The sequence below is a fragment of the Geotrypetes seraphini genome, chromosome 16 (genome assembly GCF_902459505.1).
Source record: "Geotrypetes seraphini chromosome 16, aGeoSer1.1, whole genome shotgun sequence".
Lineage (NCBI taxonomy): Eukaryota > Metazoa > Chordata > Amphibia > Gymnophiona > Dermophiidae > Geotrypetes > Geotrypetes seraphini.
In genome coordinates, this window is record NC_047099.1 from 938,858 (window position 1) to 1,078,883 (window position 140,026).

General features: G+C 44.4%; 6 protein-coding genes and 1 pseudogene across 15 annotated transcripts; 3 read left to right on the forward strand and 4 right to left on the reverse strand.

The window, feature by feature from the left end:
• Positions 1-9,344: 9,344 nt before the first annotated feature.
• ENO2 (enolase 2) lies at positions 9,345-83,016 on the reverse strand. Of its 7 annotated transcripts, none has more exons than XM_033924177.1 (13): positions 38,174-38,467; positions 21,223-21,414; positions 20,916-21,015; positions 19,064-19,159; positions 18,328-18,386; positions 18,058-18,127; positions 17,452-17,585; positions 12,467-12,689; positions 12,135-12,332; positions 11,213-11,414; positions 10,243-10,351; positions 9,853-9,911; positions 9,345-9,601 (listed from the first exon to the last, which is right to left on the reverse strand). In XM_033924177.1, exons 3-13 carry the CDS (start codon positions 20,998-21,000, stop codon positions 9,532-9,534), a joined length of 1,305 nt encoding a protein of 434 aa, XP_033780068.1. In that variant the 5' UTR covers positions 21,001-21,015; positions 21,223-21,414; positions 38,174-38,467; the 3' UTR covers positions 9,345-9,531. The 7 variants fall into 7 exon arrangements, with proteins under 7 accessions (XP_033780068.1, XP_033780069.1, XP_033780072.1 ...); XM_033924178.1 differs by lacking the exon at positions 38,174-38,467 and adding an exon at positions 20,456-20,514 and having other exon boundaries at positions 21,223-21,519; XM_033924181.1 differs by lacking the exon at positions 38,174-38,467 and adding an exon at positions 20,419-20,514 and having other exon boundaries at positions 18,058-18,188; positions 21,223-21,517.
• LRRC23 (leucine rich repeat containing 23) lies at positions 23,542-77,496 on the forward strand. The gene is made up of 7 exons (XM_033924182.1): positions 23,542-23,942; positions 24,019-24,131; positions 24,264-24,517; positions 45,206-45,336; positions 46,278-46,414; positions 75,974-76,199; positions 76,703-77,496. Exons 1-7 carry the CDS (start codon positions 23,811-23,813, stop codon positions 76,745-76,747), a joined length of 1,038 nt encoding a protein of 345 aa, XP_033780073.1. The 5' UTR covers positions 23,542-23,810; the 3' UTR covers positions 76,748-77,496.
• On the forward strand, positions 53,538-54,659 carry LOC117349970 (annotated as a pseudogene).
• A 2,752-nt stretch (positions 83,017-85,768) lies between the features above and the next one.
• TPI1 (triosephosphate isomerase 1) lies at positions 85,769-90,128 on the reverse strand. 2 transcript variants are annotated; one of them, XR_004537249.1, is made up of 8 exons: positions 89,941-90,128; positions 89,266-89,389; positions 89,091-89,175; positions 88,868-89,000; positions 88,621-88,706; positions 88,376-88,463; positions 86,068-86,294; positions 85,769-85,940 (listed from the first exon to the last, which is right to left on the reverse strand). XR_004537249.1 is itself a non-coding variant. In XM_033924183.1 (7 exons), exons 1-7 carry the CDS (start codon positions 90,050-90,052, stop codon positions 86,176-86,178), a joined length of 747 nt encoding a protein of 248 aa, XP_033780074.1. In that variant the 5' UTR covers positions 90,053-90,128; the 3' UTR covers positions 85,769-86,175. The 2 variants fall into 2 exon arrangements, 1 of the variants encoding a protein (XP_033780074.1); XM_033924183.1 differs by having other exon boundaries at positions 85,769-86,294.
• A 16,445-nt stretch (positions 90,129-106,573) lies between these two features.
• USP5 (ubiquitin specific peptidase 5) lies at positions 106,574-124,886 on the reverse strand. Of its 3 annotated transcripts, none has more exons than XM_033925467.1 (20): positions 124,674-124,886; positions 119,913-120,038; positions 119,253-119,313; positions 119,019-119,152; positions 115,501-115,646; positions 115,217-115,401; positions 115,033-115,127; positions 114,752-114,945; positions 114,254-114,325; positions 114,082-114,169; positions 113,860-113,985; positions 113,527-113,680; positions 113,211-113,385; positions 112,902-112,990; positions 112,594-112,788; positions 112,323-112,466; positions 109,806-109,951; positions 107,332-107,488; positions 107,098-107,182; positions 106,574-106,985 (listed from the first exon to the last, which is right to left on the reverse strand). In XM_033925467.1, exons 1-20 carry the CDS (start codon positions 124,779-124,781, stop codon positions 106,892-106,894), a joined length of 2,574 nt encoding a protein of 857 aa, XP_033781358.1. In that variant the 5' UTR covers positions 124,782-124,886; the 3' UTR covers positions 106,574-106,891. The 3 variants fall into 3 exon arrangements, with proteins under 3 accessions (XP_033781358.1, XP_033781359.1, XP_033781360.1); XM_033925468.1 differs by having other exon boundaries at positions 112,663-112,788; positions 124,674-124,885; XM_033925469.1 differs by lacking the exon at positions 124,674-124,886 and adding an exon at positions 124,333-124,380.
• Positions 124,887-125,075: 189 nt separating this feature from the next.
• CDCA3 (cell division cycle associated 3) lies at positions 125,076-129,171 on the forward strand. The gene is made up of 5 exons (XM_033925692.1): positions 125,076-125,239; positions 126,529-126,664; positions 127,106-127,375; positions 127,482-127,615; positions 127,940-129,171. Exons 1-5 carry the CDS (start codon positions 125,120-125,122, stop codon positions 128,081-128,083), a joined length of 804 nt encoding a protein of 267 aa, XP_033781583.1. The 5' UTR covers positions 125,076-125,119; the 3' UTR covers positions 128,084-129,171.
• Positions 129,172-129,987: 816 nt separating this feature from the next.
• On the reverse strand, positions 129,988-138,312 carry GNB3 (G protein subunit beta 3). The gene is made up of 10 exons (XM_033925691.1): positions 137,919-138,312; positions 136,362-136,456; positions 133,775-133,813; positions 133,165-133,271; positions 132,916-132,979; positions 132,660-132,822; positions 132,505-132,571; positions 132,214-132,415; positions 130,616-130,832; positions 129,988-130,515 (listed from the first exon to the last, which is right to left on the reverse strand). The coding sequence occupies exons 2-10, from the start codon at positions 136,416-136,418 to the stop codon at positions 130,409-130,411; spliced, it is 1,023 nt and encodes a 340-aa protein (XP_033781582.1). The 5' UTR covers positions 136,419-136,456; positions 137,919-138,312; the 3' UTR covers positions 129,988-130,408.
• Positions 138,313-140,026: the final 1,714 nt, after the last annotated feature.

Here is a 140,026-nt window from a genome sequence, read left to right on the forward strand (position 1 = left end):
AGGTGTAGGGAGGTAAATCAAGCCCCTCCCCTGGCAGAGTGGCGATTCGAACTCGGGTGCAGGGAGGTAAACCAAGCCCCTCCCCAGATTGGGGATTAGAATTGAAGTGCAGGGGGGGGAAACCTTTCCCCCCACCCAACAGAGTGGGGAATAGGACTGAGGTGCACAAGGTAAACCAACCCCTCCCATTCCCAGAGTGGGGATTAGAACTGAGATAAACTGAGCCCCCCCCCCCCTCCCTCACGCTGAGTGACAAAACTGGAACGAAATCAGGCATAAGGAAGTGGCCCCCATCAGAATCACCCACAGATATATCTGTCACAGAGAAGGATTGGAGATCAAGTGACCCTCTGAGTTCAAACACAGTGACAGAGCTGGGGACTGGAGCTCAGGCACAGGGAGATCATGCATGTTTATGAGATTCTTGGCAATGCACCTTTTTGCGGTACAAACCATATTACATAGATGTGCAGTAGGAAACCCCCAGAGCCCACCTTGGGTTGGTGGTTTGCAGGCAGGAAGCTGATAACTGGGACTCTTCTTGCTGCCACGCTGTGAAATTTGGTTGTTTTTGTGCACAGGTTGTACAAACCTGACTGAGGGGCGAGGTGCCCATCTTTAAGTGCTTTTGAGAAATGTTCATGCAGCCAGTTCTGGTTCTGAGTATCCCCCTTGCTGAAGTGTTTCAGGAATACATTAGCGGCACGGTGTCCTGAGCCAGGGCATAGCGAGTCCATGCCAGGTCTTTGCGTTGTCAGCCTGAGGCTGAGGAATTCCACAGGCCTGACTTCCATGGCTCCTTTCCCTCCCAGTTCCCAGGCAACAGCACAAAAGCAGAGAGAGAGAGGAGGCTGGGGATAAGGGGAGCCCTGAGGCCTAGAGCTGGGAAGGGACTTCGGGCTGTGGGGTGGGTTGGCCTGAGGCTTGTGGAGGGGAGGGAATAAGGGCCAGAGTTGGGAAAATACATAAAGCTGGGGAAGGGAAAAAAAGGAGAAAGCTGGGAAGGAGGGAGGGGTGGATAAGGTCTGGAACTGAGCATAGACCTGAAGAAGGGAGGGGAGAGGCCTGTGGAGGGAAATGGCTAAGGGCTGGAGCTGGGAAGACACCTCAGACTGTGGGGTAGAAGGGGGTGTGTAGGCCTCAGGCTTATGGAAGGGAAGGAATAAGGGCCATACATACATAAAGCTGGGTTGTGAGGGGGGGGGGGGGTTGGGAGGGATGGCCTATTGAGACCTGAAGCTGGTGGGGAGGCCTGTGGAGAGAGGTAGATAAAGACTGGAGCTGGAAAGAGACCTCAGGCTGTAGGGGAGGGGGGAGGGGGAGGACGCCTGAGGTTTGTGGAGGGGATGGAATAAGGGTCAAAGCTAGGAAAATAACATAACATAACATAAATTGTTATTTATCGCATAAGCTTTGCGGATCTATGTGGTTTACAAAAGAGGCAAAACTGACCAGTGTCAATGAGATACAATAAGACTCAAGGAGGTTAGCAGCAGAATTGCAAAGATGGTGGTGCTAAATATTTACAAAAATGACAAGGGGCTGCCATATACCATATAGACAGTTGAGGTTTACAGAAAGCTGGGGGGCAATAAGGACCATAAGAACATAAGAAGTTGCCTCCGCTGAGGCAGACCAGAGGTCCATCTTGGCCAGCGGTCCGCTCTCGCGGCAGCCCATCAGGACTAATTGCCTGAACAGTGTCCCTGACTAATTTTGTAACTGCCTCTAATCCTCTAATCCTATCCCTAATACCTACCTCTACTCCTATCTGTACCCCTCAATCCCTTTGTCCTCCAGGTACCAGTCCAGACCCTCTTTGAAGCCCTGTAGCGTGCTTCTGCTTATCACATCCTCCAGTAGCGCGTTCCATGTATCCACCACCCTCTGAGTGAAAAAGAACTTCTTGGCGTTTGTTCTAAACCTTCCCCCTTTCAATTTCTCTGAGTGCCCCCTTGTACTAGTGGTTCCCCGTAATTTGAAAAATCTGTCCCTGTCTACTCTTTCTATGCCCTTCATGATCTTGAAGGTTTCTATCATGTCTCCTCTAAGTCTCCGCTTTTCCAGGGAGAAAAGCCCCAGCTTCTTCAGTCTGTTAGTATATGAGAGGTCTTCCATATCCTTTATTAGCCTAGTTGCTCTTCTCTGGACTGATGGGCCGCCGCGAGAGCGGACCGCTGGGCGAGATGGACCTCTGGTCTGCCTCAGCGGAGGCAACTTCTTATCTTCTTATGTTCTGTCAAGTACTGCCATGTCCTTCTTGAGGTACGGCGACCAGTACTGGACACAGTATTCCAGGTGCGGGCGTACCATTGCACGATACAGTGGCAGGATGACTTCCTTCGTCCTGGTTGTGATACCCTTCTTAATGATGCCCAACATTCTATTTGCCTTCCTTGAGGCTGTGGCGCACTGCGCCGACGCCTTCAATGATGTGTCTACCATCACTCCCAGGTCTCTTTCAAGGTTACTCACCCCTAGCGGTGATCCCCCCATTTTGTAAGTGAACATCGGGTTCTTTTTCCCTACATGCATGACCTTGCATTTCCCTATGTTGAAGCTCATTTGCCACTTTTTGGCCCACTCTTCCAGCGCTGTCAGATCTTTTTGGAGATTTTTGCAGTCCTCCTTGCTTTCAACCCTGCTGTATAGTTTGGTGTCATCCGCAAATGTAATAACCTCACATTTTGTTCCTGCCTCCAGGTCGTTAATAAATATATTGAACAGGAGCGGTCCCAGCACCGACCCCTGCGGAACTCTGCTCGTGACCCATTGCCAGTCTGAGTAATGTCCCTTTACTCCAACCCTCTGTTTCCTGTCCGCCAGCCAGTTTTTGATCCATCAGTGGACCTCCCCTTGCACCCCGTGGTTCCATAGCTTCCTTAGCAGTCTTTCATGTGGTACCTTGTCGAAGGCTTTTTGGAAGTCAAAGTAAATGATGTCTATAGATTCCCCTTTTATCCACCTGGCTGTTTACCCCCTCAAAGAAGTATAATAAGTTAGTGAGGCATGATCTGCCCTTGCAGAAGCCATGCTGGCTCGGCTTTAGCTGCCCAGTGTTTTCGATGTGTTCCCAGATGCAATCTTTAATCAGCGCTTCCATCATCTTTTCCGGGACCGAGGTCAAGCTCACCGGCCTGTAGTTTCCTGGGTCTCCCCTTGAGTCTTTCTTGAAGATGGGTGTGACATTTGCTATTTTCCAGTCTTCCGGAATCTCTCCAGTTTTTAAGGATAGGTTGCATATTTGTCTAAGTGGCTCAGCTATTTCGTTCCTTAGTTCCTTGAGTACCCTTGGGTGAATGCCGTCCGGACCTGGCGATTTGTCGCTCTTTAGCCTGTCTATCTGCCTGAGGACATCCACTTTGCTTACCTCTAGTTGGACCAGATTTTTATCCTGATCTCCTTTTACGATCTCCTCGGGTTCCGGAATGTTGGTTGTGTCCTCCCTCGTGAAGACTGAAGTGAAGAACTCATTTAGCCTGTCAGCTATCTCCTTTTCCTCTTTTACCATTCCCTTTCTGTCTCCATCATCCAAGGGTCCTACTTCCTCCCTTGCTGGTTGCTTCCCCTTGACGTACCTGAAGAATGATTTGAAGTTTGTTGCTTCCCCCGCCAGTCTCTCTTCATATTCTCTTTTTGCTTTCCTAACCACTCGGTGACACTCCTTTTGGTGTTTTTTGTGCTCCTTTTGTTGTCCTCTGATTTGTCCTTTTTCCATTTTTTGAATGATGCCTTCTTGTCACTTATCGCCTTTTTCACTGCATTTGTTATCCACACTGGGTTTTTTGTTCTATTTTTTTTGCACCCTTTCCTGAACTTGGGGACGCACAGGTTTTGTGCTTCGTGCACCGTGCCCTTGAGTAAGGTCCAGGATTTTTCTACGGACTCCATCTTCCTTGCGGTGTCGTTGAGTTTCTTTCCCACCATTTTCCTCATGGCATCATAATTCCCTTTTTTGAAGTTCAGTGCTGTCGTTGTAGTTCTTTTCACCTTTGATGATCCAATTTCTAGCCTGTACTGGATCGTGTTGTGATCGCTGTTTCCTAGTGGGGCTAGTACCACCACCTCTTTAGCGGGTCTCCCATGTCCGGTGAAGATTAGGTCAAGAGTGGCATCTCCCTGTGTTGGTTCCGTGACCAGTTGTTCCATGAAACAGTCCCTCGTGACCTCCAGGAATTTGGTTTCCCTCATGCAGTTTGAGTGCCCTATACTCCAGTCTATTCCCGCACAGTTGAAGTCCCCCATCACCACCACACTTCCGCTTTTGCATACCTGCCCCAGTTCAGCCTCCAGATCCTGGTCGATTTCTTCCGTTTGTCCCGGTGGGCGATAGTACAGACCTAATTTTATGTCTGCTCCAGTTCCTCCGGATAGCTTAACCCATAGTGATTCCAAGTCATCCGCCCTTGCTGTTGTTTCCATCCTGGTTGAATGTATGGAATCCTTTATATATAGCGCTATTCCTCTACCTTTTTTGTGTGGCCTATCTCTCCTGTAGAGTTTGAACCCTGGTAAAGCCACATCCCATTTATTGTCATCAGTCCACCATGTTTCTGTGACTCCGATTATGTCTAGGCACTTTTTGTTGGCTAAGACTTCTAACTCTCCCATTTTAGCCCTTAGGCTCCTAGCATTTGTGTATAGGCAATGTAAGTCCCAGTTGTTTGCCTCTCTTGCTGGTTTTCCTCGTGGTTTGGCACTCCTGGCGACCCCCTCGTGAGTTGCCAGTCCCCAAGCCTCGTCTCGGTCATCCTCCTCCTATGGTGTGTCTGTTTCGTCCTCAGCCTGCTTCCCCATTTTTGGTTGTCCTTTTTGATTCCGTTGTTCTCTGTTAGTCCTGTTTGCCAATTTCATTTGTGCCCTAGACCCCTGCAATTTGTCCTTTGGTCCTTCTTCAAAAAATTCCCACTCAGTCCTGAGCCCTCCTTTACAGTGTCTTTGTTCAATGTCCTTGGCCCTGGGCATCTGCATTGTGTCCTTAGGTCCTTGTCCCAAAATTTCCCACTCAGTCCCGATCCCTTTTTTACAATGTCCTTGGCCCTAGGCCCCTGTATTGCATCCTTAGGTCCTTTTTCCAAAAATTCCCACTCAGTCCCGAGCCCTCTTTTACAATGTCCTTGCTCAGTATCCTTATTTGATACTTTTGTCCGATGTGTCAGATCGACTGTCGGCTTTCCCCTCTTCCTCAGTTTAAAGCCAAATCTATGGCGCTCTGGACGTTGCGTGCCAGCATCCTCGTCCCAGTCGTGCTCAGGTGCAGTCCATCTCTCCTGTAGAGCTTATTTTTTCCCAAGAAAGTTGTCCAGTTCCGAACAAAAAGGAAACCCTCCTCTTCGCACCATCTCCTGAGCTAACCGTTTATTGCTTGTAGTTCACTCTGCCTCCTTGTGTCCGCTCTCGGTACTGGCAGGATCTCTGAGAAGGCTATCTTCCTTGCCCTCAGTTTCAGTTTCCTCCCCAGGTTGGGGAAGGAGGGAGGGAAGAAACGCTGGAGCTGAGACATAAAGCTAGGGTATTTGGGGGAGGGAGGGCTGGACTGAGTATTGGGAAGGGGAATAAGGGCTGGAGCTAGGGGGAGGCCTGTGGAGGGAGGTGGATAAAGGCTGGAGCTGAGAAGAGACCTCAGGCTATGGGGTGGAGCAGGGAGGGAGATGGAGGCTTGTGGGGAAGGGGCAATAAAGGCTGAAGATGGGGGGGGGTGGATAAGGGCTAGAGCTGGAAAGAAAAATACTAGTAATCATTTCAATAGTGCTGTACCTCACATTAGCCTTTAAGAGACCTCAGGCTAGAAGGTTGGGGAGAAGGGCCTGAGCTGGAAATGGATAAAGTAGTGTGGTTGGTGTATTAATCTACTTTATGATATGGTTCTATTCAGTACATCAATGAGAACAAGAAGTCAGATTTCCTCAAACAACAATAAACTTTTATTGATTATGACTGGGGTCGCCATTCAAAATATCACAAGTAATTGGAAAAACTGCAGTAGATTAAATTATACCTTCTGGTGGAATTTGTTATGTCACATTTATAAAATGGAAAGCATAATTGCTATTCAAAAAGGGAATTATAATAAATTTTAAAAGATCTGGGGGCCATTGATGACTTACTGTAATGAGTAGACACCATTTTCTATTGAAAGTATATTTGCAAATGGGGGAAGGAGGGTGAATTAAAATTTAACTGTAGGTTTAATCAATAGAAACAAATATTTATTTTTGTACATTTTTGATTGAATGCTAAAGAAAAGGGTGGCTGGGGAGGGAATAAATTTATTTATTTGATGTTATACTAGAAAGATATTCAAGTGATGTATTTAATTTTAAATGTTTTATTATTTGTACACTTGTAAGATTAAGAAATGAATAAAGAATTTAAAAAAAAATGTAATAAATAACAAAGACACAAAGGAAAATTAAGGTGATACCTTTTTATTAGTTTTTAGTTTTTGGTTAGTTTTCAAAGACCAGAACCTTCTTCTTCAGGTCAATATGAACTAGAGAGGAAAATTAAGGAGCAGCAGAATCTCTGGGATCCTGAACCCAGGTTAAAAGCAGAAATGCACTGACTTTATGAGAGACACTTTATCTCCCTGTGCTTCAGATCTAATCCCCGGCTCTGTCACTGGCCATGGGGGAGTCACTTTATATCCGTGTCTCAATTCTAATCCCAGGCTTTGCCATTGACTCTGCATGTATGACCTTGATAGGAGTCACTTTAGATGCCTGTGTTTCAGATCTAATCCCCGGCTCTGTCTATGATCTTAGAGGAGTCACTTTATCTTCCTGTGCTTCAGATCTATTCCCCGGCTCTGTCACTGACCATAGAGGAGTCACTTTATCTCCCTGTGCTTCAGATCTAATCCCAGGCTCTGTCACTGACCATAGAGAAGTCACTTTATCTCTCTGTTCTTCAGATCTAATCCCTGGCTCTGTCTCTGATCTTGGAGGAGTCACTTTATCTCCCTGTGCTTCAGATCTAATCCCCGGCTCTGTCTCTAATCTTGGAGGAGTCACTTTATCTTCCTGTGCTTCAGATCTATTCCCCGGCTCTGTCACTGACCATAGAGAAGTCACTTTATCTCTCTGTTCTTCAGATCTAATCCCCGGCTCTGTCTCTGATCTTGGAGGAGTCACTTTATCTTCCTGTGCTTCAGATCTAATCCCCGGCTCTGTCTCTAATCTTGGAGGAGTCACTTTATCTTCCTGTGCTTCAGATCTATTCCCCGCCTCTGTCACTGACCATAGAGAAGTCACTTTATCTCTCTGTTCTTCAGATCTAATCCCCGGCTCTGTCTCTGATCTTGGAGGAGTCACTTTATCTCCCTTTGCTTCAGATCTAATCCCAGGCTCTGTCACTGATCTTGGAGGAGTCTCTTTATCTTCCTGTGTATCAGATCTAATCCCCGGCTGTGTCACTTACCATGGAGGTGTCACTTTATATCCCTATGTCTGAATTCTAATTCCAGGCTCTGCATGTTTGACCTTGATAGGAGTCACTTGAGATGCCTGTGTTTCAGATCTAATCCCCGGCTCTGTCTCTTATCTTGGAGGAGTCACTTTATCTCCCTGTGCTTCAGATCTAATCCCCGGCTTTGTCACTGACCATAGAGGAGTCACTTTATCTCTCTATTCTTCAGATCTAATCCCCAGCTCTGTCTCTGATCTTGGAGGAGTCACTTTATCTCCCTGTGTTTCAGATCTAATCCCCGGCTCTGTCTCTGATCTTGGAGGAGTCACTTTATCGCCTTTGCTGCCTCCTTCTGGTGAGTTATCTTTGTCCTGCAGTTGGAGGTTTACTCTTTCAAGCTCTGCTTCTTCATGTGTGGGTGGCTCTGGATATGGGGGACCGTTATTCTCCTGGTTTGGTGACTTCTACTTCTTCTCTTTCAAAAGATTTTTTTTTTTCTTGTTGCTATATCCCTAGACAGAAGAGTCTTTTTCTCCTTGGTTTAGATTAAAATGTGACTTTCAGTGAACATCTGAAAACTTGGCTATTCTCAAAAGTGTAATACTTCCTCCCTCTCTGGTATACTAAGCCCTCTAAACATTCTTTATACTATGGCCTTTAACCCTTCATTGGAGTTCCTTTCTATCCCAACCCCTGTAAACCATGCCGAGCTCTGCGATTGTGGAGAGGATGCGGTATACAAACCTAAAGTTTAGTTTAGTTTCAGATGAGATTTTACTTAGGTTCTCAGTGTTATGCCCAGAAATTCAATTTGACGCCATGTCTGCGTTTTGGTAGTGACACCGATGAAGTGCCACATTCAACATAAAGAGAGGCCTGACTTTCATGGAGTCCTTTTCATGCGGCAAACCTAACCCAGGTGATTAAGTACTGATAATAGGTCCACTCCACCCCCTAGAAGGCCCTCAAAAGAGCTTTAAGCACGAACTGGTAATTTTCAACAGCACTAACCAGTGAAATGCTGTTGGAAACGATCAGGTAACCCAAACAGACAGCCATTTCTGGACAATTAAAACGCTTTGAATACTGACCCCTTAGAAAATTGACTGAAATCAGTGGACCTTCAAGTACTGAGATACAGAAAGGAGTGTGCGGTTACCCTAGGAAGGGTTCTTATACTGGGGGAGCTCCTTGGGAAGGGGGGGGGGGATGTGTGGAGGTGGAGCTGCTTATGTCTAATGTTTGAGTTTGCATTTAATTATTTTTTTCATTTTCTCTTTATCATGAATATTCTCATATTTAGATGAATTACATAATGCAGTTGGCAAGGTTTCAGTCAATCTATTTTTTACCACTTTTCCAATGTTTAAGCATCTTCTTTCATCTTATGAAGCTTTGTATATCATCTGGAAGCAGGCAGGTTTTCCATTCTTACTTAGAAGCAGGAGATGGATTCCACATCCTCAGGTTAACACTTACCTTAAACAGATAAGTTCCCCTTTTTTCTTCTGGGTGGAAGAATGTCAAAGGCTTTATGGAGCCATGCAAGCATAGTTTGTACCTTAGACAAACCTTCAACCTCAACACCCCCCCTCCACCCCATTATGTTTGAGGACCCCTAAAACCTTGATAATTAAACTCTACAATCCTGTGACTCTCAGGATTTGTTTTGCTGTGACCGCAGCTCCTCTTTCTTGCCCCCAGGCAAGCTCCTGGGCCAGCCTTGTTGGTCACCTCATCAAAGAAGTTAGCTACGTGTCTTTTCTCGTGCTTATGAGTGTCATGTCTCTGTGCTGGATCTGTTTTCACTGTGTTTTGATGTGTGAGAGTTTTGAGCTCTGTGTCCCACAGACCAAGTGACCTGATCAGAGGTTTCCCTGACACTTTGCACAGCACCTTGTGACTTACAGAAGAACAGACACTTTGATTAGGAGTAAATCTGTTTTAATTGTTCACAGTCTAAGTTCTTCCTAGTTTCAAACAGGTAAAGTGAGTCTGTGTGTGTAGTGAAGGCAGAGAGCTGATGACGGCAGAGGAGTGCAGGGAAGAAGGTGATGAAGCCAGTGAACTTTGAATCCATGGGTTTAATATTTGACAAGCTGGTGCATCATGGGGAACGAAGGGTCAGAGGGCGCTGGGATTCCGGAAGTTGTGTCCAGCAAAGCGAGCTTCATCCCCGAGCTCCTCCTCAATCCTGCCAACCAAAATTAATCAACCAATCAGGACATTCCCCATACTAAACCAAGATCCTATATCAACCAGAGCCAAGTTTGTAGATTAATTACAGTGTAACTACTGGGCAGTTATGTTGCAGTGTGGTTACGGGGGTCCCTGCAGTGTAAGTACAGGGCAGCTATGCTGCATTATAACCTCAATGTACTGTATATTACTTGCAGATGAAGGATTTGCAGGCTGAATGTTTAGGAGCTCCCAAAAAGGCATTACCTCATCAGCTGGTTGTACTTTGCCAGGCGTTCAGATCTGCAAGGAGCTCCTGTTTTAATCTAGGAAGAAACGTCAACATGATAATTAATTTATCCTGAACACCCCCACCCCCTTCTCTGCTCTGTTCAAACCCTGTGACCCTGGGCAAGTCACTTAATGCTCCACTGCCCCAGGTACATTAGAGAGATTGAGTGGGGTTGTATATAACTGGAAAGAGGTGGTATACAAGTCCCAATCCCTTTCCCTTTACCAATGACAGGCCAAGCCAGCAATTAACTACTAATAACGCAAAGCCATCCCACAAGCCCCTGATCCCCCAACCTAGACATATAAGCCCCTCCCCTTAGGTTCCTGCTCCAGGCTGTACATTGACGCCTCTGGTCTACTTACCTGTCCAGTGCAAAGTCCAACCACCAGATCAGCAATGAACGTGTCCTCCGTCTCGCCAGAGCGGTGACTGACCATCACCCCCCATCCATTCTCCTGTGCCAGCTTACAGCTGCAAGAAGAAAATACAGGGCTGTAGACAGGAAGAAATGCCCTCGACCACACTGGGTTTCCGTTTTTCTCTTTCACTGATCCACAACCTTGCAACAGTAGTCCTCAGTGAATGCTTCCAGTGTAGTTTATGGACAGCTATTTCATAATAACCAAATTGCTCCTTTCACTGTGCACTTGCTTAAAATTGCATTAGCTAATTTCCATTCATATCCCATGGTGTTCCCAGAAAAGTAGAAAAAACAGCGAAGGAAGACTCTGGTGCTCAATGTCTTTTATTGTGATGTCATGATTGTGGAGGAAAAGTGCAGTTTCAGATACGAGGCCAAGTTTTTCCAATACGAATTGTTGCACCAGCTTGCAGAGCCATTTGCTATGTTGTAAGGGACGATATTAGATACTACATCATTCTAATAATGGTTTCATTCTCATTTTTGAAGCACTTCTCAGATGAGTTTCGTCAACATGTTAACTGCATCAGATACATGCACTCCTGAGGCAGGCTCGTTTGGGCCGAAACACCATCGTGTCGAGTCATGACATAACAATAAGAGACATTGAGCACCAGAGTCTTCCTTCGCTGTTTTTTCTACTTTCTGAGTTTTGGGAAATAACCATCTCCTGCTTTCTTGTGTGTTCCCTGAAAAGTACCACCCCCCTCACACACAATCACCTCCCAGAAAGAGCCGATTTCTAGGACTCCAGATCCTCTAGTCACTATCCCAGAGACTCTACCAGCTAGAGGGATACCCTGAGGTCCCAGAGACTCTCCATGTGCCCAAGCAATGATTCTAGCAGAGACCCACCCCCACCCCTCCCAGCTCCTGCTCATTGTTGCAGTGAATGACGGGATTATACTTACGCTTGGATAGCCTCTGTCACAGACCCTATCTGGTTGACCTTCAGCAGGAGGCAGTTGCAGGCTTTCTCCTCTACAGCTCTCTCTATGCGCCTGGGGTTAGTCACTGTCAGATCATCACCTACAATCTGGATCCCAACATTGGCTGTAAATTTGCTCCAAGCCTCCCAGTCATCCTGGTCAAAGGGGTCCTCAATGGAGACCACTGTAAAGGAAAGGAGTGGGGGAATTGGCTTGTTGGAGAATTGAACACTGTTTGGTAGGCGCTACAGAACTCAGGAGACCAATGCCGGGATTCACACTTTCACCTTCCAGCACAAGGATCAACATTCACATCCTCTATTCCCAAGAATACTGAGATTTTCCTTTCAGTTCATAATCCCTAGTCTGAGCATGGGAGGATCACTCCAGCACAGTAGTAGCACGATTTACACTTCCTGATATGCCATGATACATGAGCATAGCAGGATCCTGACCCTAGTACACTAGAGCCACGAATAACCTGAACCTAATGCCAGTTCACTCTTCCACAGTCTGAGTACCACAGGATTCTCACTTCTGAGCATTAGTGTCAAAATTCACTTGCACACCACCTGAACACAGCAGGATTCTCCCTTGTGTGCTCTAGTGTCAGGATTCACTCTTCCACCATCTGACCCCAGTGCACTAGTGCCATGAATAACCTGAACCTAATGCCAGTTCACTCTTCCACAGTCTGAGTACCACAGGATTCTCACTTCTGAGCATTAGTGTCAAAATTCACTCGCACACCACCTGAACACAGCAGGATTCTCCCTTGTGTGCTCTAGTGTCAGGATTCACTCTTCTACCATCTCTCCACAGCGAGATCCTCATCCCAGTGCTCCAATGTCAGCATTCACTCTTTCAGCTCCTACAGAAAGTATAGTTCACATTCTGGATGTACCTGGGTAGTCTCGTATAAAGCTCTGGTACAAATCCCCCAGTTCATCCCCTGAAATATAACGGCTGGGATCATCCGGTGACTTGAAGTCCAGATCATATTTGCCATCCCGGTAGAATTCAGAGGCTGCAACGTCCATTCCTATTACAATCTTCTCAGTGTAGCCAGCCTTCTCAATGGCCTCCTTCAGCAGTTCCAGAGCTGGAGCGAGAGAAACAGAGCAGAGAGGAAGGGTTGTGGGGCAAGCAAGGAGAGCTATAAAGGAATCAAAGAATGATGGGATCCGTGGAGCTGAAAAAATGTCCCCCTGCTGCACCCGCACACCCTTCTCTCACCTTCACTATTTTCTAGGATATTGGGAGCAAAACCCCCTTCATCTCCGACATTGGTGGCATCCTTCCCATACTTCTCCTTGATGACACTCTTTAGATTATGGTAGATCTCTGCACCAATGCACAGAGCATCCCGGAAGCTCTCGGCACCCACTGGAAGAATCATGAACTCCTGCATAGCAAGCTTGTTCCCGGCATGGGACCCACCATTGATCACATTAAATGCCTGAAAATCAGGAGAGGAACCAGGAACAACTTGGATTACAAACTACCCGTCTTTCATCCTTCCTTTGGCACAAATGATCTTGCAGCCCCAGTAATCCGGGAAGGGCAGAGGGCTGGAGAGGCAGATGAGGAAGGATAGTTGGATGGATGGAGAGATGGATCATTGTGGGGAAGGTTTCATATACTGCCTGCGTAGTAGGCATGTTTAGCTAGGGACTCTGCACCAGTTATTTTTACTTTCAACTCATGTGATTTAAAAAATACCAAAGTATGTAATCCCTGCCCTCAGGAACACCTCCACTGGATTTGTAAAGACACACATCCTTTTTAACTACGTACAAAGTGGGGAATTTTCCAAGAGCTAATTTTCATAAATAAAACATTGCTTCACCCATGGGACTGGCTCCTTGTACAGATGACTATTACATGGATTGTTGGATGAAAAGATAGATGCAGAGGTTTAGTTCAGGCATGACTGGGTATGTGGATTGTTGAATCGATCACTGGATGGATGGACTTAGCCACATACCATCACTGGTCACAATGCCTTCTATCTTTCTTCCCGTATTTTTTCCTACGTCCTTTATAATCTCACATTGCCTTATACTCAGGACTGCAATGAACCCGTCACTTGACTTTTTTCTGTTATCCCCTCTCTCTGCAACTCGCTCCCCTTGGATATTTGGCCAGAATAATCTTACCCTAGGTTCAGATCTTTACTGCAGCTTTTCCTGAGGGGTTGGGACTTGACCAGTTTGACAAGAGTGGCATGTAGATATGCGCTTGGTTTTTTGGAAATGTGTGTTTTGTTCTGGATAATGCTTTCTCTATCTTTTCTATTTCTTTCCTATCAAGTTATTGGTTCTTTTCTTAATTTACCTTTTCTTTTGTTTTTCATTATAAAGACGGTATTAAACATAAACATTAGTGGAAGAGTGGATAGATAGATCATTGGATAAATGGATAGATGGTGCATGATTAGAGGGTGAATGGATGAATTGTGGGAGGGATGGATCTTAGCATTGATGAACTGTAGAATGAATGGACGGATGGATTGTTGGATAGAAAGGAGATGATTAGACAGGGACGGAGAGATACTGTAGATTGTGAGATGGTAGGTAGATAGAGGAATGGAGAGATAGATTAAGCAATATGGTTAGACAGATGGATGGAGAGATAGAATATGAGATGGATTGATATAGTATATGGTGGGTGGATAGAGGAATGGATTGTGGGATGGATTAATATATGATGGATGATGATTAGACAGAGGGATTGAGAGATGGATTAATATATGGTAGATGAAGAGGTGCATGGTGGATGGTTAGGAAAGGGGTGAAACTTGATCTACCTCCTTTCTGTGCTTACAATCAAAGTCGTTTACATATTATACTCGTATATAGGTCCTTATTTTGTAGCTGGGGCAATGGATGGTCAAGTGACTTGCCCAGGGTCACAAGTTGCTGCAGTGGGAGTTGAGCCAAGTTTCCCAGGTTCTCAGGCTGCTACACTAACCAGTAGGCTACAACTCCAGTCCTCCAGAGGAGCGAAGATATGGAGTGTAGGATTGTTACCCAAGGGGATGAGAAATGGATTATGGGATGGATTGATGCATGATAGACGGTTGGACAAATGGCTGAGCAGATATCTAAAGGAAAAGCTGGGTGCATGGACTGCAGTAACAGTTGGCAACAGCTGTAGGTCACTGCCTGAACCATAGAGTTAAGAAATGTTTTGTACTTTATTTTAAAATCTAATGTGTGCTATCTTGCTACTTGGTGTTAATGCTGTTAACGTACATTAAGAACATAATGTGGATATTTCGTTCCCTAAATACAGAGAGAAAGACAAGAACTGGAGTGAACATGTGGAACATAAGAATAGCCTTATTGGGTCAGACCAATGGTCCATCAAGCCCAGTAGCCCGTTCTCACGGTGGCCAATCCAGGTCACTAATACCTGGCCCAAACCCAAGGAGTAGCAATATTCCATGCTACCGATCCAGGGCAAGCAGTGGTTTCCACCAAGTCTTTCTCAATAACAGACAATGGACTTTTCCTCCAGGAATTTGTCCAAACCTTTCTTAAAACCAGCTATGCTATCCGCTTTTACCACAACCCCTGACAACGCATTCCAGATCTTAACTATTCTCTGAGTGAAAAAATATTTCCTCCTATTGGTTTTAAAAGAATTTCCCTGCAGTTTCATCAAGTGTCCCCTAGTCTTTGTAATTTTTGACAGAGTGAAAAATCGATCCACTCGAGATTTCATAGACTTCAATCATACCTCCCCTCAGCCGTCTCTTTTCCAAGCTGAAGAGCCCTCACCTTTCTAGTCTTTCCTCCTACGAGAGGAGTTCCATCCCCTTTATCATCTTGGTCGCTCTTCTTTGAACCTTTTCTAGCGCCACTATATCTTTCTTGAGATAAGGACACCAGAATTGAATGCAATACTCCAGGTAAGGCTGCACTATGGAGCGATACAGAGGCATTATAATATCTTTAGTCTTGTTAACCATCCATTTTTAAATAATTCCTAGTATCTTGTTTGCTTTTTCGGCTGCTGCTGCACATTGGGCAGAAGGTTTCATCGTATTGTCTACAAAGACACTCAGATCCCTTTCTTGGGCGCTAACCCCCAAGGTGGACCCTAGCATCCGGTAACTGTGATTTGGGTTATTCTTCCCAATATGCATCACTTTGCATTTGTACACATTAAATTTCATCTGCCACTTGAGCGAACCATGTTAACACCACCTAAATCAAGTCCTTTATCAGTATTGTTGCATATTAAAGTTTTCAAGTATTTCTTTGAGTATGGTTTAAAGAATGTGTTTTGGGGCATTCTGATATTAAGTAGTTTCTATGGATAGGCACGTGAGATTTCTCGGAGAGAGAAAGAAATAACGGTTACTGCGGATGGGCAGACTAGATGGGCCATTTGGTCTTTATCTGTCATCATGTTTCTATGTCTTTGTATGGCCGTTTGGAGGAGGATGGGCAGGGGAGGGCTTCAATGGCTGGGAGGGTGTAGATGGGCTGGAGTAAGTCTTAACAGAGATTTCGGCAGTTGGAACCCAAGCACAGTACCGGGTAAAGCTTTGGATTCTCGCCCAGAAATAGCTAAGAAGAAAAAAAAAAAATGTTTTTTAATTGAATCAGGTTGGGCAGACTGGATGGACCATTCGGGTCTTTATCTGCCGTCATCTACTATGTTACTATGTTACTTTGGCATTTCATTATAAAGTGCATGAGAAAAGACCAAAGAGGTTAGGGCTCTTCAGCTTGGAAAAGGGACGGCTGAGGGGAGATAGGATTGAAGTCTACAAAATCCTGAGTGGAGTAGAACAGGTACAAGTGGATCGATTTTTCACTCCATCAAAAATTACAAAGACTAGGAGACACTCGAAACTGCAGGGAAATTCTTTTAAAACCAATAGGAGGAAATATTTTTTCACTCAGAGAATAGTTAAGCTCTGGAACGCATTGTCAGAAGTTATGGTAAGAGCGGATAGCGTAGCTGGTTTTCAGAATGGTTTGGACAATTTCCTGGAGGAAAAGTCCATAAACTGCTTTTGATACAGACATGGGGAAGCCCCTGCTTGCCCTGGATCGTTAGCATGGAATGTTGCTACTCCTTGGCTACTAGTGACCTGGATTGGCCACCATGAGAACGGGCTACTGGTCTTCATTGACCATTGCTCTGACCCAGTAAGGCTATTCTTATGTTCTTAGTCTCTATGGCTACACCAGTGCACAAAAGTTCCTTCATTTTTACAAGTTTGTTGTTTTTATTTAAATAGTGGATGCCTGGAGGGATGATGGAAAGAGGGTGTGCCCCACTCCTAGCCTAGCTGAGATTATGTTCAAGCTCCAGTCCCTTAGTTTCTAACTTCTGTACTCTCTCTTCTATCTGTATGCTCCATCTTTCCTTACACTCTTTGCTGTCTATTAAAATGTTTTATCGTGCATTGTGTTGACATTGTAATGGAACATACTATGCCATACTTTGGATTATAATCGTCTATTGCTTGTTTTTGATTTATTCTTGCTGTACGCCGCCTTGAATGAATTCCTTCAGAAAGGCGGTAAATAAATCGTAATAAATAAACAAAATGATGGTGAGATGGTGCCTTAGTGGATAAATGGAGGGATGGATGACAGAGGTACAGATTGTTCCACGTATGCTTAGAGACAGAGGGGTTGATATTCAATGCGGCTCCTGGCTGGTGAAATTGCCTGCTTGGGGCTTACTGGTCATTTTTCACTTAACTGGTTGGTCCCCTGAAAATAACTTAAAACTGGCTATTTTGGGGCATTCCAGTGGCAAAGTTGGTACCTGGCCAGCGCCAGTATTCACAACCTAACCAACCAAGCTCACTGCATAAATAGGGCTGACTTTTATAGGGTCCTATCTCTATGCTGTAGCCCATAGCTGATCAAGTACGAAATATTGCACTTAACCAGCTATATCAGCTGGTTCTGCAAAGCTGGAAATTCAAAGCTGGTACCCAGATTCATCACCGGTGGTAGTCAGCAAAAAAGATGATTATTGCCGGCTGAATATCAGTCCCAGGGCAAAGAAAATATGGTCATTTGGAGCAAAACTGTCTAAATCTGGAAGTCATGAAAGTATAGTTTCTGCTAGACATTGAATAATTGTTCTTAACCTAAAGTGTGTTTCACAAATTCCTAACGATTTTCCGTTGCAATGTACAGGCCTGGTTTCTCTCTACAATCAAAGTAAAGTGTGGCAGCTCTTACAGGAACTGGAAGAATAAGATCAGAGTTTCCAGCCAGGTCAGCAATATGGCGGTACAGTGGGATGCCTTTCTCTGCTGCACCAGCTTTGCAGACTGCTAGAGAGACACCAAGGATGGCATTTGCCCCAAATTGAGCTGTGAATGTCACAAGAAAACAGAAAATACTTGTCAGCAGGATTAACACAGAAACAGTTGTGCAATTTCTAGGCTTAAAAGCACTCGTAGTTATGAACGTGCAGGAAACTGCTGTCTACTCATGAATCCCTGTAGGCATTGTCATATTGAAAAGAACACTTCACTGGGGTGACTCCTCACAGCCATGTTTCGAATTGCTGCCACTGTCAGGCACCTTGTGGAAGACACCATCTAAGTCTTTCATCTTGAAGGCAGGTTGACTCCTGATGCAGGCCTCATCGCCGAAACATGGCTGTGTCCAGTCGCCTCAATACTTGGATACATCTGGCTCGCTTGACTTCATTATACTTCCCACCTTTTCGTCTTTAGCTGTAGTATTCATAAGGTTTGGCTGCTTCTCCTCCATCATTCCATTATCACATTCAGCAACATTTATACTGGTGCCCATTCAGAAACGGAGACCAGAACTTACATTTATTCTCTGTGCCGTCCAGCTCAATCATGAGATGGTCAATCTTCTCCTGGTCCACCACAGTCAGCCCCTGCCGGGCAACAAGAGGGATAATGTGGACACCTGTGCTAGGAAAATGGATGGCGAGGGAACTGAGAGCAGAAAAAGAGACAAAGATAGGGAGAGCGAGAGATGCCGAAAATGGAGTGCAAGCAGCAAAATCCTACATGCAGATGGATTCATGGATAGAGAGCATGTGATAGCAAGTAACCTACTCCCAGTAATACTTACAGCCTCTAACAGAGCTGGGGAAATGGTGCTGTTTATGTGTTCAATTGCTTTTAGAACTCCTGTACCCAAGAAAAGAAAGAACGGAATCAGATATCCTCAACACCTATCGTGAAGGAAAAGACACAAATAGGGGAGAGGTAATGTGGACTCAGAGCTAAAGGTGTAGGGGCTTTCCTCTTCTCAGGATCTGCAGAGGAGCAAGCAGCCTGTCTACAGCAGAGAGGAAGTCTGAGCCTAAAAGCATTTCAGTCTGTATTGCATTAGAAGGAAAATCTTTTCTATTTTTTTTTAACCCAAACAGTTATTACAACTTATTGGCTGCTGGAAGTGGTCTCTCTATTATGTCCTGATAAATGATTTTTGTATTGTATTTCTTTTTTATTTGCTTAGGTCTTGGATCATTGTAGACGAAATATGCTTTTCTCTCAATAGTTCTTTGGATTCTAATTCTAATCCATATTCAAGTTGAAGTGCTTGTTTAAAATGTAAAATCTGAATAAAAATAAAATTATAAAAAAGAAAGCATTTTGTTGTTTCCTTTATATATTATACTGAATGCAATTTCTAGATCTGTAGCAACTAGCAAAAGCAATACTTGTATGTAAAATTGAAAATCTTGTACATAAAAAAGAGAAAGCATTTTAGTGGCCTAGTCAGGGCAGAAAGAAACTAGAATAGCAAACGGAAGCCCTCCTCTACCCTGGACAGTGCTAGCAGAATGCAATCAGACTCCCACCTTTCCCCAGGAAGCGTGAATGGTCGCCATCTCGAAGCTCCAGAGCTTCATAGATCCCAGTAGAAGCACCGCTGGGAACAGCAGCTCGGAACAGGCCTTAAATGAAAAAGAGAGAGGTGCTCACCCATTGCATTCAAAAATCATCTTTTCAACTGTACACAGAGGTGGCACCTGACACTGGCTACCAGCGCAGGCACATCCTGTCTCCTTTTCTCCTTTCTCCGCCCTGTTCAAAATTAAGAGCTCTTTTCTGATTCATTTTTGGTTTTAGTTCTTCTGAGAACTGCTTTGTTTTTATTTAAAGAAAGACTTTCCCTCCAGGAACTTGTCCACACCTTTCTGAAAACCAGCTATGCTATCCGCTCTTACCACAACCTCTGGCAACGCGTTCCAGAGCTTAACTATTCTCTGAATGAAAACCAATTTCCTCCTATTTCCCTGTAACTTCATCTAGTGTCCCCTAGTCTTTGTAATTTTTGACAGAGTGAAAAATTGATCCTCCCGTTCTACTCCACTCAGGATTTTGTAGACTTCAATCATATCTCCCCTCAGCCACTGTTACCATTCTCTCTATGATACTGGGACAGGTCCTTCCTCACAGGAACATTAGTTGATTCATTCCTCGGTATTTGTTATGCCTCAGTGAACATAAGAACAGCCAATGGTCCAATTATGTTATATTGTGCTAATCCAAACTTCAATGTTTATGTTAGGATGTGATATAACCACCTTGTCTTACGCAAGGTTAAACCCAAGGTGATTTACAAAAAAGATAATACATCATGATAATGATATTGCTATTGTGCAAATACCTCTGCTCAATACATCATCTTTTTATTTTTGGAAGTGTTCTTGTTTCTCTGCTCTAAACCGCTTGCTCTCTGTACTCACTGCCAATCAGGCTGGTGTAATATGGCTGGATTAAAAATCATGTGATATTATGGTTTGTTCTGAGTGGAAGAAGCACTAGATTCTGAAAACTAGATTATATACCTAAGAGGGTTAAATGGCATGATATGACCTGTCTAAAAGGGGATGGGGCAGGGGCTCCGGAGAGTGGTGATTTTCAAACCCTACTTGGAGAAATTGTACATTCAGTTTAGGGCAGTGACCCACTATCCAAATCTAAGGATTAAGTTAAATGCCAGATAAAAATTAGCCCCAGAGTAGATAATGGCACACAAGGATGATTGGTTCATCCAGTCTGGCTAGTTTCATGCCTGGTGCAGTGCCTTAGACTTCTTAAACCTCTCGCTTCTCCTAAGGTCTTCACAATGAAAGCTCTATACTTCTCTCAGGCTTTACCCTCCCCATCCTAACACTAGGGGGTCCTCGGTGCCCCTCCCAGGCTTTACCCTCCTCATCCTGTGAGGAATAATTTTCTGTTTGTACTTCTCAGTCTGCCCCACTGCAGCAGCATCCTGTCACCTCCTGTTCTGGAACTTTCTTCCCTTTGAAAAAACAAAACAAAAGACTTTCATCTTGTGTAGTTTCTATATTACAGATTTTTAAATTTTTCTGTTATATCCCTTTCCTTTCTCTAAGATAGAAATATTTAGGTCCTCTTGTACTGACTGTTTAGTTATGGAGGTTGAACCTCAACAGAGGTATAGACTATTCCACCAGCTTGTACGGAGACACTATCCCTAGAAATGCGTCTCGCCATGCAGCCGGCATCCCCTAGACTCTGGCATTACTATACAGTATTCCTAAGTCTTCAGCAAGCCAGGAAAGGCTACACCTCAGCACCTGACTCTGCTCAGATGTTCAGTTTGTGTTTCTGAAGATTTATCCGGTGTCTGTGTCTGAACTACTGTTGATGTGGGATAAAGGCTACAATCATCGTCCTCACCTTTCTCGGTATATAAATCCACTTCCACTGTGGGGTTCCCACGAGAGTCCAGAATTTCCCGGGCATGTATCTTCTGAATGGACATAATGACTGCAGAAATCTAGGGAAGAGAAGAAGTACACAGACTAAGGGTGAAAGCTGGAAAAAATCATGTTCTTTCTCCCACCTCACGCTGGTAACTCAAAAAGGGAGGGTGAAGGAAAGAGAGCACGCAAAGGAATGATGAGGGAAGGTCACGGAGGGAGAGAATATATATGAACCAGAAGGAAAAGTCAGAAGAGGATAGGACAAAGTGCATCCTTCATACCCAGCAAATTTGCAGTCGTCGTGGCTCAGCTCTTAGTGCAGATCTCTGCCCCAGCGACAGCTGTGGGATTCTTGGTGGCTGCTCACTGCTCACCTGTCCTCCCCTGCATTACATCAGCATCGCTCCCAGAGCTTCTCTCATTGGCTGCCCTTATGCTGCCTAGCAACCACTGCAGGACCGCTCGTCGTGGCACTGTCAGCAAGGACAAATTATAGCAGCATCTTTCCTCACGCCTCTGCACCTCTCCCCTCCATGCAGATCTCTCTCTCTCCCTCCCATGCCTTTGCACCTCTCTCCTATCTACGCAGATCCCCCCCTCCCATCCATGCAGATGTCCTTACCCCATAAGAACATAAGACTAGCCATACTGGGTTAGACCAATTATCCATTAAGCCCAATATCCTGCTTCCAACAGTGGCTGATCCAGATCACAAGTACCAGGCAAATAGAACCCAAATAGTAGCAACATTTCATGCTACTGATACCAGAGCAAGAAGTGGCTTCCTCTATTGCAGACTACAGATTTTTCCTCCAGGAACTTGTCCAAATCTTTTTTAAACCCAGATACGCTAACTGCTGTTATCACATTCTCTGGAAACAAAGTTTACTCTTTTGGGATCTTGCCAGGACTTGGCTTGATGGACTTTTGGTAATTTAATTGAGTTTCCCCTAGCCTTTGAAAAAGTGAAAAATGGATTCACTTTTACCTGTTCTACCCCCTTTCAGATTTTGTAGACCTCTCAGTTGTCTCTTTTCCAAGCTGATGAGCCCTAATCTTTTTAGCCTTTCCTCACATGAGAGGAGTTCTGTCCCCTATCACTTTGGTCGATCTTCTTTGAACCTTTTCTAATTATGCTATTAGGGTCATTTTCAAAACACTGACTAAGACATCCAAAAAACAGCATAAATCGGCACTTGGGATGTTTTTCTCGCCAAAATGTCCAAATGCCGATTTTCAAAACAGTCTCTCTGGACGTCTTGCAAGCTGTCCTAGCCGCTGTTCATCCAAAACTAAAAGGGGGGTGTTGGAAGCGTGTTCTGGTCTGGCTTTGGGCAGGCTTAGACTTAGACATCTGGTGGTAATAACTGAGCCTTTCCAAGGACATCCTGGACAGACTTAGATGTTCTGAGCTAGACCTGTTTTAATGTGTCTAAGAGTCAAAAAGATCCCTAAACTAACTGGAGGGATTAAGATATCATCCTCCCCAGTAGTTCCTGACCCCCTTCCACCCCTTAGAGATCTTCCCCAGGTACATTAGATAGAGTTGAAGCTCTGGAATGAGAGGGCAAAGGATGACGTGAAGAGGCGATAGGCTCAAGAGTAATCTAAGGACAGCAGTAATGATTTGCCATCAATTTTTGTATTGTAACATACTAAGATTGTTGAAAAATAATATGCTTAGCTATACACCAAACGGGTCACTACGTTTTGAGAATTTAGCTCTACTGAAGACAAATGTTAACCCAAGGCTTATGGAGACTGACAAAATGACTTTATGCTGTGCCGGAATTAAAATATGGAACTCCCTTGTAGGCCCAATACGAAACTGTAGTGAAAAGGGCATGTTTAGAAAATTACTCAAGACGCAATTCTTTGTAGATGCTTTTTAGCCAATACTTTTCCGCTCTCCACAGTTGATGATTTATTCATGATTCTCATTATATAAGCTATGGTATCAGTTTGTAGATATGATTCCTCATGATTGTTTGTGTGTCTGTTTTATCATGTTTTTATAAAATTATGTATGGAAATGATGTAAACCGTTTAAACGGCAAAGAAATTTTTAAAATAAATACTTTTTTACAGAAAGGGTGGTAGAGACAGAGAATGTGTCTGAATTCAAGAAGGCCTGGGATCTCTCTGAGAAAGAGAGAATGGTTAGGGCGGATGGGCAGTCTGGGTGGGCCATTTGGCCTTGATCTGCCATCATGTTTCTTCTTGTCTTTTGCTGCTGGCTTTCCCTCCACCACCCCATCTTTGTCCCTAGGACGCATTTTGAGGTGAAAAACAAGAGCCTTTCCCTTGCTATAGCGTTGCTTTTGTTTCATGTTTATCGTGGCACTTAGCTCGGCCACACATTCAGCGACAGAGGCCGCGCCTAGACTAGGCGACGTTGCGTCTTTGCGTCATATTTGCTCCACGTGACACCTGCGGATTCTATGGAGAGCACTGCGCAATGCCAGCTCCCCTTAAGCACTCTGGGCTTTGGCGGAACGCCCTGATTGGCTCAGGCGCCTCAGTCTCCTCCCCTTGGGCCTGCAGCACCTTCCCGGTGCATCCTGGGACGCCACAGGCTCCGTTTCTCTTTTTCGTCCTGGGAGGGGCCTCGTGGGCCCGAGCCAATCAGAGCTGCTTCTGGTACGTCCCAGAAGGGGGACGGCCAGTTCGCTGGTTGCTAAGGGTCCGTCGGAGCCTAAGGCTCTGATTGGCTCAGGCGCCCAAGTCCCGTCTTCTGGGAAGGGCCGTGGGCGCTTGAGCCAATCAGAACCCTAGGCACGTCCCAGGATGCAGCGGGAAGGGGACGCCAGTTCCCTGGTTGCTAAGGCTCTGTTTGTTGTGGTTGTGGTTTTCAATTGACAGCTCTGAAATGTCAGACGCAGACGACGACGTTGTAGACGAGGATGAAGAGGAACTCGAGGCTGAGCCAGAGGAGGGAGAAGAGAGTGCAAAAGAAGGGGAGGAGGAGGGGGAAGAGGAGGAAGAAGAGGAAAAAGAACAGGTGAGATGGCAGGGAGGGTGGGGGGATGGGCTGGGGGGCATCTGGGCCTCATGACCTTCTCCTTTTTGCTCCGCAGCCTCCCCCCGCTGTGGTCCTGACCGAGGAGATGCTGAATGAAGCCCTCTCACTGCTCTGTAAAACTGGCAACGGACTGGCTCATGCCTACGTCAAGGTGGAGCTGAAGGATCGGCAAGTATTTCGCCACCACGCTTGACCAGCAGAGGGGTAGAGATGCTGCTCCTGGCTCTCTGGGGTTTGGGATGGGGGGGTCGTCTCGCTGACACTCTCTAGGTTATCTCTTGCTTCCCTGTCTCTCCATAGTGACTTGACGGACATCGAAATCCTCTCGTCATACATTCATCTGCGTTATGTCAACGTCTCTCAGAACCACTTGCAGGACATTTCGCCGCTGAACTCCCTCACCCATCTGCTGTGGTTGAAAGCGGACCAGAACCTGCTCGTGCACATACAGCTGAACGAACTGCCCTATCTGCAGATTGCCAACTTTAGCCATAACCACCTCAAGGAACTTGGAGGCATCAGCCACCCCCGTCTGGAGTCGCTCAATCTGAACGGTAGGTTCCGACCACCCTTGTTTCATAGCATCACTGAAAACAAGCCAAGCTGTCATGTGATTATCTGAGAACGTGGCTTTTCAAGAAGTCTCTGCTAGTGGTTACGTACTCTTTCAGAAACCTTATCTTTCATTATACATGTATAATTCTATGTAGCAATATGCTGCTTGTAACCCGCCTAGAACTCTGATTTGTGAGCATTCGGCAGGATATAAGATTCCACGTAACATAACATCTCTGAATGAACAGTATCTTTCGGAACTTTCTGGAAAGGCTGAGCATGAACTGCTTTAGAACAGAGCCATGCTATTTCCTGCTGTGACGTGTAGTGTGGACTCAGAAGAGCAGGCCCTGTAGCTTCCTTAATAATAACTTTAAGTCCAGCTCCTCAAAGCCAATGCTGGCACCACAAAGCCACACCAACTGCCAGTGGTCAGGCTCTGCCACAACCTGAGTCTGGGTTGTTTTTTTTTAAGCCCTTCACAATACAATCTGCTTTTCACTATTCTCTTAGTCTATCTTGATCTCTCCTCTGCCTTTGATCACTCTCTACTTCTTCACAGACTGCTCCATCAGTATTTCAGGCACTGTCTTGTCCTAGTTTTCAAGCTATCTCTTAGGCCGCACATTTCAATTAGCACATGGTAACTCATTCTCTTCATCCTTTCCCCTTTATTCTGGTGTTCTGCAGAGCTCTACCCTACCTCTTCATTCCTTACTCTTAACTACTGTCTGCCATTGGCTCAAATCTAATTTGTTATTACTTAATACCTGTAAATGTGAAGCTATTCTGTTCTCCAGTCACACTTCATCTCATGCTGCCCCTCATGCCAAACCACTTTCCCTTAAAGACTTTGAGAAACAACTTGGTGTACCTAAATTGATGTGGTGGTTTGCTCATTTTTGTTTGCTGTGCACCAGAATCGCTTCTTGCATGCCTTATCCATACACTATTTCTTGTTTTAGTTATTTTGTGTCTCAATTACTTTAACTCCCTCCAATTACTTTAACTGACCTCCCCCTTCTACTTCCTGAAAAAGCTTCAGCTTATTCATTCTTCTACTATTAAACTGCTTCACTGTGCACATGGATTTGAATATTGCCTCCCTGTATCTTAACATGTCAAATACAAGATCCTTCTCCTTCTGTTTAAGGGTCACTTTCTTTTGGCACCAGGTTATATTAAACAATCTTTTGATTTCCTAGAACCCCCTCTTCCCCTGCCCTTAGACTTACCATCTAGCATGAATCTGCCTTTAGTTATCCTGGCTCAGTCTGAGGAACTCCCTTCCTCTGCCACTCAAATTCCAAACCTCTCTCTGCCTTCAGATCATTGCTCAAAACCCATTTCTTTACTCTCACCTCTGGCCAATCCATATCCTGACCCTCTGAGCTTTTGCCAGGTACTAGTGATCTGGGTTGGCCACCGTGAGAACAGGCAACTGGGCTTGATGGACCATTGGTCTGACTCAGGAAGGCTAAGATTCTCTTTCCCCTTCCTAAAAATAATCCAATTAATATTCAGCAGTACTGGCATTCTGTCTGAATTGTCAGCAGCCCAGAGTGTATGTGTAGTGCAGTCACTGGAACTGGCTCCAACAAGAGCGATGATATTAGACACTGGAGGAATAGCCAGGTAATTTATTTTCTGTCAGCCCTTTTCATCGTAAATATGGATAGTAACGAAACATCAGCGCTATGCATGTCACTGGGCACTCTCTCCTCCATGCCGAGTCCCAAGGAATCAGAGCGCCAGGGTTCCAGTGGCATTAAGTGGTTAATATTTCAGCATGATATAAACAGGTTTTACTTGAAATCTGTTTTTATTAACAAGAAAAAAACACCAACAATGTCAATATGACAGGCAACAAAAACACTGTTTTACAAGTAGAGATACCCGCCAAAGAGGACTGGCAATGTGGCAAAGAGGACGGCGAAAAGGGCAAACAGAATGCTAGGAATGATAAAGAAGGGGATCACGAACAGATTGGAGAAGATTATCATGCCTGCGTACCGGGCCATGGTGCGCTCTCACCTGGAGTACTGCATCTTCCTTTCTTTCACATGCTCACTCCAATTTTTGTCTTTCTCTCACTCTAATTGGTTGCCTCTCCTCTGCCGCCGCAAAGCGGCTGCCTGCCGGACTCCTCCCCCAATCAGCCATACTTGCTTGCCTCTCCTCTGCCGCCGCGAAGCAGCAGCCCGCCGGACTCCTCCCCCAATCAGGTCAGCACATGTCCCACTTAGTTGGACTCTCTGCGGCGCACGCCTTGCATCACGGCACTCCTGCACCTTTTACCACCCTGATGTAGCTTTAAGTTTGAAACTGCTGTCTATTGTTTTATTGTTTTACCTGTTTTATCTGGACTTACTGTTTTGTTTTATTTTAGCCATACTTGCTTGCCTCTCCACTTAGTTGGACCTGCTCCTTAGTTCGCTCCTTCGTGTGCTACCCGAGGGCGCCTTTACAGCAAAACCGGTTTGTCGTTTTTTAGCCCTATTAAGCCACAAAACCATTGGCTTAGCCTACCTTATATTTTATGTCTTAATGACCTCACTATGTTTCCTATACACAAGAATATCCCAGTTCATTGGGGTCATAGACCTTCTTCATACAGACCCCCTAGAAACCTTCCAAGCACAATTTTGACTATTCCTACTTCAACTTTACTCCCAAGTGATTCAATATTAAATACTTCTGTACCAGTCCATAGAAATTCCGCTTCTAATTACTTTACTCTAAAGCTAGGGTTAATTAACTCAAGATCTCTTAAAAGCAAGCATCACCTTTTAAAGGATGCTATTCTTCATCAGAATCTACACATTCTCTGTATTACTGAAACTTGACTTTCAGAAGGTGAGGAAGCTTATCTTTCTTTTTGCTGTCCTCCTAATTACGATTATTATTGGAACCACCGCCACAATTGTAAAGGTGGAGGCCTAGCTATTATCTTTCACAAGAATTTAGTTAAGATACGTGACCAACCCGCTAATAATGCCGTTATTGAATATCTTCACGCCAAAATTAATTTAAATCATCAAATTGACCTCCTTCTACTCTACATTCCTCACCTATAGACCACACAAAGCTAACTTCTCTTCAGAATTTAATATTTGACTTTTGTTCAGCTTCTAGCTATCCTTTAATTTTGGGGGACTTTAATATTCATTTCGATAATCCTACTAACTCAAACACTTTAAATACACTAAACTTCTTCAAAACATTGGATCTGCAAACCCTGATCCATGAACCAACACATTCGGCTCAACACACTCTTGACATGATTCTTACACCCAAATCTCAAAATATCTCTCATTCAGTCCCGTGCATCTCTCCTGTACCTTGGTCCGACCATTATTTTATTTCGCTTAACTTCTATTTCTCCAAACTACTACTACCAAACCGTTCTTCTGAAATCAAAAAGATCTCATTTAGGGACTTTTCTAAACTTCAAACCTCTGACATCACACCTTTTTTCTGCACTTCTACTACTATCCCCAACTTTAATTCTATTGAGGAACAACTACAATTCTGGAATTCCTCTCTCGAAACTCTTGTGAACACTAAAATACCTATGATTTCAAAAACCATTTCTGCTCGTAAACTTAGTAATCCATGGTACTCGGAAGAACTTTCTTTGTTAAAAACACAACTTCACTCTTTAGAAAAGAAATGGCAATCATCCAAAACTCCATCTAACCTTCAACATTTTAGAGAAAAGGCCTCTTTTTACAAAAATAAAATCACTCAGGCAAAAAAAACATATTATGCCAATAAAATTCAAAAAGCAAAAAATTCCTCTGCTCTATTCACTATACTAAAATCCACTAACCCAGAGACAAAAAACAGTACTACTAATCAAATATCTACTCTAAAAGCACAGAGTCTGGCAGACTACTTCTGCAAAAAAATTGCCACTATCTGACAAAATTTGGCTGGTAACAAGATAAACAATCCTTCAATGACGATACAACTAATTTTATACCCACAGCCAAATGCACTAATTTCAAAATACCAACTTTAGGGGATATAGAAGGCAATCTTAAATCAATCAATCTAAATAAAGGGCTCTCGATTAGAAATCATCCCTCCATTTTATCTAAAAAAAATTCTTTGCTTGTTTCGGACCTTTCATCCTTTCACTTATTCAAAACAGTCTACTCACTGCAACTGTTCCCATTTCTTGGAAAACCTCAATTATTACTCCAAATCTAAGAAACTATAAAGTCAGTCAGGACGATACTTCCAATTACCGCCCAATTTCCAATTTACCTTTTCTAATGAAATTAACTGAAAAACTGGTTTTTGAACAACTTTCAGACTTTATTATATTTATAGAGTAGAGAAGATTATTTACATTGTCCAATTTGACACGGACTAGAGGACATGTAATGAAGCTAAGGGGGGACAGGTTCAGGACTAATGTCAGGAAGTTCTGCTTCACTCAGAGAGTGGTTGACACCTGGAATGCCCTCCCAGAGGAGATTATTGCGGAATCGACCGTCCTAGGCTTCAAGAGCAAACTAGATGCATATCTCCTTAAGAGAGGCATATAAAGATATGGTGGACTATAAATTACGCCAGGTGTACACCTGGCAGGGCCTCCGCGTGTGCAGATCGCCGGACTTGATGGACCGAAGGTCTGATCCGGAGATGGCAGTTCTTATGTTCTTATTGAATCCTCGAATGCCCTCCACCCAAATCAAACTGGATTTCGAAAACACCACAACACAGAATATTCGATGATTGGTCTTGTAACTAACATCCACTACTACTTAGACCATCACAAATCCATTGCCCTTTTTTCGTTGGACTTATCTGCAGCGTTCGATACCATTGACCATGAACTTTTTTTTTTTTTATAATTCTTTATTCATTTTCATATTTTACATGAAGTGTACAAAATATTAAGTTACAACTAATATACATAATATCACTTTTATATCTATTACATAATATTCTGAACAAATTTTTTTAATCCCCTCTCCCACCCCCCACCCTTCAAGTACTTTCCAATCACCTTATACTTATTGTATACCATATTATAACATGTTATGTAAAATTATTTTCACTACCCCCCCCTCCATGTGTGCCATAAAGAAGACAAGAAAAAGAAGAAGATAAATCCTACTATTCATTCAGTACAATACTTTGTCAATGGCCCCCATATTTTTATAAATTTAGGATATGTCCCTCTTTGTATTGCTATTACTCTTTCCATTTTGAATATATGACAAATTGTATTCCACCAAAATGTATAATTAAGGTTACTATGATTCTTCCAGTTATTGGTTATATGCTGAATGGCAACCCCTGTCATGACTAGTAAAAGCTTGTTATTCTCTGGTGAAATTTGACTTTTTTTCCTCATCATCATTCCAAATAATACGGTATCATATGAGAGTGCTACATGATTTTCCAACAATTCATTAATTTGAGGCCAAATAGCATTCCAAAAAATTTTAATATGGGGACAATAATAAAGTAAATGATCTAATGTCCCAGGTTCCAGATTACAATGCCAGCATCTATTGGACTTATAACTATCTAATTTTTGCAAACGTACAGGGGTCCAAAACACTCTATGTAACAAAAATAACCATGTTTGTCTCATAGATGCTGACACTGTACATCTCATTCTCCAAGACCAAATTAGTGGCCAATGAGATGCAGTAATTTGATGCTTAATCTCAATGCTCCAAATGTCTCTTAGACCATTTTTTGGTTTTTTATTCAAATATCCAGATATTAATTTATACCACAATGCGGCTTGATGTCCTAGGAAGTCTGCTTGAAAACATAAGAACTTTAAACTATATTGATTATTCAATGTTTTCCATTCAGGGAACCCAACCTGAATGGCCTGCTTCAATTGCAACCATTTAAAACTTTGTTTTTTACTAAGACCAAATCTATGTTGCAATTGTGAAAATTCCAGCAGTTTACCTTCCGAAATAACATCATTCAGAGATCTAATGCCTGCAATAATCCATTCCTTCCAAAGGATTTGAGCTCCGCCAATTTTAATCTTGGAGTTTATCCATAAAGACTGATTAGTTGACTTGTTTATTGGGACAGGTGTTAATTTACTAATAAACCTCAACGTTTTCCAAGTATCCATTAATATCTTATTTTCTCTGTATCTTCTAGGCATGTTGATACTTGGAAGATGAACTAAATTTAGGGGAAACATAAGGCGCCATTGCAAATATAACCAATCCGGTGCATTATCTATCAGTTCTGGGAGGATCCAATACATACCCTGATGTAAAATATAGGCTTGATGGTACCTATAAAAATTTGGAAAATTTACCCCTCCCTCCTTAATTGATTTTTGCAAAGATACCAAAGCTATTCTATGCGTTTTACCGAGCCAAAGAAATTTTGTTAAAATGCTATTAAGCTTTTTATAAAAGGACCCCTGAAAATAAATAGGTATCATACTCATTTGGTAGCAAACTACAGGCAAGATCATCATTTTAATAGTTTGAACTCTCCCCCACCAAGAAAGATGTAACGGATTCCATTGCTCACATAACTCTGTAACTCTTTTCAATACAAATTTTTCATTTTCTTTTACTGTATCTTCAATTGTATTTTTAACTTGAACGCCAAGATATTTAAATCCTTCTTCTTTCCATATGAACGGAAAAGCGTCAAATAATCCTTTTACACAATGAACATTTAAAGGTATAAGTTCAGACTTACTCCAATTAATTTTATAACCTGAAAATTTGCCAAACATATCAATTAATTCCAATAGACAAGATAAGGTAGACTCTGGATTCCTCAAATAAAGTAAAATATCATCCGCATAAGCTGAAATTTTATATTCCATATCAGAATATGGAATACCCTGTATCCCCCTTGCTTGCTGTATTGCTAACAATAAGGGTTCTAATACAACATCAAATAACAAAGGAGATAAAGGACAACCTTGTCTAACTCCCCTCTGCAATTGAAAACCATCAGATATCATATTATTAATATTTAATCTTGCAATCGGGAAGCTATACAATGTTTTTACCATTTGTATAAATCCAGAACCTATACCAAACCATTCTAAAGCCTGATACATAAAATTCCATTCTACCCTATCAAACGCTTTTTCTGCATCCAAGGAAACTGTAAAAGCCGCTTCATCCATTTTTTTTGATAAATTTAACATATGAAACAATAATCTAGAGTTATTAGAGGAATGTCTTTTAGCAACGAAACCCGTCTGATGCGTGTCTATAATATGTGGGAGAGCTTTGGCTAATCTCAAAGCCAAAATTTTCGCCAAAAGTTTATTATCCACATTTATTAAAGATATAGGCCTGTAGTCTGAAACCAAAGTAGGATCTTTATTTGGCTTAGGCAAAACAATTACTACTGATTCAGCCATAGTACCTTTAATATCACCTTTTATAAGTTGTGTCTGATATAAATTTAGTAAATATGGGGAAAGGACATTTTGAAATGTTTTATAAAATTCTACTGTATAACCATCACCACCTGGAGCGGATCCAACTCTAAGAGATCTCAACGCTGTTTCTAATTCTTTTAATGATATAGGTTCATCTAAACTCCGTTTTATATGATCAGGAACCTTAGGTCCAATAATTAAATCTAAAAAATTTTTACCATCTTTTTGCCTCTCCAAATAAGGCTCGGAAGAATACAGGTCCTTATAAAATTTTAGAAATTGCTTTAAAATTATATCCGTTTGATTGGTTATTATACCATTATCATCTTTTATCCCATTAATGTTAGTTCTTCTTTTTTTTTTGCTTTAAAATAATTTGCCAATAATCTTCCCGCCTTATTAGAATTTCCATAATACATTGTCTGTTTGGAAAACAAGTCTCTTCTTATCATTTTTTAAGCTAATTCGTTATATTTACCTTTTGCTTTCAAAAGAGCTTGTAATACATCATGTTCCCATTTGCTTACCAATTTAGTTTCTAGTATTTTAATTTCTTTTTCTAACTCTATATACTGTTTTTTAATCTGTTTCCTAACAAAAGCCGAATATGATATAATATGACCTCTCATAGTCGCTTTAAAAGCGTCCCATACATTTTCAATAGATGTATCTTCCACTAAATTAATTTGAAAGAAATCACTAATTTGTGTTTTAAAATTTTCCAAAAATTTTTTATCCACAAGCAATGCATTATCAAATCTCCAAAGAGGTCTTCTATTTTCTAATTGATCTAATTGTAAATCTATCCATACTCCCGCATGATCCGAAATGATAATGGGATCAATGGAAGCCTTAATCACTTGCTGCACCTTATGTGATGAAATAAAAATATAATCTATTCTTGAAAATGATTTATGAACCTGTGAACAAAATGAAAATTCCTGATCATTAAAATGAAGAATACGCCATATATCCTTCAAATCACATGATTGAACCAAATTATCTAAATCTAAAGATTTTATACTTTTACCTGGTTTTTTATCCATTAATGGATCCATTACAGCATTAAAATCTCCAGCCACCACTAAATTAGAAGCAGCCAGTGGTAACAACATACTCTGCAATTTTTTAAAGAATTCTGATTGATTCGAATTAGGGGCATATATATTGAACAACGTCAGGGCATTATTTCCCATACTTATATCAACATGTAGCCATCTTCCATGTGGGTCTGAATTTACTATCTTAAAATTGGCCATACACTTTTTTTTATAAGAACTGCTACTCCTGCTTTTTTACTCTCTGCTGGAGCAAAAAAACATTCTTTCACCCACCCACCCGTTAGTTTCTGTGATTGCTTTATATTAAGATGGGTCTCCTGCAGACAATAAACATCCGCGTTTTGCTTCTTTAAAAATGATAATACCTTTTTCCTTTTGATTACATGATTCAGGCCATTGACATTAATAGAAAATATCTTAAAAGACATAATATATTTTATACTCCTTAACATAATCTTCCTCTTCCCTTCTTCCATAACTAAGATCTAAAAAACTTCTCCCCATGGCACACATTCTTACCTCCAAATTACCCAATCCCTTATTAATCTTTTCCTTAATCATCCTAGTAATATCTTTAATACCCACCTTCTTCCCCCCCCTCCCCCCCAATATAAGGACACACATTGGACAGTAATCCCAACTTCACCCCTCCCCCCCAGGCAACCAATATTTATTAATAACCCCTTTATCCTTTATTGAGACAAACTCACTACCTCTCCACAATATATCTAATTATATCTCTCTTCTAATCATAAAACCTTTTTTCTTTTTTCCATTTTAAAGTACGGTAATTAATTTCTCTATCTATTATTTAACCTTTAGTCACATAACCATATTTATTTCCTAACATTCCATTAATGCATTTTTATCATTTCACCAATCTCTAATTCATTCCCCCAATATTTTATTTCATTCAAGAAAATTCTATCATAGTCATATATTTAATAAAAAGTATCATTTTCCTATATCTTATATTATCTAATCCATCTTCTCCTATCCTCCTTTAAATATCCAACAACAAATATCCATCTCTTCATATATTTTTGTTAAAAAAAAAAAAACTTTTCAATTTTATAAGTTTTTATCCCCTATTTGTATTTAAACATTTGTATTTCATTTTCAAAATATTTTTTTTCCCTTTTTCCCCCCTTTTTATATTTCCTCTTCTCCAAATTAAATCCAATCTTTTTAAAACTATATTATCACAACATCAATCTTTACATTCCTTCAGCTACCAATAAATTCTTATGTATCTTTCTTTTATATTATTCATTTTCATAGTAACATAGTAGATGACGGCAGATAAAGACCCGAATGGTCCATCCAGTCTGCCCAACCTGATTCAATTTAAATTTTTTTTTTTTTTTTCCTTCTTAGCTATTTCTGGGCGAGAATCCAAAGCTCTACCCGGTACTGTGCCTGAGTTCCAACTGCCAAAATCTCCGTCAAGACCCACTCCAGCCCATCTACACCCTCCCAGCCATTGAAGCCCTCCCCAGCCCATCCTCCACCAAACGGCCATACACAGACACAGACCGTGCAAGTCTGCCCAGTTACTGGCCTAGTTCAATATTTAATATTATTTTCTGATTCTAAATCCTCTGTGTTCATCCCACGCTTCTTTGAACTCAGTCACAGTTTTACTCTCCACCACCTCTCTCGGGAGCGCATTCCAGGCATCCACCACCCTCTCCGTAAAGTAGAATTTCCTAACATTGCCCCTGAATCTACCACCCCTCAACCTCAAATTATGTCCTCTGGTTTTACCATTTTCCTTTCTCTGGAAAAGATTTTGTTCTACGTTAATACCCTTTAAGTATTTGAACGTCTGAATCATATCTCCCCTGTCTCTCCTTTCCTCTAGGGTATACATATTCAGGTCTTCCAGTCTCTCCTCATACGTCTTCTGGCGCAAGCCTCCTATCATTTTCGTCGCCCTCCTCTGGACCGCCTCAAGTCTTCTTACGTCTTTCGCCAGATACGGTCTCCAAAACTGAACACAATACTCCAAGTGGGGCCTCACCAATGACCTGTACAGGGGCATCAACACCTTCTTCCTTCTACTGACTACGCCTCTCTTTATACAGCCCAGAATCCTTCTGGCAGCAGCCACTGCCTTATCACACTGTTTTTTCACCTTTAGATCTTCGGACACTATCACCCCAAGGTCCCTCTCTCCGTCCGTGCATATCAGCTTCTCTCCTCCCAGCATATACGGTTCCTTCCTATTATTAATCCCCAAATGCATTACTCTGCATTTCTTTGCATTGAATTTTAGTTGCCAGGCATTAGACCATTCCTCTAACTTTTGCAGATCCTTTTTCATATTTTCCACTCCCTCTTCGGTGTCTACTCTGTTACAAATCTTGGTATCATCTGCAAAAAGGCACACTTTTCCTTCTAGCCCTTCAGCAATGTCACTTACATACATATTGAACAGGATTGGCCCCAGCACCGAACCCTGAGGGACTCCACTAGTCACCTTTCCTTCCTTCGAGCGACTTCCATTAACCACCACCCTCTGGCGTCTGTCCGATAGCCAGTTTCTGACCCAGTTCACCACTTTGGGTCCTAACTTCAGCCCTTCAAGTTTGTTCAACAGCCTCCTATGAGGAACTGTATCAAAGGCTTTGCTGAAATCCAAGTAAATTACATCTAGCATATGTCCTTGATCCAGCTCTCTGGTCACCCAATCAAAAAATTCAATCAGGTTCGTTTGGCACGATTTACCTTTTGTAAAGCCATGTTGCCTCGGATCCTGTAACCCATTAGATTCAAGGAAATACACTATCCTTTCTTTCAGCAACACTTCCATTATTTTTCCAACAACTGAAGTGAGGCTCACCGGCCTGTAGTTTCCTGCTTCATCCCTGTGACCACTTTTATGAATAGGGACCACATCCGCTCTCCTCCAATCCCCAGGAATCACTCCCGTCTCCAGAGATTTGTTGAACAAGTCTTTAATAGGACTCGCCAGAACCTCTCTGAGTTCCCTTAGTATCCTGGGATGGATCCCGTCTGGTCCCATCGCTTTGTCCACCTTCAGTTTTTCAAGTTGCTCATAAACACCCTCCTCCGTGAACGGCGCAGAATCTACTCCATTTTCTCGTGTAACTTTGCCGGACAATCTCGGTCCTTCTCCAGGATTTTCTTCTGTGAACACAGAACAGAAGTATTTGTTTAGCACATTTGCTTTCTCCTCATCACTCTCCACATATTTGTTCCCAGCATCTTTTAGCCTAGCAATTCCATTTTTTATCTTCCTCCTTTCACTAATATATCTGAAAAAATTTTTATCTCCCTTTTTTACATTTTTAGCCATTTGTTCTTCCGCCTGTGCCTTCGCTAAACGTATCTCTCTCTTGGCTTCTTTCAGTTTCACCCTGTAGTCCTTTCTGCTCTCCTCTTCTTGGGTTTTTTTATATTTCATTTTCCTTTCCTTTACTTGCATTTAAATATCATATAACTTGTCCTTTCTATCATTAGTCCATTCTGCAATCTTTTCCTTATTGTCCTTTCATTCTTTACTTTCTCCTTTTCTGATTTATTAAATAAACTGAACTTTCATATTTATTTCTTATCTCCATCCATCCACTCTTAAAGACTTTTGACTGCCAATTGTCATTCATTTTTTTTTTTTATAATATCCTTTTAGTCTATCAGTCCTGCTTTCTCCTGCTTCACATCTATTTATTTTCCTATTCAGTCTTCACTTTTCCTTTTGTGTTAATTTGTCCAGTCCTTTAATCCTTCTTGTTCATTCTTTACTCCAACCATCCATCTTTCAGTCTCCTAAAATTCAGTCTAATAACTTCACTTTAATGTCTTTCCAGTCTATCCTTCTTTCTTCTTTACATTCTTTTATTTTCTTTTTCACTTGTCCATTTTTATTTCCTGTTCTTTGTTGCATATTCTTCTTTTTCCAACAAACAAAAGTCCCATAGTTCTTTATATTTAATTTTTTGTTCAATATCCACCAATCCAGTCTTAGTATTTATCCCTTCATTTCAACACCCATTGTGCTAAAATGACATAGGTTCTGATTTTGAAAGAAAGGTCTTTAGTTTTTCCGGATCAACAAAATACAAAGATTTATCCCCACAAGATACCCTCATTTTTGCTGGGTAATATAACCCATACTTATATACTTTTTCCTTTAATTGAGATCTCAGATCAAGGAATTTCTTCCTACTATTTGCTGTATTTTTAGCAAAGTCTGGTAAAAACCATATTTTGGATCCTTTATAGTTTAAGTTTTTATCTTTTCTATTGCTTGCTGGTATCTTAACATCTTGAATATTAATGGTCTTGGTCTCCCTTGATTTTCCAGACTCTTTATTGGAATCCTGTGTGCCCGTTCTATTTCCAAAGGCTGTTTGAAATCCAACTGCAATAATCTAGGAATTAAATTTTCTAAAAACTGTATTGCATTTTTCCCTTACAAATTTTCCTGTATTCCAAAAAGTTTTATATTCTTTTTTCTTCCACGGTTTTCGTAATCTTCCAGCTGACTTTTCAATTGAATTATTTCCAAACTGTCATTTTTGCATCTTTTTCCTTCACATTCTAAGCTCTCCATTTTAACTTCTAACTCTGTTGTTCTTTTATTAGCTACTTCCATTTGTCTGTGTATATTCAGGATTTCTTCCTTCAGTTCTGCCATATTACTCACAGTCTCTGTCAGCATTTGTTTGATTTGCCTCAGTTCCCCCATAACTTCAGCTTTGCTTAACTCCTCCGATACATCAGCAGGAAGCGGAACCTTACTCGGGGTAATTTGATCCTGCTTCTGCCTTTTCACAGCCCCTCCGGTTTCATTCTTACTCTGTCGGGTGCTCGCCATGCTCCCGCTGTCCTCTCCGATGTTTTCAGCCGAAAACAGTTTAAAAGGAAATCTTTATTTATTCAACGGTTGCCCAGGTAAGAGGAGCGCTGCGATCACACGACCATTTTGTGTGCGCGCTAAGCCAAGCCCCTCTTGACCATGAACCTTTACTGAATCGGTTGGAATCTTTAGGTATAGGTGGTCAAGTTCTGAACTGGTTAACTTCTTTTCTCTCAGACCGTTCTTCCAGAGTCAGATTTAATGATGACTATTCTACACCTTACTCTCTTACCTATGGGATACCCCAAGGTTCTATTCTGTCACCTCTCTTATTTAACATTTTTCTCTCTCCACTACTCACCATTTCGCAATCACTAGGTTTTACATCATTCTTCTATGCAGATGATATTCAACTTCTGCACCCTTTTGACCCGGAAAATGATGAAGAAATAACTGCTATCAATAAAAAATTGGCTAAGTTCTAATAAATTAGCATTAAACATTCAAAAATCTAAAACTATGTTCTTCACATGGAAAAAAGACTTAATGCCAATATCATCATTCATCCTAGATAATATTCCCTTAGTGTCAGTACCTACGCTAAAAATTCTAGGAGTAGTGGTTGATGTTGACTTATCATTTCATAATCACATCAGTCAAATAGTTAAATCTTGTTTCCATAAACTACGTCTGATTCGTTCAATCTCTACATTTTTAGACCCTAAATCTGTTAATATATTAATCCATTCCATGATCATAGCTAAAATCGATTATTGTAACTCCCTTCTAATCAACATAACACAAAAAGAAAAAAGACGGCTTCAGATAAAGCACAGTTACTTACTGTAACAGGTGTTATCCAGGGACAGCAGGCAGATATTCCCACACATGGGTGACGTCAGCAACGGAGCCCCGCAGCGGACAGCCTCGAAAGCAAACTTGCTTGAAGATCTCGAACTTTCGAGTGCTGCATCGCGCATGCGCGCGTGCCATCCCGCCCGAACTAGGGGGCGCATCTCCTGTGAGGATCCTCAGTTCAGATACCAAGCCAAGAAGCCAACCAGGGGAGGTGGGTGGGTTGTGGGAATATCTGCCTGCTGTCCCTGGATAACACCTGTTACGGTAAGTAACTGTGCTTTATCCCAGGACAAGCAGGCAGCATATTCCCACACATGGGTGACCTCCAAGCTAAGTAAAAAGGGAGGAGGGAAGTTGGCAATTTATGAGAAAAGATTTTTCAAAACAGATTGGCCAAAATGGCCATCCCTCCTGGATAAAGTATCCAGACAGTAATGAGAGGTGAAAGTATGAACCGAGGACCAAGTAGCAGCTTTGCAAATTTCCTCAATAGGAGTTGATCTGAGGAAAGCAACAGAAGCCGCCACAGCTCGAACTTTGTGGCCCGTCACTCGACCTTGTAGAGGAAGACCAGCCTGAGCATAGCAAAAAGAAATACAAGCAGCCATCCAGTTGGAGATGGTACGCTTCGAGACAGGACGGCCCAACCTATTTGGATCAAAAGAAAGGAAAAGTTGAGGAGAAGTCCTGTGAGGTTGAGTACGTTGAAGATAAAACGCCAACGCACGTTTACAGTCCAAAGTATGTAGAGACGCCTCACCAGTGTGAGAATGCGGCTTAGGAAAAAATACTGGTAGCACAATAGATTGATTTAAATGAAAATCAGACACTACTTTAGGTAAGAATTTTGGATGTGTACGTAGAACCACCTTATCATGGTGAAAAACTGTGAAAGGCGGATCCGAGACTAAAGCTTGCAACTCACTGACTCGACGAGCCGAAGTGAGGGCAATTAAGAAAACAACTTTCCAAGTAAGATATTTAAAATGAGACAAGTCAATAGGCTCAAACGGAGGTTTCATCAGTTGAGCCAGAACCACATTAAGATCCCAAACCACAGGAAGCGGTTTAACTGGAGGATGGAGATTGAAAAGTCCCTTCATAAAACGAGCAACCAGAGGATGTGCCGAGAGAGGTTTTCCATCCAGAGGTTGATGAAAAGCAGCAATGGCACTAAGATGAACTCTAATAGAGGTGGATTGAAGGCCAGACTGAGATAAATGAAGCAAATAATCCAGAACTGAATTTAGAGGGGAAGATTTCGGTTGAAGACTATGAGTGGAACACCAAGCCGAGAACCTGGTCCACTTATGACCATAACATTGACGAGTGGACGGTTTTCTGGACGCCAGAAAGACATCCTGAACAGACTGAGAAAATTGAGAAGGATCAGTCAAGTGGAAAGGAACCAAGCCGTCAAGTGAAGAGACTGTAGGTTGGGATGAAGTAAAGACCCCTGACTCTGAGTGAGCAGTGAAGGAAAAACTGGTAGAAGAAGAGGGTGCAGGGATGATGCTGAGTTGAAGAAGAAGAGAGAACCAAGGTTGTCGGGGCCACCTGGGAGCTATGAGAATCATTGTGGCATGGTCCGACTTCAATTTGACCAGAGTTCTGAGAATTAGAGGGAATGGAGGGAATGCATAAAGAAACTGACCCCTCCAATCCAGAAGAAAAGCATCCGCCTCTAGACGAAGAGGCGAGAAAATGCGGGAACAAAAGAGAGGAAGTTTGAAGTTGTTGGGTGACGCAAAGAGATCCACCCGAGGAGTTCCCCATCGAGCAAATACTCGACGAAGTGTAGGGGAATTGAGCGTCCATTCGTGAGGTAGAAGCAGACGACTCAATTTGTCTGCAAGGCAATTCTGTTGACCCTGAATATATACCGCCCTGAGAAGGATGTTGTGAGAAATCGCCCAATGCCACAACCTCAGAGCTTCCTTACAAAGGGAGTGGGAGCCCGTCCCACCCTGTTTGTTGACATAATACATCGCTACTTGATTGTCCGTCCGAACAAGGACTACTTGGTCGTGAAGGAGGTGAAGAAAAGCTTTGAGAGCAAGAAAGATCGCTCTGAGTTCCAACAGATTGATGTGACAACGACGATCTGTGGCGGTCCACAACCCTTGCGTACGGAGACCATCTATGTGGGCTCCCCATGCGTATTCGGATGAATCTGTTGTGAGTACTTTCTGATGAGGAAGGTGGTGAAACTGCAAACCTCTGGAAAGATTGGAAGAGAGCATCCACCAGTGGAGAGACTTCTTTAATAAAGGCGTCACCGCTATGTGACAAGAAGGCGGATCTAGGCCCTGCTGCCACTGAGACACCAGAGTCCACTGAGGGACGCGAAGGTGGAGTCTTGCAAAGGGAGTTACATGTACCGTAGATGCCATATGCCCGAGGAGGACCATCATTTGACGAGCCGTGAGCGTTGACATAGAAATTACGCGATGACAAAGGTGTAGTAGGGTTTCTTGACGATTGAGAGGAAGGAAAGCTCTCATGTGAACCGAGTCCAATACTGCGCCAATAAATTGGATCGATTGAGTTGGAACTAGCTGAGATTTTGGAAAGTTGATATGAAACCCCAGACTTTGAAAAAAAGAAATAGTCTAAAGGGTCGCTTGAGTAACCCCTGGAAGAGAAGGGGCTTTGATAAGCCAATCGTCGAGGTAAGGAAATACCTGAAGCCCTCGAGCACGAAGGGCTGCAGCTACCATGACTAGACACTTGGTAAAGACCCTGGGGGAGGTCGCCAAGCCAAACGGAAGAACCCTGTATTGAAGATGAAGGTTCCCCACCTTGAACCAGAGATATTTGCGGAATTTCGGATGAACAGGAATGTGAGTATAAGCCTCTTTGAGGTCCAGTGAGCACATCCAATCTCTCTGATCCATGAGAGAATACAAAACTGGAAGAGAGAGCATTTGAAACTTCTCTTTGACTAGAAATTTGTTGAGAGCACGGAGATCCAGAATAGGTCGCAAATCCCCCGTCTTTTTGGGAACTAGGAAGTATCTGGAGTAAAACCCTAGATTGTGCTCGGAAGGAGGAATCTCCTCCACAGCTCGAAGGCAAAGAAGTGCCTGAGCCTCCCGAAGAAGAAGGGGGAGTTGCGAGAGACTGGAAAGACACTCTCCTGGAGGCTGATTTGGAGGCACCTGAAGGAGTCGTAGAGAGTATCCCTCGCGGATGACCGTGAGGACCCAGAGGTCCGATGTAATGGTTTCCCAGACAGATATAAAAAGGCCTCCGATGGGCAGGGAGGAGTTCAGATACAAGGCGATTGGAATGCTCACCACTGGACCGTCAAAAAGACGGAGTGGGTTTGGTCGCAGCAGGCGTCTGGGGCTTCTGAGGACGCTGTTGTTGAGGCCTTCTAGGTGGAGGCCTAGAGAAAGCTGGCATGGACTTCATAGGGTATCTACGAGCCGGAGGTTTGTAAGTCCTAGATGTGGAAGGTTTTGGTTTAGGGCGTATAAGAGAGGCGAAAGAACGTTCATGTTCCGAGAGCCTTTTAGTAGCCGCCTCAATCGAGTCATCAAAAAGCTCAGAGCCCTGGCACGGTAGGTTTGCTAACCGATCTTGTAAATTGGGATCCATGTCCACTATTCTGAGCCAGGCCAGACGTCGCATGGCCACTGCGAACGCCGATACCCGAGAAGAAAGTTCAAATGCATCATAAGATGCCTGCAGCATGAAGAGACGCAATTGTGAGAGAGATTGAATAATTTGCTTATACTCAGCAAGGCGTTCTCTGGGCCAGTCTGGGCAAAAGGATGACAACTGTTTCAAAAAATAATTAAAATATGAAGTGAAGACATAGTTATAGTTTAAAATTCTGTTAGTCATCATCGAATTTTGATAAAGTCTTCGCCCAAATTTATCCATAGTGCGACCTTCACGCCCTGGTGGAACTGTAGCAGACACTTTAGAAGGATGAGCTTTCTTCAGGGATGATTCCACTACTAAAGATTGGTAAGAAAGTTGTGATTTCTCAAACCCCTTGCAAGGCACAGTACGATATCGAGACTCCAACTTAGATGGGATCGCTGTCACAGAGTAAGGAGTCTCCATATTCCGTAAAAAAGTCTGCTTCAACACAGGTGTCATGGGCAGACGCAATGTTTCTTTGGGAGGATGGGAAAGTTCCATATCCACCAAATACTCAGGTGTGTACTTCGAATCTGAATGTAAGTCGATGTTAAGAGCCTGGCCCATGTCGAAGACAAACTTTGCAAAGGAGGAAGACTTCGACGTAGAAGCTTCCTGAGGAGAGGCAGAGCGAGAGCGAGGCACCACTGAAAAAGATGGGGAGGCCTCGCGGGAATACTGGGAAACTGGCTCCGAACCGAGACATAAGGTAACAGAGGATGCTGCACTACCAGTTAGAGGTGATGTGGTGGAATGTTTCCGCTTAAGACTCCGAGACGGAGAAGTGCGCGGAGTACGAGGTTTTGCTAAAGGAGACCGTTCCCGAGGCAAAAGCCTCGAAGGTGGGGTCCTCGACCTAGAATGCCTCGATGAAACAGAAGAGGCAACAGTACTTTGAGAGCGAGGCACGTGTTTCGAAGAATCTGAAGGCCTCAAGCTCCTCAAGGAAAGGACCTTCGAAGACTTAGAGCGGTGCTTCGATTGAGGTAAAGACCGCTTAGAGGCTCTGTCAAGTGAAGAGTCCAAGGAAGAGACTCGAGATCGAGACCTGCGGCGAGGTGACCGCCGACGAGGCAGGGACTGCTGCTCAGGCTGGACCTGTGAAGACAAGGTCGAGGTCGGGACCAATTGTGCCACGATTGAGGAAATTTGCGTGGTCAAAATTGACTTGAGCATGTCCTCAAACATAGGGACAGAGACCAAGGAGTCACGGGAGGTCTCGTGCGTTCCATTGAGGGCGACCTCGGAGGAGAGTATTCCCTCGATTTGGAAGCACGTTTGGAAGACGGTCTCGAAGACGGAGTCGAACCTGGAGCCCCAGGTTGCGAGGTATTAGACTCCATTGGCTTCTTAGGATTGGTACCTGAAAAGGAAGCAGGAGACTTACCCCCCAGTCCAGGCTTCGAGGACACCGAGGAGGACTTCGAGGCCGAGGACCCGGAGGTCTTCGAGGCCGAGGCCGAGGCCTGCAGAGTAGGCGAAGTCGAAGTCTTTGTACTCGAGGCTTGTCCCGAAGTGGAGGGTTTCACAGATGCCTCGGCCGAGGCTACCGCTTTTTCGGGCTCCATTCGAGGAAAAAGCTCGAAGAACCTGTCGCAGCGGCGTTTAAAGGCACGAGGTTGAAGAGTGAGGCAGCGAAGGCAGTCTTCGGGACGATGAGTCGTCCCCAAGCAGAGCATACACCGACTATGGGGGTCAGTAATGGAAATAGTCCTGCCACACTGATAACACCGTTTGAACCCAGTAACAGGCCGGGACATAGAAAGGACAAAGTCCGTGTTGAGAACGAGGGAGAGAGGCCTAGGCCTCAATCTCCCAACCCGACGCAAAAAAACAAAAACTAAAAGTTTTACTTTTTTTTTTTTTTTACAAGTAGAAACAAAATGAAACACAGCGACCGAACAGAAATAAAGACTACTCAGCCGCGGTGAAGAGAAGGCACAACGCTACGGGAACTAAGTCGACAAGTCTTCTCAGCTCCGCGGAAAACGTTGAACTGAGGATCCTCACAGGAGATGCGCCCCCTAGTTCGGGCGGGAAGGCACGCGCGCATGCGCGATGCAGCACTCGAAAGTTCGAGATCTTCAAGCAAGTTTGCTTTCGAGGCTGTCCGCTGCGGGGCTCCGTTGCTGACGTCACCCATGTGTGGGAATATGCTGCCTGCTTGTCCTGGGATAATCCAAAATACAGCAATAAAACTTATTCATAAAGCAAAAAAATATGATCATGTTACACCACTAATGATTAAATCACACTGGCTTCCCATTTCCCACCGTATTAATTTTAAGATACTCTTTTTAGTATTCAAAGTTCTACCCTTCAATGAACCACAATTTATGACAAGAATGATTATTCCTTACAATGCCCCTCGCTCTCTTCGATCATCTTCTTTAAATTTATTAACGGTTCCCTTTTTGAAAATCGTTGGCACAAGAAGAAGCGATGTGTTTTCTGTTATGGCTCCTAAATTGTGGAATTCATTGCCACATTATATCAGAAATGAAAAAGATCTTACCTCTTTTGAAAAATTTTTGAAAACTTTTTTGTTTCAAGACGCTTTTAATATTTAATATGTCTAATTTTGGACCCTTCATATTTTGTAACAGATATTAACCCCCTTCCCTCCCTCTCGTTTTTTCCTTTTTATGTAATTTTCAATCTAAAATGAATTTGTAACTTTTGCCCCCTTTCCCTCTTTAATCATGTCTGTCTTTAATCTGACTGCAATAATGTTAGTCGGTTTATTTAATTTGTATGTTGTCTTTTATACCCAATTATCTGTGAGACCACTAACTAGTGGCTTTTTAAATTGTTCATCGCTTAGAAAGTTTGTATAAGCGATTCATCAAAAGGTAATAAACTTGAACTTGAACTTATTTAGGGAATGAAATATCCACATTCTCGAAAGTAAATTGTGCGAAGCTGGAAAATCTGCACACTCTAGAACTCCGAGGAAACAAGCTGGCGAGCACAGCGGGAATCCTTCTGCCCAACCTGCGCAACCTCTACCTGGTAAGGGGAGGGACTAGTCCTTTTGCTTGTGTCGTGGATCTTTGAAGTCTGTGAGTGTGGAATTGTCTTTGTACATTGAAGCTGACTAGTTGCCACTAATTGCATGTGCGCTTTATTGCCCAGTCATTTGGTATTGTTGAGGAGCCAAGGGCCTACAGTGCAGCAACTGTACCCCGGGGGTTATGGGATAGCATCAGGAAAGATTTACAGACAATGAGAAAATGTCTTTCTGCTGTTATACAAATCCCTCAGTGTCCTATCCACATCTGGAATAATACCTGCAGGCCTGGTCACCCTGTCTGGAGAAGGACTGAAATGTTGGTCATGCCACTGGGACAATTTCTGCTACTACTAATTTATTCTTTCTGTAGCACTACCAGATGCACACAGCGCTGTACATTAAACTCGCAAGAGACGGTCCCTGCTCGAAAGAGCTTACAATCTAAATTATGACAGATGCACATGACACAGGGGTTGTTAAAGTTTGGATTCTTCAGTGCAGAAAAGAGCAATTACAAAAAGACAGGGCAGGAGCAGGGAATTATCACTCCTGGGATCTGCGGGGAATCTGATGATGTTGTCTGACAACTGATCTAAAGGATAAAAGCTTCATAAAAACCAGCATGGATAAAGAGGGGGGAAGAGGAAAATGGGCCAGTCTCCACATTACTCCTTCCCAGAGATACCATACTGTTTCTTATACCCTGCAGTTTTCTACTAGGAATCATTGTGGCTTACATAAGGTTAGTAAGGATTCAAAACAGGAGCGTCATGATGCCAAGTGTGGGTACAGTTACCCCTCTGCTCAGGGAGACAGAGTATGGTTCTGGGAGAGCAGCAGTGGGGGGTGGGGGGTGGCTTTTGCTAAACCTGAAAACATTGTATTCTGCAGGTGAGGGAATATGGAGTCACTGCCCACACTTCTGTCCCCTTGTTCTCAGGCTGAAAATGCGATTAAACGCCTAGAAGGCTTGGAAGGGCTGGTCCAGCTACAGACCCTTCATGTACGAGACAACGAGCTGGAAACCCTGGATGGCTTCTCAGGAAGCATGAAATCCTTGCAGTATTTGAACATCAGGTAAGTGATAAAGGGGCTAAGAGACAGAGAGACGCTTGACTTTTAGAGCTGGACATGGCAGAGACATGGCTTTAGCGTCTTTATCAGACCATGTTTCTTTTGTGGATCTTTAGAGGTTGGAATGATCTAAGTTTTTCTTTTTTTTTTTCTTTAAATCTTTATTCATTTTCAAATATTACAAGAGTATAATAATCTTGATTTTAATAAATCTTTATTCATTTTCAAAAATTACAAGTGTACAATAATCCATCAGAAATATATTAATTAATCGCTTGACAATCTTATTTGTAATCTTCCAATACATAAATATAAAAGAATCCCACCCCTCCCTCCCATATACTAATAATTAACAATTATCAATTCTTATCATTCATACTCCCACCCTCCCTCTATCTTTTCCAATACTGAGGTGTTTAAGATGTCTGATCATTAGAATAAATAATCAATGGCCCCCAAATCTTTTTAAACTTATTATAATGACCTTGTTGTATAGCAAGCACCCTTTTCATTTTATAAATATGGCATACTGAATTCCACCAAAAAGGTATAATTTAGTTTAGTATAATCTTTCCATTTTCCTGTAATCTGCTGAATGGCAACCCCTGTTAATATTAATGAAAGTTTATTATTATTCGCTGAAATTTGGCTTTTAAATCTCATTAATGTACCAAATAATACAGTATCATATGAAAGGCCAACATGATTTTCTAACAAAGAATTAATTTGGGGCCAAATTAACTTCCAAAAGGTATTTATATGGGGACAGAAAATTATCAAATGATCTAATGTCCCAGCTTCTAAACCACAATGCCAGCATCTATTGGACCTTGAACTATCCAACTTCTGTAAATGAACTGGGGTCCATAAAGCTCTATGGAACCAAAAAAAACAAGTCTGTCTCATAGATGCTGCCCTTGTAGTTTTTATTCTCCAAGAGCAAAAACATGGCCATTGAGAGGCAGAAATTCGGTGGCCAAGCTCAATGCTCCAAATATCCCTAAGACCAGTTTTTTGTTTTTTATTCAAATATCCATATAACAATTTATACCACTGTGCGGCTTGGTGGCCCAAGAAATCCGCCTGAAAGCACAGGAATTCCAAACTATACTGAGAATTAAGAACTTTCCATTCAGGGAACCCTTCCTGAATAGCCTGCTTCAGCTGCAACCATTTAAAACTTTGTGATTTATTTAAACCAAATTTATGTTGCAATTGTGAAAAACTAAGCAATGATCCATTTATAATCACATCATTTAAAGTCCGTATACCTGCAATAATCCAATGCTTCCAAACGATTTTAAACCCACCAATTTTGATCTTGGAGTTTACCCAAATGGATTGATTTAACGATTTAGAAATTGGGTCTGGTGATAAATTACTAATATAACGTAAAGTCTTCCAAGTATCCAACAAAATTCTATTATTTTTTTGTTTCCTGGGCAAATTTATACTAATAAGATGAGACAAATGCAAAGGAAACAGGAGCCCAAATACAACCAATCCGGTACATTTTCCATGAGATCTGGGAGGATCCAATACATACCCTGTCTTAAAATATAGGCTTGATGATACCTATACAAATTTGGAAAATTTACCCCTCCCTCTATAATTGTCTTTTGTAGAGATACTAAAGCAATTCTAGGTTTTTTATCCAACCAAACAAATTTAGTAAGAATACCATTTAACCTTTTGTAAAATGACCCCTGGAAAAAAATTGGTATCCTACTCATTTGATAACAAACCACAGGCAACATCATCATTTTGATCATTTGAACTCTTCCCCACCAAGAAAGATGTAAAGGATTCCATTGCTCACACATTTCTGTTATCTTCTTTAATAAAAGTTTTTCATTCTCCTTCACTGTTTCTTCTATTGTGTTTTTAATGGTAATACCCAAGTATTTTAAATCCTCTTCTTTCCATATAAATGAGAAATGGTCAAATAAACCTTTGGTTCAGTGAACATTAAGCGGGAGAACTTCAGACTTACTCCAATTAATCTTATAACCAGAAAATTTTCCAAACATCTCTATTAATTCAAGTAAACATGGAATAGTAGTTTCTGGTTCTCTCAAATAAAGCAGAATATCATCCACATAAGCAGAGCGTTTAAATTCCCAATTCGAATAAGGAATACTTCGTATCCCCTTTGCCTGATTGATGGCTATTAACAAAGGTTCCAGGACAACATCAAAAAGCAAAGGAGATAAAGGACAACCTTGTCTAACTCCCCTTAGCAAGTTGAATCTATCTGACATGCTATTATTAATATATAATCTTGCATCAGGAGAGTTATACAATGTCTGAATCATCCGAATAAAACCAGAACCTATACCAAACCATTCTAAAGCCTGATACAATGTATAATAATCAATCAGAAATATTTTTAACTAATCACTTGACAATCTTATTTATATTCCTCCAAATATATAAATATAAAAGAATCCCACCCCACCCCACCCATATATTAATAAGTTTTTCAAGTTCTGCATTCAGCATGTGATATGTTGGATCACTAATCACTCAGCTAGGGGACAGTAAGAAAATACTGTACCTACTTTTGAAAGGCAAACCACCATACGTCTAGAAATAATTGTTGGTTTGTTTTTTTTAAATCTTCTATCTGGACGTCCTGACCATTGGAACACCCAGACCACCAGGACATCTCTCTTTATACCACATTTTCAACAAAAATTTCATCCAAGTCCCAAGTACCCAGAACAAGACCATTTGGACATGGGAGGGGCCAGTCCTGTAATGGGGCAACTTAGAGGGCACTGATGTGAACTTCACATAAAGGGTGCCAGATAAATATCTCACCCAAACTCCCTCATAGGTAATGATGAGCCCCCCCAAAAAAACTACTATACCTACCTGTCTACAACCCAATAGCCCTTATGGCTGCAGGTGACACCTATATGGCAGTAGAGTAGGGTTTTGGTGGCCACCGAGTGCCTTAGAGGACTTGCTGTTCCTCTCTGAGTCATTATCCCACCCTCCGGGCTACTTAAGACACCTGTGTGCAGCTCTACTAGGCTTTCCTATACCAGGTGCTGATGTTCTGGAGACAGGTATGTACGTTTGTATTCTGATCTTTGTGGGTGTGAGGGGGTCAGAGAGCACTGGGGGAGTGTGTGGGGGTCTTACCTTGATGCATGCAGTGGCACTTAGACCCTTGTAAAACAGATCTTGTTCCAAATAAGTTCCGTCCACGATGTCTTAGAACATAAGAACATAAGAATTGCCACTGCTGAGTCAGACCAGTGGTCCATCATGCCCAGCAGTCCGCTCACGCGGCGGCCCTCTGGTCTAAGACCAGCACCTTAACTGAGACTAGCCCTACCAGCGCACGTTCTTGTTCAGCAGAAACTTGTCTAACTTTGTCTTGAATCCTTGGAGGGTGTTTTCCCCTATAACAGCCTCTGGAAGAGTGTTCCAGCTTTCTACCACTCTCTGGGTGAAGAAGAACTTCCTTACGTTTGTACGGAATCTATCCCCTTTCAACTTTAGAGAGTGCCCTCTTGTTCTCTCTACCTTGGAGAGGGTGAACAACCTGTCCTTATCTACTAAGTCTATCCCCTTCAGTACCTTGAATGTTTCGATCATGCCCCCTCTCAATCTCCTCTGTTCGAGGGAGAAGAGGCCCAGTTTCTCTAATCTTTTGCTATACGGCAGCTCCTCCAGCCCCTTAACCATCTTAGTCGCTCTTCTCTGGACCCTTTCGAGTAGAACCGTGTCCTTCTTCAAGTACAGCGACCAGTGCTGGACGCAGTATTCCAGGTGGGGGGTCGCACCATGGCCCAGTACAGTGGTATGATAACCTTCTCTGATCTGTTCGTGATCCCCTTCTTTATCATTTCTAGCATTCTGTTTGCCCTTTTTGCTGCCGCCGCACATTGTGTGGACGGCTTCATCAACTTGTCAATCAGAACTCCCAAGTCCCTTTCCTGGGAGGTCTCTCCAAGTACCGCCCCGGACATCCTGTATTCGTGCTTGAGATTTTTGTTACCGACATGCATCACTTTACACTTATCCACGTTGAATCTCATCTGCCATGTCGCTGCCCATTCCTCGAGCTTGATTATGTCTTGCAAAATGTTTGATTATCGCTACAAGACATCCATGTCGAACCCTCTCTTGAGAACACCCAAGCCTACCCGTAACACACCTCCACCAAGCCCATCTCATGCTCTGAACATACAGAGGCTGAAACACCTCGCTAGACCTACAGAAAGATGGTTTTGATTCTCGGCACTTGGACATCCTGGCGATTAGAACGTCCAAGAGCTGATTTAGGATGTTTTTGGACGTCTATGTTATTTTTGTTTTAAATTCTTTATTCATTTTTGCACATTACAACAAGTGTAGCAGATAAACTCATATGAACTTATAAATACACACTTGATTAATTCTCATATAACACTTTAAGTATAACATTTCATTACAAATTAATATTCTATAATATTTTGAATATTATCTAATAAACCTAATATTTAAACTATTCTTATTAAATAGAAAATCCTCCCCTCCCATCACAATATTACATTCAAGTACCATTACAATGAAACTATTGATATAATCATATATTATGAAGTACTAAAAATAAACCCCCCTCATATTTCCCCTCTAATCAAATATCTTATCTTGGGAAAAGTTTATCATTCATTACAAAAATCTGTTAATGGTCCCCATATCTTCTGAAATTTACCAAAATATCCTTTTTATGTTGCTATTGTACGTTCCATTTTGTATATATGACCTGCAGAATTCCACCAAAAGTTATAATTTAACCTGTCTATGTTTTTTGATTATTGGCCCCACTGTGTCTTGGGAGTGTGGTACAGGGTCATTATCACTCAGATTTGGAGATTGGGAGGTTCACCACAGTTTAGTCATTTTGATTCTTCTCTGTAATATCTGTCTATGCCCATTGGTATCAAATACCATCTTATGCAGATGATATGGAGACTGAGACATTGTCTTTTGGCTGTAGTACAACTGGGCTGTGCAGTCCCATCTACAGTCTGTTTTCAGTCTCCAGCAGGTGGAGGTGGTAAGCCTGTGCTTTCCTTTGGTTAATTAGGCCCTGTTGTGGGGGCTGGATTGAGCTTAGGGAACCCTTTCGGGGGTCTGTTCGACCTCAGGGGTGCCACACTTGACTGTAAACCTTGCCACCAATATTCAGGCAAGGATTTCCCCAGCTGTCGATGGTCAGGGAAATAAGGTTTCCCTTGGCGCCAATAGTGCTGGAGGCTCCCTTACCGCTGCTGACGGCTTGCCTGCTTTAGCAGCTGGGTGTGGTCAAGCCTCTTTGCTGCTGCAGGCCTCGGAGGAGTGTTTTATCCCAGGACAAGCAGGCAGCATATTCTCACACATGGGTGACGTCACCGATGGAGCCCTTGTATGGACCACTTTAAAAGTGCATCGCCACTTTAAGACTTATACAGTTTGCGATAGCCCAAATCACGCATGCACGAGTGCCTTCCCACCCGACGTAGGGCGCTCGGTCCCTCAGTTTCCGCGGAGCTAAGAAGACGCGTCTTTTTCAATGGCCGTTGAAACTTTTTCTTGCTGGGGCACGGCTTGGAGGTTCACACGAATGGTCGGGTGAGGAGGGAGCTCCCGATAAAAACAGACATTTTTATCTTAAAATAATATCGGAAAAGCTAAAGTTGCCGTTTTTTTTTTAAATCAAGAAGATACAATGGCCACGGGGAAGCAAAGCAAAACTGACTCTGTGATGACAAATGTTGGAAGTGTGACGAGATCGAAACCGGAGCCAATAACACCATCGAAAACTCCGTTACCAAAGGATAGCAAATGGGAAGAGGAAATGTTCAAAGAAATCAAAGCAATTAAAGAAATTGTTTTGTCGAACTCCAGAAAATTAAATGATTTACAAGATGAAGTATCTACATTAAATAGGAGAACGGAGATATTGGAAAATAAAGTAAACCAACTGGAAAAGAACATGGAGGGGTTTGAAATTGAAAGGAAGCAATTTAAAGAAGACAGAGAGAAAATAGACTTGCTTATCAAGGAGCTGGAGGACTGCTCGAACAGGATGAGAAGGTCTAATTTGAGAGTACTAGGGGTACCGGAAGGGGTGGAGAAAGGGAACACAATTTCCATTTTAGAAAATTTAATAATGAAAGTCCTGCCTTTTAAATCAAAACATCCAATTGATAATTTCCCTTCTGTACCGCCATTAACATGGGAGCCATTAACATCTTTTTGTCATGATTAAATGCCATTTTTCTATTAATTATACACCACTTAGTATTGGGTGGGGGGAGGGTTTCAAGAATATGATCTTATAATGATTTATGGGCTTTGAGGGAGGGGGGGTTACATTTGTATTTATAAGATATAATGATAAGATGTTCAAGTGATTAAATTAATTGTGTTTATTCTGAATTTCTGTACACTTGATGAAAGTTTAAAAATGAATAAAGAATTTAAAAAGCAAACAAACAAACATGCAATTGAAATTGAGCGGGCACATAGGGTGCCTATTAGAAGACCTGATAAATTTGTTGGACCTCGCCCGCTAATTTTTAAACTTTTAAGATATCTGCACACCCTAGAGATCATTCGGCTAGCAAAGGAGAATCAAAATCTGCGGTGCCAAGATGCCAGGATCCACATTGTTCCAGATTTTGCAAAATCCACAGCACAGAGGAGGATCAATTTTTAGATTTAAGACCTTCATTAAGAGAAATTGGAGCTAAATACGGTCTGCTGTATCCAGCAGTCATGAAAGTAACAGTGGATCATAAAACACTTAGCTTTGACAATCCTGAGAAGCTAAAGAAGTTTTTAAGTCAAAAGGAGCACCTATGAATGAGTGAAGCTGTGCGGTTTGAGTTGATCCTTTTTGGACTTTTGTTTATTTTTGATTTTATTATAAGTATTTGAATTGGATTTTTCAATGTTATTTAACTTGTAACGGTAAAAGAACCTTCTAAGTTTGACTTGGCAATTTGGAATGCATTCTGAGTTCTACAATTACGATGCAGTAGTTTTAATTTCCTGGAAGAGGAATAAAGAAAAAGAAATGGGGGAAAAAAACATTCATAATTTTTTCGTGTGTCTGAGATCAGCAATAAGAGGACGTAACTAAACTGGCGCTGACTTTTCGGGTTGCCTAAGCAGACTTCTGCAGAAGCACTATATGTATGCTTGTGATGAGACACGTTAACTCTGCAGCATCCTCGCCATTCCAACATAAGCACCCAGTCAGCATTTTACGGACACACTGCAGGGCCATCAGATGTGCTCTACGGAGCAGCCCAACACCTTAGAGACAGCCTGCTGCATGGCAGATACCACCTTTCAAGAAAATTCAGGAGGAATGTCAGAACCTGCAATCCTGCCAACTTCTTGTCAGCAGTTGACTCTTTGGACCTGTCCCTTGTCCAGGTCTAACAAAATACCTCTTGGTCTCCTTCAAATGCAAACCCACTGACTATAAAACCAAATCGGTGTGTGAGGACTCCGAGTTGAAACTCCATTGTCATGAATCTAAGTTCCTGAACATCTTTGAAGCCATATATGGCCGATGGGCATGTGACACAGATATTGCCTACCAGGAGATAATAGCATTCCTCAGTTTGATTGCTTGTCCTTTGTGGTGGCTTTGGGAACTTTTATTATAGAGTTGTTATGCCAAACAGAAATGCAACTTCCTTGTCTGCCTGCCCAGAGTAAAAAAATACTTTACTGTTCACTACGCCTGTGTGCCCAAAATCATACTTTAATCGGTTGATCCTGAGGTCTCTAATCAAAAGCCTTTTTTTTGGAACATAAAGATGGGGAATATGATATAAAGTTTGACCCCCGAGGATCCCGATTTCTTGAGACAGATGGGATTATTAGTAGTAACTCTTTGGCTACGTTTGCTTACATTAGAGCTCACCCAGAACGTGCTCCCCTGCTCTTCATGTGTAGTATCTGCGTGGGCCTAGCCCTCACTTTGTGTGCCTTAGTGATACGTGTGTCTTGCCCTGAGAATATCCGGAGCATTCACCGAGTGAATGGCCACCTGCTGATGAAATGTGACCAAGATGATAGCAGCAGCGAGGAGAGCGATGCCTTTCCAGATGACCTTCTGAGATTGTATAAACCTGCCTCTGCCTATAACTCTTTGGACGCAGCCAAACTGGCAGAAAGGATTGAACGCAGGGATCAGATTATGCAGGAAATATGGATGAATAGTGCTTCAGATGCATTCATTCTGAGTTGAATTGGCCCATAGAGCTGACCAGGGACCTTACCTAGCACAAAGAATTCAAATGTTTATTGGTTTTGGAATCATATTTATTTCATTTTGTTTTTCATGGAAATTCATTGGCAATGAAAGAATGTATTTCTTTATGTTGGATTAGTTAATGGTTTTTACATGATTAGAAAGAAATGGTTATTAGTTATGAAAATCTATTAATTTCTTATTATTCACTCAAATAATAAATTTCATTATTTAATATTAATCTTTTTAAGATTGGTTGGTTAATGGATTATATATGATTAGAATTAAATGAATATTATTTATGAAAATATATAAATTATTATTTTTTTATTCACTTAAGTAATATTTTTATTACTAATGTCAATGGTTTTATGTTTGGTTAGATAATGGTCTATACATGATTAGAAAGAATTGAATATTATTTATAATAATTTATAAATTAATATTTTATTTATTTATTGATCGCTTTAAGTAATGTATTTCATTATTATTGTCATTGGTATTTGAAAAATTAGGTTTGTTTTGTTTGGGGGGTTTGATTATTAAGGTCATTGGTATTTATTTAAGGATCTTGATGATATTAATGATAAGATATATATATATATATATATATATATATATAACATGATTAATGTAATACAAAATTGATTTATAATCGTGGTCTGTTGGGGATTTATCTTGATTTATCTGAACTTATATGTGTGGTTCCAAGTTATTTATCAACACTATCATTGGTCACCTTATAGTTCCAAACACATTAACTTAAATTCATAAACTGCTACAGTCAGCTGGAGCACCTAGTGAACACTCAGACCCACAACTTTATCCCAGTGAAATCACGGGGTAGCTGTGTAAAGAGACCATCATAGTGGTTCACAGTCTCACCCACCTTAACAACAAAACTTGTGCTGCATCACTGTAAACACAGGAACAAAACAAGGAATAACTTATCTTGTAATGGTGGGTAATAATCAATACAGCTACTCCGGGCACCATCTTAATTGCTTCAACTGCATACATGCAATTCTCTGGCCCCCCAACCTAGGTTTCACCAAATGGCTTCTTCAGGAGGGGTACACTAAATAAAAAAGGAACTCTGATTAACACCAAGCACTCCAGCACACACACAGAACTTCTCAAACACTCCTCAAATCACAAAATACATTGCACTCTGCCTCTGGCTTACCGGGAGGGGAACTCCATGCTGCTAACAGAAACGCTGCTGGCGTGGGATTACACACCAGCAGGCCACTCCCACACATCTGACATCATACAAGACGTTACTACTGAAAACTTGCTCCCCTTATAACTGAAACCAGTCTATTTCACTGTTTAATCCTGCTGGGGCCAGGGTATGCCACTGAAAAATAAACTTGTGTTCCTGATATAACAGATACTGCACAACATTACCTGTATCCTTATATGCTCGCATTAACACAGTGTATTTTACATCCTCAATCATGTGATTCTGCTCTAACCAATGAACAACTAAGGGAGCCGACACACGTTTGCATTGAATGTTGCTCAAATGTTCAGCTATGCGAACTTTAATCATGCGACGTGTATGTCCTATATAATACAAGCCGCAAGGGCAGGCAATACAGTAAACTACTGCATGAGACTGACAATTGGTCCCAGTTCAGATAAAATTTCTTACCCCCTGATCCAGGAATCAGCATATGGTCAGTGTTAAGGACATGAGAGCAGTACACACAATGTTGACAACTAACATGAGGACCCCCTCTGCATGGCTGAGTGGGACCTTGATGTTTGAGGATTTGAGCCAAATTTCGCCCCCAAGTAAAAGCAAACAGGGGGGCTTCCCTCATGCTCTCATGGACCTGCAACACTGACCAGTGCTTCAAAATGATCTGTTTAACTTGATGACTACAGCTTAGAATATGGCAGAACACATACCGTGGCCCCTTCTCTCTTAAGTTCTTGGGGGGTGAAACAACCATTCCCGCCGACAATTGCGGGCTCTTTTCCATGCCAATTTCACCACCCTGGATGGATACCCTCGCTCTATAAACTTCCCATATAATTGAGCAGCCTGCTGGTGAAAATCCAAATCGTCAGAGCAGACCCTCCGCAATCTCAAAAATTGCCCCACCGAAATACTGTCACGGAGGGGCTTTGGGTGGAAACTATTGGAGAAATTGGGTCTCTTTTCTCTGGAGAAGAGGAGACTTAGAGGGGATTTGATAGAAACTTACAAGATCATAAAGGGCATAGAGAAAGTAGAGAGAGACAGATTCTTCAAACTTTCAAAAAATAAAAGAACAAGAGGGCACTCGGAAAAGATAGAAGGGGACAGATTCAAAACGAATGCTAGGAAGTTCTTCTTTACCCAACGTGTGGTGGACACCTGGAATGCGCTTCCAGAGGACGTGATAGGGCAGAGTACAGTAATGGGGTTTAAGAAAGGATTAGACAATTACCTACTGGAAAAGGGGATAGAGGGGTATAGATAGAGGATTACTGCACAGGTACTGGACCTGTTGGGCCGCCGCGAGAGCGGACTGCTGGGCACGATGGACCTCTGGTCTGACCCAGCAGAGGCACTGCTTATGTTCTTATGTTCTTATATTGTAGTGGAGGAGCGTGTTACGATCGGAAGGCTTCCTATACAAAGTAGTCACATAATGTACCTCTGCATCAATATTAGATTTTGCAACTAAAATATCTAAGAAAGATATAGTGTCACTGCTCACCGTATAGGTGAGCTTAATGTTAGCATCCATGTGATTTAATTCTTTAAGGAATTCTTCCAATTCGTCACGCTCCCCATTCCACATTAGGAAAATATCGTCAATAAATCGCTTCCAAAGACCAACTTTACTGAACCAACGAGAAGTATACACATAGCGCTCTTCATATTGAGACATATAGAGGCAAGTGACAGAGGGGGCAACAGTAGCCCCCATCGCCACCCCCTTAGTCTGTATGAAATACTTATCTTCAAAACTAAAATAATTCTGAAGTGTGACAAATTCAGCCAATGTACCCACCAATTCCTGTTTCTGTACTGGCAAATTAGGTTTACCCAGGGACTTCCTGATAATTGTTAAAGCCACCGATTGGGGGACATTGGTGTACAGTGCTGTTACATCAGCCGTGACTAAGAATTTACAGTCCTTACCTTCACATTCCTCTAAACATCGAAGGAAGTGAGAGGAGTCACGCACATAAGATTTAGCCATGGACACCTGCTTACAGATAAAACCATCGACATACCTAGAGAGAGGCTCCAGCACTGACCCAATGCTCGCTACAATCGGACGACCCGGAGGGCACGTGAGGGACTTATGGATTTTAGGGGTAAAATAGATATACGGGATTTCAGGAAATTCAACAGTCAAACACTTAAATTCCCTACCCGTGATTACTCCCTCATCTCGGGCCCTATTCAAAACATTATCAATCAAACCCTTAATATCCTGAGTGGGATCACTGTTGATCTTCCTATAGAAACCTACATCCCCCAATAGACCCATAGCTTCATCATGATAGTGTTTATAATCCTGTATCACAATCCCGCCACCTTTGTCTGCGCGCTGGATGATGATAGTAGGATCTTGCTGCAGAGACCTAAGTATGTTAAACTGTTGCAAAGATAAATTAGATCCAAATCTATTTTCATGAGAGGACTCAAATAATTCAATATCCTGGAGTACTAGTTTTTCAAACGCAGCCACAGAGACGTCAGGTGCTCCTGGAAGGATCCACTTAGATTTAATATTCATCCCTCTTGGTAAATCCAGTTTCTGAAATGAATGACTTATCAGAGAAAAAAGTTCTTAACCGTAACACCCGAAAGAACCTAAATAAGGACGCTTGGGTTTGGAATGCATCATATTTATTAGATGGCACAAATGACAGGCCTTTAGCCAGAAGGTCCTCCTCAGCCTTGGTGAGAACCTGCGAGGATAAATTGAACAACCCTGTATTTATTTGCGAGTTGACTTCTTGATTCTGTTGGCTTTGGGTCTCACCACTGGATCCATCGATTCCGCCGCATCTCCTGGTGGTTGAACTGGTAAGCGTAAAAAAGAATCCGATAGAATAGGCTGAAAGTCTGCTGACTTGGCCGTACTTATCTCTTTGGAAACTGCTTTATCCTCTGTTTCAGATGATGACTCACTCGTGGATAAATTAAAGAGCACCTTCTTTCCCGTCTGCCTGCTTTTCCGAATATTGATCTTCTTGTTCATCCAAGTTATTTATGTCATTATTTAGGGAGGGGAAGGGTGGGATGGGTATTAGTAAAGGGTATAATGATAATTGGGGGAGGTGTATTACTCAAGACGAATTGATATGGAAAATGGCGTATAATCATACTTTAATTTTTTATTTGTTCTTTGAAATTTTGAAGAGATTTTTAATAATTATTATGTAGAATGGAGATTAAAATTTTTTCACTTAACGTTAATGGCCTCAATCACCCAGTAAAAAGGAAAAAAATGCTTACATTCTTGAAAAAACAGAAGGCTGATATATATTATATCCAAGAGACGCATCTATCGGATATAGAATCAAAGAAACTCGAGGGGGATTGGGTAAAGCACTGTTTTTTTGCCCCTGCAGTTAGGAAAAAAGCGGGAGTTGCCATTTTAATAAGTAGTAATTGTTCAGCTTCTTTTCAACTGATAGATTTTGATCCTTTAGGAAGATGGATTAAGGTGGAAATGAGAATGGGAAATAATACCTTGACTTTGTTTAATGTCTATGCCCCTAATTTGAACCAAAATTATTATTTCAAGAATTTACAACAATTATTACTTCCACTGGCTGCTTCTAATTTAGTTGTAGCTGGAGATTTTAATGCTGTAATGGATCCTTTTTTGGATAAAAAACCAAGCAAAAATATAAAATCATTAGGGCTAGAGAATTTTGTGCAATCTTGTGATTTAAAAGATATATGGCCAATACTTCATTTTAATGATCAGGAATTTTCTTTTTTTTCACAAGTTCATAAGTCTTTTTCAAGAATTGATTATGTTTTGGTTTCAGCAGGTGACACCAAGTTTCCAAGTTTATTATATAGTTTGATTAATCGCCTAATCTACATTCTAGGCGATGTACAAAATAGTACAAATATTTAAAAACATAGGTAAATAATTAGATAGACAAACAATATTTCAAAAACGAACAACAACAACAAAAAAAAATAGAAACAATAGGAAAATTCTTTAAAGGTTACAATCTGTATCAAGTTCAATATATAAAGGTAACGACATTAGGAGGGAAGACAAACATAAAAAGAAGGAGATATAAGATAAAAATGGATTGAAGAATCATTTATTCACTAAAAGCATCATTAAAAAGGAAACTTTTGAGCTTAGTCTTGAATTTGTCTAAGTTCTTTTCTTCTCTTATATAAAGTGGGAGATCATTCCAAGACTGGGGGGCAGTCACTGAAAAAATAGTAAGACGTCTCGTATTAATGACTCTCAATGAGGGAATGGCCAATAAATGTTGATCCTGAGATCTCAGTGTTCTGGAAGTAATGTAAGGAATTAAAACTCTAAAAATAAAAGCGGGGGTTTGAAATATTAATGATTTAAAAGTAAGCAAACATATTTTATATAAAATGCGGTGTGCAACGGGGAGCCAGTGTGACTCCTTAAGTAAGGGTGTGACATGGTCGAATTTTTTTGCTTTGTGAATTATTTTAATAGAGGCGTTCTGAATAATTTGAAGACATCTGATTTCTTTTTGTGTCAAGCCCTTAAATAAGGCATTGCAATAATCAAGTTTGGAGATGACTAGAGAATGTATTAGAATATTCAGGGATTTAGCACATAGGAACTTGGCGACGGAACAAATTTGGCGCAGTCTGAAAAAAGTAGATTGCTTATGTGATCGTGGTATGATAATTTATTGTCAAATATTATTCCTAAGATCTTAATGTTTTGGTGTATCTGCAATGGAGTGCCTTTTATGGAAATTGGAATAAGCGGTGTGCTACAGTCCTTCCACGGAAAGAGCATCACGTTGGTTTTATGAATATTTAAGGATAATTTATTAGCATCCAGCCAATGATGAATTTGATCCAATTTGTCGTTTATTGCTGTTATTTCCTGTGTATTATTGGGATCACAAGCTTCCATTGATCCAATTATTTTGTCGGATCATGGAGGGGTCTGGATCAAATGTAGGTTGGATAAACAGGATACAAATAGATCAATTTGGAGATTTGATAATACATTGGTTGCGGATTCTGCTTTTCTTGAAGAGTTTAAGGTAAAGGTATCTGAGTTTTTCCAAATAAATACTTCAGAGGATATTAGTACCGAAATATTATGGGATGCTTTTAAAGCTGCTATGAGAGGTCATATTATTTCCTATTCTGCACATATTGAAAAACAACTTGCTAAACAATTTACTGATTTGGAAAAAGAAATTAAATATTTGGAATCTAAATTAGTCGATAAATGGCAGCAAGATACTTTACAAGCTCTTTTAAAGGTAAAAGGGAAGTATAATGAGGTTTCTTCAAGATTGGCAAGGAAAGATTTGTTTTCCCAGCAAACCTTGTATTATGGAAGTTCTAATAAGGCGGGAAGACTACTTGCAAATTATCTTAAAGCAAAAAAAGAAGAGCAAAAATAATAGCAATAAAAGATGAAAAAGGAAATACACACACTCAGATTAGTAATATTTTAAGTCAATTTCTTAATTTTTATAAAGATTTGTATTCCAGCGAGTCTTATGATGATAAAGTTCAAAATGGTGTGGAATTTTTAAATTTATTAGAGGGTCCAAAACTTCCTGATCATATAAAAAGAAGTTTAGATGAGCCTATATCATTAAAAGAATTAGGAACAACGTTGAAGTCTCTTACCCAATACAACCCGAACTAAAACTCCTAGGAGTTACGATAGACAGATGTTGCACAATGCAGCCCCAGATCAACAAAACAACCCAGAAAGCTTTTCTAACCATGAGAAATCTCCGTAAAATCAGAAAATTCTTTGACCAAACACAATTTAGACTAATCGTCCAATCCCTAGTCTTAGGTCTGCTGGATTATTGCAACTCCCTATATCTTCCTTGTCCAGCCACTATGATAAAACAACTCCAGACCATACAAAACACCGCCCTCAGATTGATCTGCTCACTCAAAAAATATGATCACATAACAACTGCCTTCTTAGACTCTCACTGGCTACCCATACAAGCACGAATCCAATTCAAATTCTACTGCCTGATATTCAAAGCATTACACGGCTCTTCCCCCTCCTATCTAAATAACCGCTTAAACCAAATCTCCACCTCAAGACACAGAAGAACCTCAAACCCTTTTGCCTTCCCCCCACTCAAAGGCACACAACGCAAGAAAATGTTTGACAACCTTCTAGCAACACAAGCAGCAAAAATCAACCATTCCATCTCCAATCTTATGACAATATCAGACAACTTCAAAACATTCAGAAAAGAAATCAAAACCCTGCTTTTCAAAAAATTCATCCAAATATCTTAACCCCTCCTCTTTTACCTCCAGAAGATTCACCTACCTTCAGATAACCTTCCCCCAAATTACCCACCTTAACACCTTCCAATTAAACAAATACCATAAATAGATTGTAACCTACCCTCTCTAACTGCATTCCATATGTATTTTTCATACAGTTCTTCACTGTCAGTTTAATTTCCATCCTATAAATTCACATAGAATTTTTCTTTTTTCAACCATCTTTATTTTCTCTTCTTTATTAATTTCCAGGTACTTTAGTTAGATTGTGAGCCTTCGGGACAGTAAGGGAATTTTTTAAGTACCTTCTTACTTCTCATTTATAATCTTAATGTATATTTTCTTCAAACCGCTTAGAACCTAACGGATGTAGCGGTATATAAGAAATAAATTACATTACATTAGAGTTGGATCCGCTCCAGGTGGGGATGGTTTTACAGTGGAATTTTATAAAACATTTCAAAATTCTTTACTACCCCATTTATTAAATTTATATCAGTTTCAACTAAATAAGGATTGTATTACTGGTACTATGGCAGAATCTTTGACTATTGTTTTGCCAAAGCCACTTTGGTCTCAAATTATAGGCCGATATCTTTAATTAATGTGGATGGAAAATTACTAGCTAAAACTTTGGCCTTGAGATTGGCTAAGACTCTCCCTTTCATAATTGATGTACACCAAACTGGATTCATTTGCGAACAGACATTCTTCTAGTAACACTAGATTGGCTTTTCACACTTTAAATTTAACTAAAAGCATGAATGAACCGGCTTTTGCCATATCTTTAGATGAGGAAAAAGCATTTGATAGAGTGGAATGGAAGTTCATGTATCAGGCATTGGAATGGTTTGGTATGGGTTCGGGATTTATTCAAATGATTCAATCTTTGTATAGCCCCCCTGTGGCAAGATTATATATTAATAATAATTTATCGGATCGTTTTCAATTGCATAGGGGAGTTAGACAGGGTTGTCCACTATCTCCTTTGCTTTTTGATATAGTTTTGGAACCCTTGTTGTTAGCTATTCAACAGGCAAAGGGGATACAGGGTATTCCTCGTAATGATTGGGAGTATAAGTTCTCTGCTTATGCTGATGATATTTTACTATATTTGAGAAATCCAGGTTCCTCCATTCCTTGCTTGTTAGAGTTGATTGAAATGTTTGGTAAATTTTCAGGTTACAAAATAAATTAGAATAAATCTGAAATTCTTCCACTCAATGTACATTGTTTAAAAAGTATGTTTGATTCATTTTCTTTTGTTTGGAAGGAAGATGGATTAAAATATTTAGGAATATGGATCAAAAATACAGTAGATGATATGGTAAAAGAGAATGAAAAACTTTTATTAAAAAAGGTTACAGAATTATGTGAACATTGGAATCCATTACATTTATCTTGGTGGGGGAGAGTTCAAACTGTTAAAATGATGATATTGCCTGTGGTTTGTTATCAAATGGGTATGATACCAGTATTTTTTCAGGGGTCTTTCTATAAAAAATTGAATTCAATTATTATCAAATTTATTTGGCTTGGTAAAACTCCTAGAATTGCCTTAGTATCTTTACAAAAGCCAATTAAGGAGGCTGGGGTAAATTTTCCAAATTTTTATAGGTACCATCAGGCCTATATTTTACGTCAAGGTATGTATTGGGACCTCCCGGAGCTCATTGAATACACTCCTAATTGGTTACATTTGGAATGGCGACTCATGTTTCCTTTACATGTTTCTCATGTTCTCAGTATCAAGATGTCCAGATTATACAAACAAAATAGAATTTTAATGGTTACTTGGAAAACCTTACGATTTGTCAGTAACTTAACAGCTATTCCTATTAATAAATCAACTAATCAAACCATATGGCTAAACTCCAAGATTCAAATTGGCGGATTCAAGGTAGTCTGGAAGCATTGGATAATTGCAGGAATTTGAACTTTAAATGATGTTATTTCTAATGGTAAACTGCTTGATTTTACACAATTGCAACATAAATTTGGGCTTCATAAATCACAATGTTTTCATTGGTTGAAATTGAAGCAGGTGATTCAGGCAGGGTTCCCTGAATGGAAAACTCTTACTACCCAATACAGTATGGAGTTTTTATGTTTTCAGGTGGACTTTTTCGGTCACCAGGCCGCACAGTGGTATAAAACTATTAGTGATTTGGTTAAAAAAAAAGCCTAAAAATGGTCTTAGGGATATTTGGAGCATTAAGTTTAAGTTTATTTATTAATTTGATGAATCGCCTATCCATAATTTACTAAGCGAATTACAATAAGTTATATAAACATATTAAAAAAACATACAAATAATATTATGTAAAAAGAGGGTAAAAAACAGACTCATAAACAAACGTAACAAAAACATGAAAGGATAAAAGGGGAAAAGTTACATAGTAAATGTTTTGGAAAAAAAGAAAAGAGAACATTCAAGGAAAAACATAAGGAGGGATGACTTGGCTACACTGCTTAAATTATGTTTATTTTAGAGACTAAAGGCATCTTTAAAAAGGAAAGTTTTTAGTTTATTTTTAAAGAGACTGAGTTCCTTTTCAACTCTTATGTATTGTGGTAGAGAGTTCCAAGTTTGGGGGGCCACTATTGAAAACATGTCGTGACGTCTAGTGCCTACAACTTTTAAAGAAGGAACTGCCAATAATCCTTGCGCTAAAGATCGAAGAGTGCGTGATAAGTTATACGGGATAAGCATCCGATTTATAAATGATGGTTCATTGAGATTAAGCATCAGATTTCAGCATCTCAATGGCCACAAATTTGGTCTTGGAGAATGAGATGTACAATGTCAGCGTCTATGAGGCAAACTTGGTTTTTTCTGTTGCATAGAGCTTTTTGGACTCCAGTTAGATTACAAAAATTAAATAGTTCCTTGTCTAATAGATGCTGGTATTGTAATCTGGATGTAGGGACTTTGGATCATCTTTTGTATTACTGTCCCCATATCTTAGCCTTTTGGAATTCAATTTGGGATCAAATAAATTGTTTATTGGAAAACCATGTACGTTATCTTATGATACTGTGATATTTGGAATGTCTATGAGGAAAAAGAGTCAGATATCATCGTGTAATAATAAACTTTTATTGATCATGACTGGAATTGCCATCCAACATATTACTAATAACTGGAAAGACCACAGTAGGCTTAATTTTAATTTCTGGTGGAATTCGTTATGTCACATATATAGAATGGAAAGATCATTGGCGGTACAGAATGGAAAGTATAAAAATTTTATAAAAATATGGGAGCCATTAACATCTTTTTGTCATGATTAAATGCCATTTTTCTATTAATTATACACCACTTAGTGTTGGGTGGGGGGAGGGTTTCAATTGTAGGGTTTATGATCTTATAATGAATAATGGGATTAGAGGGAGGGTGGGAGGAGGGTTGCATTTATATTTATAGGATACAAGATGTTCAAGTGGTCTAATTAATAGTGTTTATTATGAATTTTTGTACACTTGATGAAAGTTTAAAAATGAATAAAGAAAAAAGTTTCTTGCTGTCTTCCTACTCTCGCAGATTTCTGACTTTTCAGTCAGTTTTCTTTTTATTTTATCTGTTTTCTTTTTTTGTAAAAAAAAAAATTGTAAAAATTTTTGTTTTCTCCCTTTCGCGGTTCAGCCCAGCGAGGCCTGTTTGACCACCTTGGTCTCGGATTTTAATTTCCCTTCAATGTCTCGCCCGCAGACGAGTTTCAAAAAGTGTGGACGTTGTGCTCACCCCATCTCTGTGACTGACCCACATCGCTGGTGTCTCCAGTGCTTGGGGCCTGAGCACCATCCAGAAATCTGTTCCCGCTGTTCGTCTCTACAGAAGAGGACTCTCATGAACCACCTGGATTCAGCAGCGTCTCCTCTTTGGTGTCGCAATGGAGTATGATTAGACACCGCTACTGACGGTGGTACTTCCCAAATCAACATCGGTGGATCCATCTTTGGTGTCAAACACTTCAGTGGGTAAACTGGCTAAGAAGCCTTCCCCCACCCCCTCTGGGTCTCAGGTCAAAGCAGCAGTGAGTCAAGTTCTGTCGACCTCAAGGAGACCCAAGAAATGCTCCGCTCCGATCTCGATGAGTGCCTCAAAGGTACTGGCAAAAAAGCCAGCAGTACCAATGCTTACTCTTAAGCAACAGATTAAAGAGTTCTACAAGAGGAATTACGGGAGTAGTTCCAATTGCTGGTGCCGACTCAGACTCTGCCCATGTCGACACTGATTCCCCTGGTGCCAGTCCGGTCTGAGACCTCGACACCTGTTGCACCTGCACAGGAGTCTCCATCGGTACCACCACTTCTCATTAAGGAGCCGACACCGATGAGTTGCCGATACCGGTTGTCTTCAGCCCAGACACGATGTGAGACCATGTCGGTGCGGTCCGGAAAGGCACTAAAGAAGTTAAAACATCTCGAACCTTTGACACCAAGTGCTAAGCACAGACCCCAGACAACTCAGGATTCAGATCTCTAGGGCGATTCTGAGCAAGAACCTATTCTATCTGATGAGGAGGGTTCTTCAGATGATGAATCCATTTGCCACTCTTCTCCAGAGGCTCCTGTCATGTCCGAAAAACTATCTTTCTCTAAATTTCTAAGGGAAATGTCTGAGACCTTATCCATTCCCTTGGAAGCTGACTCTAAAAGATCTAAAGAGTTCCTGAATGCCTTGGACTACGATCAACAACCCAAGGAACTTCTCAAGCTTCCTCTCCATGCTGGATTTTTCACAGTTGCAAATAAAATTTGGTCTTGATAAAAAACAAAGTTATAAATGGTTGCAACTGAAGCAGGCTATTCATGTTGCCTGAGTAAGACCCGGGCTTCAGTGTCTCGCTCTTATATTTTTAAGTTTTTAGTTATATTTAGTTTTCTTTGTTGAGTTCTAGTTTATTTTGTTCCTTTCATATACCTTATTCATAGTTTTACAGGGTTCTGCACTTTTTTCTTTTAATTTTCACTCAGGTGAGTCAGAAAACATCTTGGAAATGTAATGTAATGTAATGTAATTTATTTCTTATATACCGCTACATCCGTTAGGTTCAAAGCGGTTACAGAAAATATACATTAAAATTATGAGCAAGAAAGGCACTTTGAAATTCCCTCACTGTCCCGAAGGCTCACAATCTAACTAAAGTGCCTAGAGATTAGTAAAGAAGTGAAGAGTTCAGAAAAAGGAAAAAATAAGAAAGAAAACATTCTAACAGGAATGTATTGAATTAAGTATTATGGAAGATAGAGGAGAGGAGAGAAAGAAATAGTTGATAGTTTGATAGTTAATAAGGTTGATAGTCCCAGGAAGCCTTGTCTCCTCCAATGTGATGGTCTCCTCCTTACAGTCCTTATGTCTCACTGCCCGTGCTCCAGCTGCTACCCTGAATGAGTGCTTCAAGGAGACTGCTCCAGATTAAGTCTGCGGTAGATACCAGTTTTCCTCCTCTGAAGAAAGCCATCTGGTGCCGATCTCTATGTGTGCCAGTGCCGCAGGAGCTGAGGTTGATAGGGAACTCACGCCCTGCTGCCGCTGCGATCCCTATATCGCACGGATCCCGCGACTTTGTTGTGAAACTCCGAAGGTAAGTCGAGCTGATGGATGTCGTGACTACTTGAATTCTCCTTTTCATTATCTTCATCATCTGTTTCTTGCTCGTTCCTTGCACCAGTCCTTTGAATGCAGGCATTTAAACAACATCTGATAGTCAGCATCAACTTAGCTATGTTGGTAGGAGCAGTGTGCTCATAAGTATACAGAAAGAACTTCCTTGCTGCCATTGGATTCATCTGGATTAGTGTGACACAGCGCTCACACCATACTTCTTCTGCTTGACTAACAGGAAAGAATGAATTAAACAGCAGGTTCACTATTCGTCTGGCCACAGGCTGTGAATCAACTTCCAGGCGAGTCAAAAGATGCTCCATGGGGCAAATTTTCCAGAACTTAGCAGCCTTGATGGCTTTTATTTTCAGCAGCATATCAACAAACGCCACTCGTACTTTCTCCGAATTGTCATGAAGACTGTATTTTAGCGACGGAAGGAGTTGTTCTAATAATGGGTGGCATAGCCTATTGTCTAAAAGTATAGGTAGACACTTAAAAACAGAGCATCGCACATCAGCTGAGCTGACATCTGAAGCCAGATCTACAAGTATCTTTCTCACAAGCTCTGTAAGAATGGCTGGAGGAATCATTTCCCAGTATTTAGCTGTTATTTTGCAAACACCAAGAACACCTGTAGATCGTACCAGTGGATGGGGATCTTCTAGAAGATTAAAAAGTTCATCAAACTGTTTCTGAATTTCATTATCCATTTCCTCGTTGTTAAGGTGAGGATCTCTTATTGGAAATGCTTCTACAAAGAGCAGAGCAGCATTTGATCGAACCTGTGAGTTTCTGGCCTTTCGCACTTTGGGATGCACAGGTGAATTTCTGGGAAGATGAATACCATGATGCATGAAGTCTTGTATGCAGGTATGTTCAATAGCCTCCAAAATATCCCCAGAAGCCTTCTTCCAAGCCCGGAAATACATTTCTGCAATGTTTACCATCAGGGATTGTGGAAAACACTGCAGTTGGTTTTTAATGGTCCCATGGATCATTTTAATAAAGTTGGGATTCCAGCTGAACAGAAAACTCAAAAATCTTTTTCCCTCTTCTTTTTTGACATGGTTAACACTCATAAAACACTGGAGCAGCAAGTCTTTTACTTCGGTGCTCTCTTCACTACAGTAATCAAATGTTAGGAGAGGAAGAGTTTGACAGTTATAGAATCGCAGCATAACTGTCTACAAACCTAAAGGCCTAGAATGGTGCATTTTCAGCAGAGGCCCTTTCTGCGTCCTTCCTTCCTTCTCCCCTGATTCAGTAGGGGATAACGGTGAGCACAAGTAGACGCTGGGGCTGCACCGAAAACAGCGGCAGGCAGCAGAAGCAGCGGCGGGGACATAAGAGCAAAGCTCCGCCCCTCCCCTGATCCAGCAGGGTTCTATACCATACTAGATATCGGATCTGAGAATGGTAGCAGTTGATCGTTTAATGCAACTGATGCACCGAGATGATAGTGGCGGTTGTCTGGCTGTTGCAGAGGCCATCTGATCCAAATGACATGCCTGCATTTTAGCATTGCATTGACTCTGATCTAAATGACTAGCCTGTATTTTGGCACTCATTACTACTTCCTGGGGAACCTCATGGCTGAAATATTGTGTGTTGGCTTGGCTGCATACATCAGGGCTCAAGGAGCATACCAGCTTTCGCTCCTTGGCATATCGTCTTCATGAACTTCTAACATCAGATCCTATTGTCTGACTGGAATTTACTTTATTTCATTTCATTTCATTTATTTTATTTTTATTTATTGTTTTCTCAGGTACTTTAGCTAGATTGTGAGCCTTCGGGACAGCTAGGGAAATCCAAAGTACCATTTTTATTTATTTTATTTTAATGTATCTTTAATCTATCTTCATTGTAAACTGCTTTGAACCTCACGGTATAGCGGTATATAATAAATAAAATAAAATCTCTTAATAATCAATTTAGTTTAGATTTCCTATGCTTTCAGGCAGACTTCTTGGGTCACCAAGCCGCGCAGTGGTATAAATTATTATCTGGCTATGAAAATAAGAAACCAAAAACTGGACTTAGAGATATTTGGAGCATTGAGATTAAGCATCAAATTAATGCATCTCAGTAGCCACGTATTTGGTCCTGGAGGTTGAAGTGTACAATGTCTGCTTCTGGCAAACATGGTTTTTCCTGTTGCATAGAGCACTCTTGACCCCTGTTTGTTTACAAAAATTGGATTGCTCTAGGTCTAATAGATGTTGGCATTGTAACCTTGAGGCTGGAACTTTAGATCACTTGTTGTTTTATTGTCCGTTCATTAAAAATTTTTGGATCTCTATTTGGGATCAAATAAATCATTTAATGGAAAATTATGTAGCATTATACGACACAATTTTATTTGGCATGCTGATGAGAGCTAAGCCTCAAATATCTGCTAATAATAATAAGCTTTTGATGATATTAACAGGAGTTGCCATTCAACAAATAACGTATAACTGGAAAGATTGTACAAGGTTGAATTATTGTTTCTGGTGGAATTCAGTATGTCATGTGTTTAAAATGGAAAGAGCGTTGGCAGTTCAAAAAGGTTACTATAATAAATTTAAGGATGTGTGGGGGCCATTTTTAAATTATTCTAATTAATAATTTACACTTTTCCCAATTTTAATTCTTACATGTGGATCGAGGAGGGGGGTTGGATTTCTATTAATAATATATATGAATGATAAGATATTATATTCATATTTTTTGTTGTATATGCAAGTGGGAGGGGGTGGGGATTATATCTTTTTGTTGTATGATATGGTAGATTTTTAAGTGATATTGTATTCTAATTGTTTGATATTTACTGTACACTTGTTGTGAATTATAAAATGAATAAAGAATTAAAAAAAAAAAAAAAAAAGCTTCCCCTCCATGATATATTACGGGAAACCTTTTACAAGAATCTAGAAACACCTCTTACCATCCCTGTGGCTCCTTGCAAGCTGGATTCTCTCTATAGGATAGTTCCTATTCCCGGGTTTGACAAACCACAGCTCCCCCATGAATCTCTCATGGTGAAATCAACCCTAAAGAAATCTTCAGGGGCTAGTGTCTATGCCCTGTATATATATATATTATATATATATATATATATATATATATAAATGCTATGTTAGCCAACAGGTCTGGCAACACTTTTCACTTCTTTTTTTATATTAAGCATTTAGTCAAGTTGCCACATTCCAAAAATATCTTCTGGAACGTAAGCTTCCTGCTTTTCAACATTTCATTTATGACCTGCTCCAGCTCCGCAAGTACATGGTTCGTTCCGTCTATGATACCTTCTAACTTAGCTCACATGCTGCAGCAATGTCAGTGGCCATGAGACGTCTGGCCTGGCTTTGAGTTTCTGAGCTGGATGTCAATCATCAGGACAGGTTAGCCAATGCACCTTGTCTGGGGGACGAGCTTTTTGGTGCTTCCATGGACACGGCCACACAGAAGTTGTCTGCCCATGAAACTAGATGGGACACTCTGGTCAAGCCCAAAAAGAAGCCTCCACCTTCTTGTCCCTTCAGACCAGCTTCTTCATATCAAAGAAGGTTTGCTGTGAAACCTACGACTCCTGTTCTGCCTCAACCCAGGAGACAGAGGCAACAGCAACCACATCAACAACAGCAAAAACAACAGGCTGCCCCCCAAAAGTCTACGCAGCCTTTATGACGTGTTTTTTCAGAGCATAGCCAACATCACCATTCTACAGACTTCACCTCTGCCCATCGGAGGCCGTCTCCAATCTTTCATAGCTCGCTGGGAGCTCATAACATCAGACCTCTGGGTCTTCACCATCATTCGTCAAGGTTACACTCTCAATTTTCAAACCCTGCCACCAACCATCCTTCAAGATAGTCTGCTTTGGACCCTGCACAGTCCTCCCTTCTGCAGGAGGTTCAATCCCTTCTCCTGCTGAATGCCATCGAGGAAGTTCCTCTCAATCAGCAGAAGCAGGGATTCTACTCCCGTTACTTTTTAGTCCCGAAGAAGACTGAGACCCATCCTTGATCTCAGAGCTCTCAACAAATTTCTAGTCAAGGAAAAATTCAGGATGTTATCCCTCGCCCTGCTTTATCCTCTCCTCAATCAGAACAACTGTCCATGATCTCTGGATCTCAAGGAAGTCTATACACATATTCCAATTCATCCAGCTTCCAGGAAGTAACTCCATTGCCAAATCAATCGATGTCATTACCAGTACAAGGTTCTTCCCTTCGGCCTGGCATCTTCTTCCAGGGTCTTCAGGAAGTGCCTCATTGTAGTGGCCGCATCTCTCCGATCACACAGCCTTCAAGTCTTCCCTTACCTGGATGACTGGTTGATCAAGGCTGTTTCATCTCAGGAAGTGGTTCAAGCAACATCTCAGACTATTTATTTTCTTCAGATACTAGGATTCAAAGTCAACTTCCCCAAATCACATCTTCTTCCAACTCAACATCTGCAGTTCATTGGGGCAATCCTAGACACCACTCTCATGAGAGCATTTCTTCCTCAAGATTGCCTTCAGGCTTTCATCCACCTTTGTCAGCAACTGATTCCTCTTTATGTTTAACTGATTTTTATTATTCCAGCAGTAAGAAGCAAATACAAACAGTAGTACCATTCAGGAAATAACATTTTCAACAATATAATCAGTTCCCCTCCCATCCCCCCTCCCCTCCCCTCCCCAAGAATCCATGGCCAGTCCAACAGTTGAGAGTGGGAATAAAATCTTAAAGATTCAAAAGTCTACTGCGAGCACGCGGTGTGAGGTCCTGCCAGAAGTGCTCCCACACCTGACAAAATTTGCGACCCGGGCCAAGAGTCAAGTCTCCCACCATGCGTCTCTCCAGTGTTGCGTGCACTATCATTAGGGATCTCCATTGTGCATATGACGGGGGATCACGGGAGAGCCAGTTGGTGAGGATGGCTTTTTTTCCCATCAAAAGGGCTCTGGAGATAAATGCTGACATTCCCCTGGGTTTGGAAGAGGCTATATTATAAAATCCAAATAACGCCCTCGGTTGCGTAAGCCATCGCCTTCCCCAAAGCGATGTGGTATATAGGCCAAGATGTCTCCAAAACTGTTGGATTGCGGGGCAGGCCCAAAACATGTGACTCAAAGATGCGTGAGCCTGATTGCATTTCGGGCAAGAATGCGATGCAGTAATCCCCATCCGGGCTGCACGTTCCGGTGGAATGTAAAGTCTAAGAACAATTTTCAATTGCATTTCCCAGTGAGTAATATTGGGTGACACCTTCTGAATGTTCTTCAGGACCCATTGTAACTGTTGAGCAGTCAACTAGCAATGCAAGTCCTCAGCCCACGCTGTCGCTAATATATCCAGATTCGTACTTGGTTGGCAATCCCGGATCCCCACAATATGAACTGCTTCCTCTTTAATCCATCTCTGCCAGGCACATGATGGTTCTTCTAGGCCACATGGCTTCCACTGTCCATGCGACACCACTGGCAAGGCTACATCTTTGCACTCCTCAGTGGACCCTTGCTTCTCAAATTAGATACGATTCTGAACGACGAGAGGCTGAGGGATCCCCACCAGCATGGATTTACAAAAGGAAGATCCTGCCAATCCAATCTGATCAGCTTCTTTGACTGGGTAATGAAAAAGTTAGTTAAGGGAGAATCCCTGGATATCGTGTATTTGGACTTCAGTAAGGCTTTTGATAGTGTCCCACACCGCAGGTTATTGAACAAGATGAGTTTGATGGGGCTAGGAGAAACATTGACTGCATGGGTTAAAGACTGGCTCAGTGGCAGACTTCAAAGGGTGTTGGTAAATGGTACTCCATCCGAAACGTCGGAAATGATCAGTAGAGTGCCGCAGGGCTCTGTCTTGGGTCCAATCCTATTTAATATCTTTGTACGGGACCTGCTTCAGGGTAAAATTGCATTATTTGCTGACGACGCTAAACTGTGCAACGTAGTAGGCAGAGAAACCGGGCCCAACACTATGACGCAGGACCTGCTTTTATTGGAACAAAGGTCCACTACTTGGAAGCTGAGTTTTAAAGCCAAAAAGTGTAAGGTTATGCACCTTGATAGCGGAAACCTCTGCAGAATTTACACCCTGAATGGTGAGATCTTAACAAGAACTGCTGCAGAACGGGACCTGGGAGTAATCATTAGTGAAGATTGCCAATCAAGTGGAGAGAGCTTCATCTAAGGCTAGACAAATGCTAGGTTGCATCCGTAGAAGTTTTGTCATCCGAAAGCCCGAAGTTGTAATGCCGCTGTAAAGGTCCATGGTGAGACCTCATCTGGAATATTGTGTTGAATTTTGGAGGCCACATTATCACAAGGATGTGCTGAGAATGGAGTCGGTTCAGCGAATGGCCACTAGGATGGTCTCAGGACTCAAGGATCTCCCATATGAAGAACGTCTAGGTAAGTTGCAGCTATACTCTCTCAAGGAACACAGAGAGAGGGGAGACATGATAGACACGTTCAAATATGTTACTGACCGTATTGAGGTGGAAGAAGACATCTTTTTCCTTACAGGACCTACGATAACAAGAGGGCATCCGTTAAAAATCAAGGGTGGGAGATTTCATGGTGACATTAGGAAGTATTTCTTCACGGAAAGGGTGGTTGATCATTGGAATGATCTTCCACTTCAGGTAGTTGAGGCCAGCAAAGTGCTCGATTTTAAGAAAACATGGGATAAACATGTGGGTTCACTTTGAGGAAGTTCTTGTATGGGGAGGGTTCTTGTGTGGGCAGACTTGTTGGGCCGATGGCCCTTTTTTGCCATCATATTCTATGTTTCTATGTTGGCGTTTATAGTTCAGTTATTAGTTTCTTAGTTCTGCTTGACTATTCGTCAGACTGATTGTACTTGGGACTGCACAGCCCACTTATACTACAGTCAAAAATCAGTGTCTTAGTCTCCACCTGCTGTGCTGGTCTGGAGGGACCAAAAGAAAGAAAATTAGCAGGTAAGAAGCTAATTTCTCCTTTATTTTGAGCAAATTCAGCAAGTATCCATCTTCTAGGCTTGTCTGAGTTGGTTAAAGTTATGATGATCTAGGCACAGGTCTGCCTAAAAATTATATAGGCATTCTGACCATACCAAATCAGAATCTTTTGGTTGTGGCTATCAACCATTGGGTAGAAAGAGAGGGGGAAAATGTTTTGCATGCTTCACCTAATAAATCCTAGATGTTCAGTATTTCAACTAACAAAGCAATAGACCATCTGTTTTCAATTTCGCTTGAAGCTCTTATAACAAAAATTAAGCTGTTAGTGAAGGCTGAGGCTGCAAGGTACCCTTATTGGGTAAAGCATGCAGGATGTTTTTTCTCTCTCTGGTCAAGCGGCACAATCCACAAGTTCTGGACTGATCTGGCGAGGACACTATGGAATTCAAACATTCCCATAGCTAAGTTATAGAATTGCCCTTGTGTGTTTAATCTGAATACTCATTTGTAGGCACAAGAAACATGAAGCTGAGCAAGAAGGGGACAGGAGAGGTTTGAAAGTCAGAGCTCGGAGCCATCCCTAGAGTGAAGACCTCCTCATGTACCTGTGTTTCTGGGAAAGTGTCCTGCTCTGTTTCTAGCTGTTCCTTCATTTGTAGAGACTAAAGAGATGTTGTATTTATCACTTTTCTTTATTTCTCTTTTGCTCTCCAATTCTTTTTATTTTTTAATGATTTATTTGATTTTCATTTAAGTACAGAATTGTGCTTAACAGGAAATATAAGGAAACTGATACATCCAATTACCTATTGGGTTCAAATCAAAATGAACCAGGCCAAAAGCCGGCCTCAGGAAACAAATACAACTTCTACATAGTCCTCAAATTAAGGAGGGAGGAGAGGAACAAGAGAGAAACTCTTCCAGGAAAGAAAACATATTGCAATTATTTGTGTGACTGGTAGTGATTGGTGTGGTTGGATGATTTGGGGGGGAAGGCCACTGCACTGGCTGGTTTGATCAGTGATTCTCACTTTCCTGATAAGTTTCCACTATCGCCCTGCTCTACCTTGGGGATTTTGGATGGGTTTGTTGCCTTAGTTGGTTTTTATTGATATTTGGACCTTTTTTCTGCGCTTTAAGCTGTTGAAATTGTATTTTGTATAGTTGTGACCTTTCTCACTTTCAATAAACATATACTGTATATAAAAAAAAAAAAAGAGTGAAAACGTCGGCTTTAACAATGGACTAGACTTCTCTCCAATTCATAATGCTTTCTCTCTGTTCTTTTGCATTTAGAGGAAACCAGATAAGCAGAACGAAGGAGCTGCAGAAGCTGGGCTGTCTGAGAGGACTGCGGGCCCTGGCGATGTTTGACAACCCCTGTACAGAGACCGATGACTATCGAATGGAAGCCCTAATTGCAGTGCCACAGCTCGAGCGCCTTGACAAGGACTTCTTCCTAGAGGAGGAGAGGACAACAGCTGATGAGATGCGGGCTTTGCGCCTGGAGATGGGAGAGGAGGTGAGCAGGCCGGACATAGGGGGATCAGAACAAGGGGTTTGACTTCTCTGAGGAAGGCATAGATTGGCTCAGTCTCTATACTGCTGCCTTCAGAGGAGCGACATAAACTGTGCATACTTCAGCCTTACAAGGGAAAGTGATAATCAGTCCCTCATGAAGGTTCCCTGCCTTTGGCTTCCTTCTGCAACAAGGAGACTCCTAAACTTGGAAACCTACTCGTAAAATGTGGTTGGCAACATGGGTGGATTAAGGCAAATGAACAGTAGGCACTTAGAGGGCAGTTAATCAGGTAGGAGAGGGTCCTAGCCTGCTAACAAGCACTGGCGGGAGATTCAGTGGCATCCCACTAATCCCTACTAACTGCCCCCGACCTGGATCTAATGGAGCTGCCAGCAACCACTGCCGGATGAATAAGTGCCTGAAAGTAGGGGACACATTTAAGAACCGACTCAGTAGTTGAGAGAGAGAGAGATTGTAAATTCTCTGCTCTTCTTCCTCCACAGGAAACCGAAGGATCTGCAGAGCTGGACACTTCGCAGGATGGGTGACTCTCCAATTCCTCTACACCCTCCTGTCCAAACCCAGGCTTTCCTCCTCCTCAAACGGCCAAAATGTTTTGGTGCCAAACCTCTACTGTATTATTCCTATCCACTGGCTGTTGAAAGGGGAAGTGGCATTGCACAGCGCTATCCATAAACCCTCAGATGTCACCACCTGGGGACCTGGGATTAAACCCTCGTATCCATAGATATAAACATTTGAGAACCAGCATTGTAATGTGTTATCCACAGATGTCAGCACTTGGAGAACTGGCCTTGGATCAATGTGTCCAGAAATATCATTGAGGCTGACCTACGGTGATAAAGCTTCTCACAGTAAAGAGAAGAATATGGAGGAGAGGAAGAACATAATAGAAGGGAAATGGGGGGAGGGGGGATGTAAGGGGGTTAAAGAAGAGGGAGAAGAAGTGGAGGGATATTAGGATGGGAGTAGCCCAAGCTAGAATGTCTTTGGTCCACTATTTATCACAATCGTTTTTCTGTTTCAGAATCTGGTGGAATTTCAGGTTTTCTTTGAGAATGGTTTGGTCTCTCTTATATTCCCTGAAAATGGTTTAATGTTGGGGATAATCTTGTTACTTTTTCTGCTTCTGTAGGTTGGGGGTTTGTTTTTTTCAACATTGGAAGTGATTTTTTTTCGTCATGCAATTTTCAAATATATAGCAACTAAGTATCACTTGAAAAAGAAGTAGGAGATCAGAAGCACCAAATAATTAAAAATAAAAATGTACAACAAACAGGAAAAAGTGATTTTTAAGACGCTAATCATGTGGAGCAAATTTGACCCAAATATGCAATGTCTAGCCTACTTCAGGTTCTGCCACTGGCCAAGTTAAGGCTGCTGTTTACATTCAGGTAGAAAAGGGGTCTGGGGGAAGAGAGTTGGTTTGGGTCAGCAAAACGTTCAAGTGCCAACTTTGGACGTTTTGATTATGCTCCTAAGTGTCACCACTTCACACATGTAAGCAAAGTGCAGATGTAAACTCTGATCTTATTTAATGAAAATACTTCCCCGTACTAGCTGAAATCATGAAAGGTTCCTGCCACATCTTCTGAAACTCTCTTGGGTTCTTAGGCAGGCTTAGGCCCGGATTCTGTATAGGATGTGCGTGTCAAAGCAGCTCCTAATTGGATAAGGCCCGACTTAGTGCAGGAAGAGGCAGTCGGAGCATACAGCGAGTGATTTCCTGCACTTGCCGGCCTCCGGCTGCTCTCTCCTGCCTCTCCTTGTCGGCGGTTCGCGGTCAGAAAATATCGCGAATGACCGGGACTGCAAACCGCCGACCGCGAATGACCGGGGGAACACTGTACTTGTTAATTGACTTAGATGGGAATTTCTGCTATAATAACTATTACCTCAAAATCACTTAACCAGTAGTGACACCAGCATGGATGAACTTGCTTTCCTGAAGTACGCCTTTCTCAGCGTGTCCAGGTGAAGAAAGGACACTGCAGCCCAATAACCCAGGAGAGATCCAAGACTTAAATCGCAAACTCAACCAAATCAGCTCTTGGCTGAGCCAAAATATGCTTGTCCTAAACATTGAAAAACCAAAGGAGTTCTGTTCCTCTGTTCTGACAAGAAAGATCTTATGATCCCTATCTGCATTGAAAACATTCCAATCCAAATGGATTCCAGGATAAATTGCTAGGAGTTATTCTCGACAATAAAAACTTTCCTACCGTGATCAAATAAGCTTGGTCGTCAAGAAATGCTTCTTTAAACTAAAAATGATCCGCTCTATTTCTACGCTTTTAGACCCTCCTCTAATCATCCTTATTCAGCTCCTTGTTATTTCCCAACTTGACTACTGCAATTCCTTATAGCAAGGCTCAACACAAAAAGAAATCCGCAGACTACAAATTCTTCAAAACACTGCCATAAAACTCATCCATGAAGCAAAAAAATATGATCACGTAACTCCCCTGTTCTGAAATGCACACTGGCTACTTATTTCCCATCAGATCACCTACAAAGTGCTCCTGCTCACCTTTAAAACAACATAAGAACATAAGAAGTTGCCCCCGCTGAGTCAGACCAGAGGTCCATCTTGCTCAGCGGTCCGCTCCCGCGGCGGCCCATCAGGCCTAGTGCCTGAACAGTGGTCCCTGATTAATTTTGTAACTTACCTCTAATCCCATCCCTATAATCTACCTTTACTCTTATCCCTCACAAACTCCCCTGCTTTCATTGATAAACTTATTCTTCTTTACTCCTCTTCAAGAATGCTAAGAGCCAGCTCTCAAAATCTTCTAGTAATCCCCCCATATTCATGAAATCTTCTATGATACAACTCGTAAACCAATCTTCTCCATTATAGCCCTAACATTATGGAATGTGATGCTCCATGAACTCACACAAGAATCATCTTTACCAGTATTTAAATCTAAGCTAAAAACATTCTTATTTCAAGACGCTTTCATTGCAAGATAACCTTCTCACACCATAAGAACAAAACCAAAACAAAAAGACTTTGTATTGTACTTACCATGTTTACCCAAAAATAAGACAGTGCCTTATATTAATTTTAGGCCCAAAAACACACTAGGTCTTATTTTCAGGGTATGTACATGATCATCTCTCCTTTCCTCTCCTTCACAATTCTTCCTCTTTCTTTTCTCTCCCCCACATGTGCAGCATCTTTCCTCCCCCCATCATGCAGCAGGACCCTTGCCCAGCTTTCCTTCCGTCCCTCCCATCTTTTGTGCAGCAGAACCCCCATCCTTCCCTCCCTTCCGAACCCCACCAACCGCGAGCGAGCCCTACATACCTCCTTAAGCAGCGTCGGGCCAGCATCACGCTAAATATGCTTCTTTGGCCTTCTCCGCCCGTGAATTCACTCTGCCATGTCATCAGTAATGCGGCAGAGTGAATTCACAGGTGGACAAGGCCGAAGCAGTCTAGTCTGTCTTTTAAAACCGTCTTTCAAAACCATCTAGAAAGATACTGCGGATATCCAATCTAGCCAATAGCCAATTCAAGATAAAACTAGCAATCTAACAAAATTACTAAGTAACAATATTTCACTTGCTAAATTCAACTTTAAGATGTCTTCTCCTCCCCCAGTGATTTACAAAGCACCTGCACTCAGAGCACATGATCCAACGGGAATGTGATATAAAAGGACACTTGGGACTGTCATGTCCCTTGCCATTCCTACCTGAAGGTGTAAGCCGAGTGTTCTTCCTCTACTCATCCAAGGCTGTGGTCCAAGTGTCCATTCACCGCCTACCGAGAATGTAGACCGAGTATCCTAGCCAACTAGAGCTCACATGCATAGAGGCTTACTGAGAGTTAGGCACTAGGCCCGCATTCCTCCTCTCAAGAGTCACCCCAGAGTTCTTGTTTTCAAAAACTCAAACTGTGCCTTTCTGCTGGGAATCCATTAATCAAGCCCCCTTTCAGTTCAGGGTGAGGTCCCTCTTGAGCCCTCAAAATGTCCCCTAAGGGTTGAGGGGGTCCAAGCTAAAGTTCCTCTCCCTATTAGCTTTTTAAAGCTATTTAAAGCTTTAGGAGTCTTTTTTCTTTATAAATCACCCCTTTTCTCTGCAATCCACTTATTATGCAAATTAGGATGCAAATTATTTATTTATGTCCAATGGCAAGGTCATTCAATCTTTACTATTGGGCAACACAATACTCTGGGAAAATAGGGACAGCTGGTTCCTATGTGCATGTACCCACCTAGTCTTCCACTATGACTAGAACCACCCCATTAGGAACTAGGTGGACCTGGCTATTCCCTGTTTAACCATGGTTACCTATTGCTCATCCTTAAGGGAACTCTGGGGAGGGGTAGACTCGAGAAAGTACTCTCTCATGTGATGGGACATACACCCCATCACAGGGACCTTAGAAATCTGCCTAACACTGGCTTGACTTCCCAGTTACCAATGACGTACCACTACTGGTTGGATGGTTTAGTGAGGTACTTGGAGTGGCCCAACTGATGATCAAACATGAAGTAATGATCCACACCGTATTGGCAAATTTTCTTAGTTCCAGCGTCATTCTTAAGCATGTACTGTTTATCAAAATATCCACCTCTGTTCCTACTGAATTTATCACAAAAGACCTCGGCAACGCCACTTAAGACTCAGAAAGCTATCACTGTCTGCAAGCTTTATGTGTCCACTCGTCATCAGTCTTACTTTCAATATCTTTATAAACTAAACAAAAACTTAGCTTCTGGATCATAAGAACAACCTTACTAGGTCAGACCAACGGTCCATCAAACCCAGTAGCCCGTTGTCACGGTGGCCAATCTAGGTAACTAGTACCTGGCCAAAACCCAATGAGTAGCAACATTCCATGCTACCTATCCAGGGCAAGCAGTGGCTTAACAGACTATGGATTTTTCCTCCAAGAAATTGTCCAAACCTTTAAAACCAGCTACACTATCCACTCTCAACCTCGTACAATGCGTTCAAGAGCTTAACGATTCTCTGAGTGAAAAACTATTTCCTCCTATTGGTTATGAAAGTATTTCCCTAGAACTTCATTGAGTGTCCTCTAGTCTTTGTAATTTTTGATGGAGTTCTACTCCCCTCAGTCGTCTCTTTTCTAAGCTGAAGAACTCTAACCTTTTTAGTCTTATACGAGAGGAGTTCTATCCCCTTTATCATCTTGGTCGCTCTTCTTTGAACCTTTCCTAGAACTGTTATATCTTTCTTGAGATAAGGAGACCAGAACTGAATGCAATACTCTAGGTGAGGTCGCACCATGGAGCGATACAGAGGATTATAACATTCTTAGTCTTGTTAACCATCCCTTTTTAAATAACTCCTAGCATCTTGTTTGCTTTTTTGGCCGCTGCCGCACTTTGGGCAGAACGTTTCATCGTATTATCTACAATAACACCCATATCCTTTTCTTGGGCACTAACCCCCAAGGTGGACCGTAGGCATCCGGTAACTGTGATTTGGGTTATTTGTCCCAATGTGCATCACTTTGCATTTGTTCACATTAAATTTCATCTGCCACTTGGATTCCAATTTCCTAAGGCCTGCCTGCAATTTTTCACAATCTGCATGAGTTTTAACAACTTTGAACAGTTTAGTGTCATCTGCAAATGTAAACATCTCACTCGTTCCAATTTCCAGATCGTTTATAAATAAGTTAAATAGCACCGGTCCCAGTACAGACCCCTGAGGCACTCCACTGTCTACTCTCCTCCATTTAACCCTACCCTCTCTTTTCTATCCAATAACCAATTCCTAAACTTTGCCACCTATCCCATGACTCTTTCATTTTCTCAGGAGCCTCTCAAGAGGAACTTTGTCAAAAGCTTCCTGAAAATCTAGATACACTACATCAACCAGCTCACCTTTATCCACATGTTTATTTACAGCGTCGAAGAAGTCAAGCAAATTGGTGAGGCAAGATCTCCCTCGGCTGAACCCATGCTGACTCCGTCTCATTAAATCATGTTTGTTTACTTGTTCCACAATTTTATTTTTAATGATTGTTACTACCATTTTGCCTGGCACCGAAATGAGGCTTACCGGTCTGTAATTTCCCGGATCTGCCCTGGAGCCCTTTTTCAAAATCAGCAAAACATTGGCTACCCTCCAATCTTCAGGTAGTACAGATGATTTTAGCGACTGGTTACAGATCACTAACAGCAGGTCAGCAATTTCATGTTTGAGTTCTTTTAGTACCATTCTGTCCAGGTGATTTATCACTTTTTAACTTGGTCATGTGGGTTAGTACAACACGTCCTGCTTTGTCAAGGATCTCCCCCTCTCTGTGCCACAGATGCCATTTACATAACCCTATTTTCTCTAGCAAGATCCCAAGGAATAAAACAGATTTCACGCTGCTTATCCTGAAAAGTGCTGTGATTACTTGGATGCAAATATCTGAGCTATTCTCTGACAGCCACAGAGATCTGTGCTCCCCTCTCAGCTTCAGCCAGGGTTTCCACACTGCTTCTCTTCCTGCAGTGCCTCCGGCATAGTTCTTACCTCACTGCACTTGAACACATTTGGGAATGCCCTGTGAATGGCATATGCAGACAACAGGCTCTGAAGAGATGCTGAACTGCCGGCAGGCGTCTGGTTAGAAACTGGAAAGCAAATATGAGAGATTTTCCATGGAGCGGGGATATGAAACAAAGGTGAAGATACGCTCATGACATTGTCCTTGAAGAGGAAACCGCAGAATCATCTGCTCACTGGGGACAGAACACAACTGCTTTCCTTGTGTCCTGATGGGGGTTTAGGATAGAATCTTGTGTCAGTTTCTGTAATTAATAGTAAAATCGCTCAAGTGCGCAGGATAATTTATGAGTATGGGATTTGTTGCTATTCTGAGCCTTAGGGATGTGAGTGAAATAAAAATCGTACTCTGTGCAGACCAGGTTTCTCTTAAGAGTAGCAGCCACCTTTGTTAAAATGTTGCAAAGCTTTGCAGTGGAGCATCTTCAGGTTTCATAGAAGCTGGACTTGTTCCTTCAATTAAATACAGATTTTTAAATTCATCTTTTGATTTTCAAAAGCCTAAACTGAAAATTAGACACAATGTAGCTCCTTTAGATTGAAGGCACAAGAGGCTTATTTTGGAGTCTTGGCAGGTCAGGGGACCTTTAAAGATGTTGGGGAGACGCCAAGAAATCAGTCTGAGTGTTTTTTCCCAGTTGAAGAACCATAACTAGCTTCATGGGCACTGAAGCAGTCTCAGGGCCGCCGCGGGCATGATGGACCAGCAATGATAAGGCAAACAGTGCCAAATAAAATGTTCAAAAATCCTGAGCTTTGAATGCTTTGTGCCAGCTGAGGTTGGGGGTCACGTAAGATTCCCTAAATATCATTGAACTGTCCGTGGTTCTGAATCTCATGTATTTATTCATTTTAAAAACGTGCCATTCACTCTATCCTCAGTTCCAGATGGAATACAAATTCACAAAGAACTAGACCAAATTCAGTAGAAAAGCAGTAACTGCATCTATTTCGTTCCTTGTTTTATTGCAAAGGTTGTACGGGAGAGGGCGCGGGTCAGAGGGTGTGAAGGATGGACATTGCTGTGGTGCTGATGGGTTCTACAATATTTACAGATCATGCGAGTCCTCCTCGTATCTCGTTTCCATTGTGGCATCATGATTACCCTAGCGGTGCTGTTGGGAAGGTGGCAAGCTCTTTCATTTGTTCTCTGGTGCCGTACTGCAGCCTGTCCCCATCTTCGAGGTACAAAGTCTTCCTCTGTCAAGCACAAAGGAACAGGCGCTAGTCTCTACCTTCGAGTGGAGCTGGAACCCGTAGAAAACTAAGACAAAAGCTTTGGAAATCAGATTTCTTTGACAATCTTTGAGAAAAACACTAGAGCCACTTGTAGCAAAACAGGGTCCAAAGTCTTAAAATGGGCAAAACACTAAGATCCTGATTCTATAAATAGTACCTAGGTTAAGCGACCTCCAGGCACCCTAACCACGGACGCCCACTGATGTCTTAGTTACACATGGAGCTAAATTGTTTTTAATTGGTATAAAACCAATGTAAAACCTCCCCCCCCCCCCCCCATTCTAGCAACACCTAAGGTGAGGCACCCTCTACATAGTAACATAGTAGATGACGGCAGATAAAGACCCGAATGGTCCATCCAGTCTCTGATGACTAACAATGCCTACCTGAAAAGTGTGGTCAGGGTCGGAGAACAGGCATGGCTGCCAGGCGTCTCCAGGTGGTTTAATATGCCACCCCTACCACAGGGACACCTGGCGCTGTTTACAGAATGAGGCCCTAAGGTAATTTTGATAACAGCACCGAGGCTGAGAGAGCAGGAAAGTGACTGTTTTAGCCTGTGTATGTCTTTCTATAAAAGGAGCAAAGTGCCAGAGTTGTAGTTGATTGAAAGCAGAAATATTTACACACCTGAATGTTAGCATGTAACATATACACGTCATTACATGACCAAGTGAATCAGCTGTGCCCTAGAAGGCCTGATGGCCCCTTCACATCACTTACCAGCCCCAAGTACTGGACTACATATTTAGTTCAAATGTATTATACCCGGCCAATAACTCCTAACTCCCACTCACCCTAAGATACCTATGTCTCATCTTACCATTCTCGCTGCGAGAAACTCCCCAATACCTTTAGGTCCTGCTTGTCTGTCTAAATTAGATTGTAAGCTCTTCTGAGCAGGGACCATCTATTACATGATAAATGTACATGTGCAGCACTGCATCCACCTTTCAGCACATCAGAAATGATAAATAGAAGAGCCAATCAGGCTCCAGCATGTTCATCAACCTGAAGTTCCCCACTTACAGAGGCCATTCCCCAAGCCACAAAAGGAGGGTGACAGTATCCCTCTACTTCCCCCAACCACTCCCTTAAAAACAGCCGTGTTTTACAACTCGGGCCTGGCGTACCCCCCTTGGCAGTCAAGTTGTCAGGATATCCACATTGAATTTTTATACACTGCCTCCTTATATGCAAATTTATTTCCTGCATAGTCATTGTGGAGATCTTGACAACCTAACTGGCAAGGGAGGACTCCAGGTGCGAGTTGAGAACCCCTGCTCTAAGCAAACCTTTTGCTGGTTTCTCTAACTTAGCACAGGGCCAATGAGTACAACTGCTCCTTGAAGCTGCGATTGCTGGTGAGCAATCGGTCAAAGGCTGAGCTTCCTTCTGGTTCTGAGCTGTTTCTATAAACAATCCTTTTTACACAAAAGGACAGCCTTTATGTTCCCTGCAGTACCTATACAAGATATTTTGTATTAGGGGAAGGGTGGCATAAGCATTTTTTGAGCACTGCGATGGTACACGTGCTCCATCACCGAGCTTGAAGCACAGATATACTACTACTTATGGAGCTTTTTTGTTTTCAAGTCGATCTGATTTAGAGGTATTTTTATCTGTACCTCATAGTTTTATTTTTACACCCTGCAACCAAAGCTTAGAGGCAAAAAGGGACCCAGTAGGCTGCTGTCAGTAAATGTATTTTTACTTCATGTCTACGATCCACATGTTCTGAGGATAGACCAGTTACTCATTCACACAGAGACCACTTCACTTTAGTTTTATTTCAGTAGGATAGGGACACACAAGGGGCCTGCTTTGTACTGGGGCAGCTTTCAGGCAAAGATACAGGAGATAACAAGGACACATCTACCACCCTCACCCAACTTACAAATACAGACACCATAAAGCAGGGGTTTCAAAGTCTTTCCTTGAGGGCTGCAATCCAGTCGGGTTTTCAGGATTTCCCCAATGAATATGCATGAGATCTATGTGAAGACTGCTTTCAATGCATACTCATTGGGAAAATCCTGGATTGCAGCCCTCAAGGAGGGACTTTTGAGATCTCTGCCATAAAGTAACCGTTACCATCAGCTAAAAAGCCAAGGTGGCAGACACTGGACATTTGTAAGTAATCATGGTACAATACAGAAGAGGAAGATGAACCAGCTTCAGTGTTTGGCATTAATGATGTCAATGAATTCTGGCTTCAGGGATGCTCCGCCAACTAAGAATCCATCCACATCTGCCTGGGATGCCAGTTCCTTACATGTAGGACCTGTTACGGAGCCTGAGGAAAGAGAAAAACAGGATAAGGAGGTCATTCTGCAACTGCTCCAGCTCTGCTAAAAACCACCTTCTACAGCAGTAGATCACGCAATTCATAAGCATAAGTACAAAGCCTTACGCCAGTGGCTCCCAACCCTGTTCTTAAGGACCCCAAGGCCAGTAGGGTTTTCAGGATAGCCCTAATGAATATGCATGAGAGAGATCAGCCTATAATGGAGGTGCCAGGCATGCAAATCTGCTCCATGCATATTCATTAGGGCTCTCCTGAAAACCCAACTGGCCTGGGAGTCCTCCAGGACAGGGTTGGGGAACCACTGCCTTGTTTCTTTTAGCTACAAGGAGCCCTTCACATTACTACATTTTCAGTGTTAAGGCCTCTAGGGCAGTGGTTCCCAACCCTGTCCTGGAGGAACACCAGGCCAATTGGGTTTTCAGGCTAGCCCTAATGAATATGCATGAAGCAAATTTGCATGCCTATCACTTCCATCATATGCAAATCTCTCTCATGCATATTCATTAGGGCTAGCCTGAAAACCCGATTGGCCTGGTGTTCCTCCAGGACAGGGTTGGGAATCACTGCTCTAGGGGGTCTACTAATCCCACCTTCTCTCACTCCACAATCCTCATGGCAAGGGCAGAGAATGTGGATTATTCATGTCCCTTACACTCTGAATATGCCTTTCCCCCACCCTCTGCCAGAATTACCTCCCTCCCGTCCAGCGTTCACAGGAGGCCACTGCAGTTAAAGTCACAGCAGCCATTTTGACTACTAGAGCTTGCAGGGCTGAGAGAACTGGGGGACTGGTGCTACCCTGAAGAGGCCACTTGACCATCAGCCCGTGGTTTATGTTTCCGCCACCCTCTAACCTTCAGCCATGGCTAATGCTCTGCAACACCGATCACGCCCATAGATACAATTAAATTGCAAGCTATTGACTCAGTTCAAGTTTGAATCTGGAAAAGTAAAACAAACAAAAAAGTCTAGAGTTTAGATGTTTACTCCATTGGGGGGGAGGAGAGAAGAACAACATCCCCCATGATTCTGGCTCTAGCTTAGCTCCTCTTCAGCAACAGACAGGCTCTGTTAAGCTAATTATATGCAACACCAGGGGTGCCCAAATGGTCAATCGCCTTTATGATCTTGTTCTTCCTGCCTCCCCAAGCCAGGCACATACAAGCGCCAGACCCAGAAGCCTTCACCTCCGAAGTCAATTTTGACGTTGGAGAGGAAGATCTGTGCCAGCCAATCGCCGCCTGGCTGGCCTGGAACTTCCTCTCTGACATCAGAATTGACGTCGTAGGCAGGAAGAAATTGTCGTGGTGACTTGGGGGAGGGAGGGCAGGAGGAGAGAGAAAGAAAGAAAAGGGGAGGGAGCAGAAAGAAATATTGGATTTACAGAAGAAGGCAGTGCAACTAGAGACTCATGAAATCACCAGACAAAAATGTAGAAAAATGATTTTATTTTCAATTTAGTGATAAAAATGTGTCCGTTTGGAGAATTTATATCTGCTGTCTATATTTTGCACAATGGCCCCCTTTTACTAAACCGCAATAGTGGTTTTTAGCGTCGGAAGCTGCAAGGGGCATTCAGTGCAGCTCCCTGCGCTAAAAACCGCTATCACGGTTTTAGTAAAAGGGGAGGGGGTATATTTGTCTATTTTTGTATAGTTGTTACTGAGGTGACATTGCATATTTTAAAGTCATCTGCCTTGACCTCTGAAAAAAACCCCGAATACAAATGATAATTAACATTTTCTCTGTGTAGTGTGCTTTGTGTTTTTAAAAATTTTATTGTTGGTTGATCGTTTTGACTGTCATTTTAAAAGTAGCTTGCAAGCCAAAAAAGTGTGGGCACCCCTGCGCAACACTATAGCATCAAAGGTTTGCTATGACCAATGGTGCAGAGAGAAAACTTGATGAAAACATTCATGTCACTGAATATTTTCTAGAAGTCCTCTCTCCTATTGAAAGTGTAGTGGATTAAGGTAGTGAAGCAGAAGCACTTATGCCAAATTGTGGCTGTGAAGACTTATAAAGCATTGATTATGGCAACCGTTAGCCACAGGGCCCTGGTGATTTACCTCCATAGATAATACGAGTCGAGTTTGCCACATCTTCAGACACCTGGCTCTTTAGCCACCCCCTCAGCTTGCAGTGCACTTCCTGAGCCTGCCAAGCAAAACAGCTGCATATTAGCTACTTCTGCATTATACAGTAACATTCAGGAAGGGAGGGGGATTTGTGTCTAGGTCTCTTCATAGCAAATCTACTATTAATATACACCCTTCGCCCAACAGGAAGGCAAGGCAATTCTACCCTCCTTTACCTGCTGTGGAGTTGCCGTTTTACCAGTTCCAATTGCCCAGACAGGCTCATAAGCTAAGACCACCTTACTCCAATCCTTCACATTGTCTACAGAGAAAATAAAAAGCAAGAACAAAAAAGAATAGGCTTCAGCACAATGCCTCAATCAAGGAGATTAAATGGGCCCCCAAGACGGGCCATGACAGGTCCCTACGAAAGGGAGGGACTAGCGATGTGGAAAGCTTCTAGCTCATGGGCCTCACACTCACCTGCAATCACCTTTGTCTGTTGAAACACCACTTTCTCCGTTATTCCCGCCTCTCGCTCATGTAGCTTCTCTCCAATGCAAGCAATGACCCCTAGCCCCTCTGCCAAGGCGTGTGCCACCTTCTGCCCAATCAGCTGTGAAAGGAAAAGCAGCAGGATTGGAGAAATGCCACCAACTGCTCCTCCCATTAGGAGCCCACCAGTCCTCTCAATGAAAGGCCTCACCTCATCCGACTCCCCAAAGACGTGACGTCTCTCAGAGTGCCCCAAGATCACCCAGTGTGCACCGCAGTCTTTGATCATGGCAGGACTGAGGTGTGACAAGAAATGAGACCGATCAGATGACATCATGCCAGGATTAACACAGCCCCCTGCCCGTCAGTGCCCCCCACCCACTCACCTGATCTCCCCGGTGAATGCTCCCTTTGCCACCTTGTAGCAGTTCTGTGCTGCAACACCAATCTTGGCATCAAGTTTCTGCCGAGCAAAATCGATGTAGATGGCAGGTACACCGCAGACCACCTCTGGAGACACAGAGAGGTAGAGTGGTATCGCACACCAGCAACTCAGAAACGGGTCTGGGTCCTGCAGCCCCCACCCCCATGGATATAACAGTGGGCAGGGGAGGAATAAGAGAGGGGCTCAGATTCTCAAGGCTGACTTTAAGAGCCAGGTCAGCCACCAGACCTTTAGACTTACTATATATATACACCCCACCCCCAAGTCTGGGCAGCTGTCTCCATCTCCAATCTGATGCCTCCCCCCCCCATGCTGACCCAGCAAAGGTCACTACTGCTGCCCTTTACACTGTAAGATAAGATTATGTCAATGGAGAGGACTAGGGTCTAGATATAGAAACAGCTCCTAGAGATTCAATCCCTGCATAGCAAAAGGGCCGCAATCCGGATTTCCCATTGAATGCAACCCGTTCCCTAGGGCAGTGGTTCCCAACCAGGCCAATCGGGTTTTCAGGCTAGCCCTAATGAATATGCATGAGAGCGATTTGCATAGGCATGCAAATTAGCTTCCTGCATATTCATTAGGGCTAGCCTGAAAACCCAACTGCATCTCTTACCCGTGTCGGCGCTCAGCTTGCCCGCGTTGAGGACGCCGATCAGCTCGGCCAGGCTCTTCTTCTCGCCGTTCATCTTCCAGTTGCCGCCCACGAAGAATTTCCTGTGCACCATGATGACTGCGAGCTCGAGCTGAAGGTCACGCGCGCCCCGAGCGCCCGCCGATCCAGGCTGCTTTTAAAGGGAGCCACGCGCGGGCCCCGCCCAGCCAGCCGCCGGCCCTCCAATCGCGCCGCCCCGCGCCTCATGACGTCAGGGCGGCCATCTTGAGTGTGGGCAGCTAAAGGCCAAATGGCGACATCTACCTCCCTCTCTTAACTCATTCACGGCTACACATCTCTCCCCTCCAAAGAATACAGATTGAGCTATTTCAGTCAGTCCCCATCCGCCTTATGACGAAGATCACCCACCATTTTAGGAGCCTTCCTCTGCACCAGGGCCACAATCCAATCGGGTTTCCCCAGTAAATATACATTGAAAGCAGTGCATGCACATAGATCTCATGCATATTCATTGGGGAAATCCTGAAAACTCACTCCATCCTTTTTATATCTTTTTGAAGGTGCGGCCTCCAGCATTGTACACAATATTCTAAATAAGGGGCATCAATACCTCCTTTTTCCTACTGGCCATACCTCTCCCTATGCAACCTAGCCCCTTCTAGCTTTTGCCGTCATCTTTTCAACCTGTTTGGCCACCTTAAGATCATGACATACAATTGCACCCAGGTCCCGCTCTTCTGTCACGCACAAAAGCTCTTAACCCCCTAAACTGTACCTTTGTGATTTTGCAGCCCAAACACATTTGTGCATTTCATAGCATTAAATTTTAGCTGCCACATTTCAAGCAAAGTAGCAAATCTTGCATGACAGCCCTCCAGCAATATCGCTTCTAAATTTGACCTGCAGTAAATGCTCTTTCTTTGATAGATCTACCAGCTGTTGAAACTCTTGCCAGATGAATAGATGCAGCAACACTGTCAGTGCCGAATCTTCAAGTCCTCCCAGTGCTATCAATACAGTGAACTTTACATTACATTACATTAGTGATTTCTATTCCGCTTGTGCCTTGCGGTTCTAAGCGGAATTATTGACATCTCAGCTTCACAACTCCGTTGTGCCTTGTCCTGTCGTTAAGGCATCCTTGGGCTCCCTTTTGGATTCACCATGTAGGAAAGAGGGAGTTGGCAGAGAAATAAATGAGCAGAGGATAGTGATTACAGTGGGTAAAAATATGGTACTGGGGAGTAAACTGAAAGTAGAAAGGAATGAAAAAGTGAGTAAGAGAAAAAGATAGAAATTTGATAGGTAACCAAAAAGTAAAGAGAAGGGTAGGGGGGGAGGCTGAAATTTGAGTGGACTTAGAAAAGAAACGCAGAAAGAGCTGTATGGAAAGGTTAATGTCAGAGGTAGTTGTAGTGAGGGAATGAAACAAAAGTGGGAAGAAAAGGCTAAGGGATAGCAACTGCTTAAAGAAGAACTTGCAGAAGACAGGAAAGAAGAAAAGAGAAACTAGAAAAATAAATCTACGGTAACAAAGCACTTTATTTTGAATTTGACTGAAATATGTCAGCTTTGGGAAGTATGTAGAGCAGATGTTTTTCCAGTTTTTATTTCTCCAGTGTTGAAGTACTTCCTGAGTTTAACTTTTTGGAGTTTCCTGTTCAATTTGTCTACTTTCTTTTGCTTCTAATTTGTATTTCTGTATTTGGTGAGGGTCTGTCAGCATGATACTAATGGCAGGCTTGGAGAAAAGGCCCTGGCCATCAGCATGTCCAACACTAGCCCTGATTCTTGCTGTGTAGCTGGTGGGGATCCCTAAGCATCACCATCAGAGGTCCTTCTCCAAAAGTGGCCAGAACCCCCAGTTGCTGCAAGCATCCTTGAGCCATTGCTTAGGGACATTGCTACTGCCTGAGAGGCTTGGTAAAAGGGAGTTTTTAGTTACCTCTGGAGGAAATCTTCAGCTGACATAGCTTGAGAATCCTCAATTTACATGTTATTCCACATATTCACCCCTAAGTTCCACCCACTTGGCACATCTGGTCTGAAGTTTCTGTAATCTTTCCAAAAAATACTCCGATACCTGGTCACTCAAATGGCAAATTGTAAACTATGCTATGTATATTGGTATTAGATCCCTAGTATGTGTCAAATTAGGATAAATTCAGTACAAATCTAACCCATCAAGGAGAAATTAAGTTCTTACCTGCTAATTTTCTTTCTGTTAGCCTGTAGACCAGTATAGTTATTCTTTACAGATGGGTTTATTCTTCACTATGACCAGCAGGTTGAGACAAAAACTTGTAGTATAGTAGCTGAGGCTCCCTCTAGCAATCCAGTCTGCCGAATAGTCAAGCAGAACCTAGGAAAATACTAACTGAACAGCAAAAACACTCCAAACAGGAGGTTAAAAAACACATGGTAACAATTCTTGGAACTTGTATAGAACTGGAATCCTGCAGTGAAAGTGTCCCCACAGCTCACCAGCTAAGCCTAGCCGCTGTTCTTATATCTCCCCAGCCCTAGAAAATACTAGAACCCGCAGAAAAATTTAAAATCTGCATGCAAGCAAAAACCCGCAATCACCGCACAAAGACAAAAAAGGGCGGGGAACTATACCGGTCTACAGGCAAACAGAAAGAAAATGAGCAGGTAAGAACCTAATTTCTCCTGTATCGCCTGGTAGACCGGTATAGTTATTCTTTACAGATTGAATGTACCAAAGCAGAACCCATCAAGGGTAGGACCCCAAAGGGCCAACACCAGAACATGCTTGAACATCCACACGACAGTTTCAGACAAAGGAATGCAGAGAAGACCAAATGGCAGCCTTGCAAATATCCACTGGAGGCACTAAAGATGACTCAGCCCAAGAAGCTGCTTGACTCCGAGTGGAATGAGCCTAGAGAAATTCAGGAACAGGCTTTTTGTGAAGAAGATAAGCGAAAGCAATAGTCTCCTTCATCCAGCGTGCAATGGTAGCCTTGGAAGCACCATCCCCCTGATGAGGACCCGCCAGAACAAAGAGATGATCTGACTTCCTGATCTCCTGAGTCATTTGAACATAAGCATGAAGCACCTGACTGACATCCAACTTGCGTAACTGTTTCTGCTCAGAAAATCCCTCCTGACTACCCAACACCGGGAAGACCACTGCTTAATTGACATGAAAAGGAGAAACTACCTTGGGCAGAAAAGAAGGAATAGGCCACAAGACAACCCGCTCCCTAGAGAACTTGAGGAAGGGAGACCTACAAGAGAAAACCTGCAGCTCAGCAACAGGTCTAGCAGATGTAATTGCCACCAGGAAGACCGCTTTAAGAGTAAGAGCACCCAAAGGTTCAAAGAGCAGGCACCCAAAGGTTCAAAGGGTGGACGCACCAGAACAGACAGGACCAAATTAAGGTCACACAGGAGCTTCAGTAATTTGGCAGCCTGCAAGAAGCGAATCACAGTCAAACGCTGACCTTTCAATGACCCATTAAAGGCTGACAAGGATGCAAGCTGAACCTGGCGAGAAGACCAAGCCAGGCCCCTGTCCAGGCCATCCTGCAAGAACTCTAAGATGTTAGGCAAGGAAGCGTGAAAAGAGACCACTCCACCCGCAGTACATCACTCCTCAAATATATGCCAAAACCCACACAATATCCCGAGAAGTGGACGCTCTGAGACCCCAAGAGAGTTGAGATCACTATCTGAATACCCCATCTTATCTAGGTGGTCCCTTTCAAGAGCCAAGTTGTAAGACAAAAGGGACCCAGAGACCGAAGGTCGGTCGAAAGAGGCAGAGGAAGAGGATCCGCCACCTGATGCCTCACCGGGTCCATGTACCACGTATGCCTGGGCCAATCTGGAACCACCAGAATCAACAGGCCTGTATGTCGAACAACGTGGAGAAGAACTCAGCCCACTAATGGCCACGGAGGGAACACATCCAATGGACCCTCCATTGGTCATGGGAGAACCAGAGCATCCAGCCCCTCTGCCTGACTGTCTCTGCAATGACTGAAGAAGTGGGGCGTTTTGGAAACAACTAAAGGCCATCAGGTCCATGAGGGGCTGACACCAAGACTGCACTATTAGCTGAAATGCTGCGTGGCTTAGACACCACTTTCTAGGATCTAGGACGTGACGACACAAAGTCCACCTGCACATTCTCTACGCCTGCAATGTAGGAGGCCGAGATGACCTGAAGATGAGAGACTGCCCAGCCGTGACTGACTTATCCATCAGAAAGGAACAGAAAGCTAAAAGCACTAGATGGTCTCCAGAACAATGATCGGACAAGGATACCTTCTTCTATGGACCAAGTGCCCTGAGCTGAATGACCTAGACACTGTGCTCCCTAACCAAGGAGACTGGCATCCGTGAGCATCACCGTCCACTGCGGCTGATCCAGACTCTCCCCTAGCACTAGATGGGAGGTATGGAGCCACCAATGAAGACTGCAGCAAGCCGAGCCAAGCCCCGCAGAGGGACAGGATTCCAGACTGTGCTTCTGAGGTGACCACCTCCAAAGAAGAGCATACTGAAGAGGGCACATAAGGGCATGAGCCCACCTCACTACATCTAGGGATGCTGCCATCGACCCCAAGATTTGGAAGAAATCCTGCGCCCGAGGATACAGGGCTGCTATAAGCAGGTGAAACTGAGATTGCAATTTGTATACCCGGGCCTCCGGGAGGAAGACCTTCCCCAAGGAGGTGTCAAACAAAACTCCAAGATACTCCATGTGCTGTTAGGGGCCCAACCGTCTCTTGGAAAGGTGGACTACCCATCCCAGCGACTGCAGAAAGTCCACCACCCGAGCCGGGACCCGGATGCTCTCCTGGAATGACTTTGCTCAAATCAACCAGGTAGGGAAGAACCAGAAGGCCCCTTTGCGCAATGCTGCCACGATTACCACCAAAACATTGGTGAACGTCCGCAGAGTCATGGACAGACAAAAGGAAGCGCACAGAACTGATAGTGTTGTCCCAAGATCGCAAAGCGCAGAAAGTGATGGAGGCCCAAATTGGAATATTAAAACAGGTCTCTGTCAGAACACGAGAAGTCAAATACTCCCCTGGTTGAACCGCCAGAATTGCAGACCGCAGAGTTTCCATTCTGAAGGACAGAACTTGGAGAGCCCTGTGGACCCCTTTCAAAGCTAACATGGGCCAAAAAGTCCCTTTGTGCTTTGGCACCACAAAGTAAAACGAGTACCTGCCTGTGTAACACTCCTGAGGGGGACTGGGACTACGGCTTTGAGATCTAGCAATCCTTGAAGGGTCTGGCAAAAAGCCCATACTTCTTCCACGCTGCCTGACAGGGAAAAGCGAGACAATGAACTGGCAAAGAATGGGCCAAAGCGCAATCGTCCCGAATCACCTCCAGTACCCTCTGATCAAATGTGATCTTTGCCCAAGTTGGATAAAAATCGCACAGCCAGTCGCCTACTGGAATTAGAGCAGGCACCAGCAAAGAGTCAGTCATTGGGCAGGATGGGCTGCAGGGGATATGGAGGGGGGGGGGAGACACTACCAGCACCCCAGAGGGCCCTTTGAAAAGACTGCAAGTGCCGGAAATACCGGCCTCTGGAAAGCCCAGGGGGATCAGAAAAGAAACAGCCCCTCGCCCAGGGCGGAGACAGTGGAAATCACACCCTCGAGCAGTACTACCTCATGCCTCACAGACACATCGGCGCTAGCTGATGGAGCGCAAAGCTGCCACTAGCGGAAAAACTGTATCCCCCAGAGGATCCTGGAGAGCTCCCAAAAGGGTCCAGGTCCTGAGAACCAAAAGACTGTTCCTTTCAAACCAACAGTGTCCCAAGAGACTCTCGAGCGATGGGACGTGAGAGGAGCAAAGGGGAACAGTACTATCACTGAATGGGGCCGAGCTGTAGAGGACGTCGAGGGCAAATCCCCCCCCTCCCAAGGCAGAAGGACCTTCGGCTGCAGCAATAAAGCATAACATGAAAATAGGGGGGGGGGGGAGAGCCCTAGCAGCCCCATGGGACTTCCTGCCACAGCAGGAGACCCAGCAAACAACCTGCCGTCTGTCACCAAACGGGGGCGAGGTCACCCAAGGCTAAACAAAAATGGAGGTGCTTCCTGCCAAAAATGGAGCTGAACCGCCCAAAAAATTAAGCTCCAAATATCTGCAGCGGCTAGATGGCCTAAACCGCCCCAGCCGCTAATGCAGGTAAGCTGGCATCAGACGTAACGAGAGTTCCTATTTGCTTCGCGGAAAGGGAATCCTTTCTGCCTGACCGTTGGTGGCTGGGGAACCTCCCTTGGGTAGCAGGGGAAACCTGGGCTTCTCTATGAACAGCTGCCAGCTGCGAGGCACTCACCAAGGGGATCCCTGACCGCTGGCACCAACGAGGATTCCCCTTTGCAGCGGTCTGCCTCGCTCGAACAGGACGGCCGTGAGTGCCTCATGGCTGGATTACAATGAGTACTTTTCCCCTTGCAAAAGTGCTCATTGCTCCAGACACGACCTAGCTAGAATAAAAGTGATGGTTAACAGAAAAAGACAGTAAAATACTGAAAATTTAAAGAAAAAGAGCCTCAGGATTTCACCCCCCCCCCCACCAGAACAGACTCCATGGCTCTCAAAGCTGGAGGCCTGACCAACCAGGCCTGCCAGCTGAGGCTCTCTACAAAAATGTGGGGAGATGGAGGAAGTGGGGGGAGGAACCCAGCACGAGACCCGCTGGGTTTGACAACCCCGAGGTCGGACGGATTCACAAACAGGACTTGTCCAAGCGCCGTCTGGCACTAAAAAGGGGACCAGGAGTCCTAAAACAAATTCCAACAGGCCTAACAGAGGGAGCCAGATTTTTCCTACCTCAACCTGCTGGAGACTGAGAAAGACTGGGATGGTAGAGGGAGCCTCAGCTAATATATTACTGCTGGTCATAGTGAGAAATAAACCCATCTGTAAAGAATAACTACCGGTCGACCAGGCGATACAGAACTATATATTAATGTATGTTTAATGTGTAACCCGTTCTGAGCTCTTTGGGAAAAATGGGGAGAAAACAAATTAAATAAAATCAGCTGGAGTATTTATATTTACATTAGAGGCTTTGCTTATTTGTAAATGGATCTCTACCAGAGCCTCTAATTCAGTAGCGTAATTAAATGAAATAAGTGCTTCTGAAGTTTATGGGGCTGGAAGAGATTACAGTGGTGCCTCGCATAACGGACGCCTCGCACAGCGAACGCTGCGCACAACGAACTTTATGTCTTGATTCGTACAACGAACTTCGTTTCACACAACGAAGTCGCCCGAGCTGCATCCTTCCGCGCAGGCACTGCGCTTAACTGCCCTCTCTCCGCCTGGCTCCCTCTTGCCCCCCCCCGACTCCCCGACACGATCGGGGCAAGAGGGAGCCCAAGCCCTCTTGCCCCCCCGACTCCCCGACACGATCGGGGCAAGAGGGAGCCCAAGCCCTCTTGCCCCCCCGACTCCCCGACACGATCGGGGCAAGAGGGAGCTCAAGCCCTCTTGCCCCCCCGACTCCCCGACACGATCGGGGCAAGAGGGAGCCCAAGCCCTCTTGCCCCCCCCGACTCCCCGACACGATCGGGGCAAGAGGGAGCTCAAGCCCTCTTGCCCCCCCGACTCCCCGACACGATCGGGGCAAGAGGGAGCCCAAGCCCTCTTGCCCCCCCGACTCCCCGACACGATCGGGGCAAGAGGGAGCTCAAGCCCTCTTGCCCCCCCGACTCCCCGACACGATCGGGGCACGAGGGAGCCCAAGCCCTCTTGCCCCCCCGACTCCCCGACACGATCGGGCCAGGAGGGAGCCCAAGTCCTCCTGGCCACGGCGACCCCCTAACCCCACCCTGCACTACATTACGGGCAGGAGGGATCCCAGGCCCTCCTGCCCTCGACGCAAACCCCCCCTCCCCCCAACGACCGCCCCCCCCCCCAAGAACCTCCGACCGCCCCCCAGCCGACCCGCGACCCCCCTGGCCGACCCCCACGACACCCCCAACCCCCTTCCCCGTACCCTTCTGTAGTTGGCCGGACAGACGGGGGCCAAACCCGCCCGTCCGGCAGGCAGCCAACGACGGAATGAGGCCGGATTGGCCCATCCGTCCCAAAGCTCCGCCTACTGGTGGGGCCTAAGGCGCCTGGGCCAATCAGAATAGGCCCGGGAGCCTTAGGTCCCTCCTGGGGGCGGGGCCTGAGGCACATGGGCCCAACCCGACCATGTGCCTCAGGCCCTGCCCCCAGGAGGGACCTAAGGCTCCCGGGCCTATTCTGATTGGCCCAGGCGCCTTAGGCCCCACCAGTAGGCGGAGCTTTGGGACGGATGGGCCAATCCGGCCTCATTCCGTCGTTGGCTGCCTGCCGGACAGGCGGGTTTGGCTCCCGTCTGTCCGGCCAACTACAGAAAGGTACGGGGAAGGGGGTTGGGGGTGTCGTGGGGGTCGGCCAGGGGGGTCGCGGGTCGGCTGGGGGGGCGGTCGGAGGCTCTTGGGGGGGGCGGTCGTTGGGGGGAGGGGGGGTTTGCGTCGAGGGCAGGAGGGCCTGGGATCCCTCCTGCCCGTAATGTAGTGCAGGGTGGGGTTAGGGGGTCGCCGTGGCCAGGAGGACTTGGGCTCCCTCCTGGCCCGATATTGTCGGGGAGTTGGGGAATCGGCGGGGCAAGAGGGCTTGGGCTCCCTCTTGCCCCGATCGTGTCGGGGAGTCGGGGGGGCAAGAGGGCTTGGGCTCCCTCTTGCCCCGATCGTGTCGGGGAGTCGGGGGGCAAGAGGGCTTGGGCTCCCTCTTGCCCCGATCGTGTCGGGGAGTCGGGGGGGGGCAAGAGGGCTTGGGCTCCCTCTTGCCCCGATAGTGTCGGGGAGTCGGGGGGGCAAGAGGGCTTGGGCTCCCTCTTGCCCCGATCGTGTCGGGGAGTCGGGGGGGCAAGAGGGCTTGAGCTCCCTCTTGCCCCGATCGTGTCGGGGGTGCCAGGGACCACACGGAGTCACCCACCGTACCACCCGATTCGGGTAAGCGCAGGTATCGGTGGGTGGCTTATTTGCGGGGGGGTGCCTTATTTTACATTTTTTTCTAAAAAGGGGGGGCTGTCTTATTTGATGGCCCTGCCTTATCATCGGGGAAACACGGTAGAAAAAAAAAAAAATGAACAGTTAAGTCCCAGTTTTTGCCGCTGAGACTCTGCCCTCTCTCACTGTAAAATTAGACTCTACTTAGTCTGTCTTTAAATTTAAAAAATGTGTGTTGTTTTAAAAAACAATTATGTTTTTAGATGTATCTAAATAAAAATAATAACCAAAAATTTATCTTTTTTTATGTCATCTTAGCATATTTTATGCTGCAGAACGAATTATTTTTTTTTACATGTATTCCTATGGGAAAACGCGTTTCACATAACGAACGTTTCACATAACAAACTTGCTCCTGGAACCAATTAAGTTCGTTGTGTGAGGCACCACTGTACTTGGCCAGGTACAAGTGACCTGGATTGGCCACTGTGAGAACGGGCTACTGGGCTTGAGACCCAGTAAGGCTATTCTTATGTACTTGTGGAGACAGGTTTGATTTCGGTCCCCGTGCACCTCTCTCAGAAGCCAACCAAAGTTCTGATAAGTACGCTTGGGTTCAGACTCGGTCAAATGCAAATCCAGACGTTTTGAAAAATAGATTGGCTTTAGTACTTGATGTGTGTACATTTATAGATTAAATAGTTCTTTAACAAAGGTAGTAACCCTTTTTATTTTCTGCCTCCACTGCAGGACAGTCCTGAATTTCTGCCAAACTCATCCTAATGCATTAAGGGACCTGCATTGTAAGTTTAAAACCAGGTCTGGCCATGGTCTCCCTTTTGGAAGAAGGCAACATGGGAGCACTACCAGGTACCAGAACATGGGCACAGCCAGAGCAGTCCAAACTTATCCTCCTTGGACATGTGGAACTTGGAAGCTGCCCCCTACCATGCTTTTGCCATTAAGGCAGTGGTTCTCAATACAGGCCTCAGGGCACAGCCAGTAGTTGGGTTTCTAGATCTCCACCACAAACATATATATGAGAGAGAGAGCGCTACATATACTGAAGACAGAATTGCATGCTTTGTCATGTATATTCATTATGGAATGCCTGAAAACTCAAGTGGCTGAGCACCCCCCCTCAACTGTTTTGGCAACCACTGGCTTTAGCTACCACCTTCTCTCTCTTTGGAGTATTAATATCATTAGAAAGTCCTTACTTAAGATTATGGATCTTGCGATCAAAGCCCTGAGAGGATATTGAGCTCTCAAAATTTACCATCCGTTTGGCTCATTAAACTTGGAAGGCTCCTGGTTGTATTGTGTTCTCATGAATGTACCTTTTTAATGGATGAACCAAGGTTCTGGCCCTCTTTGCTTACAGCCGAGGCACCTCTAGAAAAATTTTGGGGAGGTGGAGGGACTCGACCCATCGAGTGCGATGTCCCCGAGATCGGATGGACCCCCGAAAGGGTCCCCCCAACCTCAGACCGGCACCAGATGGGGACAAGAAGGCCACTAAACAACTTCCAACAACCCTACACTAAACCAGAGAAGACTGCAACAGCTTACCACCACCTGCTGGATACTGAGAACAGACTGGGTGTATAGGGGGACTGCACAGCCACTTATACTACAGCCAAAAGATTGTCTCAGTCTCCACCTGCTGGTCATGGTGAGCTATTATCCATCAGCGAACTGTGCCGGTGTTGAAGAAGGAGAAATTAGGTTCTTACCTGCTAATTTACTTTCTTTTAGCTTCTCCAGACCAGTAGAGGTTAACTTTACGAGTGGGTATATATCTAATCATGACCAGCAGGTGGAGACTGAAAACAAAACTTTGGGACAGTATATCCTAGCCCCTCCTCTCTATTTCCCTCAGTCTGCCGAATAGCCAAGCAGAACCAAGAACTGGAAAAAAACAGAGAGAAAAAACAATACTCCGAAAGGAGTAACAAATAACATACCCAAAATGCTGTTGGAAAATGCAGAGGAGAAATTCCCGAAGGAAGAATGTCCCCACAGCTCGCCAGCTAAGCCAGCCGAGCCACAGCCGCTGTTCTTCAATTCTCCCCGGCCCTAGAAAAATACTAGAACCCGCAGCAAAAACCAAAAACTGCCCGCGCAACAGCCCCAACAACAACAACAACAGACAGGGTGGGGACCTCTACTGGTCTGGAGAAGCTAAAAGAAAGTAAATTAGCAGGTAAGAACCTAATTTCTCCTTCTTTAGCACTCTCCAGACCAGTAGAGGTTAACTTTACGAGTGGGACGTACCAAAGCAGTCCCTCTTACGGGCGGGACCCCCGAAGGGCCGAAACCAGAACACGCTCACCGAACACCGCGTCCCGACGCGCCTGAACATCTACCCGATAATGTCGAACAAAGGAATGCAAGGAGGACCAAACCGCAGCCTTACAAATATCCACTGGAGGCACGAGCGACGACTCAGCCCAAGAAGCCGCCTGACCCCGAGTGGAATGAGCCTTGAGAAACTCCGGAACAGGCTTCTGTTTCAGAAGATAAGCGGAAGCAATCGCCTCCTTGATCCAGCGCGCAATAATAGCCTTAGAAGCGCCAGCACCCCGACGAGGACCCGCCAGAAGGACAAAGAGATGATCGGATATCCGGAATTCCCGAGTCCGCTGCACATAAGAGCGAAGAACCCGACCGACATCCAACTTGCGCAGCTGCTGTTGCTCAGACGAGCCCTCCCGATTTCCCAAGACCGGGAGGACCACCGATTGATTGACCTGAAAAGAAGACACTACTTTCGGCAGAAAGGAAGGAACAGGCCGCAAGACGACCCGCTCCCTAGAAAACTCCAAGAAGGGAGCCCTACAAGAGAACGCCTGCAGCTCAGAAACACGCCTAGCAGACGTAATGGCCACCAAAAAGACCGCCTTCAAAGTAAGGTCCTTCAAAGAACAGCCATCCAAAGGCTCAAAAGGCGGACGCACCAGAACCGAGAGAACCAGATTGAGATCCCAAGAGGGAACCGAGGGCCGAATGGGAGGCCGAAGCAACTTGGCCACCCGCAAAACCCGAATCACATCAGGAAGGGCCGACAAAAGCTGACCTGACACCAACCCTCGAAAAGCCGACAGGGCCGCAAGATGCACCCGGAGAGAAGACCAAGCCAGGCCTCTATCCAGGCCATTCTGCAAGAATTCTAGAATGTGAGGCAGGGAAGCGCGAAAAGAGACCACTCCCCGCGCCCGGCACCATCCCTCAAAGAGACGCCAAACCCGCACATAAGCCCGAGAGGTAGAAAACCTACGGGACCCCAAGAGTGTAGAAATTACCTTGCCTGAATAACCCTTCCTGCTCAGGCGACCCCTTTCAAGAGCCACGCCGTAAGACAGAAGGGAGACGGGTCGAACATGGGACCCTGCGTCAGAAGGTCGTCCAAGAGAGGCAGAGGAAGAGGATCCGCCACCAGATGCCTCACCAAATCCGCATACCACGGACGCCGAGGCCAATCCGGAGCCACCAGAACCACCAGTTCCGGATGGCGAACAATGCGAAGAAGTACTCTGCCCACCAGCGGCCACGGAGGGAACACATACAGGAGCCCCTCCATTGGCCACGGCTGGACCAGAGCATCCAGACCCTCGGCCAGACTGTCCCTGCGCCGACTGAAGAAGCGGGGCACTTTGGCGTTGCCACTCGTGGCCATCAGGTCCATCAGGGGCTGCCCCCAAGCCTGCACTATCAACCGAAACGCTCCGGCGCCGAGAAACCACTCTCCTGGATCCAGGAAGTGACGACTGAGGAAGTCTGCCTGAACATTTTCTACTCTGGCTATATGAGAAGCCGAGAGGTCCATAAGATGGGACTCCGCCCAAACCATGAGCCGAGCCGCCTCCTGCGCCACAGGAGTGCTCTTGGTGCCCCCCTGACGATTGACATAAGCCACCGCTGTGGCATTGTCCGACAGGACTCTGACCGACTTGCCCAGCAAAAGGGAGTGGAAAGCTAACAGCGCCAGCCTGACCGCTCTGGTCTCCAACACGTTGATCGACCAGGAGGCCTCCTCCACGGACCAGGTGCCCCGAGCTGAGTGGCCCATAAACTGAGCCCCCCAACCGAGGAGACTCGCATCCGTAAGGAGCACCGTCCACTGCGGGAGATCCAGACCCACCCCCTGAACCAGGTGAGGGGTCCGGAGCCACCAGCGCAGACTGCAGCGCGCCAAGCCTCGCAGGGGAACCGGAACATCCAAATCTTGCCTCCGGGGAGACCACCTCCGGAGCAGAGCATACTGAAGAGGACGCATGTGGGCCCGCGCCCACCTCACCACGTCCAGGGACGCCGCCATTGACCCCAGGACTTGGAGGAAATCCTGCGCCCGAGGACCCCGGGACGCCAAAAGCAGGCGAATCTGAGATTGCAAATTGCTCACCCGGGCCTCTGGAAGGAAGACCTTCCCCAAGGTGTCGAACATAACCCCAAGGCACTCCAGACGCTGAGCCGGGACCAACCGACTCTTGGAAAGGTTGACCACCCAGCCCAGCGACCGGAGAAACTCCACCACCCGAGCCGTAACCCGGGAGCTCTCCTGCAACGACTTTGCCCGAATCAACCAGTCGTCCAGGTAGGGGTGAACCAGGATGCCCACCGACCGCAAGGCTGCCGCGACGACCACCATTACCTTGGTGAACGTCCGAGGAGCCGTGGCCAGACCAAAGGGAAGCGCACAGAACTGAAAGTGCCGCCCCAAGATCGCAAAGCGAAGGAAGCGCTGATGAGAGGCCCGAATTGGAACCTGCAAGTAGGCCTCCGTCAGCTCGAGAGACGTAAGAAACTCCCCCGGCTGAACCGCCAGAATGACCGACCGCAGCGTTTCCATGCGGAAAGACGGAATCTTGAGAGCTCTGTTGACCCCTTTCAAATCCAGGATGGGCCGAAAGGTCCCCTCCTTTATGGCCACCACAAAGGGTCTGATGAAAAGCCTGCGTCTTCCATGGAGTCTGACATGGAGAAGCGAGAAAAAGGTCCGGCAGAGAGCGGGTGAACTCCAGAGCGTAACCGTCCCGCACCACCTCAAGGACCCACTGATCGGACGTGATCTCGGCCCATTTGGGGAAAAATTTGCGCAGCCGGGCCCCCCACCGGAACCAAAGGGGGCGCCGGCAAGGAGTCATTGCGCAGGACGGGAAGCGGGGGAACCGGTGGAGGGATTCCCTGCCCCCCGACGGGCCCCCCGAAAGGGCTGCATGCGCTGGAAGAACCGACCCCGGGAAAACCCCGGAGACTGGAAAGAAGCAGCCCCACGCCCAGGGCGATACTTGCAAAATTCCCGCAAACGCCCCCGGGCCGCACCCCCCCGAGACGCCGGGCGGGCACGGTCCTCCGGCAGACGGGGAACTTTCGAGTCCGACAGAGTCTGAATCAACTTATCCAAGTCCTCTCCAAACAAAAACGACCCCCGAAAGGGAAATTTAGTAAGCTTAGCTTTGGACGCAGCATCCGCCGCCCAAGCGCGCAGCCACAACACACGCCTTGCGGCCACGCCAAAAGCCATAGACTTAGCCGAGATCCGCACCAAGTCATAGAGAGCATCTGAGAGGAATGAGGCCGCCATCTCAATCTTCGCTACCTCCTGATCCACCAGAGACCAGTCGTCAGACTCTCGATCCAAGACCCGCTCCGCCCACCGAAACACGGCGCGAGCGACCAGTCCCCCACAAATAGCCGCCTGGACCCCAAAGGCAGAGACCTGAAAATTTTGCTTAAGGATGTTCTCCAATTTGCGCTCCTCAGAGTCCCGCAAGGCAGAACCGCCCTCAACAGGCACGGTATGCCGCTTGGAAATTGCCGAGACCACCGCATCCACGACTGGCGAAGCTAACGTAGCCCGATCCCCTTCAGGAATGGGATACAGGCGAGCCATGCTGCGCGCCAGCCGAAACGGCGTCTCCGGCGTTTTCCACTGCTCCAGAATAATATCCCGAATATCCTGATGCATAGGAAAAGAGCGGGAAACGGAACGGATCCCCCGTAACAGGGGGTCCCCCACACGCGGAGTCCCCGGCGGCGCGTCCTCAAAACGCCAAACCGAAGAAACCTGCTGAATAAGGTCAGGCAGCTCATCTTTCTGAAAAAGGCGCACAACGGACGCCTCGTCACTGGAGAACGGGAAATCCGACAACCCGCCGCCAGCTTCCGTCCCCTCCAGAGGGTCCTGGAATTCCTCCGAAGGGTCCAGGTCCTCCTCCAGACCGACACGTTCCTCCGACCACAAATTCTCGTCCCACGACACCCGCGGACGCTTGGACAAGGGAGGCGGCGGAGGGGACGTCACGTCAGACGAGAGAGGCAAAGCCGCAGGGAGCGCGGAGGAAACCCCACCCCCCAAAACCCCCTGGGCGCAACCGGGACCCCCAGCCGCCTGAAAATAGGCTCTGCATAAAGAAAAGAAAAAATTCAGGGGAAAACCCCCCGAGGGTCCCAAGGGACTCCCTGCCACAGCAGGGGACCCAGCAGAACCTTGCCCCTGCATAGTCAAAAACAGGGGGAAGGTCACCTGAGGTGGAAGACAAAATGGAGGGGCCAGACAGAGAAGATGGCGGTTTTCCCGCCAAAAAAGCTCCCTCCATAGCCTGAAGCGGCTGAGAAACCTGAATAGTCTCAGCCGCTAAAGCAGGCAAGCCGGCATCAGCTGTCAAAAAATCAGCTGAGAGGGAATCCTTCGGGGAATCCCTCCGTGGGCGGTTGTGGAAGACCGGGCTTCCCCACTGCTCCAAGCCGACTCGCGAGGCACCATCGGCGGGGAGCTCTGGGCGCCTGCAGCCGCTGCCGACGGAGCTCCACCACCTCACCGACCCAAACCGCCGAGTTCAGGCCGGCCGCGAGTGCCTCGCGGCTGGACTAAATTTGTGTCCTACTCCCCCGGAGAAGGGCACAATTGCTCCATACGCGACCTAGCTATAAAAAAGTGCCGGTTACATGAAAAAATACAGTAAAATACAGTTTTCTTAAAGGGAAACAACCCTTCAGACCAGCACTACCTCAGGATTTTTTTTTTTTTTTTACAGAACAGACTCCACAGGCTCTCGAAGCAATATGCCTTGCTTGATTTAGGGGGCAAGGCTTACTGCTGAGGCTCCTCTAAAAAAATGTGGGGAGGTGGAGGAAGTGGGGGGAGGGACCCCGCTCGTGACCCGCCGGGTTTGACACCCCCGAGGTCGGACGAACCCCCAAACAGAGTCCGCCCAAGCTCCGTCCGGCCAAAAACAGGGACAATAAACCCCCTAAACAAATTCCAACAGCCCTACCAAGGGAGATGGGTACAGATCACTCAACACCTGCTGGAGACTGAAAGAAGACTGAGGGAAATAGAGAGGAGGGGCTAGGATATACTGTCCCAAAGTTTTGTTTTCAGTCTCCACCTGCTGGTCATGATTAGATATATACCCACTCGTAAAGTTAACCTCTACTGGTCTGGAGAGTGCTAAAGAAGTACCTTCTTAATGGCTGAACCAAGGCTCTGGCCCTAGGAAGAATTAGTCAGCTCACATGCATACGTCCACATCTTGAGCAAAGGGGGAGGGGGCAGCACACATACACTCTCCATCCTCACTGACACAAGTGCCTTCCAGTAGACACACATGCAAAATAAAAACTAGACACAAGTCAAGTTAGAGTGAACCCTCTATTTTGTTCTTTTGGTATCAAGGTGGGGAACATCCACCTCCCATGCTCCAACGCTGCACGTTCAGGGGAGAGGTGTTGAGAGCTTCCATCCACCACACTAATGCACAAAGCCCGGGGAGGAGTGGGGGAGTCTGCATCACTCTTAATACAGGGAGCAAAGCATTCTGATTATGTGTGCGCAGCCTACTCAGCCCCTTCCCTGTCACACGGGAGCCGAGCGAGCCCCCACCCTTCCAAACGTCAGACACTGCACTGGGGAGCAGGTGAGGCACGGAGCAGTCCCTGGCCATCCCCATCGTCTTCTAGCTATCCACTCGCTGGTAGAAATAGATGTAACCCAGGTCCTTGGGAGGCTTCTCAGAAGCGCACACTTTCTGATCATTATAAATCACCCACCTGAAAGAAAATAGGGAGCAGTGAGGGACAGAGCGAGGAGTTGGAATGGGCTAAGAAAAGCAGCGACAGCAAGAGTGAGATACACAGACATGAGCTCTGCTCCTATCCTTACCTGCCTGCCTTCTTGATGTGACAAACGTAGTGACCACACATGGTGGAGGTTCCCATATGACTGATGAAGGCAAAGAGATGGTACTCTGAAAAGACAGAGAGAACATGAGCAAGGGACTGCTTTACGACTTCTGAACTCTGGGCCCCATCGTAGTTCCATCACCTCCCCCGCCCCCACAATATTAACTGTCTCCTTCTGCAGCCTGTCCTAGTGTCCTCTGCCTGCCATACTCACTTCCTGGCCCATCCCGGACTTTGGGCCCAACAGGGACAGACTCAGAGACGGAATCGGCTGCAGAACGCCCTCCTTCTGAGATATCCATGGCAGCTTCGGCATCCAGGTCATCGATGTGGCTGAAGATCCAGTCCACAGCTCGCTCCAAACTATTAGCCTACAGGAAGGAAGAGACACCACCACAGAAAGCCATGAGAGAGACATGGGATGTGCAGCCCATATGTGTTCTAGTGACCTGGATAGGCCACCGTAAGTAGTGCTGCCTGATTCAGGGAAAAAATTTTGATTCGATTCGGCCTATTGAATCGATTTTTTGATTCAATTTTCCTGCCCAATTGGGTGTTTTTTCAAACATCCTGGTGGATTTATTTTACAGCCTCTTCACCCACTCCACCCCTTTTGCCCTCTCCTGGTGTAAACAAAATAAACTAACAAAAAAGACTTTTCATCTCTGTGAAATCCTAGCTCATGCTCGCAGTCTAACACCAGCTCTGGCAGGATACACATTTCAAATCTGACATACTGTAATCACAACACAGAAAATAAAATTATTTTTTCTACCTTTTGTTGTCTGGTCATTATTCAAATCTTGTTGGACCCAGGCTCTGCTTCTCTTCTGATAACTCGCTTGCTAGGGTCTCCTTCTTTCTCCATGCTATCCATCCATCTCTGTCCTCCCCTTCCCTCCCCCAGAGGTCTGGCATCTTCCGTTTTTTCATCTCCATCCACGCAGCTTCAGTGATGGACCCCCCACCATCCCCAGATCCACCATCTCTCCTTTTCTCAACTACCATTTCATCCAGCATCTCTCCCTCTTTCCCCACCACCCCAGGGTCAACCAGCACTCCCTTTCTCTTCCCAACTACCCTTCTATCTAGTATCTCTATTCCCCATCCACCCCATCACTTGTGTCAAACTTCTCTCCCTTTCTGTTCTTTCCCTCCCTAAATCCCGTTATCCACCATTATTTCTCCCCCAGTCCAGGGGTTTCGTCAGCCTTAAGCCTGAAGTCATTATGCCTTTGTATAGATCCATGGTGAGACCGCACCTGGAATACTGTGTGCAATTCTGGAGGCCACATTACCGTAAGGATGTGCTGAGGCTGGAATCGGTCCAGAGAATGGCCACTCGGATGGTCTCGGGACTGAAGGATCTCCCGTACGAAGAACGGTTAGATAAATTACAGCTATACTTGCTCGAGGAGCGCAGAAAGAGGGGAGACATGATCGAGACGTTCAAGTATCTCACAGGCCGCATCGAGATAGAAGAAGATATCTTCTTTTTCAAGGGTCCCACGGCAACAAGAGGACACCCGTGGAAAATCAGAGGCGGGAAACTGCACGGTGACACCAGGAAATTATTTTTCACCGAAAGGGTGGTAGATCACTTGAATGGTCTTCCACTTCAGGTGATTGAGGCCAGCAGCGTGCCTGATTTTAAGGCCAAATGGGATCGACACGTGGGTTCTATTCGCAAAGTAAAGGCAGGGGAGGGTCATTAGGGTGGGCAGACTGGATGGGCCGTGGCCCTTATCTGCCGTCGATTTCTATGTTTCTATATGCATGTTTCTTTGAACACTCCTTACCTCCCTCCTTGTACTTCTACATCAGTGCCTCCCTCCCCCAAAGGCCGGCCCTCCCGAAGGATTGCATGGTCCCCCCTTCTTTGCAGCGTCCTTCCTGCCCCCCCTGAAGGCCTGCATGCTCACCCCTTCTTTGCAGCATCCTCCAGCTTCCCCCCTTGCCTCCCACTCTTACCTTCAGATAATACGGCAGTCTACAGAGAGGTTCGCCAGTGCTGTAGCGATCCTTGCAGGCTGCCGTCATCCTCAGCAGCATGTTCCCTCTTCCGTGATCCTATCTCTAATGTCAGAGGAGAGTCGGGACCGCAGCAGAGGAAGCATACTGCTGAGGACGATGGAAGCCTGCATGGATTGCTACAGCACTGGTGATCTTCTCTACAGGCTGCCGTATTATCTGAAGGCAAGAACGGGAGGCCAGGGGGGGAAGCTGGAGAACATTGCAGTACTTCCCAACTGACCCTCCCTAAAGCAGGAGCGGTAGCGGCAGTGCTGCTCCTGCTTTAGGAGACCTGAAGGCACGGGGAGGAGGGTTGGTCACTGAATCGGGAGGCTGATTTTTTTTTTAAACGAATCAGTTTGAATCGATTCACCTGAAGTGAATCGGTAAATCGATTCGAATCGGAAATGCGGCAGCAATAACTGTGAGGTTGGCCTATTGGGCTAGATGAACCATTGGTCTGACCCAGTAAGGCTATTCTTATGAGATGCACGAGGAACTCACACATGACCACATGGATGTAGGGGGAGCCACATGAGGGACGGAGCCATCACATGCATACTTCGTGATAGAGCGAGTAAAGAGGGTGCAGCACTCAGTGGGACAAAGCAGATACAGGGCCCAAACATCTCACATGAGCCAGGGAAAATCTTAGAAAGGAAGGTGGGCGCTTACCGTGACTTTCAGAGCTTTCAGCGCTTGTTCCCGAGAGAATCCCATGGACACAATGGTGGCGATGCCATCTTCTGAAGGAGGGTCTGCTGAGGTAGTGGTGCTACCAGGGCCACTGGAGCCTGGCAGAACCAATGGGCTGCCAAAGTCTGTTGAAAAGAAGGGCATAGCAGAGCATCAGAGTACGACATTCGCCAAATTCACGCCCAAGTCTTACTATATCAGGTGTGATGTCACTTTCCAATCCCATTCCTCCCCCTTCTTTTTCCTGGGGTGCTCTAGACCAGTGTTTTTCAACCTTTTTACACCTATGGACCGGCAGAAATAAAAAAATTATTCTGTGGACTGGCATCGGTCCGTGGACCGGCAGTTGAAGAACACTGGGCCAGACCCTGCCCATCTCTACCCAATGTCCACCCCAGACCCTGCCCCCATAATAGTACTAATTGCACTCATCTGTCCGTGGCTTTGTGCACTGAATCAGTTAGGAAGAGGAAGCTGGCTCGAAGATAACGCTGCATCGATCACACCGTAGACCGGCGGTTGAAGAACACTGTTTTGGGCCTGATGCACATGCTGGCCCTGTGGACCGGCAGGAAATTTCTGTGGACCAGAACTGGTCCATGGACCGGTAGTTGAAAAACACTGCTCTAGACTGGTCCTGATCTCGATATTAACTGGGCCACCACATAACCATAACTTGTTTCCAAATGGAGTAACTGACTTAGATATGTAATCCTTTCTTATTTAATAATTTTAAAATTATGATAATTTCCTTGCTGTATAGCAAGCACTCTCTCCATTTTATAAATATGACAGACTGAATTCCATCAAAAGGTATAATTAAGTTTAGTATAATCCTTCAAATTTCCAGTAATATGTTGAATTTTAAAAAGATTTGGGGGCCACTGATTACATATTCTAATGATCAGACACCTTAAACACCTTTTTATTATATAAGAATATAAGTAGGGTGGGATTGGGATATATGATATTTGTTTTAATTGGTTTATTCCTAATGGATGGGATGGGTGGGGGAGGGGTTCTTTTTATGCTTTGGTGATTATAAATAAGAATGTCAAGTGATTTGTGAAATTCTTGATTGAATATTATACACTTGTAAGATATGAAAACAAATAAAGATTTAAAAATAAATTAATATCCGGATATATAAATAAAAAACCAAAAAATGGTCTTAGAGACATTTGGAGCATTGAGATAAAGCATCAAATTAATGCATCTCAATGGCCACGACTTTGGTCTTGGAGGATAAAATGTACGGCGTCAGCATCTATGAGACAAACTTGGTTTTTTCTTTTGCATAGAGGTTTATGGACCCCTGTTCGTTTACAAAAAATAGATAGCACTAGATCTAATAGATGCTGGCACTGTCATGTCGAAGTTGGGACATTAGACCATCTTTTATTCTTTTGTCCATTCATCTTATCATTCTGGAAATCAATTTGGCCTCAAATCAATAGGATGTTAGAAAATCCGGTAGCCTTGACATATGATACTATATTATTTGGAACAACCATGAGAGCAAGAAGTCAAATTTCATCAAGTAATAACAAACTTCTATTTATTTTAACTGGAATAGCAATACAACAAATAACATTCAATTGGAAAAACCATGACAGGTTAAACTACACTTTCTGGTGGAATTCTGTATGCCATATATACAAAATGGAACTCACCATTGCAACACAAAAAGGCTATGTGAGTAAATTTCAAAAAATCTGGAGACCATTAACAGATTTCTGTAATGAATGATTAACTTTTCCCAAGATGCTATTTATTTATTGTAAGAATGAAAATTTTATAAATAAAAATTTAAAAAAAAAAAAAAAAAAAAAAAAAACTTTTCCCAAGATAAGATATTTGAATAGAGGGGAATGGGGTGGGATTTTATTTCTGATTATTATAAACTATATCAATATTTGAATGAATTCACAATAAAGTTGATTTTATGTATTATTGATTGGGAGGGAGGGAGGGGTAGGGGATTATTATATTCAATAAGAATTATATAAATTTAGATTTCTTGCATAATACTAGAACTTTATATAATATTAATTTTTTTTAAAGAAATGTTAAATTTGATGTTAATATGAGTTAATCAAGTGTATATATTCAAGTTTCTAATGAGTTTATTTGGAACACTTGTTGTAACATAAGAAAATGAATAAAGATTTATAAAACAAAAAACAAAATAATAATAATTTTACAAACTGATATACCATCTACAACTAGGCGGTTTACAGAGTATGAACATAAAAACTTAGGACTAAAGATCACAAAGCAAAATCTTAAAACCAACTCCTCTTACTCTACTTTGTAAAGAGAGTTGAGAGATGGGAGAGAGGCATCGTACCAGGTTATAGAAGAGTCCAATAAGGAAGTCGAAGGGTTAAGTCAGCAGGGACCTGCCAGTTTGCAGAGTGGAGGGGGTTTGGGCAGCGCTTTCTCGTTTTATGGTATTCAATAATGATGGATTGTGTAAGCCGAGAGGGTTCTTACCAGGGTCATCCATGTGCGACATGACCCAGTTCATGGCTGCCTCCACACCGCTGTTGCCAGTGAAGTACACTGCTTTCCGACACGCCTCCATGGGGAAACCCATCTCCACCAGCTGGATAATCACAGCCTCATCCAGAATGGGGGCTGTAGAGAGCAGGAAAAGAGATCAGAACTAGAAAGCCATGGCAGACCCCTCTCTGCACACAGAAGCAGACACATCCCGAGGCACAGACGGGGAGAGGAGAGCAGTGAGAGGAAAAGAGCCACTAACATGTTGGAGAGGAGAGGTGAGGGGAGCAGAAGGAGTCGTCCTCATCGTTGCCATAGAAACCAAGGCTACCTTTGGGCTCATCCGGAGTGAGCAGGGGCGGGGGGGCGATGTCAGGCAGCTCCTCCTCACCAGGCTGCAACCCCTTGGCCCGCAGCTGCCCGATGTCCAGTTCATCCGGCATCTCTATGGAGACGTCTGCGAAGACAGAACACATCCCAGACACTGCAAAGACGCCCTTCTGGTTCAAGGGAGGAAGATTCCACATTACTACCCTCTCATCTACCGCCCGCACCCAGAGCCCCCCTTACCAAGTTTTTTGGGGACCCAATCAAGGCCAAAGGTGAACTTTTTAATTTGTATCACCAGGTAGTCCGGGAAAGAGGCAAACCTTGTTGTTCTGAAAGAGAGATACGAGAAAGGAAAAACGCAGAACACCACAAACAAGTAATTACTCCCGAGAAAAAAAACTAATAATACAGACCAAAGCGACAGCGTCTACGCTAAGGGACCAGGCCCACATTCACAATGAGTAGAGAGCATCAATAACCAGTCTCCACCTCCAAGAAAGAGTTAGCGAGTGCTTTGAAACCTTCCCCTCCATACCCTACATTACTCACTTTACAGCCAGGGATTTGGCCTGCAGGGCAGTGCTCCAGAAGTCCTCCACCTGCTCAGGGGCGCTAAAAGCCTCCAAACAAGCAGTGAATGGTATCTGTGCACGAACCAACTCTGGCAACGGCAGCTTCTCTTCCTCTGCTTGCTGCTTCTGCAACTCGTATTCCAGAAGATCCTCTGTGGAAAGGAATACACTCCATGAGCCTCTCAAATAATGTACGAGGATGGAGATGACGACATGCACAAAGGAAAACATCAGATGCAGAAAGGACTGGTAAAGCCTGGGCCAAGGAGACTGGATTGGCCTGAAGTCTTTACCTTTGTTGAGAGCGGCGTCCATAGGAACAGGCAGCTGTAGAATGTAATCCACCCTCTGAGTGTATTTCACCTTCTCAGTGGCCAAACACTTAATCTTCTCCTCTACTAGGAAGCGAAAAACTTGGCTTGGGTTTGACGAGCTGCGGCAGTTCCTCTGTGGAATCAGTAGTGGGCCCAAGAAAAAACAAAGGGAGCAGAGTTTCATTCCCACTTAGGAATCAGCACTTCTGGGCTCTATCACGCCTCACTCCCCTCCCCCCCTGCCCTACCATCTGTCCCTGTACATCACGTTAACTGAGGCGGAAGAAGAATGGGGTGTCATGCTTCTCTCACCTCCACCATGTTGATGAAATGCAGAAAGAATTCCTGAGCATCCTGCTGGCGGTTGGTTGAAAATTCAGGGTGGCCTTTACCAATGAGAGCTTTAAACATGCGAGGAGCAATGCCATCCTGCTGACCCTGGAAAAGAGAGAGACAAGCAGAGGCTGCATGAGTGGATCACAGACTCCAGCAATGGTACTAGGTTTAGGGAGGTGGAAGAGATGGCTTAGTCACCTTTTGCTGCAGGCTTTGTTCCCCATTGCTGGAGCTTGGTGGAGGTGTCGAGTACTCCCCGGACAGGAGACCATTGCCCAGCTTGGCCCTGGTGGGAGAGATTCATAGCAAGGACTAGATAAAAAAAAAAAGGCAGCTTGAATTTGCAGAGCTGTTGCTCAATATCACTTACACCTGAACATTGAAGTCCTGCGTGGGGTCCGACGGGGCTTTCCCAAAGATGCCGTCTATCTTTTCCATGTACCTGAAGAGAGAGACAAACCTTGTCAGAACACGGAAGAAGCAAAAGGAAGAAGTGGGATTGTATGAGGCTGCTGAGCCAAGAACGATCTAGGCTTACCACGCAGGCCTTTCAACTATTTCAGAGAGTGACAACATTTCCATCATCCCAAAATCCATATTAAAAATATAGTCCTAACAGGAACAGATTTAGACAAAAAAACCTGGAGCTTTTTTGCTTTATAAGGATTATTTAATTTGCTCTGTTCCCGCCCACCCTTAGAAGAGAACCCAGGTTGCCACAGCTGATACTGGGCCAGCCACAAGCTTTGGACTCTGCATTTCAGGTATCCTAAACGGAGGGGAAGGATTCTGCGGGAGCAGGACAAATCAGAAGCCAAGAGTGACAAATGCATGAGAGAGAAGGACTGGCCACAGCGGGCGCTCTCACTTTCTCTGGAAGTCCGGGATGCTAAAAAGAATCTGCATAACGGAATTGAGATAGCAGCTGTTGCCAAGGTTGCACATGCCAGTATATCCTGGGCCAAAGAGAGGCTTCAGCTGCACTGCAGACTCCTGGATCAGCTCCCACTCCCCAATCCGCTGGTTCATATCGATCTCCAGCTCAGTCATGGTCTTGTCTGTCTGTGGGGCAAGAGCAGAGCCATGGATGTAAATAAAGGCAGTAACTCTCAGAGGCCCTCTTGAATGAGGGATGAATGCACGCCTTACCTTCTGCATTTTCATCATGTCTATACCAAAGTGAGACAGGTGTTCAGCTAGCTTTGGATCCAGCACCATGTCATCCTCATCATAGGAATATACATCTGGAAGAGAGATACATGAGAGAGCCTGTAACCTGCATTTCAGGTGATAGCACAGCTGCTTCCGTCTCTGTTCCGACTGCTTCTCTTACCTGCTCCATCAGGAGTGATTGTGCCAAGTTTCACAGCCAGGGGGTAACCCGTCTCCTTGTAATGTTGCACAGCGTGATTATTCCCACCACTCCCGTCAAAATAGCGCCGGCCACAGAGGATAGCTCCATCCGTGAGGTTCAGCCAGAGATTCTCCTTCAGCTCACACCTGGAACATTTCCAGCCACTGCAGATATCAGAGAGGCGAACAAGAGTGAGATCACCAGGGGAGAGAAGACAGGGGGCTGGAAAATTAATAGAGGTGCCCAGTGCACCAGAGCCTCACCAGGGTGGAACGCGAGTGGCAGAGTCCAACTGTTTCAGAGAAAAAGCATGCTTCGACACCTGCCGGACTTCCCCATCCCAGGCCTGCACTTCCTGCTTCCGGGAGGCAGAGTCTGCCGCCAAAATTGCAGTGATGGCACCAGTCACCTATAATCAGAAAATTGTGATGAGGGAAAGAAGAATTTTGCCTCAAAAATAGCACTGCAACAAAGCAATGAGATGTCAGAAAATCAACCAGTTACTTTATTGTGTAAATAATAAAAAGTCACGTAACGATAATGTCCATCTTGATTGCAAAATTTCATAAGAAATCCCAAGTGTGTGATAAGAGATAAAACTTAGTCTAGGACCACCCAAGTAGGATCCCAGTTTTGGCATCCGCAATGCCTCATCAGGGGATGAACAGACCATGCCCGTAGATAAGAACACAAGTCGGCAGGCAATATTATGAACATTCTGAAAGTGGAACGCATCTTTGGAGGCAAAAGCGTGCCAAATAATAAAAAGCCTCCAAAGACGCGCCCAGAAGCCAGCCACAGCTCAAGCTTCCCAATGCACCCAAGTATGCAATTTACTGCATCAAAACCAAATGGAAGGGGGTTGGTCAGAAAGCCAATGGTTCATAATCCCCAGGATTTAACACTTGCTCGGACACAACCGTTCCCAAGCTGAAAACTGACCAGATAGGAGAAAATGACAAAATAACATAGCAGACGCAATGAAAGCAACTGGAGTATCTAAAGCAGGGGTGTCAAAGTCCCTCCTCGGGGGCCGCAATCCAGTCGGGTTTTCAGGATTTCCCCACCTTAAACACCTTATCTTAAATAATAAAATGCTAGCCCGCGCATGCGCAGTAGCAAACCGTGTTCCCTGATCCCTTTTCTGTAGTGGTGTGGCCGCACGACTGCGCATGCGCGCTTAGAACGTCACTGCCAGAAGACGAACCGTCACAGAGCGAGGGAACGCCGAGTCCTGTGGCACATCCGGATTGTGAGCAGTCCTGCCTTCGGTCCCGTCCCTGTTAAACCGGCTGGCAATAACAAAGTCAGATGCCATGGGTTCTTCCCTTTTGCCAAATTACTAAAGGCTCTGCCGGTCTCGATCCTGAGGGCCTGGATCGAGACTGGCAGAGCCTATAGCGATTTAGTTTCAAGTTTATTTGTTATTTGATTAATCGCCTATTACAATTACTAAGCGATGTACACATAATAAAATAAATTTCTAAAATGTACATAAAATAGAGAGTAACATTAACAAGGGTATAAAATCATCAAAAACAAACAAATTTAAACAAGGTAAATAATACAAAAACAAGCAAACAATAGGACAAAAGGGGAAGAAATACAATGTTCGATAGGAAAGAATCAACAGTTAAGGTAAAACACAAAAGGAATGGGAGGACAAATAAATAATTGAAGATCCAAAATGCATAAAAGAGCAATTAACATTTCAATTAGGTATTGAACGCATCTTTAAAAAGAAAGCTCTTAAGTTGACTCTTACATTTTTCCAAATTCTTCTCCTCTCTTAAATAAAGTGGGAGTGAATTCCAAGTCTGTGGCACTGTTTCAGTACAAATGAATTGCCTTCGAGTGTTAATAATTTTAAGAGAAGGAATGACCAACAAAAGTTGGTCATTAGATCTTAAAAATTTAGGAGAATTATATGGAATTAAAACTTTGTAAATAAAAGCAGGGGTTTTATATAATAATGATTTAAATGGGATGTCTGGCTTCGTTATTGCCAGCCGGTTTAGTGGGACCGAAGGCAGGGCTGCTCACAATCCAGATGCACCGCTGGCTCATCACTCCCCCCTCCTTCCAGCGGCCGCCAAACACTGCCTTCCTCCCTGCCATGATCCTCAAGGCCTGAACTGCAAGTTTGAAGGTAGGGCACGGACGGTTTGAGAATGAGGGAGAGAACAACGCAGCCAGACGGACCGCGGGAAGGGAAGGGGGGGGGGAGGAGGGTTTCGAGGGAGCCGGCTGGCGGCTCCTCTCTCATCTTCCGACATAATATAAGTGCAGCTCATGAGAGGAGCCGCGGCGGCGGCTTTGAAAACGGCTCCCTTAGTTCTTCGCTGCATTTTTTTTTAAAGTTTAAAACTGCTGCCGTGGCTCCTCTCACGATCCCGGCCTGTGTCAGAGAAGGCTTCCGACGCAGGCCAGATCGTGAGAGGAGCCGCGTAGGCATCTTTAAACTTAAAAAAAAAAATCCAGCAAAGAACTAAGGGAGCCGTTTTATCTCCATGCTGCTACGAAGGAACAGGTGAGGGGGAGGGAAATGCTGATGCACAGGGAGCAGGCAGGCATGGCAGGGAAGCAGGGGGAGAGGGAAAGGGGCTGCTTTGGGGGTAGGGGTGTGCTGGGCCAGACAGCAATCATAGGGGGGAAACAGAAGGGGGCCACGGAGCAGGCAGGCATGGCACAAAAGGGGGCAGGGGCATTGGGAAACTGGGCTGCTTTGGGGGGGAAGGGTGTTCTGGGGGCACACACCAATCATGCCGGGGAAGAGAAGGGGGCCACAGAGAGATAGGCAGGCATGGCGCAATGGAGAAATACAGGCAGGCAGGGCGCAAGACAGAGACACAGACAGAAAGAATGACAGACAGACAGACAGACAGCATCCAAGCACAGAGAGAGAAAGGAAAAAAAAAAAAACAGTCGTCTACTCTAGCACCCATTGCACAGGGGGAGAACGAAAGAGATGCTGATGGACAGGGGGGGAGGTAAAACAAATGGAGAAGGGCTGCTGCTGCATAAGGAGAGCAGTGAAGGGGTGGTGGTGGACACAGGGGAGGTAAAAGGAAGGGAAAATGGACAGGGGGAGCAGGCAAGGGGTGGTGATGGACAGCCAAGGAAAAATAAAGGCAGAAAGAAAGAAAGCGGCTAAGGAGAGAGAGAGAAAAAAAGACAGACACACACACATATGTTCTAGCACCCGTTAATGTAACGGGCTTAAAGACTAATTAATATATAAGATATAGGTAGGGTGGGATTGGGATATATGATGTTTGTTAATTGATTTATTATTAGTGGATGGGGTGGGTGGGGAGGGATTCTTTTATACTTTAATGATTATAAGTAAGATTGTCAAGTGATTTGTAAAAGTTTTTTTTGATTGAATAATATACATTGTAAGATGTGAAAATGAATAAAGATTAAAAAAAAAAAAAAGGATTTCCCCAATGAATATGCTTGAGATCTATTTGCATGCACTGCTTTCAATGCATATTAATTGAAAATCCTTAAAACCCGACTGGATTGCGGCCCTCGAGGAAGGACTTTGACACCCCTGATCTAAAGCCTTACTCAAAAAGAGAGCCATCTCTTTACTGTGACTTTTTATTATTTACACAATAAACTGTTTGGTTGATTTTCTGACATCTCATTTGCCTCCCTATGCTGTGTTGATGAGGAAAGGAAGACAGTCACAGCCATTCCACTGAAACCGTTCATGAATTAAATGAAAAGAAAACCACAGAAACATTTTATCCCCGTGTCCCCTAATAATACCTACCCTGTCCCGCACTAAATCTGGCAGCTCCGGCAGCCCATCGCGGGGGATCTGCAGGTGTTCTGGCAGGATCACCAACTTCACCTCCTCATCATACTCAAACTTCTCCTCAGTGACATCAAAGCCACCTTCCACCCCTGCAGTTGGAGACAAAGAGGCGGTAATGCAGGCATGAGACAGAGACAGACCGACAGATAGACGGAGACCAACTCCACAGGATTCTCAAATGGCACTTACCAATAGCCAGTCGTGTGGGCTTTTTTCTTGGGGGGTCTCCAGAAACTGAACTGTCCTCTACCTATTCAAAGAAAGGATTGAAAGAAATACATTAGCAGCAGTTAGAAACCCTTGAACATCGCTCCTACTCTATGGCACCCTACACACAGCACCTCACTCCTGCCCTGCAGCACCCTCTGCTATCCCTCGGTCACAAGGGGGCACCCGCTCAAACTCAGAGGAGGGAAATTTAATGGTGACACCAGGAAGTATTTCTTCACAGAAAGGGTTGTAGATCACTGGAACAAACTTCTGGTGCAGGTGGTCAAGGCCACCAGCGTGCTCGACTTTAAGAATAAATAGGACATCCACGTGGGATCCCTATGGGGGTCGAGCTAAGGATCTGGGTCATTAGCACTCAGACTTGATGGGATGGGTCAGAAGAGTGGGCAGACTTGATGGGCTGTAGCCCTTTTCTGCCGTCATCTTTCTATGTTTCTATTAAGACTATCACACCCAGCTCTGGCAATGCACCTCAGTTCCTACCCTGCAGTATCCTCTGCTACTCCAGTATTGAGACCCTCCTTCCCCCCTCCACACGCACACCTTTCCAGACGCACCTCACTCCTGCCCCACATTTTTACTTATGTGCCTTCTCAAAGTTTCATTTTGACCCCTCACCGATCTGCGTGTCTTCTTCAAGTGCAGGTAGACACGTTGACCCGTCTTTTGAAAATGCTTTTCCACATACTGTTTCCCAAAGCCAAGGAATGTGTTCATGCAGATATAGAGACCACCGTCCGATTCCTATGCATGGAGAAGACAGTGACACAGATGCAAGAAAAGCAAAAACAGGTAGAGGAAAGAGATAAGCTTGTGGGGGATGGCTGTGGAGCATGAAACTACATCACCCACCCGTCCCCAGGCTTGCTGTTGCCAGGGTTCAGCAGCTCAGGAGTTTATCGCAGATTTGTAACGAGGGTGGGTTTTGTTTAAATCTACTGGTTACACTTTACTTCGACGGACAACAAGGTGGATTCTTTCGCTCAATCAGAAGGCCGTTCCGGCCGTTTCCTGCTCTATGAATTCTTCATACTTGCTCAGTAGCTTTGCCTTTTGTAGCAATCATTGTTGTTATTGATCCTTTAAGGATGCATTTTTGAAGAGTCTCTCACCTTTCATCTACTGCCTAGGGTAATATGAAGAAATAAAACAAAGGAAATAAGGCGATACCTTTTTTATTGGACTAACTCAATGCATTTTATGATGAGCGTTCAAAGGTAACCTTTCTTCTTTAGATCAGAAAAAAGAAAATGCAGACAAATATCAGTATTTGAGGAAAATGCTTTCATGTTTTCCTTATATATACTGAAATTTGTCAACATTTGCTTAGTTCTGATCTGAAGAAGGGTTACCTTCAAAAACTCATCATAAAATGCTTCAAATTAGTCCAATAAAAAAAGGTATTGCCTTATTTCTTTATATTACCTTGGAAAGTGGACCAACAGGGCCACCACACCATGTCACTCATCTACTAACTGTAACCTTCAGGGAGAAATCAGGTTCTTACCTGCTAATTTTCTTTCTTTTAGACTCTCCAGACTGGTACAGTTCACTGATGAGTATTAGCTCACCATGACCAGCAGGTGGAGACTGAGACATAAGAACCGCTGCCACCGCTGAGGCAGACCAGAGGTCCATCTCGCCCATCAGGCCCACTGCCTGAACAGTGGTCTCTAATTTTATAATTTACCTCTACTCCTATCTGTACCCCTCAATCCCTTTGTCCTCCAGGTACCGGTCCAGACCCTCTTTGAAGCCCTGTAGCGTACTTCTGCCTATCACATCCTCCGGCAGCGCGTTCCATGTAGTCACCACCCTCTGGGTGAAAAAGAACTTCCTGGCGTTTGTTCTAACCCTTTCCCCTCTCAATTTCTCTGAGTGTCCCCTTGTACTTGTAGTTCCCCTTAGTTTGAAAAATCTGTCCCTGTCCACTTTTTCTATGCCCTTCAAGATCTTGAAGGTTTCTATCATGTCTCCCCTGACAAAACCTTTTGGCTGTAATACAAGTAGCTGTGCTTCCCCCTAATATAACCAGGCGGCCGAAAAGCCAAGCAGAACTAAGAAGTGCTAATTAGAACAGTAACAACACTCCGAACAGGAGTAACAACTAACAGGGCAATACTGTTGGAAACTGTATAGAAAAAGTCCCTTCAGCAAACGTCCCCACAGATCGCCAGCTATACCAGCTGAGCCATAGTCGCTGTTCTTTAATCTCCCCAACCCTAGAAAAATACTAGAACCCGAAGAAAAAAAAAAAATCAGACTCGACACGAATCCTGCAAGAACAGACAGACAGGGTGGGGACTGTATCAGTTTGGAGAGTCTTAAAGAAAGAAAAATAGCAGGTAAGAACCTAATTTCTCCTTTTTTAGCGCCTCTCCAAATTGGTACAGTTCACTGATGGGACGTACCAAAGCAGTACCCATCATGAGTGGGAATCGTAGGGCCGCCATCACAACACGCTCACTGAACACTGCGTCCTGACACCGACATGGTAGGGTCACACAAAGGAATGCAGAGATGACCAAATCGCAGCCTTACAGATATCCACTGGAGGCACAAGGAAAGACTCAGCCCAAGAAGCTGCCTGATCCTGAGTGGAATCATCCCTGTGAAAATCCGGAACAGGCTTCTTCTGAAGAAGGTATGATCCAGAGCACAATGGTTGCCTTGGAAGCACCATCCCCCTTACGAGGACCAGCTTAGAGAACAAAAAGATGATCTAACTTGCAGAACTCCTGGGTCCACTGAACATAAGAGCAAAGAACCCAACAGACTTCCAACTTGCGCAACTGCCTCTGCTTCAAAGAGCCCTCCCAAATACCCAAGACCGGGAGGACTACGGACTGGTTGACATGAAAAGGCGATACCACCTTCGGCAGAAAGGAAGGAACAGGCCACAGAACACGGTCCCTAGAAAACTTCAGGAAGGGAGGCCTACAAGTGAAAACCTGCAGCTCAGAAGTGCGTCTCGCAGAATGGCCACTAGGAAGACTGCCTTGAGAGTAAGATCTCTCAACAAACAGGAACCCAGGGGCTCAAAGGCTGCACTGGAGGCCGAAGCAATTTGGCCACCCTCAAAAAGCGAACCATGTCCAAATAAGAAGTTAAACGCTTACCCTGCAACAAACCACGAAATGCAGACAAAGCCACGAGTTGAACATGGACAGAAGACCAGGCCCCTGTCCAGGCCATCCTACAAGAACTTCAAGATGTGATGCAAAGAGGCACGGAACACCACTCCTCAAAAATACATCAAACATGCACATAAGCTCGAGAAGTGGAAAGCCTCCAGGACCCCTAGAGAGTAGAAATCACTATCTGAATAAACTTTCTTACCTATTTTTTTTTTTTTAAACAATTAGACTGTGATTTACAGCACTTAAAGGTGTTTGAATGCACTTTAAGCATATGCGATGATTGGGTGGTGAGGCAATATTCTTGGGATAAATACCCTTTGTTTTAGCCTCTATGTCTCTGAGCATATTCAGCCTTTGAATTCTATATATGAGAAGTCTAATGCTTATGTGCACAAGGCTGTTAATCTTTTTAGAGGAGTGACCTTTATTCTTGATATAAAGCAGTGGACCCAGCAGAAACCTGCCCCTGTCTCTCCAATACCGGGGGAAGGACACCTGAGGCTGCAGATTCAGAACCAGTGCTAGGCAGTTCTTCTTTACCCAAAGGATGGTGGACACCTGGAATGCGCTCCCAGAGGGCGTGATAGGACAGAGTACGGTATTGGGGTTCAAGAAGGGATTAGACAATTTCCTGAAGGAAAAGGGGATAAAAGGGTATGGATAGAGGATTACTATACAGGTCCTGGACCTGATGGGCCGCTGTGTGAGCGGACTGCTGGGCTTGATGGACCTCTGGTTTGACCCAGCAGAGGCACTGCTTATGTTCTTATGTTAAATATGGAGGTGCTTCCCGCCAAAATCAGAGCAAAGCCCGCCAAGAAAAACACCCCCTAGGCCTGTAGCGGCTGAGAAGCCTGAACCGCCCCAGCCGCTAAACAGGCAGCAGCTGTAAGGGAGTCCCCAGCAGTATCAGCGGAAAGGGAAACCTTATTTCCCTGACCGTCGGCAACTGGAGGAATCCTAGGCTTCCCTGCTTTGAGCTGCTGGTGTGCGAGGCACTCGCGAAGGGGATCCCTGCATGTCAGCACTCGAAACCAACTAGGATTCTCCTTCACGGTGGCCGGCACACCTCGAGCACAGGCTGGCTGCATCGACCTCGCGTCTGGAGCACAATGAGCACTTTTTCTCTTTAAAAGTGCTTATTACGCAATACGTGACCTAGCTGAAAGAAAAGTGCCGGTTAACAACAACATAAAAAATCAATTACAGTCAATTGACGGCTCCCTTCAGACTGGCACTGCCTCGGGATTATTTTTTTCTGTCGGAACAGACTCCACTGGCTCTCTAAGCCATATGCCTTGCTGGTATCGGTGGCAAGGCTTACAGCTGAGGCACCTGTAGAAAAACTTGGGGGAGGTAGAGGAAATGTGGGAGGGACTTAACTCATGACCTGTTGAGCGTGACAGACCCCCCAAAGGGTCCCCCCAAGCTCAGTCCAGCACCAAACGCGAACAATAAGGCCACTAAACAACTTTCAACAGGCCTACACTAACCAAGGGAAGACTGAGAACAGACTGGTTATATAAGGGAGAAGCACAGCTCCTTGTATAACAGCCAAAAGGTTTTGTCTCTGTCTCCACCTGCTGGTCATGGTGAGCTATTATCCATCAGTGAACTGTACCGTTCTGGAGAGGCGCACTAGCCGACTTAGCGTGCCCTAAATGTTTCTTTGGATGTGTTGGCGTTTAGCGCAGCCTTAGTAAAAGAAGGTGTAAGTTTACCGAACAAGCAGGGCAGTCTGTGTCCTGGGCTAGAAGGGCTTTGATGGGAATGCCAGTAATTTGGGATGGTTTAGAGACTTCTATGGTCTTCTGCCCAGAAATATCAGCTAAAGCCTTTGTTTCAACACCATTGCAGGCGGTTTACAATTTATGAAACTCAATAGGACAAATCCTGACTTCTTGGGTGTCTGCTGGCTCTTTGGAATCCATGGAGCTAAGCAAAGCGGCACTTCCTCCCCTCCTTTGAGCCAAGTCCCCCAACCCAGCCGGGCCCCAGAGCCCTCAAGCCGCCGCCAACAAGGCCGAACTACGAGTCCCGGCGTGCCCCGCGCGCGCCTCCGCCCAGGAGGCGGGCAGGGCATGTCGGGAAACGAAGTCCCCGCGGCCCCAGAACTGCCGGCGCTTCAACGGACGGAACTCGAAGTCCCGGCGCGCCCCGCGGCGCCCGAGGCACGCCGGGAGACAGAGTCCGCGCGGACCCCGCTCGGCTCGCCCCGCGGCTTTCTGCGCCTCCCTACCGGCGTGTGGAAAGAGAAGGCGCACTCGTCCTTATGTACGCGGTCCCCGGCCTTGGGCACGCGGATGGTGGACAGGACGGACAGCAGCGCCTCGCTCAGCTCCGCCATGGCTCGAGCGGGAGGCCGGCAAAACCGCCAGTCACTCGGGCGACAACCAGGAGACGTGCGCGTGCGCGCCCGGCGCACCAAAACGCACGTGCACGTAGGGGGAGGGGGCAGGCGTGTGCGGAACGCGCTCTTGCGTGAGGAGGGAGGGAGGCGGGCGCAGCGCCGATTGGTTGCTAGCTCGTTTCCCTCTGACGATTGGATAGAGCCTGGCCAATGAGCGAGGCGAGCGGCGTGGATTGGCCGTGGCGGCAGGTTTGAAAAGCGCCGGAGACGGCCATGATGTCATGAGCTGTTGTTACGTCATTGGCTGACTTGCCTCTTGCAAGCGCAGGGCGACTATGGGCTCAGTTGACAGCAAAGCCGTGGCCACCCCGGCAAAGCCTCTGCGCGCTCGTCACCTGGCCCGCGTCCTGGATCCGCGCTCGCCCTCCGTGGGCATCCCCCGCACCCCCATTGAGGTAAGGCGGAATCGAGGGCCGGGGTTTTCTGGGGATGATCCTCCTTGGCCTTGTATAGGGCCAAGAAACTGCTAAAACCTGCGCTTGTTTCTCTAAAACAGGGTCCCCCAAACACCCAGAAGTGAGCGGACAGCGACGCGATGATGTCATGTCTCTGGTGACGCCATCACATTGACGTCTGCTCACGCGTGGAGGCGCCAATGAGAAGCACATCCTATGGCAGGGGTGTCAAAGTGGGGTTTTCAGGATTTCCCCAAGGAATATGGGTGAGATCTGGTTGCACGCACTGATTTCATTGTATGCTAATAGATCTCATGCATATTCATTGGGGAAATCCGGACTGGATTGCAGCCCTCGAGGAGGGACTTTGACACCCCTGTCCTATAAGCGGTCAGTCCGCGCCAGTTCCTCTAAACCATTTCTTTCCCCTTCCATCCTGATCACAGCTTATCTTCTCCCCGTATTTTACACCACTTCATTGGCTCCCTATTTGTTTCTGCATACAAGTCAAACTCTTTATGGCCCTTCTCTTTTCTCCCTGCCATGCCCCTTTTCGGGAACTCCATTCAGGGAATTCACTGTTGGGTGTTCTCCGCTTCACTGCCAACTCCAGGCTCCATTCCTTCCACCTTCTTGTGGCCTGCACCTAGAGTTCCTGGGATGGGATGTCATGCTGTTCCTGGTCTAGTCAAATGCAGACTAAAAAGTCACTTTTTGGAGAACATAAGTACATAAGAAGTTGCCTCCGCTGAGGCAGACCATAGGTCCATCCTGCCCAGCGGTCCGCTCCCGCGGCGGCCCATCAGGCCCATTGCCTGAGTAGTGGTCTATACCTATCTATACCCTTCAATCCCTTTTAAATCATAATCTTTATTCTCCTGTTTTAATACCTAAACGTCCTAATTTCATTTGGCCAATTTGTCTTGCATGAATTGTAAGCTCTGTCAAGCAGGGACTCTCAAGTGTTTTAGTGCACAGTGCTGTAGAAATACTTAATAGTTAGCAATTTGAGCCACAAATAAAAAATTGCATGCCCACATTACAGATGCTTAAGGTTTATTAATAGCAGCACATTGTGAGCTGCCTTCCATTGCCTTGCTACAGTAACTTGAGGAAAGATTTAAAAGTAGCAGATCTAAGGAGAGTGCCATATTTGCCTGCACAAATATCACTGAAGGAATGTTTTACTTGGGATTTCAGTGAGAATAATCATTCTTGTGGAAGAACTTTCTACAGCATGTGATCTTGAAACCAAGCCCATGTGTTCTTGTGCTTTATTTTTCTTATAGGTTGTGGGTCCGCCCCGGAATAGTCCAGCAGCCTCTGAAGTACAGAAAAATGTGGTGCAAGATGCAGTCAGTGTTGTAGACCCTCGCTCACCAACTCATGATATTACAAGGACCCCTCTAAAGCCTACAGACACTGGTGAGCTTAGTCACTCCTCTCCTAAAATCTGATGCCCGATTGTGGAGGCACGATGCAAGGACTACTGGAAAAGGAGGTGGTTTAGGAAGAGTTGTTTGTGTTGTTTTTGGTGTTTTTTTGGGGGGGGTGTGATGCAAGCAAATAAAGAACAAAAATTAGAAAGCAATCCCTGCATTATGGTCATGTGTATGGGGATGGATTTAAATGAAGAATTTCTATGGATAAAACAAGCAAATAAGAAACTTATGACTCTAGAAGTGAAAAAAAAAATCACTCTCCTCTGATGCTTAAAAGCTTTTTCATTCTGTGCTGCCCTTTGAAAGTTCTTCCTCTCATCTTTGTATTGTGACCTTAGGATAAAAAGGTTAAGTAATGACTAATGTACATGGGGAGGAGATTTCTTGCTTCCCTTAAAGTGCCAACCTCTGTCGTCTTTTTCAGAGACTGTAACCTGCCTGGCTATGCAGCTAAGTGAGACTTTTATTAGCGAAGAGGAGGATATGCTGCTTACCAAGTCAAGCTTAGACAAACCAGGTGCTCAGGAGGGAGATGTGCAGGGGGAGACACAAGGAGATGACCCTGTATCCAGATTGGAGGAGAAGGAGGTGGTGGTGAAGGACGTACCAGAAAAAATGCAGACTGCTCTTAAGGGATGGAGATTTGAAGATAAGATGCAAAGGTCAAATCGGTCTCCAACTGCCATGACATCTAGTGAGTGAAAGTGATGGGGGGTGGAAACATCTTTAGTGTAGTAGATTATTCACAGAATGGGACTGCTTGAGATCTATCCCTCTGACGCCTCTCTCCTCCATCATAGGTGGTGGCGGAAGGCCTGTCAGACAGAAATCCCGGACAACTGGAGGTAAGGGGCTGGTGACCCCAGCTGGACATGGACGCTTGCCTTTGAAGGCCTTGTGTGATGATTCCCCAAACACCATTTGTCACAGACAGGTGAGTGTCCTATGTCGATAAGGGGAGGGATGAAAAAAACATGGGATCTATTCACAGGGCAAAGGTAGGGGAGGGACATTAAGGTGGGCAGACTAGATGGGCCGTGGGCCCTTATATGCCATCTATTTCTATGTTTCTATGAAATGGCAAAGTAAGGCGCCCACCTGTGCCATTTAGGATCATGTGCTCATGTATATCTCAATCTGTTCTTTGGGCTTCAGGAATGAGGGGGGTAATCGGGCAAGAGCACACATGGGACCTGGCCTTGGGATGGGAGGATGATGGATGTTTCTTAAGAGATTGCATGAATTCTCTTCTTTCCAGGTGAAACGCCCCCTGGTGTTATCAGATGGCAGGCGTGAACCCAGGGGTTTGCTGACAGGAGGACCTGTGCTACAATCACCTAAGGTCTGGGAGCATCACTGTGACAAGGAGAACACAGCAAATTACCCATTGGTCCCACACTAGATAAATGACCCTGAATGTGGAGGGGCTTCAGATCTTCCCTATCTCACAGCAGCAGGAAGAGTGTGAGAAAATTAGGGCTGGCAGATCTGTTGTGACTTGGAGAAAGGGACCACGGCCCTTCCTACAACATGCAGTTTACTGAACTCAAGAGAATACATCATCCAAAATTCTGACCTTTGCTTGGAGCAGGGGCAACTACCAGCTCTGGGAACTTCCCCCTTTACCTTACACTGATAGCAGACTGCCATTTGTCTTTAGTCCTATATTTAAATTCTCTGCTGTCCTAAGTTTTGTTTTGTTTCTTTTTCACTGGTCTTGTCTGCCTCTTCATGTCCTCCCCCCCCCCTTCGGCCTCAGCAGAGGAGAGAGAATATTTTATGCTTTTGTTTGCTGAAATGTCCTGCTTTTAGAATTTACTGAAGTAGTTATAATAAAGCCAGTTAAGTCAGTGTAAACCCTGTGTTGGTTTGAAGTATCCCTGCGTTCAGTCTGTAAAGCCCCAATCAAACACGTGGTTCCCCTGCCTGGGGAACCACTTGGGGAACAGGATCCCATCCACAGGAGCTCTTTTCTGTCTAGGAACAAAAAACCACTGAAACTGAACAAACACTGTCACTTCTTTCAACACTCAGCTTTATTTTCATTTTTAATAAGTCTGTCCTTGGTTTTCACTTATTGAAAGCTGTGCTTGATTGCAGAAAATATATGACAAGGAGGATAAACACCTAATAAAGAGGTGAAGCCAAGGCCATTACTATGATGCTCTGAACCCTGTCCTCGGGCTACACCAAACCACTTAGGAGTTTGGGGCAGATGAAAGATTTGCCTGTGCCGCCTTGGTCTTGCATAGTCATTGGTGTGGAGTGTGTTAGAAGGCCAGGGTTGTTCCCTCTCTCCGAATGCTTGATAGTGATGAATATCACTCCTAAGCCAGGGTATGTGGCTTATGATCTCGGTCTCTCTGATATACCAAGACCACTGTGCTGTGAGGGTGGAGGTGCTGAATCACCCAGCTCAGGCCTAAGTTTTTCACATCCTGTCCTGGTACATTATAGGACCCGAGGCTTGAAAGACCTTTTTTAATTTCAAGATGGATTTTGACTATGGAAACAACCCCCCCCCCAAAAAAAAAAAAAAAAAAAAACAACACAAAAAACAAACAAACCAATAAAAAACCAGCAGCTAGCTAAGTAAAGCCTATTATTTCATTGTATATTGTTTTAATGTAATTGCCTTATGATAGAGAAATAAGTGAGAAATGAATAAGTCTAGTATTGCCCCACTGTAAATAACTAAGGTGTGTTACAGAAATGCTTTGGCAATATAAGTTCAAAACCAGCGCTGACCTAAAATATCTCTACTGGAACAGGGGATAAGTAGAAGAGGGGATGAAGAAGTAGTCGAGCAGATATCCCTCCCCTTACAGTCCCAGCGCTGATCACTCCTGCTTCAGAAAGAATTGTGACCGGCAGAGAGGCACCAGCCTCTGGAAGATACATCTTTGCCATCATTTTGCCCCTCCTTGCTTTAATCTAATCTAATCTTCATTTTATATACCAAATCTACTCCTTAAGGAGCGCGACTCGGTTTACAGTTTATTAAAAAATGAAACAAATAAAAACTGTGGGATAAAAACAGAAATTAGTTAGATTAGATGGATGGAAAAAGTTAGAAAAAAAATATGTTGAGTTGCTTAAAATTACTATATGACAGCTAAAATCAAATTAACTATTGTGAAAACAATCAGGTTTTTAAATTTTTTTGAAATTGAAATAATTGATCTACCAGTCTTAGAGAATCTGGGAGTCCAGTCCAAATTCTCACCAATTTAAAAGTAAAAGATTTACTAAGCTTCCCGGTGCATTTAATACCTTTCAGAGAAGGAAATGCTAATTTGTGAATTGTTGTAATTCTTGAATAGCAGGATCTAAAGGAATTCCCACTAAGGGGAATCAAAGAGTCAAATATTCCATAGAGGAGTTTGAAAACCACACATACACACTGAAACTGTAGCCTATGATGGAGCGGAAGCCAATGGGGAAACATGGTCGTACTTTCTTTCCAAAAATAAGTTTGGCCGCTGTATTAACTGGAGACGATCTAAACTGCTCTGTTTAATACCCAAATAAATAGAATTACAGTAGTCCAACTGGGCTAACACAGTGGATTGTACCAGTAATAAATAATGTTCTTGATAAAATAGTGCCCTGACATTTCTTTGCTAAGGAATTTATCTGGTCATTAAAAGTGAGAGAGGAATCCAGAATAATACCCAAAACTCTAGAAGTGAAGACAAGTTGTAATATAATATTTGATTTCAGTGCTTTAGTTCCAGATCTTAAGGAAGCTGTCCCAGGAGCCTGTGGCTGCAGCCATACCATCTATGGTAACCCCCAGGCAGCTCACCCGGTTATCATGTCCAGACAGCACACCTAGAAGGGAAGAAGACATGTGGACACTTGCCAATCATTTTCTAATCCCATTTTTTCCCACCATCTCTCATGTGACCTGCAAAGGGGGTCAGGCACTCACCAACACGCTCGGCCTTCAGAGCGTCCCAAATATTGCAGTTGAAGTCGTCATAGCCGGCAAGCATCAGACGGCCACTACGGGAGAATGCCACAGAAGTGATGCCACAGATGATACTATCATGGGAGTAGGCGGTCACCTCTTGGTCTGCACGTAGGTCAAACAGGCGGCAGGTGGCATCGTCGGAGCCAGTACAGATTGCGTTACCGTTTGGGAAGAACTGTGTGACAGAAGCATATGAGAGTCCTTTGTATGACATGTTCACTAAGAAACCCCTATATACAAATCTATTTTAGCTGGACAAAGTAAAAGCTTTCTCCTGCCGTGAGGAAAATAGATGGGAATCGCTGCCCTTCAGATACCTATGTGATCTCTGCAGAGACGAAGGGCTTGTCTTAAACACAGCACCGCAAAACCTCATCCAAAAGTTTAGTAGATAAAGGACTGGAACCCAGCACAAGTATCTCTTCTCCCCTTCTACCAAAATTCCCCCCTCTCAAGAGTCAGAACTGTACATATGCATTTCTTGACTCATTTTTCCTGCAAAAACTGTATTTATGGCCAATGGCCTTTCCTGCCAACTTCCCACCTCAAACCCAATCAACCAGCTTTGAGAACCCCCTAGATAAAGACAAACTGCAGCCCTCACAGCACATCCTGAAGAAAGCTACAGTCTGATGGCTGAAACATCAGTTTCACTCACCCAGCCAACCCCACCAAGTGTGAAAGCCGCATCTTTCATTCTTCACTCTTTGCCTAGTTCTTGGGCTTACCCCAAGGGTTCCTTAATATAAATCTTTATTTTTATACCGCACAAGCCTTTCAGTTCTAAGCGGTTTACAGAATGAAACAAAGAAACAGATTCAACATTAACATTTGGTAATTAAGGATTTAAAGATTAATAACTGAGGAAGAATGAGGGTGAAACAGTGAATAGGAGAGATTTCTCAATAGTGAAAGTGTGAGTTATATAAACTAGATCATCCCATTTGAGAAGAGGAGTGTTTTAAAGAGTTTTCTAAAATGCATGTAGGAAGTTGAAGGTCGGACTAATAGAGTCCTGGTAGTCCAAGAGCCTGGAGACGAATCTCTTGTGGGTGCGACCTTTAACTGTGGGGAAGGTAAAAAAAAATGAGGACAAAAAACCCCCCAAAACAACCTAAGTCGGGGAAATAACGAAAAATAATGACACAGAAAATAAGATTGATGGAAAAAAAAGGAGGTTATGAAGTAATGGACACAGAATAAAGGGAAAAAGGCTTCAACATAATTCTCATTAGTGTAAAAGGTAAAGGTTACACAGGGAAACGTATATTAAAGTGAAACACCAACTAGGTTTAATGAGCACACTGTAGCCCGAATGAACGGGAAACACTGTTGCATCCATTATATATAAACTATACAACTTAACGTGTCTGCAGTGCATCTGAAAAAGAAACAATGTGATATACATGAAGGTTAAGCGTATATGAAAATATAGAACATGACAACTAATAAAAAATCAACCCTGAAACACATGAAAAACATTAAGATCTATAATAACAAACATGATATGAGCACATTATGTTAACTTAAAACCATTTTATGCCAGAAATACGTACCGAGATGGCATTAATGTCGGAGTCGTGTCCGGTGAAGGTCTGCCGGCAGGTCCCCTCGCGGATATCCCAGACCTTGGCGCTGGCATCACAAGCGCCAGAGACAAAGAACCGGAAGTCTGGTGCCACCGCCAGGCTCATGCAGTCCCCCATATGTCCTGCAAAGAGAGTTTTCTGCTGGCCTGTCTCGATGTCCCAGAGAGCGCTAGGAGGCGACAAAGAAAAGGTTTTCAGGCGATGATGGGACGCTGTGTTGCAGGGCGTGGTCACTTCTTAAGCACTTTGAATACTTACCAGGTAGCGTCACCAGAGCTAGTCACGATCTGGTTATCGTCTAGGAATCGGCAACAGGACAGGTACCCTGGAGGGAGGAGATGCATGGGAAGTATGTAGGAGGTGGGGATGGGGGCTGTCAAGCAACACAATCATCCGTATGGGTGTGGTCTTACCTGTGTGTGCAGCAAGCTCACGACTCACCCGCACATTGCCTTCTCTTGTTTTCAGGTTATAGACAGAGCACATGTTATCTAGTCCCCCACAAGCAACAAAATTACCCGAGGGGGCATAGGAGCAAGTCATAACCCAGGACGAGCGCAGAGGGATTGCATGGACCTGAAAAATAGCAAAAGTCCCTAATCATGCTGCAGTCCTGGCCTCCCCCAGCAGGAGGTGCTGAAGAGAAGAGGTGTGAATACTGTACACTACCTTATTTGTGCTGTAAGTGTCCCAGACAATCAGTTTTCCATCCTGGGATGCACTAACCAGGAGTCTGGTGGAGAAAAAAAGGATGAAGATCTGTTCACACTTTAACTCTCACCAGGCTCATCACACACTTGCTTTCAGTTTGATTCTACGATTTTGGAGAGAAATAGCACTAGAGAGGTTAGAGTAGTGCCTGGGAGATGCCCCTCTGGTTTCTCTTCACCCTGTCTATCAATTTCACCGTGGCTTCACCTGCAGTCTGTGGACCAGTGCATGGCATAGACCTTGGCCAAGTGGCCTCTGAGGGTACGTCTTGTTCTCATTTGGATCCGTCCAATCACCTCCATCCCCGAGGTCACCTGCAGCAATGGTAGAGATGTAACAGGGACGATGTACAAAGTGCCAGGTGACTTTATTGATAAAATATGGTCATCTCAATGATGGTTCTCATGTGTTAAAATGCGGGAGAAACATTCCTTCCTCAGGGGTCCAGATTGGATAAAATCACAGTTGTAGAGAACAAATGGAGCGACAAATCGAGAACAATAAATGCTGCCCAATAATATCCTGCTGCTGGACCCCTGAGGAAGGGCCGGATCCCGCATTTTAACACATGAGAACCATCATTGAGATGACCAGATTTTATCAAAGTCGCCTGGTGCTTTGTACATCGTCTGCAGTTTTGGTGGGTTTTTTTTATTTTGTTATACATCGTTTGATTTACTCACTGCAGACAAGTTGGATTGTTTCTTTTGTTTTAGAGATGTTACTGGGACACTCCAGGGGTAATTGAAAAACCCCTTCATATGGTTATTAGCTCCCCCCTTCCCTATCTTCATCCCAGACTGTTTGCCTCTCTTACCTGCTCCAGGGTTGTATCAGCACACACCTTACGAGCATCCTGCAAACAAGAGAAATGACAAATGAGGGAAGTCTCTGGGAGCAAACAAAGAACAGAAAGGATATTGGCAAGAAAATAATGTGTCACCATCCCCATCCCTTGGATAACTGCGGGAAACCATCTGGTGTCATTCTTCAGTGTCCATCTCAACCTCAGTCCTTCTATACTAGCATTCTTCAATGCAAGGCTTGAGGGTCAGTGGCTGGGCCCATTCATATTCTGATCCTTCCCTCTTTCTTTAAAGAATGACACGGGGATGGTTTCCTGTGGTTAACCAGGAGGTGGGGATAAATTCCATCACCATGTCATTCTCTACATATTTCTCTCAACAGGACCACTTACTAACCAACTGAATCTAAAGAGATTGATCCAAGCTTGGTTTCATGCCGGGAAATGTAGTCTAACTTTCTTTTTCTTTAATTGTCTCTCCAAACTGGCACAGCTCACTGATGGGTAATAGCTCACCATGACCAGCAGGTGGAGACAGACACAAACTTTTGGCTGTAGTACAAGTGGGCTGTGCAGTCTCAAGTACAATCAGTCTGCTCTCAGTCTCCAGCAGATGGAGGTGGTAAGCCTGTACAGTCTTTCCTGAGTTAGTGTAGGGCAATTGGATTTTGTTTTGAGGCCTTCTGGTCCCCATATGTGGTGTCAGATTGAGCTGGGGGGGGGGGGGACCATGTTGGCTGCAGCCTCAAATGACCTTCCTCCTGTATTGGAGAGACAGGGGCAGGTTTCTACTGGGTCTCCTGCTTTGGCAGCGAGTCCTGCAGTGCCGCCAGGGGGTTTTTCCCAAAATTTTGTTTTACCCTTATCTTCAGGCGGCCAGGGGTCCTGTTTCCTCCCTGGGGGTCTTGAGTTTTTCACCCACCGTGTCCACCCCGATTCGGATCCCCTCAGTTCTGGTTCTGACCCAGTTCCCCCAGCTTTGTCCAAGTGATCCGAGGGTCTTGTGGGATGATTATTTTTTCTTTGGGGAGGCGTTTTTGCCTGATTCGGAACGGTTATGCTCTGGAATTTGCTCAGTTCTTCCCAGATCATTTCCTATCTTCTCGTCAGGCCGTTTGGAAGAAGTGGGCTTTTCTTCAGACCTTACAGTGGTTGATCAACATCATAGCATTAATCCCATTGCCTCCTTGTGAGTTTCACACCAGCAGGTAGGGTCTTTTTGGTCCATCTTGGATCTGAAGGGAGTCAACAGGGGGCTCCAGGTCCCATCTTCATATGGAGACCCCGGGATCTATCACTTTGGTGGTTCAGCCAGGGGAATTCCTGACTTCTCTCGATCTGATGGAGTCCTACCTGCATGTTCCGATTCGGGCTTCCCATCAGTGCTTCCTTTGCTTTGTGATCATAGAAGGCACAATCAGTTTTGTGTGCTTCCCTTTGGTCTGGCCATGGCTCTGCAGTAATTCAACAAAATTATGATGGTCGGGGCGGCAGCCTTGTGCAAGGAGGGCATTTTGGTTCATCCCTATCTGGACAACTGGTTGATCCAAGCAAATTCTTTTCAGGACAGTTCCCAGGTTACGGCTTGGGTTGCAAAGTTACTGCTGTCGCTGGGATGGCATAGGATGAAGTTAAGAGGAGTAATCTAAGGAAATACTTTTTTACAGAAAGGGTTGTAGATGCGTGGAACAGTCTCCCAGTAGAGGTGGTAGAGACAGAGACTGTGTCTGATTTCAAGAAAGCCTGGGATAGGCACCTGGGATCTCTTAGAGAGAGGAAGAGATAATGCTTACTGCCGATGGGCCATTTGGCCTTTATCTGCCATCATGTTTCTATAACCATAAAGCTCTATGACATCACAATGCAGGTGTTAAGAGCCTTAGCCTATAGGAAGAGGAGATGCAAATGTTAAGAGTCTTAGCCAATAGGGAGAGGAGGAGATAGTGGATGCTGCGGATGGGCCATTTGGCCTTTATCTGTCATCATGTTTACCTGTCCAAGAGCCGGTTGACTCAGTCTTAGCATCTGGAGTACCGCCGAGTTCTCTTCGACACCGGCTTCCTTCTGGAGGCCCGAGTGGACAACTTGCAATCACAGATTCGCCTTCCGATGGCTTCCCAGTATTTATCCCATGCCTTTTTGAATTTTGTCACTGGTTTTGTCTTCACCACCTTCCAGGCATTCACAATCCTTTCCATTAAAAAGTATTTCCTGATGTTGCTTTTAAGTCTCTCCCCGTATCTTCATTTCATATCTTTTAATTCAACAACTTCTCCGTCTTTGAGAAAGGTTTGTTTGTTCATCAATACCTTGCCCCCAGGGTATACATATTGAGGCTTTCAGTTCTCTACTCATGTTTTCTAATGAGGACTCTGTACCATTTTGGTTGCCTTCCTCTTAGGAGGAGAGAGATCCTAGCATTTTAGAGGTAAGAGAAAGGGAGCCTGGACGTCTCAGAAGGAGAGAGATCAGAGTATCAAGAGGTTATGGTATGGGAATTTGAGTATCTTTTGGAGAGGAGAAATCTTAGTATCTCTAGGATGCTTTGAGTCTTGCAAGAGTGACAAGTGGATCTCAGTAAACCTGTAATTGTACTCACCATGATCTGCTTTTTCAGCTGCTCTGCCTCCTGTCTTAGTTGCTCCATCTCCCCCATCAAAGCTGTCAACCTTAGGAGTGCTTAGAATTCTTGGACTGGATGATGGAGAGGGGAGAATGAAGGGATAAAAAATAATGAGAGAGAAGGAATGTTAAGAGGCCATTAGATAACTGGAATTCCATTCACTTCTTAAAACTCTACCCAAAATCACAGAACTGAAGAAATATTGTCCCATCTTTCCCTGACTAAGTGACCTCAGATCTCTCACAGCCCCATATTTGTCTGACTAGATGATCTGCTGAGATCCCTCCCAGTCTCTAACGCTAGATAATCTCCTGAGACCCTCTCAGCCCAATCTTTCTGATTCTAGTTAACTTCCTGAGATCCTTCCCAGCTTCATCTGTCATCTTTCTCTAACACTAGATAACTTCCTGAGGTACTTCCTAGTCTCTTTTTTTCTCCGAGTCTAGGTGACCTCTTGAGATCCTTTTCAGCTCTATCTCTAAATGTAGATGACCTTCTGAGATCCCCCACAGCTTCATCATTCTCTAATGATAGGTAACCTCTTGAGATCCCTCTGAGCCCTATCTTTCTCTGATTCTGGTGATTGCTTGAGATACTTCTCAGCCCCATCTTTCTGTGATTCTAGGTGACCTCCTGAAGTCTTTTCCAGCTCCATTCTCAATTTTCTCTTACTCTAGGTGACCTCCTGAGATCCTTTTCAGCCCCATCTTTCTAGGTGACCTGAGATCCTTCCAACCTTATATTTCTCTAGCTATCATCTTTCTTTGATTTAAGGTGACCTCTGAGGTCCCTCCCAGCTCCATCTTGCACTGACTCTAGGTGACCTAAGATCCTGCTCACTGCCATCTTTTTCTTACTCTAGGTGATCTCCTAAGTCCTATTTTTCTCTGACTATAGGTGAGGTCCATCCCAGCTCCATCTTTCTCTGACTTTAGGTGACCTCTGAGGTCTTTCCTAACGTGACTTTCTGTGGTCTCTCTCATCCTCATCTTTCACTGACTAGATGACTCCTGAGATCTTTCTGAGCCCCATCTTTATGGGACTCAGGGTCATCTCCCAAACACTTCCAACCACTTCCTGTTATCCTAACATAGTGTTGCAAAAGCACAAGAAGTCATGAGAGCTATAGAAAGGGGAGGGGGGAGGAATTTGATATCCTGCTTTTCTATGGTACAATTAAAGTGATTTTACATGTTCTATACAGGTACCTTTTGCTGTTCCTAGTGGGCTCACAATCTACATTATTTTTCTTTTTTATTCCTGATCTGAGACAATAAGGACAGAATGACAACGTGTTGAATTAGGGCAGGAAGCAGAGGAAGTAATGAAAGAAAAGTTTTACTATCATTTGATTTGATATTACCTGGTGTTATGATGTTGTTTGAATAAATTGCACTTAACTTTGAATAAACATTCTTTGGAAAAGTGGATTGTAAACAAAACTGCATTAATTCATAAATTCTCTCTGTTCAATCGCCAGACCTGACCGTCTCCCCAGGGAAGCCGCTTGTTCAGATTAAGAACCTTTCTTACCGTGAGATGCACCTGATGTCCCTCTCTCTCTCCTGTATTTTCCCCTCTTTCTCTCTTCTAATGACTGTTTTGCTTCTCTTCTTCCCTCTCCCGCACATAGAACAAATCAAATCCGACAGCTGGAGCAGTCAGAAAGGCAGTGAGATAGGAAGGGATAAAACTGATTGACTTAGATGCAAAGGAGGTTGAAAGGGAGAGGACTGGAAGGCAGGGCTTGGATGGGGGGGGGGAGAGAATCAGAGAAGAGGAGCGAGGAAAGATGAAACAGTCAAAGAGTTGATAGATGACACATGATTCCTGAATTTGAATCCACCTGTGTGAAAATTTCTTGGACCTAGATGTGAGAAGGTGAGGCAAAATCCAAAACAGCTTCATACCTTACCTTAAGAGGAGAATTTGCAGAGAGACTGCTGGAGACCTTGCACCGTGTAACCCACTTCTACCTGTATCCATCTGTAAAGAAATGCATTACTGGGACAGAGGGTGGAGGGACCCAATAGGACCTTCTGTGTTCTGTTAGGACTCAATTAACTGCATTACTACAGGGGGGAGGGACACAATGGATCCCAAGTCCCTTCTAGGAACCTTGCCTGCTTTATTTTTCAAAGTGAGTAGGGGCTAAGGGTGGGGAACGCGAGAGGTGAGGTGGGAGCATTTCCATGTGAATAATTTTATTTATTTTAGCATTTATATACCACTTATAGCTTAAGGTGGTTTACATTTGGAAACTCAAGCATTTTTCCCTGTCTGTCCCGGTGGGCTCAACTCTATCTAATGTACCTGGGACAATGGGGGATTAAATTACTTGCCCAGCATGGGATTTGAACCCTCAACCTCAGGCTGACCACTATGCCACACACTCCTATAATAGTGGCAACTGACAGCTGGAATAGAGGCTGGTGATATGATAATCCTCTCTCCCCAATCCTTTAATCTATTCCCTGAACTCAGGACTGGCAGATAAACATCAGAGGAGGATTAAGTATGAGCAGAGGATGCTGTGTTTGAGAGAAGGGTCACTGGACTGAGCCAATTATCAGACAAAAATCAGAGATTACAGAGATCTATGTCTCTGACAGAGAGTTACCTTCATTGTGTCAGGAATCTCTGTGGGGGCAGTAGGTTTGGGGGTATTGGTTGTCTGTCGATGAGTTACCTTGATATTGTGTCGGGAGGGCAGGTTTGGGGCTGTTGGTTCTCTGCCAGAGTTTGCAGGGATTGGGACAAGATCAGAACTCATGGGGGTGGGACAAATTTGTCCCTGTGCCATTATCTACTCTGGAGTCTCTGTGCAATTGGGGGGGGGGGGGAGGTTTGGGGATGTTGATGTCTCTTGTCAGTGACTTATCTTCATATTGGGTCATAAGTCCCTCGTCAATCGGGGTTTTGCCCTCATTTCAGCATAGAAACTACTTAATGCCCTTGTCAGTGAGGTTCATAGTAAGCTGACCAGGGGATGTTTTGCATTTGATCTGCTCCTTTACTGCTGGTCTTCTATAGGCATTGCAGGTTCCTTTTTACACTTCCCCCTCCCGATTCGTGGTTTTAGGACTGTGATTTCAATTATTTGCGATTTCCTAAAACCGGAATCACCCCCACCTCCCTCCCGCCTCCTGGATCTCACCTGGTGGTCTAGCAGTCATAAGAACATAAGCCATGCCTCTGCTGGGTCAGACCAGAGGTCCATCATGCCCAGCAGTCCACTCACGCGGTGGCCCATCAGGTCCAGGACCAACCCTTCTATCCCCTTTTCCTTCAGAAAGTTTTCCAATTCCTTCTTGAACTCCAATACCGTACTCTGCCCTATCACGCCTTCTGGAAGCGCGTTCCAGATGTCCACCACCCGTTGGGTGAAGAAGAACTTCCTAGCATTGGTTCTGAATCTGTCCCCTTTTAATTTTTCCAAATGCCCTATCGTTCTTGTAGTTGTTGAAAGTTTGAAGAATCTGTCCCTCTCCACTTTCTCTATGCCCTTCGTGATCTTGTAAGTCTTTCAGGGCAGGAGCGATCTTCCTACATTCCTGCCCCAAAAGACCACTAGATCACCAGGTAAGGTCTGGGATGCCAGGGGGGAGGGGAGGGAGGTGGGGGGTGGGTCAGAGTCAGCC

What these genes read in the sequence shown, in the direction of transcription:
- ENO2 (XM_033924174.1), bottom strand. Translation starts at nt 82,894, where the DNA reads ATGAGCGTATCTTCACCTTTGTTTCATATCCCCGCTCCATGGAAAATC. An exon ending in ATGTGTTCAAGTGCAGTGAG is followed by an intron (nt 21,016 to 82,726) that starts GTAAGAACTATG and finishes TCTCTTCCCTAG; the next exon opens with ATTTCTGCAGTCATTATGTC. An exon ending in TATCCTAGAAAATAGTGAAG is followed by an intron (nt 12,333 to 12,466) that starts GTGAGAGAAGGG and finishes CTCTCGCTCCAG; the next exon opens with CTCTGGAACTGCTGAAGGAG.
- GNB3 (XM_033925691.1), bottom strand. Translation starts at nt 136,418, where the DNA reads ATGGGGGAGATGGAGCAACTAAGACAGGAGGCAGAGCAGCTGAAAAAG. An exon ending in AGCTGAAAAAGCAGATCATG is followed by an intron (nt 133,814 to 136,361) that starts GTGAGTACAATT and finishes TCTTGTTTGCAG; the next exon opens with GATGCTCGTAAGGTGTGTGC. An exon ending in CCGACATTAATGCCATCTCG is followed by an intron (nt 130,833 to 132,213) that starts GTACGTATTTCT and finishes TCTGTCACACAG; the next exon opens with TTCTTCCCAAACGGTAACGC.
- USP5 (XM_033925467.1), bottom strand. Translation starts at nt 124,781, where the DNA reads ATGGCGGAGCTGAGCGAGGCGCTGCTGTCCGTCCTGTCCACCATCCGC. An exon ending in GCCACTCGCGTTCCACCCTG is followed by an intron (nt 115,402 to 115,500) that starts GTGAGGCTCTGG and finishes TGATATCTGCAG; the next exon opens with TGGCTGGAAATGTTCCAGGT. An exon ending in ATTTCATCAACATGGTGGAG is followed by an intron (nt 113,681 to 113,859) that starts GTGAGAGAAGCA and finishes CTGATTCCACAG; the next exon opens with AGGAACTGCCGCAGCTCGTC.
- LRRC23 (XM_033924182.1), top strand. Translation starts at nt 23,811, where the DNA reads ATGTCAGACGCAGACGACGACGTTGTAGACGAGGATGAAGAGGAACTC. An exon ending in AAGGTGGAGCTGAAGGATCG is followed by an intron (nt 24,132 to 24,263) that starts GCAAGTATTTCG and finishes GTCTCTCCATAG; the next exon opens with TGACTTGACGGACATCGAAA. An exon ending in TTGCAGTATTTGAACATCAG is followed by an intron (nt 46,415 to 75,973) that starts GTAAGTGATAAA and finishes TTTTGCATTTAG; the next exon opens with AGGAAACCAGATAAGCAGAA.
- TPI1 (XM_033924183.1), bottom strand. Translation starts at nt 90,052, where the DNA reads ATGGTGCACAGGAAATTCTTCGTGGGCGGCAACTGGAAGATGAACGGC. An exon ending in CAAGCTGAGCGCCGACACGG is followed by an intron (nt 89,390 to 89,940) that starts GTAAGAGATGCA and finishes CTGTGTCTCCAG; the next exon opens with AGGTGGTCTGCGGTGTACCT. An exon ending in AAACGGCAACTCCACAGCAG is followed by an intron (nt 88,464 to 88,620) that starts GTAAAGGAGGGT and finishes TTTGCTTGGCAG; the next exon opens with GCTCAGGAAGTGCACTGCAA.
- CDCA3 (XM_033925692.1), top strand. Translation starts at nt 125,120, where the DNA reads ATGGGCTCAGTTGACAGCAAAGCCGTGGCCACCCCGGCAAAGCCTCTG. An exon ending in TCTAAAGCCTACAGACACTG is followed by an intron (nt 126,665 to 127,105) that starts GTGAGCTTAGTC and finishes CGTCTTTTTCAG; the next exon opens with AGACTGTAACCTGCCTGGCT. An exon ending in ACACCATTTGTCACAGACAG is followed by an intron (nt 127,616 to 127,939) that starts GTGAGTGTCCTA and finishes TCTTCTTTCCAG; the next exon opens with GTGAAACGCCCCCTGGTGTT.